The sequence below is a fragment of the Callospermophilus lateralis genome, chromosome 6, assembly GCF_048772815.1.
Source record: "Callospermophilus lateralis isolate mCalLat2 chromosome 6, mCalLat2.hap1, whole genome shotgun sequence".
Lineage (NCBI taxonomy): Eukaryota > Metazoa > Chordata > Mammalia > Rodentia > Sciuridae > Callospermophilus > Callospermophilus lateralis.
This window is the reverse complement of record NC_135310.1, coordinates 72,149,796-72,293,974: the sequence shown is the minus strand read 5'-3', so window position 1 is coordinate 72,293,974 and position 144,179 is coordinate 72,149,796.

Genomic DNA, 144,179 nt, shown 5'->3' with positions numbered 1-144,179 from the left:
ACTTACAGAGCACAGAAGTATCCCTCAGTTGAGCAGTTGAGAAAGGCTACCAGGTAGATGGGAGTCAATTTTATGTTGAAGAGTGTGTTGGAGTGAGTCAGGAGATGACAAGCAGTTCAACCAGAGCTGTGCTCCTCAAGCTGAAGTGTAGATTTTATGTGCCAGGGTATGTACAGTCGTTGAAAAGATAGGACTTTACTCATCCAACGAGGGCTTATTATTTATTTGTTGAGCAAAATATTGTATATGTAATTGTGCTAGGCACTCAAACAGACACTGGGGATAGAGAAATACATTAGATAATTTAAAAACTCATCTTGAACTGTCAATTCTGGAGAGACATATCTCAAAACACATGTATGTGCAGAGGCATATATATATATGCACATACATATGCATATATACAAAATGTATAAATTTATCCAACCAAACATGATTATATTATATGTATTTTGTGCTGCATGAGCAGATTTTGATAATGCCCTGAGACCCTAGGTGAATGTGTTCATTTAAATTTTAAAATCAGAGGTACTGTGCCAAAAGATTTTAAGGAGTGCTAGCAAGCTATACATAAGGAATTGAGTGGAATATGGGGTTGGAAAGGTAGGTAGGCTATAAGCATCTATAACTTTGCATTTTCTATTAAAGGAAATGGAGCACTCTAAGAGGATTAGAAGCAGGAAAGGCATGATTGGTTCAGGGTTTTAGAAGGATCATACTGGTGGCAAGCACCCGTAGTACTTCTGAGATCATGCTTTAAAAATATGGTCCCGATAGCTGTTTTTCATTTTCTTTGCCTGTATTGAGTCGCTTGATGGTTTCCATCAGTGTACAAACAGCTAAAGCTAAGGACCTTAAATGAACATCCTGAAATACACAGTGCATAGTCAAAAGGATTTACCTTTGTGGAATTTCTCTTAAAGTTGAGGTCACCCAAAGCACAAATTGAATCTAAAAGTTGGGACAACCTTTATTTATGCTATGAATTGATTTAGCTTTTCTTTAAAGGATCTCAAAATATTTCACGTACACTAGCTGGGTTATTTTTCAGAGTTGGGGTGAGATTGAGAGAGAGATTGGTTGCAAGTAGCTAAAACTCGTTCAAATGAGCAGAACCTGCAAGGGGAATATATTGAATGATTACAAAGGGCAAGGAATGGAGCCAGATCTGATGAGGGACAGAATCAGGATCTAGAATGAGAATAAGCTGAGATTAGAATAGTTGTCTTTCTTTGTCTCTCTTTTTTTCTGGTGCACCTTGGATATTAGCTTTATTCTTTGTTATCTGTGCAATAAGTTTTTACCTTGTTTGTTTTATTTTCTTATGAGAATTGTTCATAACAAGCTATATCTTTTTAGCTTAAGTATCACCAGAGACTAGACAGTTTCAGTTTTTCAAGAGGAAGAATTGGAATGGCCCATTTGAGTGTGGTCTGCCTTTTGGGTCAAGTCAGCTGTCACTGGGAGGAAGTCCTACAGCTCCATTGCCCATTGTCCAGGGCTGGGCAACCAGGTTCTGGCTTCTCAGGAGTACAGAGACATCCTATTAAAATAGAGGTTGGAGCAGGACACAATGATTAGATGAAGGAATGACTTAAATCTCTAATTTCCACAGAGAAAGCCTGGGAAATACCAATGTCAATGAGTATGCTTTCTGAAGAAGGAACACTACCAATTCCTTTTCTAGATTTTCTTTTGTTCATTAATATTTGAATAGATTGCTATACTAGTCATAATTCTTTAAATTGCAGTGTTAAAAACTCATCTTGTATGGCCTTATTTATCTGAAATGTTTAAATCATGTATTGGTTTCAGGCATAGCTAGATCTAGCTGCTCTGGTAAGCTAAGTGAGAATCTGCTTCTGTCCCTCTTTAAGAGCTGCTTTCCTTGCTGAAGGCTTCATTCTTACATTGGCTCTCTACTATGCATTGGCAAAGATGACTGGTACTGACTTACACCCTGCTTCAAACATTTGTGGGTGTTGGGAGTATGACTCTTCTGTTCCCAAAACAATTTAGGCTCTAATGTTAAAATGCACATTTTTTATTGATTTAAAAAAATAAATGACAGTGGAATACATTATAATTCTTATTACATATATATAGCACAAGTTTTTATATCTCTGGTTGTATATAATGTATGTTGACACCAATTAGTGTCTTCATACATGTACTTTGGATGATGATGTCTATCACATTCCACCATCCTTGCTAATCCCCTGCCCCCTTCCTTTCCCTGCCACCCCTCTGCCCTCTCTAGAATTCATCCATTCCTCCCGTGCTCTCCCTCCTTACACCACTCTGACTCAGCCTCCTTGTATCAGAGAAAACATTCGGCATTTGTTTTTTTTTTTTTTTGGGGGGGGGCAGTGGGGATTGGCTAACTTCACTTAGCATTATCTTCTCCAATACCATTCATTAAAATTTACAATTAAAAGCAAAATTAATGTTTCATTCCCATTTTCTACCAAGTTGAGTTTGGGCAGAAAAATTGCTTTTTGATTTGAACTCTCTAAGAATTCATTGTATTATATGTGAACATTACTACTGGGATCACAATATTGGGATTGAGGACTATAGAATACAGGAAACTACAGTAACATCATAGCTATAAGGACATTAGTATAAGGCAGTTTGATTTATTGATGTGCATTATAAACAAGAGCTAAATTGATTTCTTATTTTATGGAGTCTTAAAATTTTACTTGCTTTGTACCTTTTTCTGAATACTGAAGTATGAAAATTTGCCTTCAGCAGCTTTCAGAAGTTCTTAAATGTAACATTTCATATCTGCATATCTGTGTTCATGGACTGGAATTTGTATTCTGCACTCATCTTCTAGAAAGATTGCTAGTATAGTGAGAGATGAACTGAAGGATATTGATGTTATCAGTGAGGGGCAGATGGAAGGCTAAGTTGGAATTGACAGTTGTCTAATTTAGAGGTGACAAAGGCCTAAATCAGACTCTAGTGATGGAAGGAGAGAGAGAATAGATATGAGAAACACATTTTCTTGTGAAAACAAATTTTCCTACAAGTTGTGGGCAATGCTTTCATTTACATTGATGCTTTTCATATTGTTGTTGTTTTGGGTAAAGCTATGTCACGAGATGGGCTGGCTAATAGTTCTATGTAATTGGTTTTAAGAATCATTCAAATGGGAGAATTCAGATTCATCTGATTTTGTTGAAGGACACAAACACATTGAGAGCAGTGAGAACAGGAATTATTTATCCCTGATAGAAAACAGGCAAAAGAGCACAGTTTAAGGAAGAGGAGCCTATGGTAACAGATGCCAGGAGTGCAGAAAACAGTGCAAAACTCAAGCATGGAGGAAGGAGGAGACTCAGTTCTGATGACAATTTATGCTTGGGCCGTGTTATGCTTCTCTCTTATGGCTGTGGCCTTAGGAACACGGACCCTTTTGTTTACCTTTCCAGGTGGTAAATTGTCACAGCAGCTACATGCTCTCAGGCTAGTTTTCTTTAGTGCAATCAAAACCACTTTATTGCAGAGGTGAGGATAACCCAAGTACAAATGACATACAAAACAGGGAAGTATGGTTTTAGAATACAAAACCGATTCCTATTTTACTTTGGAGACTATTCTCACTGAACTATGTAGGACTGTATTTTCTCTGTTCCCAAACACCTTGGTTTACTGCCTCGTTTTATTGACCCTGAAATCAGGTTACTTTTTTATTTATCTGGTTTACTCAGAGCTTAAGAGCTTGATTTTATTCTTATTTTAAAAAACTGCAAAGTTTTGAGTCTTCTAGGTAGTCAAAGACATTTTGTTCATTTCATAAGTGTGTGTTAGATGAATGAGGTCACACTTAGCCAAGATCTCTGTTACAGTCAAGGGGCAGCATACCATCAAGCACCACAGTGCATGCTCAGACTCCTGTGACAAAGGAACAGGTGGAGAGGTGTGAAGACAGAGACCACTCAACCATGCTCGTGTTACAGTGTTACTCTAGTACTTTAATCTTCTTTTTTTCTGATTTCTTTAAGTATTCTTTCTCAGTTTTCTAATAGAAAGGAAGGGATATGGGCAAATGTCAGAAGTTGGAATAGGGATGAAGCACCACAAACAACCCAAATTAAATAAATTGCCCCTCATCATCCAATGTTCATTAAGAGACTATAAATTACTATGGATTGATAAGTTTCTTGTTTGGGGTGCAAATACCTATTCACTTATTAAAGACATTGATGATTCATGCCATTTGGTGTTGATTGCTTTAGTATTATTCACTGTTATTAATGAAGAAGCATTAAGTTGCTTTACTTTTGCTTCAGAGGGAAGACCAGGATCTATAGTGGAAGGAAAGAATTTTTTAAAGATGGGTAGTTGTGGTACTGAATATCTGTTGGTGTCTACCTGAAGTAGAGCAGAAAACCCAGAATTGTGTTAGAGAGAATTCAAGTATTGATCATGAAGTGTATAAATAAGGAATTATTTGTTAAATGCAAAATGAAAGCATCTTAGGCAACTTATGTAAGAAGGGAATATATCAAATGATTTGTCAAAGCTTGAGGTTTCATACAGAGTCAAGTAAACTGGGCTTGGAGAAGAACAAAGTTAGGCAACTCCAGAGGTTCTCATTGGCAAAACCAGTCCACAGTACAAAAACAATTGCTGAAAAGAAAAAATAAATAAGTCAATGTTTATTGAATATCTCTAATAAGACAGGTGATGGGACTCTAGAGTGAGTGAACAAAAGCTCTGGTCTTGAGGAGCTTAGATTTCACTTGGGCAAGCAGACAAATAAAACATGAGTGTAACACCTGGAGTAGTGGTAAGTGCAAAGAAGAATAATGAAACAAGTTCCAAAAGGAAAGGTAGTAGAGAAAGAACAAGAAAGGTACCAGAAGTGTGGGTGGAATGAGCCATGTAACACCCCAGGGAAATACTGTGCCAGAAAGAGGGAAAAGCAATTTCAAATTGTGTATAAGTAGCAATGAGGAAAGAGTTTAGCTAGAGAAGGTGAGTGCAGAGGCTGGTGGAGGAAAAGAACAGAATGCTGATTGCGTCACAGCCCCTAGTCTTTCCCTTTAAGACTAAAAGTCTCTGGAGAGATCATCTTTAAGCTCAGCTTGAAACTTGTGCTCACTCCTTGGCTGAATAAGGGAGAGAAAGAGACACAAGTTGGTTGGAGGACTTTCACAAGACCTTTCCAGCATTGTGGGAAAGGGGCTTCTGGACAGTTGGAATTACCATTCTTCCAAAGGAGGGGAGATAAAGTTGCCAGAAGAGTAAATTGAGCTGGGCACAGTGGTGCACATATGTAAGCCTGGCAACTAGGGAGGCTGAAGTAAGAAGATCAAAAGTTAGAGGCCAGCCTGCCCAATTTAGTGAGATCCTATTTTCCCCCAAACAAAAAGGAAACAAAAACAACAACAAAAAGGAAATTGAAGTTTAGTTAGCAAGGAGGAAGTTGACCAACAAATGTCCTATGGCTAGTTAGTAAGTGACCTTTAGGGTCCTGGGATGGATTGGTGGAGACAAAAAGATGGAAGCAAAAGGGAAAAGAATAAAGATCTGACAAAGAGGTGATATGCTATAATCCATCCCCATATGCTTCCCCTTCCTTCCAACTCTTCATTACGGTATAGCAATGCCAAGGCTAGTCACAAAGTACACGGGCAAACCCTAGGGAGGGAATTTATTACAAAGGATAAATGTGCAGGGAAATAGAGCCAGGCAATTGGCTGCTGACAGCTGAACATCTAAGAGTCCGAAGTGTTCCCAGAAACAGTAGCAACTCTAGAAGGCAGCAGTTGAGAATGGGGCTTTCCATTGCTCGTTCATCCTCAAGAGTCAGCCTCTTCTGGCCCCTTTACTAAAATGATAATGCTTCTATCTCACTCCTAACTCCTCTTTTTGGCTCCTTGAGAGCTTTTGTATGTCCCCTTTGCTCTTCAAACCCCTTCATACCAGTTTTGCTCCACACCTGATCTCTGCTGGGAGTCTTACATTCAAACTTCCTGAAAGTTCTGATAGGATGGTTGACACCATTCATTATAATCTTGCTATTATGTGAATTTGTCATTCTAGTTATTGCCAGAGGCTTCTGGCCAAGTGTGGAGGACTGCCTTTGCTTCGGATGCTAATCCTTGGTTTAGGCATCTAGGAAGATGCTGGCATCTCATAAACCAAGGATTATGCCTATGAATGGCAGATGTTTTATTCAGGAGCTGGTGAGTGTGGCAGGTGCCTAGGGTTTCTTAAATTTCCTTCTAGTGGGTAAACTATATTCACCTCAATGTATAGAGTGGCTGCAGTGTGACAGGCATTTAAAACACATTATTTCTGGCTCTAGAACAACCTTACCATGTAAATATTTATTCCTATTTTTTTACTTCCAAAATCACACAGACAGTAAATGGATGAGCTAGAATTTAAATGCATTCTATAGTTTCTTCAACAACACTATTGAGGGTCCTTTAGCATGCAGACCTTTGAGTAAGTGAAAGTCTTTTTGTAACGAAACAACAGCAGCATAGAAAGTCCATATCCTATAAAAAAGGTCAAAGTAATTTTTGATGGACCATAAGGCATGCATAATTCATTCATCTGTTAATTAATCCACAAATGATTTTGAATGGATACTGTGCATAAAGGACTAAAGAATAAAACTATGAGTAGAAATAATCTTACTAGATACAAGTCCAAATGGTTTCCTATAAAATAGTAATAACTGTGCTGTTTTGCAATCAGAATGTCTGAATGCTAACTATGAAAATCTGGCAAATACTTCTTTGCAGTGTGTACAATAGAGGATTGCTTAATAATGAAGGAACAACAGAGAAAGGAATCTAACGGGGAAAAAATGTTCAAGTAAAGTATTCCATGTAAATCTTGAAATAATAAGAGAGAAGGATAACAATGTTATCTTTTTCCTAGAGCTCATGAAAAACTATTGTCCCAGAACAGTTCCTCAAAGGTAATAGTATCCTATTCTGTAAAGCCAAGTGAATATATGCTAGAGAAATAAAGCTTTCTTTTAAAAGAATACCATTTACCATTTGAAGGAAATGTTAATGAGAACAAACATTTCAGGTGCCCAAAACCCTTTGTCATTTTTTCTGAATCTTTTTTTTTAAAGCAAGAAAAATAGTACTAACAGGAGATAGGGTGTTGTATGTGAATCATAATTAAGTAGGTCGAAGTTTGCAGGCACCCAAACAAAGTATGCCACTTTAGCTGCTAGTGAACATCACTGTATTTTCCTTGGTCAGTGAGCAGAAACCAATAGAAATGGGAACTTGGGGCTGGTGCCCACAAATAAGCACCAGCTTGGCAATGAGTTTTCAAAAATAACTTGGAAAACTATTTAGCAGGCCTCAATTTTTAAAATTATATATATATATATATAATTACCATGTGTACATGTGGGAGAAATGGCCAGTTGTAGGTCTAAACTGAAGCAGTTTGGAGAAGAGGGCAGTTCATTGTTTGGTTGCTGTTGCTGCTAAACTGTGACATAGTTTGAAGCACCTCCCAGTGTCCACCATGGTGTGCCTTGACTCACTTCTCAGCAACAGAGCTGCCTTTTCTGGCAGGTTTCTGAAGGTTCTGGAGTGTGAGTTTAGTCACAGATTACTTTTTCTACTTTTACATTCTTCAACCAGTTACGGTGCTACTGTTTTACAGAAATAGTCATGACTATAAATATATCTAGCAGGTATCAATCTAGGGTCATAATGAAAAGTGAATCAATAATAAATTCTCCTCTGAAAGTTCTGAGTTTTATTATTTCCTGATGGGAAAAAGTAACAATTGCTGCAAAACAAAAATAACAATTATAATTGAAAAAAAAAATCACATGAGAGATAGCATTTCTGGGAGAAGAGAGAGCATGACTTGAAGGAACTTTGTACATTTCTTTTAGTCTGTGGATTTAACATTACAAATGTCAAACAATTTTATTTTTCAAACCAGAGATTTTTTCATTCTTTCTTTCTCAGGAGTGCTGTCACTTCCTTATCTTGTGGGGATGCTAGTCAGTTCACAGGAGGATGCCATGTGTCCATGAACCACAGGGAAAGGAATCCATGGTGTTCTGGTTTGTGCCAGCTCAAGGTCATCATAAAGAAATGAAAGATCAGGCTGATTTTGCCCAGGAAGTTGCCTGATGATCGAAACCTTGATTAGTCCAAGCTGTGCACAGAAGAGGGAGCTTTGTCTTTCTTTCCCTTTCCATCTTGGGTACAAAAACTTACCTTTGTGTTGGAAGATTACAAATAAAATCTGGACCATGGTAATCTTCTCAATGGTGACATGAAGTTAGGATTAAAATATTGGAAGCTTCTAGGACATATGGGGGAGGTTTGACAGTGGGCATATCAGAAATGTAGCTGGTATCTAATTGGCAAGTGTATGAGGCCCTCAACTAATGTTCTGTCAGAGAAAGTGGAATTTTGTGTTTAACTTTTTAAAAGTGTCAGAAATGCTTTTCAACAGGTAGGTGATGACATTAACCACAGCATAAAAACTCAAGTGTGTCTTATGGGTCAAAAATCAGAGGAGTTAACATTCTCCAAATCCCCAGTGATGACAAGAAACGTGGATTTCAAAATCAAGACAAATAATATTCTAAGACAATGTGGTCCTATTCTGTTGCTTCAGAGAAAGTTCTTCCCATTGACATTGTGTATGCTGTAGATTGTTTTTTTCTGAAGCCAAATAATTGCACTAGAGAAAATCTATTTCTTCTGAGAATACAATTTGCTTTCTTTTACCTTTTATTTAAATTGATAAAGAGACAATTGGAAAAAAAAGAAACATGCACTTCACCTTGTCTTTATTCTTATTGTTTATGCAGATAAATTCTTAGAGTATTTGTGATAAAGACACGAATGTGTCCTAGAGACCTTGGCTATTCTAATTATGTCACTGCATTACAGGAACTGCTTTGACCTGAGAACAACCCAACCCAACTTGCAAAGTTCTGAACACTGGAGCTGTTCTACCAAGGCCAAAAGCTCTACAGCAAAGAGTTGCAGCATAATTAGCTCCTTTGATATCCTCTTCAACAAAATGTCAGTTCAGAAACCTGAAGTGTTTGCTAATGACAAGGGCCCAACTGTCCCATAAAACTAGAAAAGTGGTGTTTGTTGTCTCTTTCAAGAATTGGAAATGAAAATCTTAATGACACAGGAAATGCTTTTCAAAGGCCAAGAAGTCTTAGTGAAAGATAAGAGGATCAATCAGTCTCAAATATGAGTTTACTAAGAGTAAGAGGCGGGATGTTGCCAGCGTGGATATGTATTTCAAAAGGAATGAATAAAACCCAGCAGTAGTGTTAATTTCACTTTGAAGTATATAATGAAACTCTTCAAGTACCCAGACTTCAACACCCCTTTCCCAAAATGACCAAATTTCCATTTTTGAGCATTTATCTCTCTGCCTTTTTCCGTTCCCCAAGTCTTAACAGAATTTTAAAAGAGCAGCTAATAAATGAAGTATACTTCAGTTTCATGTAATGGATTGGATCAGAAGGGAACTGATAAGATGATATTGGAAAAGCAGGTAGGGGGTTGAAAAGCTGCAAAAGTGCTAAACTGTATGGGTTCAATTGATTCCTGGCGTGCAGACCTGCAGTCCCAGGGTTGTTCCAGCTAATGGGAAGAAAGCGCTCTCTGCTCTATTAGGATTGCAGCTCTTCCCGAGGGACAGAGGGACCAGTTACCAGCAGGGCCAGAGGTGATGAGGGGGAGATAAGGCCAATTAAGAATTCAGACTGGGGAAGCAGGAAACAGAAGCCACAGGGCGAATTCCAAAGGGGAAGCTGGGAAATGTGACGATGGGTCACTGTAAGCATTCAGGTAGAATACAAATATGAGTTTTAAACCCATGCTAGAGAAACTCATTTTAGTGAAAGACAGGATCAAAGGAGGCTGAAGCTTTTCAATGTGCTTTCTAAAGGCAAGCCATAGGGACAGAATGACTGAGTAGAAGCTTATCATTAAAATCTAGCCCAGTGCTTATCATCCCTTCTGCTCTTGGCACACTTTGGGTTATTAGAAATTTTAGTGGTGTACTTGAAGGAATTGAACAGCTCAAAACAAAACTAAGCAATTCAGCAATAATTTCAACACAATCACTGCTACAATGTAACCATAATGACACAGTGTTCAAAATAGCACCCCAGTGACTGAGAGCTGAAGGGACTATGGCAAGGAGTCGGACAATAGAGTTCTGGACACTCACTCCCTGAGATCTGAGGCTCAAGTTTGAAAACTAATTTCATTACCTACAAACATTTGGCATAGAGTTACTTAGTGTCTCTAATCATCAGATTCTGCATCTGTAACTGGGGAAGAAGCATAGAAACCACTTTCAGGGCTTATATTTAAGTTTCCCATGAGGTTGACAACCCTCGACCCTTGCCTGCTTCATCATCAAGCTGTCTTCTTGCTTCTCCATCTTTGTCACAACCCTGGCCCTGATGGCATTCTGTGTGCTCCAGGGGCCAAGTACTTACCTGATTTGTTCAATATAAGTAATCTGTGCTTTCCTTAACTCATAGCAAGTTGTAGTTTTGCTTTTACCAACCACAGAATCCATTCAGCAAAACGTCCTGACATCTGTTGGGGTAAAAGTGTATATACTCAAAGTGGGGTAAGGACCAATTTCATACATTGAGCAAAACTTGGGGGCATATAAAAAAGAATCCATATTGCAAAGGATCCACACTATCCTAAAAGCCTCTGGACTGCCTGAGAATAATTCTTGTAGGGAATAGAGATTTCTTTCTCCCTCAAATTTAAGACTTTCCTTCTCCTCTAAATGGTGGGTTGGTCTTTCTCTAAGCTGAATGCCACCAGGCACTGAAGTGTTTTAAATATGTTATCTCATTTTTTCCTTTCTTGAAAGCATTCCTTTGAAGCAGGTAAAACTGATTTTAAAATCATTATATAGGCAGGGAAAGTAAAGGTCAGGAATATTAAGTATTCTAAACCCAGGTCTTTATGAGGTCAAACTTCTACTGTACCTCACTCAATGGTTTTCAGTAATTGGCCATCAGAATTGTGGCAGGGGGCTTACTGCAGATTGTTTGGCCCCACCCCTGGAAGGTCCCTTCCCCTAGGTCTGGCTAGAGGACTGAAATTTTGCATTTCTAAGTTTCCCATGAGGTTGAAACTGCTGGTCCTGAGATCATACTTTGAAAAACATTACTGTAATACTCAAACCCTCCTTGAGCCCCTCCCAAAGCCACATGAAAATGCATAGAGGAGATTGAAAATCACTTTCCATTAGGAGAAGTTTGATAACACAGCCCTACACCTGATACAGCTGCAGCAAATGCTGTGCTGGATGATTTCTCCAGCTGCCAAAGGTATTTTATGGCGAGCTTTGTATTTCCCACCATGCCCAGGGCATAGAACTTTGGTACTACATTACCTAACTTTGTGATTTATTATTGTCATTTGAAACAAAAAGCACCTATGCATAACAAAACAAAGCAAGAAATGACCGCCAGGAAATGGTTGTGGTTTGTCAGTGGTAAGGCCTTTGGTATAATGTTTGTTTGTTTTCTGAGGTTTTGAAAATTGCTTTCGAAAGCCTTCGGGGCATAAAGCTTCACTTAATTAAAATATTTTAAATCAAACCACAGGAACTTCAGTTCATAAAGCCTCAGGGTACAGCCTGCAATTGTAAGGAATTCCAATGGAATAGGGTGGATAAACATAATAATATGGGGTATAACTTTTTGTTATTATTTCTGTTGACTGAGTTGATATAATTAGGGGTTAGTAATAGTAACTACAAATCATTAGTTAACTATTAGAATTCTGAGGCTATTCATTAATTGTAATCAACTGGCTTAGCATCACCAAAAGTGTAGCCATGTAGAGTTGGGGATAATGTTCCTAGGATACATAGTGAAGAAAGGGTTCCTTTTAGAAGTAATTTTAAGAAGCATTGTAGCGCTCTCTTCAAAATAGATACTGCTCATTTGCTTAGGAAAGGCTCGTAGAAGCCTTACAATAAAGCATCCTGCCTAACTTTGTTTGAATCTCATTTCTGTTTCCCATAGTGTGTAGATCACAGAGGTCTTTAGCCCCTCCCTCTCCAAGAAGCACCTTTTCATAATCTAGGGAACTAAAAAATATTCAAGAAAATATTGATATTTATATTTCAACCAGTATTACTATGGAAGCTAGTGTTTGAAATTTGGCCTAATTGAAGGGAAGATCAGTCAAAATTGTGCGATGTTTGAAAATTAATTTCCTTACCTCTAAAAGATAATAACTTCATTCCTTGTCTAGAAAAGGTCCTGGGATCATTTCTAATGACAACAGCGCTTGTTTATCTCCTGAATGGATCAAAATGGTCTGAAAACTCCTTGCTTTGCTCAGTTGGTTAAATGTTTTTCTTTTCATGCTAATTTGCTTAACAAATTCACTTTTCCCAAGTACAGGAAAGTAATCTTCAGCCACTTTTCCCCTAGCTAGAGGAAAGGTAAACTTTAACCTGCGATTTTTCTAATTATCACACATTTTGAATTAATGGGGTCCAAATTAATTAAGGTTTTATTATAGTTTCATCCTTAGGAGACAAGGTTTCATTTCCCTCTTTTGAGGTGTTTTCCATCTGAATCAAAAGAAGATTAACCTCACTCTTCTGATTGCTGGAAGCCAATGGGTTTCAACTTCTTTCTTCCCTCTCCAACATACCTGAGGGTTATGAAACACTCTTTCAGTAAGGAAAAGATGAGGTGTGTGGGGGGCTATAATTAGGAAAATCTCTCCAGGTGATTCGGATGAGCTCCCTGCCCCTTCTTGAGAATCCTGGCATTAAGCCTTTGATTAAAAACTTGTAACCCTCAGGCAAGAGCACAATTGGGGCGGGAAGGGCAGTGGAGGCCTTGACAGGACTCCAGCTAAGCTAGGGCTCTGTTGGCAGGGAGTTCTGTCACAAGAGGTCAGCTCAGACATGGAGAATCAAAAGGCAGGTTAGCCAAGATGTCCACATAAGGCAGGAAATTGCCACAAGCATCATTAGCACCATTAACTGTCTCCACCATGTGTACCTAACACTGGGCATTGACAACCCAGGAGCAGCCAGGAGGAAAGAGGTTGAACAGGCTCAAACAAAACCTGCCTTTGGTACAAGCAGGGGAGAGATTTACATTTAATCTCTTTGCTGCTGAGTTTGGGAATGGGTGGAAAAGAAAACCACACCCTAATTCTTACCCTTTCTCCAACGTTGGCCACAGTACCCTCAGGTCTGTGACAAAGGCATATGCTGATGGGTATGGTTTTATAAATGATACAGGTGTCTGAAAACCAAAGGAGAGGCTGAAATATGATATGCAGTAGAAGCAATTGGCTATATAATGGAATGTTAAGAGAATTAACCATTAATATTAGGAGAATGACCATAATCATTGTTTTAAATTCTTATTATGATCTATCTTTTGAAGTTATAGACTAAATAGAACAGCTGGAAAAGATAAATAAATACAAAATTTTTTTCTTTTGACAAGTAAGCAAAATATTAGATATGGGTGAGGCATTTATTTCCTTTGATGTGTGTATTGAATCTTAAAGGTTATTAAAAAAAAAAGTGCCTTTCAGGAAATAACTTGCCCTTTTCTAATCTTCTTATGGCTTTATTCTGCTTCAAGACCAGTTGGATACTTATTTAATTGTATGTATATTTGTTTAAATTCCTCTTAACCAATTGTCCACATTTGATACCATTCTATCCATCTTCTAAATAGACCAATATGAAGGTAGATCTTTGATTAAAGGTGAAGATTACTATAAAAGAGGACCTTTCCTTTTGTGCTGAGAGAGTTGAATTACTTAATGGCTGTTATGTCCTATTGTCACACTAAATTGAGTTTGGGCAACCAGGATTGGAGTGATTGTCAGGGGATACGTTTCCTTATAGCTCTGTGAGAAATATCCTTCCCTGTCTGAGTTTCAGTTTCCTTATCTGTTCAATATGATCTTTTCTTCCTGAGGTGATTTTATAAGTCAGTGGCATCAGACTTAAATTTTAGGTTTTGGACACTAGATGGTGATGTTGTGTTGCATTTTAAAGAGCTTTGGCCCCAGATTGTTGAGGTCTAGATTTAGGCTTTTCTTTTTCTCAGATTTTAACTATTATGGCATATGATTAATGACATTCTACCCATGAAACAAACATAATTGAGCATAGACATGACACAAAAGGAAGAAATGAAAAAAATAACTTCTGCATGCTTTCTGACATGCTAACCTCCCCAAACATTGAATCTTATGATTAGTTTAATAATTGTCCTCTAATGTCCAAAGTCCCTTGCTCCTTTCCTCGCCCTACTTGCATGTTAACTTATGGATCTATTGGTGCTTCATTGATGGAGCTGAGATTTTTATGCTGACTTTTTGTTTCTTGCTCATCTGTTTTATTCAGCTTCTCAGATCCCAGAAACTTACTCTCCTTAGAAGTGCTTGTGGTTTTAAAGTCTCGGGAGAGAATTCAGGTTGTGTGGTGAGAGATGCTAGAAATATACAAATTAACATAATTTTTGTTCAGAACCAAATTCTCTAAGAGCACATTCTCTCATTATAGAAAAATCTGGGAACAGTTCTCTCAGAGGCTTTCTCTGGACAGTTTACTGCTTGTTTAGGAAATCAGCAGCAGAAGGCGAATGGGTTGATAAAATGGTAGCTGCTTCTCTGCCCTTCTTGGGAGTGAATCTTTTTAAGGACAAAGCATAGAAGGAAATAAGAACCCCTAGAACTCTTTGAGTCCCCTGCTTCCTGGCACTGAGTTTGCAGATTCTGTGGATGGTTTTGTGCTGAGCAATGGCAATCACTCAGTTCACACTCCTCTAGTTCCAAAGGGCAACTTGTTCATGAAAGGAGATGCCAGCTTGGACTGCCCTGGCACCCTAAGCAAGATCCTCCGAACATGAAGAAGGTATGTGTGTGTGTGTGTGTGTGTGAGAGAGAGAGAGAGAGAGAGAGAGAGAGAGAGGGGAATGTGTTCATTTTGAATAATTTAACATATCTTCTGAACATAATTACACCCTGTTTTAAAAATGTACCTTTCCCCATAGTGGCATACTCCTTTAGGGACATAAATGAGTAATTGGAAATGGGAAAGCCCATTCACTAGAGAGCCTATGTGCTGTCTCAGCAAGATAGCTGAACAAGACAGGGCTGGGAAAGCAATATCTCTGTGGTGGGCACTGCTTCCCGAGGCATGGCTGTCCGGAGTTATGAAATGGGCAGTTATTCTGGTTCTCATGATAGGTTGGGTCATCATATTACACGATCTAATCCTGGATCTCAACCAGAGTGAGTAAATCTTTGCTATCTTTTGACTAGATGACACAATCAGTTGTCACTTAACTTTTCTTTGAACACATTAAAATACAATTCATTTGAGGCTTATAAAAAGAAGAGTGATTTTAAATTTGAAATGTTCCACTCCAAGTAGATGAGGGTAAAGATAAATTAACTTGACTGTTCTAAACCTCTAACTTGAGGCTGAGAAAAAAAGTGGGACTTTCACACAGTCCAGAAACATTTGCCTCAGGAACATTTTTATTGCTTAGTCTAAGGAACCTGAGGCAGAGAAAGACTCCCTGTGGACCAGAGACTCAGAATTTACAAATTGAATTTTACATGTTTTCTGCAAATCATTGAACAATAGAAGAAATATAACTAAAGAGTATGAAGAAACAAAAAAACAACCTTGATACAGATGCAAAGGGAACTTGGAGTTAATTTTATATGGCCAGAAGAATTGACTCACAGGGGTAGTACAAAGACCAGTGTTTTATGAATTGAGCCTGTACTTGGGTGATAGCAAAGAGATAAGTATAATGTGGAACTTGGCACAAATGAATAGAAATCCTCACAGCTACTCTCACCATGTCTCTTTTAGGTTCATTGTGTAGCTACAACAGAGCTGTTTAAGAGACTAGAATAAATGTGACCTAAACATTTGTCTATCTTAGGTTTTACAAGTACAATTTGAACTAAACTGCAAAATAAGTAAAGAAAACTATGAAAATAAGTACATAACAGTCTAGCATTGTACTTAGAACAGAATATAACACACTAACCAAATAAACCTTATATTTAAAATGTACTTCAAATATTATTTAGGGCATTTTTTTGATCATTTTCCCTCTAGGTACAGCGGATAATGGCAAATTCAGTGGGACTTGGTAAGAGAATTTCATCAGAAGCAATAAACAGGTAGAGTGAAAACTGATTATATTCTGATTTATGTAGTTCATTCATATTCTGGGCCATTTGCTCTGGCAAATGTGCATTCCCTGATTCAAAAATTTCTATAAAGGTGAGTTGGTTACCAACAACAAAAAGAAAAGGCTTTATGTCTAGGGTAACATATGGCTTTTAATCTTGTTCCTTGTGCTGTGCTCTGTGTCTTCTACCTGAGACGTTTTTACCCATCAGTACCATTGTTTCCTAAGAATGATTTTTATCAAGAAAAAGATGCAAGTATGGGAGAAAATTCAAATCTTGGTAAAGGTTGATTTTATTTTATTATTTTTTAAAAAGCCAAAGCTGATTGGGTAAAAAGAAAAACCCAAACCTTCCCAAAGCAAATGTAATATTCCATATTTATGAGTAAAATAGGGATGAGCCCTCACACACAAACGCTCGCCTCTAAGGCGAAGCAAATCGCTAAAGGGAAGTCAAATCCCCAGCAGCTGATTCTGGGAGGAATGAGTGCTGTGGTGGTGAGCAGTGTTCTTTAGAAGAATACACAGAATAGAAGGCTTCGGAAAGAGTTAGCCAGGCCAGGGGACCAGTGGCAGGGGCTAGCTGCTGTTGTCTAAGGAAACAAAACACATGAGGAAAGATATCAGGTGCAAGACAAACTCTAAATATGCAGAGGGGTTGGAGGAGAAGGGAGGGGGCATGGGGTTATTAATGATGGTGGAATGTGATGATGATTATTATCCAAAGTACAGGTACGAAGACATGAATTTGTGTGAATATACTGTATACAAGCAGAGATATGAAAAATTGTGCTCTATATGTGTAATAAGAATTGTAATGCATTCCACTGTCATATATTAATAAAAAATTTTTTTAAAAAAAGTAATAGTGAGCAGGCTGGGGTTGTAAGCAGGCTATACCAGGGTGGATAGGCCATACCAAATACGTAATTCTCTATTGAAAGAAAAGGAGCAACTTTAGAGGCATTTTAAATAGAAGAGTGACATCATCAGCTTTACCTCTATAATAATATTCAGATTATGTAATGTCAAAAAGTCTGATTTTTTTTTTCTATTTATTAGTTCTGGGGGGAACTTTCATTATGACCCTCATATAATAGCACAGATTCTTTCAAGTTGGGAGCTGACTTTATTATCTAATCTGGAGAAAGCCATTAGACTCTTGTATGGAGATAGGAATTCATATTATAGTAACTAAAGTTGTAAAAAGATAGTCAATTTATAAAGACCTGCTTTTTGCAAGAAGCTGTTAAAAAGTAGCCTTTCTAGTGTTTTAATATTTATTCTGGAAAGTTTTAATGGAGCTATGATAGGATAATAATGTACTTCATTTCACCAATTCTCCTAATTTCCAACACTGTAATTTTTTTATATGCTTTGTTTAATCTTAAGAATCCAATAAGCAATTTAAAAATAGAGATATAAAGACTCATTACACTATATGGACCTGCTAGAAAGTCAATAAGCAATCGACTTTTGGAGCCCTCTGAGATAATGATATTTTTAAATGCAGTAATATGAAGGGAAAAAATTTATTGAAAGTTAGAAAAGTTTAACTCTAGTTTGTTTGGATGTTGTAGAGACCAGATAGGCCATTATTGTTGTCATCTCCTCACTTGTCTGTAAAATAAGAATTCCTTCATCTGCTAGAATTATCACAGTGAGAATAAGTTTTTCCCTCATCATGTATGCATGTATATATGTGTATATATATGTGTGTGTGTGTATATATACATATATATGAATATGTGTACACATACATATTTGGCTGTTACATGTCATATTATTTTTCTCAAAAAGGATAAAGTGCTACTCTGAGTGCTCACCACACCATTGGGTGGAATTCAGTCTCATTTATTACTGGATCTCCCTTCCTGAGCAGATTGCTAAATGAGTCCAGAGTTTATATGCAGGTATTTGAGGAGAGCCCTCTGGTCCAAGCCCATAATGGTCACTCTGATGTTGCCATGGTTCTCAAAGGTGTTGGTTCTGCTTTAAGGTTAGTTGTACCCACTTTCTTTGGGAGGTCACGAAAACTTCTGGGGCACACTGGAAAGAAGAACAGAGATTCTTCTATTTGTAGTTTCCCACCTGATTGTATAGAATCTTTGCGTATGTTTTGAAACCAGATCTAGGGAATGGCCCATGAGTGTTTTTCAGTAACTTTGCCTTTTATTCCAGCAACACAGTATAATGAATAGGTATTCTCTGATTGGGAAACAAACAAACAAATACAACAACAACAACAACAAACCACACACACACACACACACACACACACACACAGAGCAAAGCAAAGTCTCAACGATTACCTTACCATATATGTGCTTGTTTTTATCTTGCTAATGGATTGGTGGTGTGGTTTCATGTATGTGAAAATGTCAATGAATGCTGATTGACTCTCTTGCTGCTGTGTCACTTTCTTCCTACTTTTACCAAGTATTTTTCAAAGCTGCCAAATTATGATTTAATATATGTACATGTTAAATGGATGTGTGTGTACATACACATAAATTGAATATGCATGCATGTTTTCTTCATTGAAAACACTTGGCATATTTCAATATATGACTACATATATTATTTCAGTAATATATTACTAAGTAGTTTTGACAAGTTATGACCCACATTATTTTAATTTTCTACATATTATGTTTCAATAATATATTATTAAGTAGTTTTGACAAGTTATGACCCACATTATTTTAATTTTACAGACATTTAGATGAATAATATCAGATACCTGGATAGTGGTATTTAGTCCTGTTGTGGGAAAGGCAGCTAGGCAGGGGTCAGCTTGAGATTTTTAGCAGGACAAACCTTGACCTATAGGCCAGCACAAACCTTGACCACCAACCAGAAGGGGCTTTTGTGACTGGTTCTGGTGTGAGGTGACTACTTACTCTTCTTAATGGTGTTGTTGAAATAAGAGAGCAAAAGGAATTCCCAGCCCTAAGGATAGAGAAGATTGAAACCTTGGAAAGCAACTCCTAAACATTCTTCTACTATAGAATTTGGCCCCTATCATCTTAGTCCTTTGAGAAAATTTCTTTTGCCTCATTAATCTGTGAGTGCTTTTTAAATAGATGCTTTTTAAATAAATGCTTTTTATTTTTATGTAGACCAAATCTGAAGTCTGTGCAGAGGAATCGGCTGCAGTTTGGACTGCTGGCGGCCTCTATGGGGAATGGGATTAGCTCCTTACCTCCATGGAACTATGGTTGTGCAGGGTCAGCCCCTACAATGTGTGAGAGTGATCTTAGTGTTATTTAGGCTCTCATGCTCATTCTGAGGTGAGAAATCCCTGACCCGGCTCCAATGTTCTCTTTAAATTAGGCAATGATGATAACCAAGATTCTGTGATATTTGTCTAGCATAATTTTGAAAATGACCCTTTCTGTGCTATTCAATCATAATCCTTAAATGTTGTGAACATTTTTTTTTTTTTTTTTCAGTGCTGGGGATTGAACCCATGGCCTTGCACAAGCTTGGGCAGGTGCTCTGTTACTGAGCTACATCCCAAGCCTCATCCTTGATATTTAAATATATTCGTATTGCCCTTAATCAGACTTTGTGTTTTGAAATTTTAAAGTATTTCTGTTCCTTCTGATAAAACTTTTCAGAAGTTTTCTAAGCATAAAGACCTTCCACTTTGGTGATCCACAGGAGGAATTTGTTGAAAATTATTTTCTCCCCTGTTTCTTTTCCTAATAATTTGTAATACAAGTTCTAACATGAAATTAAAATTCTTTTATAATTTCATTATCTGGGAAGTGATTCTGCAGTCTGTTGAGGATCTGATGCTGAAGTACAGCACAGTGTACAAAATAATTCTTGTTTTAATACATCGCTATGGCTCTCAGAGGAGCCTCTGCTCAGCTCAGTTCATCATTAGCCTCTATATTACTCAGGTTTCCAAGTCTTTAATTCAAAATGAAAATTAAACAATATTCATTTTGCCAGGGCAGTTTATACAGAAATTGGTTTTAAAAACCCTATATTTTTCAATTAGAAAGGCTCTTGCTGTAACCATATCTAGTTTTCCTAATTGTTTAGAACCCAAACACTGGAAGCCAGAAAACCTTCAGAGAGTGAACTCAGAGGCCCTGAGTCCCTCTTGCAATACACACCATTACTACTGATGGGCACTAGTTAAAACCTTATGAAACCACTAAGCATATCACAGGAAACCAAAATCAAACAATATCCATCCCCAGTGAGTTTTTCAGGAGATCCAAAAAACATTTGTAGCTTGTACATAAATTAAAAAAATGGATATTTTTAACTAGAAGTAATTATGGCATTTCAGCTTATTTGGGTTAGGCCATTTTTATATTCAATTTTCATAAAGCCACATGGCACGATGGAAAACTATGAGCTTTGCAGCTTCCGGAATGTTGGACTAAATTTGGTCGTGTGCCTTAGTGTAACAAGTGGAGTTAACCCCTCTTGGCCTCAGTTTACTCATTTGTGTGTAGGAGACACTGGGTTGTTAGAGTCACTTCACTGGTTGTTTTGAGGATGAGATAAAACACAGATGAAAGCTCCTAACATGCGACTTGGTGCAGAGTAGGCTCCAATTACATTTTTTCTTTTTTTTCCCTTTTACCTATCAATTATTTAAAAATGGAACTGAGTAGAAAAGCATGAAAGTAGAGCCTTTCGAATTTTGCAGCTGAAAGTCAGGCTCAGATTCATGGATCGGTCTTTATAAAATCTCACCAAGCCCTCAGGATTGATATTTCTATAGCATTAACAAAAGGGAAAAATGAGATTTTTTTTCTTCCTCTAGCCTATTATTTTTTGATTCTTCTTCTTTTTTTTTTTTTTTTTTTGTTCACTCACTTGCAGTGTATTTAAGTGGAAATCACTTCAAGCCCTCCAGCCACCCTCCGAAAGCTTTGCTAAATCCCACATTTTTGGTTTCACTCCAGATACAGTACAGTGTCCCCTACCTTTGAAGTCTTTGAAGTGTCCACATTGTAGGCTGAACCTGTAGTGAAGCCCAAACTGGTGGTTTTGACTGCACAAGCCCATTTAAAGCTGGGACAGGTGGAACTGAAGCGTGCTATGAGAAGGGGTGGTGTTCACTTCCCTTTCTTGACCCCCACCTCGCTCCACTCTTAGTCTCTTCAAACACTCCTGCTATAGTCACAGATATATCAAAGACTGCTCTACTATGGCTGCGGTGACACTGCGCCTGGAAGTGACTGCTTTTCCCGACCAGACCATCGCTGTTCACTGCCCTAGGGAGTGAACTGAAGCCGGCAGTACATCATCGGGTCTGCCATTGCAGCCCACAACCCAGGTGTTTCTTCACCTGGAGAGGCTTGAGTCAGCGGCAGAGAAGGACATAAGATACCTGGAACATGGTGTTCATATTACAAATTATTACAAAATGTTACTATAATAGATTATAAATATGATCATAGTTTATATTTCTGTAGTTTTTAAAGATATCTATATGCCTGTGAATATCATATGGTATTTTGGCAATTGCAAAAATAAATATTAACTGTAGAATGCTATCTATTTTTAAAAAAATTCAGAAGGAGTAAAATAGTGAAGGGCTAGAACACTCCTTTGCGAATAACTAGCTATATGATCTCAGGCAAGTCAATTACTCTTTCTATGCTCAGTTGCCTCACCTATTAGGTGGAATATAATAGTACCAATATCTTAGGATTGGTGCTAGGGTGATTTATGGTGGATCTTAAATATTCAAATAAAGAAAATTAAATGTTAAATAGATGAATTAATGTATTTAAGGTATGTAAAACAATGCAAGGTACATTGTAAGCACTACACATTTGCTTTTACTGTTAACATTGTGTTATTGAAGTTTATATCCTTGATAGATCATTTTAACTGCTGTATCACATAGCATTGTCTAAATATATCATATTTGTCTCTTCTACTGTTAATGAATATTTATATCTTCAAATGAGAAATATAAATAATAAGAAAATGAACAATTTCTTTCACGTGGAATCTTAAATATGATATGCAAAAGCATATGAAGATGAACCCTCAGAAGAGGTACTCCTGGCTTATATGATATGAACACCAGCAGATTTACTTGCTGTTGCCAAATTGCTTTCTAGACAGTTGGGCCAATTCATGCTCCTAATGTCAGTGCATGAGAATTTTCATGGTTCCAAATTCTTGCCAACCATAACATTTTCAGCAATCTGGTGGGTGTGAAATGGGAGTGAATGGCATCTCATTGTTTATATTTTATTATCAATTGGGCTGAGAACCTTTTTCGTGTGTTTATTGGCCATTTGTGATTCCACTTTAGTTCTATCCTTTGTCTATTTTTCTATGGAGTTTTCTTTTTCTTATTGACTTGAAGGAGTTCTTTCGATATTTTTAGATAATAATTGTCTATTACTGTAAGTATGTTTGTTGCAAATATCTGTTCCAAATCTATGACTTGTCTTTTAAATTCGATTATGCTGCCTTTTTGTGAAAAAACTTTAAATCTGTAATTTATTCAGTGAATCAGTTGTTTCCTTATGGGTTGGGCTTTTTTGCACCTTGTCTGGGAAATTCTTCAGTAACCCAAGTTGGTAAAGGCATATGTCTATATTTTCTTTGAATATTATTATAGTGTTGCTTTTTATATATAGATCTTTAGTTCAGATGGTCTTTCTTGTTGTTTATGGTGTAAAGTATTTCTGTTTTTTCCCTCATGGACTACAACTATCTCAGCAAAAATTTTTAACATAGTCTTTAAAATTTTTTCATAGATATTTGATGCCAATTCTGGAATGTAACCTATGTGCAAGGATTTCTTTCTCAACTCTCTATTCTGCTTTATTCATCAATATGTTTACCTGGCATCAATAATGCTTTGCAAAACAGCTTAAAATATTCTTTAATATCTATAACAAATAGTTTTTCTGTTTTTTTCTCTTAAAAATTATCTAGCTACTCTTGAGTTTTTGTCATATAATGTCAAGCTATATGAAAAACTCTATTGACATCCTAAATCAAATACATTGGTTAAACAGATTAATTTTGAGAAAATTGAAATGTTCATGGTATTAGATCTTCTGATTCATTACCAGGACATAGTACTTTCTTTATTCAGATCATATTTTATGTCCTTCATTCATAGTTTCCTCATATTTGACAATTTCTTTTCATAGAATGCTGAATCTCACTTCTTAGGTTTATTATGAAGGAGCTAAAGGTTTTTGTTTCTATTTTAAGTGGAGACTCCCCTCCCTCATGCATAATATATTTATATTGGTATATAGGGACAATTGATTCTTTTAAAGCTCCAATAGTTTATTTGTGGGTCTCCTTCAATTTTCTATGTAGGTAAAATATGTTGTATATCTTTCTTCTCGACCTTTATAGTTCTTATTTATTTTTCTTGTCTTATTGTGTCTTCAAGTATATGTAGTACAATGTTGGACAGAAACTGTAATAGAAGGCTTTCTTGTCTTTTGTCCCACCTCAAATTGCTGTTTGCTGCTGATTTTCATTTGGCCACTTTGATAAGGTTAGGTAACTTCTTTTCTCTAGAATAATGTAAGTTTTCTAAATAACAAGTTTATTTTAAATTACAATTCTTGAATTCTATCATTTGCTTGCTTTTTCAGAGCTAATGATTTATTTATTTTTCTGTTTGAATTTGTCAATATAATATTTTATTAATGGATTATTTTGTATATGAATTATCTTAGGATTTCTGGGATAAATGAAACAAGGTTGAGTTTGAAGAAATGAGGAAGGGGATATATAAATGTCTCAGAGAAGAGCAGTAGAAGAACAGGGATCAATAACCACAAAGGTCTTGAGTTGGCAGGATGTTGGTTTATTAAGAGGATGGCTGAGCAGCATAGTATGATGGAAATGATGGAAATGTTACTCTATCTGGGATATCTCTCGCAACTCATTTTTCAGGCTAGGAGTTCTGTTTCTCTTAAGACAGTGTGTTCTTTGTACATATTCCAGTATCTTTCACTATAATTTAATCAATTCAGATTACATGTGTGAGCCTCTTTCCACTCCTTGGAAAGAAACTAAATTCTGTCATCTAATAAAGATACATCTCTATAGACTAACCTTTTCTCATGGTAAAGGTGAATAATTCACTTCTGGGACCTCTTGTTTAACATTCAACCCTGATCTATATTCTGTGATTAGAACATGAGCCATGCTCTAATACTTCATGGACCTTTACTGGTATATACTTTCTTTTACATGTTATTGTAAGAACATTGGAGAAAGATCCAGCATACACTGGTCCTGACTGTTGTGATATGCAAAAGAAGAAGAGATCTTTCAAGTGAGTTCAATTCAAGTGAATCCCAAAATATAATATGGAGATGTTATATTTTTCTTAATTCAACCCAAGAGTAGATGTTCTGGTAGTCTAAGGACAGTAAACACACTCTTTGCATACTGAGGATCTTGGTTTCTCTTTCAGTGTTCAAAGTGGAAGGCAAAGAAATGGAAACACTGAGTTGGACACGTGTAACACATTTGAAAAGGATGGAGTGGGAAACAGTAGAGCTCTGTCTCACCTATGTGTGGGGCCAATGGCAGAACAATCTCAACATGCCTTTGGGGACAGATAAACCCATCCATCAAGCTGCATCTGGTGCACAGACTGAGGCCTTGACTTCCAGTGCTGAAGGATTTATTGGCCTTGTTCAGGGACTCATAAACCTCCTTCTTGACTTTTCTCTGGCTTCTCCTCCATGCTTTACTTTGACTCATTAAGCCTATTGTTTATACTGGTCAGTGTTTCAATCCTCCTTTTCTTTGTGAAGAAAACAGTACTGTCCTTTTGCCTTTGAGTGTCTCATAGGCCTAGACAATGTTCTTTCCTCACCAAAGAAATCTTCACACTTGCCAACACTTGCCAGCAGACATACAATGACAAAACAAGGGGATTGTATTTTTTGTCCTTGCAGTCACTCTGTCTCCATTTTTGCATTTTGCAAAAGCACGTACCTTAGCTTGCCAGTTAGTTGGTAATGTCTCTTTTCCCTTAGGTTCTTCTTCTTCTTTTTTTTTTTTTTTTTTTAGTTTTAAATATTCCCATCTCATTTATTTTATTTATTTTTCTTTTTTTTATTGGTTGTTCAAAACATTACAAAGCTCTTGACATATCATATTTCACACATTAGATTCAAGTGGGTTATGAACTCCCATTTCTTCTTTAGGTGTCTGGCTGTTTGCTTGTAACCATGATCATGTGGCAGAAACATACCTCATTCATGGCCTTGGGTAGTAACCACTTAGGATGAACCTACCTTTGCAGTTTTGCTCTGCCCTGAGACTATCAAGCATATTTTTACAGGGGTAGGTGAAGTAAGTGATTCTTGTTTCAAAAGAACTATTTGCCTGAGAAATAGTTATCTTGGGATTTCTTTAAATGTTAAGCTCTCCAAATATATTTCTAATTAATTCTGCTTGTGAAAATTCTATTTAGATACCCAGTAGATGTGTGTTGTATAGATTAGCATATGTGTCTATTGTGAGTTACAAGGGACAACTAGATTTAAACATTTGAAATGAATTGTTATCATTTAAAACTATTCAAATTGATGTAATATTTTAAAATGATAAGCTGTCCTGTGCTGCATTGAAAATCCCTTGAAAGGTGCATGGGGAATATGCTACTAGAGATGGGAAGATGTCTGGTTTTGAAACAAAAATAACAATAATTACACATTTAAACTCTTACTATTTCAAGTAGTTTCCTTATGATGTCTCATAATTCTCACAGTAACCCTTTGAGGTGTGAACTATTTTTTTTCCCTATAGAAGAGGAGGACAGTATTGCAAATAAATGCATGTATCATGGATCCAGACTAGGTTTAAATCTGGGTTTACTTACTTTCTGTGTGAACTCAGAAAATATTTAAACTCTCTGTCTCATTTACCTCTGTGAAATGGGTACTAAACCAAATGATTAAATGCATGAAAATATTTAAAACCCTCAGAATAGTTCCTGGAAAATAATAAATACTCAATAAATATTATCTCTGATATTTTCTTACAGATAGGTAATCATTTTTACAGATGCATAAACTAAGGTATCCACACACAGTATGGTTAAGCAGCTTACCTGTGATTACACAATAGATACAAAGTTGGAAGGTATATTTTCTTTTCACCATTCCTCTTACAAGGAACCATCCTATGTCTTGGGTCAGGAGGTATATTATGGTTTTAATATTAGGAGTCCCCCAAAAGCTCATGTGTGAGACAATTCTAGTAAGTATAGAGGTGAAATTATTGGGTTATGAACGTCTTAATCTAATCAGTGTATTGATCTCCTAATAGGGATTAACTGGGTGATGACCGTAGGAAGGTAGGGTGTGGTTTGAGGTGGTGGATCATTGAAAGTGTATCTTTAGGGTCTATGGAAAGGAGAACTTACTCTCTCTGCTTCCTGGTGCATTGTCCTGAGCCCCTTTACTCTACCACACTTTTCTACCATGATATTTTCCCGTGCCTTGGACCCAGAGCAGAGAAGTCAGCCATCTATGAAGTCAGACCTCTGAAATTGTGAGCCCCAAAATAAACTTTTCCTCGTCTACATTGTTCTTGTCAGGTCTTTTGGTCACTTCAGTGAAAAAGCTGACTAAAACAAGATACTACATATTATATTTTATTGAAATATATTCTTTCTTCTATAAATTTGAAGGTAGTACCACTCAATAGTACATTTATATGCTGTAAATGTACTGGAAATTGCACAAATATATTCTGGCTAAAATTTAGTCTCAATCAAGTTTAACTTTAGTTGTGAGTGATGAATAATTTCAAGTTATCTGCTTCTGTTCCTTTGATGAGATCCATTAAGTGATGCATATGAATTTAAGAGCCTATGACAAAGACCTTAAAGACCAAATGTACAAATGTGGTCACTGTTCATCCATTTCAAAATCTCTGCCCTCTTTTTCTTTACTAGTCTCTCTTGAATCAATATCTTTCAACATGGGCACTGTTCTTAATTCTTTTTTCTTGTCCCAATATATTTAATAAACTATGACATACTATAAATACTAAGAAAAAAAAGATACCAAATAATATATTTCTTATTATAATCACTAAGCAGACAACATGGGATGGACTATAGAATTAAATAAAATTGTATTGATGAACTAAGGGAAAAAATTTAACTGGAGACAAACATTTGAAGTCAGTTTCATGACACATGTGACTAGAATATGCTTGATAATAGTTCACACAGAAATACCTCATGATTTAGGTAATTATAAATTCAAAACAAATCAACAGGAATGCTCTTACCCTATGAATTTATATACTTTTGAGCTATATTAATAGATACTGGGTTTCTAGATCAAGGAAAGTCAGATTGTACCCAGCCACCCTCAGAGCATCTTGTGTAATGCTTTGAAAGGCTTTGATAAACTGTGGCTTTCTGGCACTGGTAAGTACAAGGTCGTCAGAGCTGAGATTGAAAAGGCAGCACAAGGGTTATTCTAGAGAAGAACAGACATGTGCTTGCATCGGACTGTGTCCACATAGCTGGTTCATGTGATTAGAAGAAGGCCCCAGACTGGATCAGCAGGGAATGAACTTCTTTCCAAGGAGTGGCAGTTTGCTTTCTACTGCCATACGCTGTGTCTTCAGTGTGGTGGCCTTGGGACCAAATAATCAATCAAAATCAAGAAAAATAAAAGAATTGCAGGAGAACCTTGACTTCAGAAGGAGCAGAGGAAACACTGGGATTACCAACAAATAATTTTGTTGAGTTACTCTTCAAGGATGCTATGCATTTCTTCACATCATAATAATTTATTAATTTAATTTTAAGTTCACTCTTCTATCGCATCACTTGCAATGATTTTAAAATTTTCTCATAATAAAATAAAGCAATTCATTTTTTCTCCCAGAGGGAATTCACTTTGAGAACTGCTGAGGATATGGTCCTAAACTAGACACAATGTAGTTAGTTGGGTCCAAAGGAATTCATGGAGGATGTGTATGCACACGTGTTTATATCAGGTAGGGTCAGTTAAAGCCATCTTTTAAAAAAACAGATAAAAATCCAATACCACACTTTAATGACTGCACTAATTTTATATTGTAAAGATACATTTTAATTTTCAAAAATAGATCTCTAAACTGATAAATTTAGGTTCTTTTTAACTTTTTTCCTATTATAAACATTAATTTCCTCAGCATACCCCTACAAACCTCCTGGTACTTATCATGTCTTTAAAACAGGTCTCAGAAGTGGAATTGCTGACCTAATAGAACACATCATTGAAGATGTGCTCTTAGATTACCTTGCTTCAAATTTACCTCAACTTATAGTCCTGCTAACATTCATTGAGTCGCTCTTTCCTGAGAGGATCACCTGTCTTTTAAAATTTTACCAGTTGTATTAGCTTAACATGCGATTTCCCAATTGTTTTAGTTGTATTTCTCAATTATCTGTGAGCATTGATATATTTTTTTAGGTTCATTGATTATTTCTATTTTTTTTTTTTTTGTGAATCACTTGCTTTTCTAAAAGACTGCTGTTTTTTTCAATTTAAAGAATACTGTAGCAGAGAATATTGGTACCCCACCTGCATGCCCTAGATTTCTTTCCCCTTTCCTAGAAACTGGCTTTGAGTGTGTTTTTTATTAGAACAACCTGTATTTGTATCTCTTTGAAAATGTCCTGCATTGAGGTTTCCAGAAGTAGCTGTGCTTGTCTGCTAGAAAGCTTGGGGTGTGTGTGAAGGTAGGCAGTGGTACCCTACTCAGTGACTGACTAGTAGGTGCAGAGATATAAATACTGAAGCTCCCCCAACCTTGAGAGAGACAAGGGTATGATCTGCAGTTTGTCCAAAGTTCCCTGAATGCATGAGCCAAGGTTACCCGCTGCAGGTGTTTGCTTGATACTTTATCCTTTCCTGCCTTCCTCGTCTTCCTTGTCCCTTTGCCTCACTCCCCTACAATTCCCCTCTCCCAAAACATTATCTCATAAATCATTTTCACACCAACGTCTGTCTCAGGATCTGATTCTGAAAAATACAACTTAGGATGAACCCTTTATTTATTAAGGAATGTTTACTACAGCTAAGAAAAACAAAGAATCTTGTTATGAAATTTCTTATTACAATCACTAAGCAGACAACATGGGTTGGGCTATAGAATTAAATAAAATTGTATTGATGAACTAAGGAAAAAAATCTAACTGGAGATAAACATTTTCCTTTAGAAATATTTTTACCATGCAGAAACTGCTGTATACTGACTTCCTGAGGCAAGTCAGATGTTTTTTTTCCTTTCACGCAGTCTACCTTTTTTTTTGTATTTATGAAAAATTTATTTCTTAGGTTTCATATTATTATATATGTTAACTCTCATTTATTTTTCCATTTAAATCCTTAGATGCACTCAGTTTATGATTTATCAAAGTTCTTAGATTAATGGACATGGAACATTCATCAAATTTGAAAAATTTTCAGCTATTATTTCTTCAAGTGTTTTTTTCTGCTGACCTCTACAACTAATTACATATGTTAGACTGATTGTTATTGTCACACAGGACCATACAGCTGTATTCATTTTTAAATCTTTCCCCCCCTCTTTTGTAGCTTCATTTTGAAGAGTTTCTATCACTGTGCTTTCAAATTCATGAATCTTTTCTGTTTCATTATCCATTTTGCTAGTCATGTCTAGTGTATTCAGGTTGGAGACTATATTTTCTATGGTAAGAAGTTCTATTTGTATTTTAAATATCTTTTATTTCTCCTCTCTTGAGACTGCTTCCCTTTGTTTTTTGTAACATTTGAAGTTTATGTATGATTTTTTGACACTCATGTCTGCTAATTTTATCATCTCCATGGTTCCAGTGTATGTTTCCATTGATTGATTTAGTTTTTCTAATTTGGATCATATTTTTCTGTTTCTTTGCATACCTGGGAATAGGCAGAATGTCCTCCATCTTTAGATACCAGACATTGTTAATTTTTGATTGAATGGCATCTATTTTGAGTTTTACACCATTGGTTAAAAAAATACATTTATTTAAATAGCAATGTGTTGATCCTAGTGTGCAATTATGTGCACTCAGTGGGGCCTTTTGGAAGCTGCTTTTTAAGCATGTATAGCACAAGTTCAGGGGAGCCTTTAGTTTAGTGCTAACTTGGTCCCATCACTATGATGATACTTTGCACATTCTACCCAGTGTCTCAAGTCTTATTCTAGTAGGTGAGAATAAAATTATTCTTAATCCTGAAGAAGCTCTACATATTGTTTCAACTACTCCTTTCTGGTATTTCCTTCCTTTTCCTCAGGTAGTCCCACTCCCCTTATACCTGCAGAGTGGTGTGCATCCAAAGTCTTATGTAGATTTGCAGAGCTGTCTCCATACACAGATGCCTCCTCTCCACTATTTTACCCTGCATGTTCTAACTGCCTCGGCCTTTTCAAACTGTAATGTATGTCTCCTTAATTCAGTGGGACAACTGAAATCATTTTGGGTTTCCTCCCTGCTGAACTATGGCCAAGGAACTCTCTAGGCAGTAAACTGGCACAAAGAAAGGGCTCAGTATCCCTTCTCTCAGGGACATAATCTTGTGCTCCATCTAGGCTAGCTTGTGAAACCATTGTTTCATATATGTTGACCTGTTTTATGGTTGTTTAATGTAGCAGGATAGATGTGGTCCCTTTGTTTCATTTTTTGCCTGGATTGGAAGTCTTTGGTTGACGCCATCTGACATCCCTCTCTTCCTTAGTTCTTCATCATCATCTTGACAGGATAGATGCATGAAAGGTCAACAACTTGCACAGTGCAGTCCATGTTAGCTGAAAGAGTAGGTAGAATTAGGAGGAAGAAATGATTTTTAGCAGGAGCAGGAAGAGACCTAACTGTTCTTATAATTATCTCTGTGTCTCTTTATATTTCTATGTCCCATTAGCCCATTAGCTATGCTTATTAAAGAGCTGCAGGTAATAGTCATCAACCTGGTAAGAAGTTGGGGCTGCCATGCCCCTTGGGACTTCTTGAAGAGATTTTTGAATTTCAGGAATAGCCACTTGTGTCATTCTCTCAGCGTTCAGCCAACAATATTTTTTTGTTCTACTCCAAACACTTCATTTTCTGCCTCTCTTCACAGGTAAGAGAAGTTACACACTGAAGAACTGGCTAATGATTCAGTTCCACATCACTGAACTACCTCAGAGGAAACTTAAAATGCTGCAAAATCATGATTACTTATCCAAAGAGTATATGGGGTTTTACAAATACATTTTTAGTGCCTGGATGAATTTGTTGATACAATCATTACTTTAATCTCCTTTCTCGTCTCAGTAAAAAATCCACTGGCATGTTGTATATTACATATACAGCCATCTTGTATGGAGATTTTAAAGAATAATAGTATGGCTTTTAGGACTGACTTACTGAAGGGAAAAAATAAGCATAGCACAGTATTTTTCATCTAAATTTTGAAAATATTTTCTTATGGAGTAAATCATATATACATAAAAGTGTAACTGAAATTCATAATTTAATAAATAATAGAAAGAGAACATTGATGTTTCCATGACCTGGGTCAAGAATCATAACACTGCCAAGACCTGAAATGCCCCCTCTATAAGCCGTCATGATTATAATTCCTTCCTCCCCTAAAAATAATGACTATTCATGTGGTAGTCATTTCTTTGTTTTTAAAAATATTTTATCATATATGTATTCATGTGTGAAGAATGCAGTATATTTTATGTATTCTAAAAATTTATTATATTGTTATAGAATTTGAATTATTTGTATCTTTCTTTTGTTCAATATTATATTTATGAGATCCACTCATATTGTATATAGTTCATTCTTTAAAGTAGTTTCTAATGCTGCATCCTAGTATGACAAATTATTTATTCACACTGATGTTAGTGTATATTTATATAGTTTAAATTTCATAATGTTATAACAAATGTTTTTGGACTGTGTTTTCTCCAGGGTGGACACCTAGATATTTGTGCTTATACTATTATCCCATTGAAGTTGTTTGGATTGATATTCCCCAGGTTATGCGTGGAGTCAAGCTCCTTTATATATTCTTATTGTCTATTCCACACTCTTCTATTTTAATGTGTTTTTCCAAGTCTTTTGCCCATTTTTACATTGCATGTATATTTGAAATATAAGGCCTGATAGGTATTATAAATGTTTTCTTCATTTCTATGTGTTTCCTTCCCTTTCTCTCTTTCTTTTCTCCCTTTCATTTTTGGTGTTTTTGATGAACAGAAACTTGGTTTACTGCAGTTACTTTTAACAATATCGTCCACAATGTTTAGGGCTTTTGTGACTTACTTTGGTAATTTTCTCTACCCTGAAGTCATACAGATATTCTTGTCTATTATCATACAAAAACTTAATAGCACTGCCTTTCATTTTTAGATCTTTTTTTCCACCTGGGATTGATTTGTGTGTATGGTTTGAAATTATGCTTTAATTTAGTTTTTTCCCACATGGACATCAAATCACCCTGATTCCATTTGTTTAAAAGTCTGACTTAGTCTCACTGATCACTACTAACACTCTTACTGTAAAGCAAGTGTTCACACATGTCTGGTCTATCCCTGGGATTTCTATCATGCTTTATTTGCTTGTGTTTTAGTCAGCTTTTTCCCTGCTGTGATTGAAAGACTTGGCAAAGAACAATTTTAAGGGAGAAAAAGTTTATTTGAGGGTGCACGGTTTCAGAGGTCTCAGTCTATGGAAGGCCAGTTCCATTCTTCAGGGCTCCAGGTGTGGCAGAACCCATGGCAGAGGAGAGTAGCTAAGGAAAGCAGCTCACATGATGTTCAGAAAGTAGAGATAAAAAGAGAAAGAGTCTTCACTTTCCAAATGCAAAATATGTACCCCAAAGGCCCATCCCCAAGGACCCACCTCCTGCAGCCACACCCTATCCACTTTCAGTTACCACTCAGTTAATCCCTATCAGGGGATTACTTCACTAATTGGGTTAAGGCACCCATAATCCAATCATTTCTCTTCTAGACCTTCTTGCATTGTCTCACACATGAGGTTTTGGGGGATACCTTACATCTTCACTGTAACGTTTTTGTACCATTATTAAATTGTCTTAATTACTGAGTTTAAAAATAAATCTTAATATCTGATTTAGGCAAGTTTTCAAAATTTGCTTTTCTTATTCAATGTTGGCTTGATATTTAGCTGTATCAAATATACATGAAATATTATGGTATCAAATAGTATCAAATCAGTACATAAAATTTAATATCCACTTTTTATTTTTTTGCAAAACAAATTGATGGAATTTTAGTTGGGTTACATTGCATCTAAATAAATTTCAAGTGAACTATTTCTGTAATACTCATTTTTCAAACCCCAAAAGATAATCTAATCTATTTTCTGATATGTTTAAGTCTCCTATAAAATTTTTATCTGACATTTGCTCAGAAATTGCTACATCTGTGTTACTAATGTCTAGTCAGTTCATATGTTAAACAAAATTATTGTGAATCTTTAAAAGTCTTCTTAATTTTATGAAATGCTTTTTAAAAATTTATTATGATGATCATATATTTTTAATTTGTTAATGTGGTAAATTTGGTTGATTTTCAAATGTTATATCAATCATGAATTCCTTGAATAAACCCAAATTGGTCATGATATATTATCTATTGTGCTGAATTTAATTTGCAATTTCTGTGTTTAGAATTTTTGGATCTAGGTTTAAGAGTAAGATTTACCTGTGATTTAAATTTTTCTATAGCTCCTGATTGTTTGTTCCTAGGGTACTATGGGCCACATGAAATGAGTTGGAATGCTTTGTCCACATGAAAATGCTTTGCCCTTACACCCTTGTTTCTGGATAAAATGGGGTAGGATTAGAATTAATGCTTTTTGACTATTTGGTGGAAATTTCCAGAGAAGGAATCTTGACTTAGAGTTTTCTTTGTGGAAAGATTTTTGAGTACTATTTGAATTTCTTTAATAATTACATAACTACTGATGTTTTCTCTTTTAAAATTCTATTTATTAGACTATTAGTTTAGGCTGCCATAAAAACGTAGAACAGGAATCATTATTTAAACAATGAGAATTTATTTCTCATAGTTCTAGAGATCAACATGCCAACAAGGTAGGTTTTTCTCTCCCTTGGCTTATAGATGCCCATACCATCTTTCTGTGTTCATATGACCTCTTTGTTGTACAGATTTTAAGAGTAGTACCCAGACACTAAAAATGATTATATCCTCTTGCTGAATAGTTTTTACCCATATAAAGTGGCTTCATTTCCAACAAAACCTTTTGTCTTAAAGTCTGTTTTCAGTGTTAGTAGCTATACTAGGTTTCTTTTTTAGTGGTGTTTGTATTTTGTAACTGTTTTTATTTAACTTCAAACTTTATAGGTTTTTAAGTTTTTGTTCTTTTTTTAATGTCTTATAAACAGCATGCAGTTTATAGCATGTTGTGTTTTATTTTCCCCTTTCTGGAAACCATGACTTTTATGTGGTACATTTAGTCCATTTATATTTTATATAATTATACTTATGTGTTGAAGTTAAAACCAAACTTTTAATTTTATGCCCACCAATTTCCCCATTGTTGAATGCTTTATTTTTTTCTTGAATTTTTGAGCTAATTTTTATCTTTCCATTTCTTCCCATAATTGTTTGAAATGTATGAACCCTGCTTCTTTTCTGTTGATTATCCTAGTAATTACAATACTCACTCTTGACCTTGACTGTAGTTGAAAACAAAGCAACTTAGACTAGTCTAATTCTATTTACCTCTTCCTGAGATATATTAGAGTTGTGAATTTTAATTCGATCTGCTTTATCTCTAGTAAGACATTATTTTTTTCAGTCATTATCTTTTTCTTTTGATTTTCTAAATATACTACATGTATTTTTGCTGTTCATTTCTTTTTATACCTTAAAGCTTACCTTGGAGTTCGTTTTCCCTATACTTGAAGTCCATGCTTTAGAATTTCCTTTAGTTAACATCTGCTAGTAATTTATTCTTATTTCTTTGTTTATATGGAAATGTCTTCATTTCACTTCATATGTTTGTTTGTTTTTGTAATACTGGGAATTGAACCCAGGGCGTTACACACACTGAGCAAGTGCTCTGCCACCAAGCTACACCCTAGCCCTGCCTCCACTTGTGAAAGTTATTTTCAATTGGTATAGAATGCTGGGTACCAGATGTCATTCCACTCTCCTATGAATTCCATTGCTACAGCAGTGTAAGTCAGGAGTTAAGTAACTGAAGGGTGATCTTTATTCTCTGGATGCTTTCAGGAATTCACGTTTGGGCTGGAGTTGTGGCTCACTGGCAGAGTGCTTGCCTTGCACATGTGAAGCACTGGGTTTGATCCATTAAAATGAATAAACAAAAGAAACATATTGTGTCTTATAACAAAAAGTATTTATGTTTGGTTTCAGTCTGTACTGTTTCACTGTGATGTATATGTATAGAAATACTTTTTAATTTACCTTGCTTGGAAATTTTTTCTTGTTTACTTGGATTTATACTAGTGTTTTGTTGTTACTGTTGTTAGTTTGAAATATGCCAAGTCATTATTTTTTTCAAATATTTCCTCTGCTACATTCTCCCCTAACTTGGTATGATATGACATGGAAAGAAGAGCATTCTGATTAGGTGATAACTAGCACAATCACTATTAGCTAGTATACATTGAACCTTGATTGTGTTATATAGTCCGTGAAAATATTTTACATGCAAGTATTAGTTATCTATTCGGTACAAAAAATTATCTTCAACTTTAGAAGTTTAAAAGGACAAGTGTTTTATTATCTCCCCTGTTCTTAAAAGTCAGTAATCCAGGCTGGTTGATCAGGTTGTAGTCAAACCATTTGCCAGGAATGAAATCATTTAAAGGTTCTGTAGGGGCTGGACAAGTTATTTCCAAGCTCACTTTTAATTGCTGCCAGGAGGGTTCAGCTCCTTGTTGACTCTTTCAGCCTGAGACTTAACTCAACAGTCTGCACTTGTTGCCTATTCAAGTCTTTGAAGACCAGAAGAGGGTAATTTTCTTAGCATTATTTGCCCATGGAATGTGTATAAAGTTTGCAAAAAAAATCATAAAATAGGCAAATATCTTTTATCACTTTCCTTACTCTAGTTTGTGGTTAGTTGGGTTTTTAATATTCATCATTGTTAATTTGGTTGGGAATGCACATAGGAAACATAATGGGTTAGAGATAAATTTTTTTATAAATTACCTTATAAAAAATAATACATGCATTGGTCCCTGTGACTGAGACCTTATCCTTAGGATGCAGGAATGAAAATCACATCTCCAGGAATCAGATAACCCCATATGAATCCAACCTAAAGATGTCTCCAAATTCTGGTTTTATTTCGATGATGATGATGATGTTGATGATGATGGGGATCAAACCCAAGCCCTCATGCATACACACGTGGTACCATTGAGCATCCACAGCCCTTCTTCCTTTCTTTTGACTTGTAAAAACTTAAAAGGTAATGCTCTCTGTCATCTTCGTTGTTAACGAAGACATCTTTCCTAGACTGAAAATGCTTGGTTTTCCCAGAGATAAGAAAAGGGTTATTACTCTTTGAATCAGAGCAACTGAGGAAACACATGGCTAAAGACCTAATCCTTATGTATGTGGAAATGTTTCTATGAGAAGTGAAAGCAAACATTATCTTTAGGGCTTATGTTTCTGTGGCTCAAGAGGACATTGAGGAAGAATCCTGGAAGTTTTATTCTCCCATAGTGTCCTCCTTCTGCCCTGAGAAATGGCTGCTCTACTACTTTGGCTGCGAAAGTGGACTTCACAATGGTGTTCCACCCTCTTCTATACTTTCTTTTATTGGTCAAAGAAACCTTTGGTTTTCTTGAAATTCAAACTGCTCATTTTGCCTACAGATTCTTTCCAGGAAGCCAGCTGTTCATTACTTATACTCACAGAATGATCAAATCTCACTGTATTGGTCAACTATTCCTGAAGTAATATATTGCTGTTTAACAAAAAAGACCCAAATTTTTAACAACTTATAAAATAAGCATTTATTTTTCTTGTTCAGGGTTGGACTAAGTTTGGCTGAACCAAGCTGGGCTTGATGCCAGCCTGAGGTTGGGTTCAGATCTGGTCCACATAACTCCTTGTTTTGGAAAAAATGACTACTTGTAGCATGTTTTATTTCCTCACAATGTATGGTAGAGAAACAAGAGGTTGTACAACAATGTTTCTTAAAGCCTTACTACAAAAATGGTCCATTGTCATTTTTACCACTCCCTGGCCAGAACAATCCTTTTTCTGCCCACAGTGGGAGATAACAGAGAGTCATGGCCAAGGGTATGAATGTATGATTCTTTTAAGGAGTAAAAAGTTGGAAAGAAAATGCAACAGCATACCAGTTTTGAAATTAACTCACTAGTGGATGTTTTAAATTGGAATTTTGTTATTTAGGGGGTATGCGGCAGAAAAAAGAAATGTGACATAAATGATTAGCTCTTCTCTAAAAGTGTATGGTCTCCCTTCTCCAGAATGGCACTTTCACATAGAATCTGACAAGGTATGCGTTTCCTGTGCTCTTTTGAATCCAGGTACATCCACATAGCTAGTTTCCACCAATGCAGTGTGAGACAGGCATCACTTCTATTTTGAAATGCAGGAATGTGTTGTCCATCTCATTCTACCAGCTAGAAGTAGAGAACACTATACTCTCCAACACACAGTGTTGTCTTCTGCAAGAGAATAAACAAGAAGGATTTGCTTTTCTTCTCCAAATGATGCCCTACAGTGATGTGAAGTCAGCATCAAAAATGGATTAGATTTCTCTTTAATTGGACATGGACAAGTCATTTAAACTCTCTGAACCTTGGTTCCTACCCTTGAAATAGAGATAAAATAGTGGTTTTGCAGCATAGGTCACAAGGATTGAATGAGATGCTATACATAAATTTCATGGTGCAGTGATTGGTACTTGAGACTCCTGTAATATATGTCCATTATTATTCTAGCAGATTTTTTTCTGTCTAGATCAAGTTAGAGGTAAGAATTTCTTTAGGTACAGGCTACTCATGGAACTCTTAGAGAACTGAATGATTTAAGCCCAGAAATGATTGAGAAGGTGTCTTTGTGGAGGACATGATGATAATGGAGACCAAATGGCATAGATCTATCACTGCAAATCCAGAGGGCTTAGAAAAGGCATAAGAAGGTACTTATACTGTTTGTACCCATTATGGTTTGGATATGTGGTGCTTTCTAAAAGCTCCTATGCCAATACAGAAATATTCAGAGGGGGAATGATTAGATTGTGAGCTATAACCTAATCAGTTCAAACTAGTTTGAATGGATTAACTGGGTGGTAACTGTAGATAAATGGATCACTGGGGGCATGCTCTGGAAAGATTTTTTTTCCCTGCAGACCCTTACCCTTGCTATCCCTGCTTCCTGGCCACCATGAATGGAACAGAAATCCTCTACCATGCCCTTACTCTATGATGTGCTGCCTTACCTTGGTGCCAGAGCAATGGAATCAACCCAACAAGAACTAACCTAAACCTCTTCAACAATGAGCCAAAATAAACTTTTTCTCCTCTAAGTTGTTCTTGTTACATATTTTGGTCACAATGATGAAAAGCTAACTAAAACAATATCTTAATACCTCAGAGAACTTTAAACATATTTTCTGGTCTATGCTGAACAAGCCTACAAGATGCCAAGTAACTGCATATGGAGGTCATAAATTTGAGGTTCAGAGACTTGTTTACTTTGTTTTGTTTTGGATAGCCACCAAAGAAAGCAAAAGAGTCAAGAGACTATAATTTAAAAACGATAATGAGAGGATAATGTTAGGAAAAAGCTTGAGAGGAGTACTTCATACCCACTGTTAAAATGACCATTGGATATTGACTGGTAGAAAGAAGCCCCTACCTGCTTCCTCAAGATAACCCTGTTGTGAGACTTTGGACTACATAGTGTGAGTCACTTATTAAAGGCAGATGGGAGCCACAGGCCTCTTTGTGCCAGGGAGGCTCTTAAACATGAGAAGGACTGAGTTCTACTTGGAGATCAATTAGGCAAAGTAAAAAATTCTCATGAGAGAACATATGGGATCTCTGAACCATATCCAAATAGCCAAATCCTTCCTACAGTTAAAGAGAATCAGTTCCTTCGTTCCCATCTTCTTTGTCTTAATTTGATCTTTTCTCTCCATGATTAATGGTGTCATTTATCACCTTTGGTTATTTTATAATTTCTGATACAATTTTTAAATTGATTTTGCATGCATAAACTGCTTCCCCATGTAGATTGCAAAGTCTGAGGTGCTGGGGGTATTTTCATTCTAGGGAGCTCCAAATGTGACTAGCCAAAAAACCTAAATAGCAGGAGTTTACTTAAAAAAAAAAAAAAAAAAAAAGACTAATTGAAATGAATTTCCAACCACCTTTGTAGAGGACATCCTGCATTTATCATTTGGTAAAACTGGGTCATTTCTGAGCTTTTGAGGCAATATTGAAGGTCTCTGAAGGATGCAAATTCAGAATTAACATTTCTATTTTGTCCTAACTCAGCGGCACAAGATTCCCTGAGTTGCCCACCAGGTATAATGAGAACATACGTAGAACTGTGGGAGTTGAGAAAAAGAAAGTTAACTTGGAAAGTTCTTGATTCTGTGAGTTAAATTCTGAATAGCAAATACTGGAGTCAATATTTTCCAAACTGACACTGATAAGCATTTTTAAAAGCCTATTTTAAAAAGGATGCTAGTTTAAAAGATGCAATTTGAACATAAGGCACATACTTTAGTGAAGTCTGGTAGATAATTTTTTGTATGTGAAATATTTTTGTAAAAGCAAAAGAAAATGGTAAGAAGAGGAAAATGAGCTTTCCAATCAGGCATGTTCAAAAGACTCAAATCCTACTGTCTTAGTGATTCATTTTCTCTAATGTACATTTTCTTTGAAAAAGATGCATGGTTTAAAAGGAAAAGGAAAATACATTTTTACAATGTGAGAGTTCTCTGAAAACCTCTTTCCCTATTGACCCAGAATCCTTATTTCACTTTCCCCTTTAGTGCTAAATTATCTTTAACTACCATGACATTAAAAAAGACATATTAAAAGTCACCTTGATTAAAGAGGAATGAGTGGGTCAAATTTCGCCTCAAGGTTTTTGAGCATACTTTTAGGAACCGATATGCTACCAGATTTGTATCTTCTGTTTAGGTGACACAATTTATTATGCCCATAAATGGAAGACTGGGGGCACTTTGAACTAGTTAACAGACTCACAGTCATTTCATGGCAATGACAGTCCTTGATAGAACAATGAGGAAAGTAATTATGATCTACAAAGATGACAGATAATTACTATACTGGTGAGCACAAAGGTGTTGGGCTCTTGTAAGGTCGTGGAGTGCGCAGGTGGAGCGATGGGGGTCATTAGGATTTTCCTCCTCAGGGTAAAATAAACCCTTGAATGAGTAACACCTTTCAACCTTGTATGTCTTATGATTTCCTCTAAAGTGTGAAGTGGATAGAAAACTGGATTTGATGTTGTAAAGAGTCATTTGAAGAGTGAATGGGGCCACTAAAAAACAATTCTGTATTGGCAAAACAAACATGTGGACAGAGGACTGGCTTTGTACTTCCAAAAATCTCTAGCTATTGATCAGTGCAATAGCTGTAAATTTCTTGGCTGATTACAATCAGCAAGGTTTTTCCCAAAAGACAATAATGGCCTCGATTGAAAAGTCTATAAGTAAGTTGGTTTGGACATTGAAACATGGCTCTTAGCTATGCAAATAATGAAGTTATGTCTTTCAAAAACCCAGACCGAACAAAGCACTGCCCGTCCTTTTGCTGCTTTTGTTTCTTCTCATTCTCAACCCAGAGCACAAACATTTAGATTAAAGTTTGGTTATCTAATTCTTTTTGTTATCTTACAAAACAAATTAATTTTATGGTTTCTTTCATTGTACTTCAGTCAAGCTTGTCTTAAAGTAAGGACAGTGTTATTTAAGATTTCCTTCTGTCATGTGAGACTAATTAGTCTAATTCATTATGTAAAAAACTATATGGGCTATGAGACAAATGAGGTAATGTATTTTGAACACTGGTGTAATTGCTAATGAGATCTAATGTGAGTAAACTGCCTGTAACTTAAGTGTTTCGGCATGATGGATATGTTACACTTTACTGGGAAAGAGCTGAAATAAGTTATAGCATCAGTTAGCAATGCACTTACAGATGAAAATAAAGAGCAAAGCATAATATAATTTAAATTAAATATTTTACTTTAAGGTTAATTTTTTTGATGTGTGGTGTTTTTCTAATGTGTTGGATTTGAATAAAATGTTAGCTTATGACCAACTTCTGCTTTTAAATGGCCTTTGGACCATTATAAAAGCACATTCATTTTGAGTATGGCATTTCCAAAGGGATTGCTATTACAACAGAGCTGAGGTCCAGAGAAAACTGTGGCTTAATGGTCATAAGCGAGAAGATTTACATTCCATTGTGCATTGATAAACTGGGATGACAATTTACAAATACTGTGTAGTCTAAGTACTTGAGGAGATGGAGACACAGATGCACAAGTTTCTGTATCTATAGTTTTGCTTATAATTTAAAGACTAACATAGATGCATGGATTAGCAATAGACACTAAGGTGAGGAGGGAATGTTTGTCCCATGGAAAATGAAAGATGTTCATCTAAGAAAGCAATGCTGAGAGTCCATGAGGGTTAACATTTACTGTGACTTCAGAAAAAGAGTGAGTTTTTATAAGTCCTACAAAGTATCACCAATCCCATCTGGTAATTTAACTATAAAACCAGAACCCAGAGATGTGGTACTCAAAGACTAGTGAGGCAACCATTGGGGGATGCCTCATCTTAAACTCTGGACTACTTAGAGTTAATAAAATATGTCTGGGTTTTTACTCAGGAAACTGGCCAGAGTAGGTAGGATTGAAACCATAGGGAAACACTGCAAAATAGATTTATTAGAGCAGAACCTTAGATCGGCGATAAAGTGAAGAGATTATCCTGTGAACTATGTGACTTGGCTTTGGAACTCATAGGTCCTCCTATCAAAATGATTTCCTAAGATGAAGGAGAAAAAATATCAACTGACATTTTGGAATCAGTGTGGGAAGCCAAGGGTTAGTATCTAGGTTAATGCTATAATAAAGGTAGTTTAAGAGATCAAAACCACTGAAATGTAAATTCTTTCATTTGGAGAAAACACCTTGCCTGACTTCATTGTTATTTCCTCAGTGCCAAGAAAATGGCGTGTGCATAGTGATTGTGCATTATATATTTTTAAAGGAATAAGTATGGGGTGCAGAGTTCTACATGGATCCAAAAGTGATTTAGACAGAGTGATTTAGTATAGTTTACTGTAGTCAAAACTGATTCAGGGCTAGAGTAGATCATGCTTTTCTGATAGAGAAGCTAGAGTGTACAGAGGAAGTCTGGAGAAGGAAAGTGTAAAAGTGTAGGATATGGAAGAAAAGGCAGGTGGTAGGGTGGAGAGAGAGAGAGAGAGATGGCGCACACACGCGCACATGTGAGTCAGGCTGGCCCAACAGTCATAAGAGCTCCCTTCTTCAGCATCTCAACAACTTAACCACAGGGGTCACTGTCATACCTTGAAAACAAATACAAAGTCCATTTCCATTCTGTAGTATTTAATGTTAAATTAGATTAAATTCCCATCTAGGTCCTTACAGAACCCAAGTAGAATTTTGTACAGTCTGAACAAAATTGGTTATAAAATGTCCCCTACCTTCTCAACTCACCTGTTTTAACCTCTTTCAGGGACCAGCCATTAAAGTGCCAAAGGGAGGGATGGGGTTGTGGCTCAGGAAGAACACTTGCCTAGAATGCGTGATTCACTGGGTTCGATCGTCAGCACCACGTGAAAATAAAATAAAGGTATTGTGTCCACCTACAACTAAAAAATAAATGTTAAAAAAAGTGCCAAGGGGAGAAGTGGGACTAATGGTGGTATATCTATTGCAGTCTCCTCTATTAATAAAATAACTTAGGGGATAGGGGAAGATGCATTCTTTTCAAGGAATCTATCACTACCACAGGTTTACAAAACGTGCAAATATATAATATAAATTAGTTGCTTTATAAATGCTTTGTTGCAATTATAAAGAGAAAAATATTAATGTGTCACTCTTAGGTAATTTCTAAGTCCCATATCTAAACAATTGAACCACTTTCCTGACAGTTTAGAATAAAGGATGAAAAAGAAATAGATAATTTTACTTGGAGAAATGGAAAGTATACTAGGGAAAGTTACTACAAACATAAAATAAGATATATAATAAAAATTATGCCAATAAAGAAACTTTCATGGTGAAATATGAAAGCAGTTGGGTTTGTGATATTGTATGCAATAATTCAGTTATAGATCTCTCTGATGTGTCCCTATGTAAAACTCAGGGACAAAAACTCAGCATTCCTCTCTGAAACAATGTCCCAATCTTATAAACTCATGCCTGTTACTCTGAAAATAAAATTTTATCAATTTATGCCCACAATTAAATGTATACACACAGAGGATGTGTGTGTGTGTGTGTGTGTGTGTGTGTGTTTGTATTTGTGTGTTTGTATTTGTGGGTGTCTGTATGTAATCTTAATTTTAAATGATGTCAGTGATATTTCCTAGAACATATGGAAGATGACAATAATTAATAAAAATAATAGCTGCAAGTTAGTCTCTGGCTTAGCACTATGGAGTGGATGCTTGGAAATGTAGTTCTTCTGATTTTTACGTGTGGATAAGGAGCTTCCATTTGATCTTATAAGTGGAGATAAAAGAAAGGGGTTCCCTGATCCCATTTTACTATGGATAACTGACCTTCTCAGGATTGTCTCTGGGATCAACTGCAATTGCACTCAGTGGTTTCTACTTTCTATTGTTCTTTCTTGCCATTCTCTCATCTCTTTGAGTGGACAGACATTGGTTAGAAGTTGGGTAATGTTTTGGGTCAGCCCCCCAAAACACATCTCTACTTTACCTCTAAATATGACTATAACCTTTTTATTTTTCATGAATATCACCTTAATTTGTGTCAAAACTATTAAATGCCCTCAATACCCATTTGACTTTAGCAAAAGGCCACCTAGCAAGAAACCACATTTCCTAGTCTCTTGCAACTAGATATGCTCATGTGATCATGATTACTTTTGGACAAGATGGGACTGAGAAGTTTGTCTTACTTCTATACTATGTCCTTCAAAACATGCTGAGTATAAATGATTCGATTATGAGATCTTTAACTTGATGAATGGATTAATTAATTGACATGGATTAACTGGGTGGTAACTGTAGACAAATAGAGTGTGGCTGGAAGAACTAGGTCACTGTGGGCATACCTTTGGGGTTTATATTTTGTCCCTGGTGAACAAAGCTCTCTCTACTTCCTGATTTCCATATCCTGAGCTGCTTTCCTTTGCCATGATACTCTGCCACACCTTGGGCCCAGAGTTACGGAATCAGCTGAGCATGGACTGAACCTCTGAAACCATAAACCAAAAATAAACTTTTCCTGCTCTACATTGTTCTTGTCAATTTTTTTTTGTTCTCAGTAATTAAAAACAGAAGGCATCTTTCAGGATAGTAGAATTCCTAGATTAACCCTGCAATGTTTACTATTGGACTGTTTCTTGAGACTATTTATAATGGACTATTGCTTGAGACTATTTACAATGGACTATTGCTTGATAAAAAGACACTAATTTCATCTTTTTTGGGGAGGGACTCTTTGTTATTGCCCTATCTATCTAGATAATAACATTTTTTATCCAGGGAATTCATTGACCTTGGCCACTGATATATCCTTAATTCCTAAAAGTATGTCTAATGGGACATAGGTGTTCAAGAAATATTATTTGAATGACCAAATTTCTTAAAGGACATTAAGACATCAAGGACATTAAGGACATCAGTCATAGCATTCTCATGTAGGTAGAAATCTTAAGCTAAATACACAAAATTATAGTTGAGCATGATTGGGATTTTAGCAAAATTCCAAATGAGTCTGGGAAGTTTCTCCTCCTAATTTTTCCTTTATGTATTATATCTTATCTCTGTTAGTTTGCAGAGTTCTAAGATAGAGTGATTTAGATAAGGAAAGTTTTAGAAATGAAAGAAACAAGTAATGCCCGGGAAAATTATATGGGTTATCTGTTTAATACTAAGACAATTATAATTTCAACATCAATTAATTTATTTATCAGCATGTAAAAATGGGCCAAATCATATTAGAAAAGTATCTTTCAAATTTTTCCTTGCCTGAGTAAGTACAACCACTCTATTTGGACTGGTCAGAACACCTTTCTGACCAGTCCAAATAGAGTCTAGTTTCTCATGTTTCTGCATTATTTGGTCAGGACTGAAACATGCTAGGTCCCAGTGGTCTTATTAATGTACAACTCTTATTCTACTACTTCTGTTACTTCCAGTTTTGCTTTCAGAAGGGATTTGATATGAAAGTCTTGGTGTTTACGTCATGGTGATTTGCTGAGTCTAAGTTGCTAACTGCCATAGTGTCTTTATTGATCCTTCAAGTTTCTTTTGTCTTTTCTCAGCTTTGTCTTTTCTTTCTATAAACATTTGCAGTGGGTTGCATAGTATCCTCCCAAATGTATGTTTACCTGGAACCTCACAAACAGGATCATTATAGACATAATTAAGTAAGATCTGAGATAAGAGGACAGAATTCCTCCATTAACCCTGAAAAATGTTCATCTCTGGAATAGTCATATGTGATTAGAGTGGGCTCTAACTCCAATGAACGTGTCCTCAGAAGAGACAGAAAAAGAGAGACAGGGAGAAGAGGGCTATGTAAAAAGGGAGCAGAGATCAGGGTGCTGAGTCTAAACCATAATGCACCTCCAGGAGCTGCGGGAGTGGCATGGAATGAGTGTTCCCCAGCTAGCTCCTCCTGCATGAAGCAGTTCTGCTGGCACCTGGATTTCAGGCTTCTCACCTCTGGTGCTGTGAGATAATAAATTTCTATTGTTTTAAGCCACCCATGTGGTAGTAATTTTTATGACAGCCCTAAGAAACAAATATAGCATCTCTCTGATTAACTAGGCAGCAGTGTGAGTAAACCCTCTGAGCTGTGCCTTGGGTAAGGGTGGCCAGTGTTGTTACTCAAACTTAGCTGGTTTTGTTTCCGTCTCCCAAGGCTGTCTCAGATACAAACAAATTACAGGCTCGGTACCTTTTAACAAACAACCACATTCTTTTAGATTACAATAGACAGTAAAATCAATTATGGTTCAAAAATTAGGCTTCTCCTATCTAGACGTTTGACTTATAATTTTGTGAAAATATTCCAGACATACTTAAGATTTCATTATTTCTGGTAATGGATGAGTATAAAAGAATTAAAAACATAATTCAAAATCTGATTCTTAACATATGACTTTCTCCAGGCATTTTAGAAAATACAGCAGCAGCTATGTCCAGCATAGTTCTAGAAACCCTAATGCACTAGTAGGAAGAATGTGGGTTCCATAACCTGTCATTTTCTCTGTTTAATTTCTGCTGAAGAATTTCACTATATCCTTTGGGTATCTCCATTTCATTCATTAATGAGTCCTGGGGATATGAAATGAATGATGGGACTAAACTGTCAGGCAGGAGAGAAATACTGTGGATTTCTTTCCCCATGTGACATTGCCACTTTCATCTTAACTCTCCTGCTTCAGGTCCATGTCATATTAGCCCTATATTTTCAACAAAGGACCAAATAAAAGCCTAATGTTAATTTATTTTCATTTCCTACTTAGGGTTAACTCATTCCCATTTTCATTTTTAGGTTTTAGGCTCTTATTCTAAGTTGTTGGCAGGTTATAATGAATTGCTTTAAAATATAATGATTTGGGTTTTTAGGCCCTTTTGGGTGAATTATTAATATGAAAGATAGGGAAAAAGAAAGCCTATCATTTAGTCTTATTTTTGTTAACTCCCTATGAAGTATTTCTTGAGTAAATGTTAGGACAAAATAGAAAAGGCAAAGTAATTTGCATTTAATGGTCCATTTCTGAGCTTTTGGAAATGTCTGCATAATATCACTTTTTGTTGCTTTTCTTTTGTAGACACAGATTGCTGTTTCACAGTTAGGCTAGCCCCATGATTCACTTCAATAAATGGTTTTGCATTCTGTTTTACTTGGAAAAGAAGGAGAAGCCAACTTCAGACACTGGTGCATTAACTATTTATACATCATCACGTCCTTGTGATAAACCAGTTCATACACATGACATTTGTTTATTGGTCACCCGTTAGTGTCAGAGCTCCAAATGTAATCACCTTGACTTGAACTTAAACCCATACTATTCTATTTCCCTATCTGGTCCAACATTTTATATCCTTTGTTGAGATTAATGCTATTGCTATAGATTCCCTAAGATTTAATAACCATCCAGCTAATCTGCAATTCTGTTTTTGCTCCATACTTTCAAGCCAAATCTATCACTAATTCCTGTCAATTTTGCCTTTTAAATATCATTCACATTTTGCTTCTGTCTTTAACTCTGTTGTGCACTTCTTGGTTTGGGTCCCATCTCTTTTGTGCTTTACTAACATAATTAAAGCTGGACACAGTGATGCATGCCTGTAATCCCAATGACTCAGGAGGCTGAGACAGGGGATCATGAGTTTGAGACCAGCCTCAGCAACTGACTGAGAGCTTATCTCAAAACAAAATAAAAAAGGGCTAGTGATGTAGCTCAGTACTGAAGCACCCTTGAATTCAAACCCTGGTACCAAACAACAACAACAAAAAGTACCCCACATTTAATTCTACCTCTCCATTTTAGCCTAGCCACTTCCTAGTATCTCTAGTAATTAAGAGAATATTTATTAGTTCACAAATCACTGGGCTTATTTTCATCCACAATAATCATTATTATTATATTTTTAAATATGAAATCTTGTTTTTGGAGAAGCCATTCTTTCCAGAACAACCTGGAAGGCTTTTGAGGCATCAGGGAATACTGCCAGCAGTGCCTTGCCTCCTGTGTGTTTCTGGGAAAACTTGTCTTTTAGAGAAGGTCCCAGTCCAGTATTGGGCTGCCATCAGCAGAATGGTGGAGGCAGGTGTCTAGACAGATGAGCCAGGATGATGGTTCTCCCAGTTACCCATGGCCAGAATGCTCTCTGCTCAGCAGGGGGAACAATTCATGAGTCATGTCAAAGGGCGTGGAGGTATGATTTAGTCAAGGGCATGTTAACCCAAAAGACTAGGAAAGAGCAAGACATACTTGCATGTACATCAGCATAGCCATCTCAGAGAAGTTCACAAAGATGCAGAACAAAGGATACCCACTACAGGCCTCTCATCTTGCTTCTTGAAAATGCAGTAGTTCTATTTTCCTTGCTGCCAAAAGCAAACTCAGAACAAAGAATACAGAGACACCTAAAAGAAAGAATCAGCAGTAATAAGGAGTTTTAATTTTGAATTGATTCCTATATGTGGCACTTTTGTAAGCCAGAAGGAATCAATTATCTTTAACTACCACAAGTTTATTCTTTATTTTTATCTTCAGCTAACTGGATATTTATAGAAAATAAAGAGATTTGTAGAAAATAAAGAAAATAAAGAAGACTACATTTTCCCTCCTCCCAGATCAAAGTGATTTTTGAACAAATATAGATGCAAGTACAGTCAATTTATGTGGTGTGTGCACACCTCCAAAAGTTCCCTCCTGCTTGTAGTACAAAAGTCCCCCCACCCCTTTGCACCTGGGCCACAAATGAGATCTCTCTTCTCTTCTACCATGGCCATTCCCAATTCCTGAATTCTAAGTGCTCTAAAATGTTCTTCACTCCTTCGACACTGTGTATGCTGTAGCTGGACATGGAGTGTACCTGGACTGGGTACTGTGCTTATGCCCTGAAAAAGAAAACAGCATTGTCTACACATCTCTGTAACTGCACTTTTATTTTATTGTGATTTTGTTCTTACATTTCTGCCTTCTACCATGTGACCTCAGCCTTTTATGCGTAAACTAAGGAGGCAAAAACAGTACCAACCATGTTCATTTAAAACTAAGATATTTCAAGTGAATCATTATCACTTGATAAAATGTTTATTACATAAAGCTTTCTGCTTTACCTCTGAGTAAGGAGAAAAGATGCAAGCCTTGGTTTGTGGGTGACTGTGTGTGGGGCATCTCAGAATTTAACTTCTGTGTTGAAATGTAATAAACCTGGAGTAATTTCAGGAAGAATAAAAAGGAAAGCAAGGAGAATATCTTACTAAAATGCAGCTCTTTAGTAAGTTTCACTATTTGTCCCAAAGTATGGAGAAAAATTACTCCCAGGAAACTTGGCATTAACTCCAAAAATTCTAGCTCTGTATAAACTAGAACATAACAGTGTTTATGAAATAATACCTTCAGATTCCACTTTCCATCAGTATAGATTAGCTATAGTGAGGTAGTGTCATACATTTTGTATAAATACATGCGTTTTTTTTTTCAAAATTTTTCAAAATACTATCAGGAAATTTAATCCTGTAGTGTTCTAGAAAACATTAAACTTACAGGAAGAATACCTGGGTTTTAAACCCAGGTTTATCATTAGCTAGCTACTTGACCTTGATCAAGTTAGTTTCTTTAGAAATGCAGGAGTGCAATAGAGAATCCCCAAGGCCATGTCCTGAGTTGTGATTTTGGTGCTATTTGAATCAAGACCTAGTAGTAACATATTAGAGGAGACAAGTGATAGCAGAGACTGGAAGAATATAAGGCAAAGGAAATAGAATTAGCAGGGTAAATGACATAGATATCAAAAACTAGGCAATAGGCAACGAATTGGAGTTTGTAAAAAATATAATACCTTCAGGAATATTTTAAATGAAATTAACACCATTTTACCTCTTCTTTTGAAAGTAAAAAATGTATTTTCAAATTAGGGCAATATTTTTATATGAAAAATAATCTAGGATAGTTCTCAAGAATACACACACACACACACACACACACACACACACATACACACACACAGAGTCTGGGCTAGATAATACACTGGTGTGAAAGATGAAAACATTTGAATTTCCATTAATTTTCACTCAGATAATTTTCTCTAATTCATGCTGTAAGTAGTCTTAAGATTTATAATAAAGCAAAGTAGTACACATGTAACAATTTAAACAAACATCAAATCAAGAAAACACAATGGAGAATCTTATACTGATAGGGCTGTGTAGAGAAGCTAGAAATTCTCATGGGAGAAGTTCCTGCCATCAAAGACTTAAGATCTATATATCAATTACATATTTGTATGTATATTCAATTTATATATTCATGTTTTATTATACAAGTTAAATATTTGCAATATGAATGTTGAAGACTACAAAACTGTGGAAGAGACAAATGACACAATCCCCACATTTCACCACCCAAATACACATACACAATCAACATTGCCTTAAGATTTTAATATCATGAACATCTGATGTAATTGTATACTACACAAAGTTGTAAGACTTCCAAAACTATTCATCACTACTTCTTTGGAGCATTGAGTGAGTTCTTATATATTTTTAATCTTTATTAGAATGTACTTTCAGAATCTGAAGGCTGCCTGTTATTTAAGCCTGTTAATGAACTGCATTAGCATCCGAGTTTAAAATATATCCTTAGAGATGTTAATTACAGGACCGTACACAAATTTACAACTAAAAGAGGTGACTTGTTTTTAATCCTAGAAAAGTAATCAGAATCAAGTGAATCAATAATTGAAACAATCACTCTTGTGTTCTTAATGTACATAACTCCAATGGCAGCAAGTAGAACTTTCAACATTTCTTTCTATATGTTTCTATATGAACCTGGTTCCCTGATGAGCTGGGCTTGTGGTTGTTTTTGTTGCTGTGATTCTGGATGTTGTTGCCATTAGGCATCCTGCTTTCCAGATGTAATAGAGATATTTTGGTTGAAGAGTGCACTTTCTCAGAATGACTTTTACTTGTACTTTTCCTACCTAGAAAAGAGGGACTCATTCTCCTTTATTCATGCATATATTTAATGCAATAAATATTTAAGTGATTCAAATGTACAAAACACTATGCCAGATATAATCTGGATATCCTGGACAACCTTTTCCCTTGCATTTTACTTTCAAAATGTCTTGACTCACTATTTTCTATGGACTTTGCTATGTATCTTATTAGCATCCTATATGCATGAAATTTACCCATCTAAGCCCTCTTGGGAATTTGACTTGCTATAATATTTTGAAAGTTTTTAGTTTGACTTTTAAGACATGTATTCTAGAGGTTATTATGATTATTATTTTTTTTCCTGAGATACTTTGGCTTCAGTTAGGACAAGGTGAGTCATGAGGACGAGAAGGAAATCCCTGGCCTGAATGGCAAGCCCATGAATGAATCTGAAATCCTAAGTAATGACTTTCATGGTTAGAGTCTTTTTAAATATAAAGGCCAAAGCTCTCTTCCCAGGTAAGTATGCAAAAGTTTGAAAGGAAAACACATTGTCAAAAGCAATAAGGTAAGTCTAGTTAATAACTTTATCTCTAAACCTTAATAATTATTGTTTTGAACAATAGCTATTAAATTAGTATTGTTACAGGAAAAATAAGTTATAAATGTTCTACTGCTTAAGTGAATAACAATAATATTCCCCATTTTTCCAAAAGCATTATTTTGCTGAATATAATTTTTTAAAATTTGCCTGTCTCCTTTGGGGTAGATTGGGGATGACAAATCCTGTCTTCTACTCTTGTTGAGGAAATAAAATGAGTCCTTAGATGCAGTATAAAATGCAGAGAATAGTACCTGGTGTGTATACTCCAAATATATACATTTTTCTCTTCAACTTTTGATAACTACTTTCATTTAACTGATCATCCTAGAAAAAAAATAAAACTTATAAACCAATATCAAATGAATGCAAATTGAATTAGGAAACAGCTATGCATCTTAGTTTAGCATTTTGCTTATTGGTAATTTTGCCTGTGATATTAATTCCATATTACTCACATGTTATAAATTTGAGAATAAAATTGCCCCAATTACATGTATTTAGATTAAATGGATGAATAATTTTCTGCTAGGAGCAAGTACTCTAAGCTTGGATAACATTTAGAAACACTGTTGAATCTCTCCTTGAATTTCCTTCAATTTGAGGAATCTTTATTTCTGAGTGCACACATCTCCATGTCACTACAAAAATCCTATGTAAGGATGAGAGTCAAAATTTTGCATTTTGTCCTTAATCCTGAAATTGTATATATTTTCTTCTAATTCCCAGCAGAGTGTCAGGGATACCTTCTAGTCATATCTTTCTCCTTTGCCTCAGTTGTCCTTTTTTTTTTTTTCTATTCATCAATAGAGAAAAGAAGGATCTTATTTGTGAAGTGAAATGACCCTTACCCAGCAGTGAGAACCTTATTTGCCCTGTTGTTTTAGTCAGATTTTGTTTGTTTGTTTGTTTATGTGACTAAAAGACCTGACCAGAACAATTTTAGAGGAGGAAAAGTCTGGGCTCACTGTTTCAGAGGTCTCCATTCATAGACAGCCCACTCCACTGTTCAGGGCCTAAGATGAGGTAGAACTTCATTGTGGAAGAATGTGGTGGTGGAAAGCAGCTCAGAATGTGGCCACCAGGAAGCAGAGTTCTTGCTCGTGAGGGACAAAATATAAACCCCTAATACACATATCCAGTGACCCACCTCCTCAAGCCATACCCTACCCGCATACACTTATCATCTGTATCAGTGGATTAATGCACTGATTAGGTTAAGGCTTTTGTAACTCAGTCATTTCACCTCTAAACTTTATTGCATTGTTTCATTCATGAGCTTTTGAGGGACACGTAATATCAAAATAATAACACCTGTCCTCAACCAGAAACATTATTTTCAATTCCCTTTCAATTGAAACTGAGAATACTTCACTTAATATTCCTCATATCAGGAGATGAAAATTTTAATTACACTGATTTTACCATATTATGTTGTATACATATATTGAGTTATCATACTGTACTCCACAAATATGTACAAACATTAGGTGTCAATTGAAAAAGAGTTGTATTCTCCATAGGAGAAATTGTGCATTCATTTTGCAGTTACAATATTATATACATTAGTTTTAAAAATTTTAAATGATGGTGCATATTATTTATTATTAATACAAAGCTTTTGGACCTAAAAGCATGTATAATATACTATGGGTTTATTCATATAAATCTTTGTATAATTGAGAAATGTTTGAAATATTTTTAACAAAATGTTGAGACTGCCTTAATGATTTTAACTTTCTACTTTTTACTCTTTTGCATTCCTTAAATGTTTTTCATGCTTATGTTCTATGTTTTATCTTTGTCATTTGAAAAAATATAAAGCTATTTTTATAATGTAAGAAAATGAGGAAATTTTATTTTAAAAATAAATAAATACCTTAATACCTAGAATTCTTCCTCACAAACTCTTAAACTATGGGGGCTATTAAAGAAAATAAATCTCTCTATATAAGAATAATATTTAAAAGTTTTAAAATAAGTCAAGTTAAAATAATTTCACTAGTTTAGTGTTCAGTGGTTCTTATTTATTTATTTATTTTGGCTTCATTCCATTGCTGATGATTATATTGGGATCATATGTTTTGACAAACATTCATTTGTGACCAATTAGCTTTTGAAAGTCTCTCTCCAGGCTATCTCATTTTCTCATTCTCACATTCAGAAATATTTGACGATTATCAAACTCTTAGATGTTCTAGCCTTGAAGCTTATGAAAATTGTGGGAAAAAATATTTTTTAAAGGAGAGAGAAATAGCAAAGAAAGTCTAAATAGTTTGAAATTAGGCCCTGGGCATATTGGTCACTGTTTATTTTCATGGTTATGAGATCCTTGTCTTATTCAATGTAGTGAAAATCCAATACCTTTAGGCGGTTGGCCCAAGTTTGATTTTTAGGCATTTTGATTTATAAATTGAATTCTATGTAACCTTTACAGGATTCCCAACTCCATTATCATGTTATTACTTTTGTAATGTGTTTTGAGCACTGCCAATGTGTTCAGAATTGAAAAGCATATTAAAGTGGACCTATTCCCACAATGATCTAAACATTTTAGCTGAACTTTTTATTTTTCCACCTCTGCACATTTTGAAAATGCTGCTGTATATTATCTTTCCCCAAATAGATAGATGTTCCTTTCAGAGTAAGTGCCATTTGAGAGTTCTCACTTGCAAGTGTTGCTAGACTCTGGATGATGCTTTGGGGTGGTGCCTAAGCACCATCCCTTGATCATCCCTTGATCATGTCCATCAACATGTTTGAAGAAATTACAAGAAATCATCTGCAGAATGACCTTATTTTCCTATAATATCTATATATGGAAAACTGCCAGTTTTACTTTCAAACCTCTAAATTTTCTTGTTGGCCTAAATCCTAATTTTACAAATGGATGTGTCTACCTGAATGCATTATGACTTTCTTAAGAGGAAGAGGCCAGCAGCCAGAATAAATGTCTTTGTCTTTCAAGTGTTCCCCTCTTTTAAGTTTCCTAATCTTAGAAGAGGATGCTCCAGTTGTTCATTTCCCAGGGAAGCATCCAAGAGTCACTTTAAGGTGATTATCTCTTTATCTTCAAGCTCACTGAATCATTGAATCTTGATAATGCTTCCAGGCCTGCAAGACTATTATGCCTGAGATTTTGACTATATAATAATAGATTCAAGATATCCAGGGTTTAGTTATAATTTGCACGTCATTCACTTAACTAAGAGGCACAGAATTTTATACTGACTTTCAGTTTCCATTTTGTCATATTAGACTTGTCAAATTTTGGAAAACTATTACTTAGGTTTCACCTAGAACCATTTAGGTTGATTTGAAAAACTGGTGTTTTCAAACTGATCATGGCACCTATTTATCCCTTCTTTTTCACTTCTGTGGCTCATTCCCACATTTAGGTGCCAATAAACTTAGAAGCAGTTTATTAGTCTATTAAATTGCAGAAAAGAGAAAATGATAAAAACAAAATATTTCTAGTCACTATTTGGGCACTTAATAACTTGACTTGTAATGTTTATTTTATCAGCTCAAAGATCAAACAAAAGAATAACTCTTGTCTTTGTTTTTCCATTGACAATAATCAATAAGTGAGCTACATCTGATCTTTGTAAAGTAATTAGTTGAAATAAGCAAAAAACACGTTTCAGTTCTGACTTGGCATTTGGGATAAATGGTGGAGTAGTGTCTGTGATTAATGAAAATGACCCTGACAATTATAATATTTAAAATCTTAATGCTGTCTTCACACAAATAAACTCGAACTATTTCTTCAACCTTTTTGGATATTTTTAAATGAAGAAAGCTTTATTGTAGTTGTTGAAATTTGAAAGAAATGCAAAAGGATAAATAGTTGAAGAAGTAGTAATCATTGGCTGAAAGATAAATTTTAGTCAGTATTTGATAAAAATTGTTAAAGTTGGGGCTGAGAGAGCAATTGGCTTAGTATTCAAAAATATTATTTAGTTTGTGATTATAAACATTCATTTGGGTCCACTTTGCTTTTGAATGTTTCATTTAGCAGCAGAAGCAAAAAATTAATATTCCTAACAATAATTTGAAGAGAAAATGACCAAAATTAATCTAAAAATTAAGAGCCAGAATAATTAAGAAAAATTGAAAAGCCCATAAAAGATACAAAACTATCCCAAGGTTTTGCTGAAATTAGTCTATCTCCTCCACCCTATTGCACTAATAGTGTACTAATAGAGGCAAATGTTCCAAGGTACATTCAGATTTGACTTTTACCATTCCCATGTTGCACATTTTTTTTTTAAAGGGGGGGGGGAAACTTTTTTAAAAAATATTTATTGCTTAGTTTTCAACATCTTTGTTTGTATGTGGTGCTAAGGATTGGACCCGGGCCACACGCATGCCAGGCGAGTGCGCTACCGCTTGAGCCACATCCCCAGCCCCTTGCACAAATTTTATCATCTCCTTTATTCCTTCTGAAATACACTCACAGATCATAATTGCCCAGGATCACTAAATTCAAACCTTAAAGCGTGTATGTCATAGGAAGTTCTCAGGATTCTGTTGTGGCAGACTTTGGAGTTGCGTGGAATAAAATAAGGATGATCGAGTCCCATTGATAAGAGATTTAAATAAATTGATTTCTCCCATGCATTGATGAAAGAAAGAAAAGGGAGCACCCAGCAACACTAGAAAGAAAGGAAACAGGATCTTGTTGGGAGGCAAATAGCTCACCATTTAGGCTCCTGATATATCATTTCCTGTGGATGCTGTAACAAAATAGCACAAACTGGGTAGCTCAACAACAGAAATTTATTCACTCATAATTCTGAAGGCTAGAGGTTGCATTCAGGCAGGGTTGGTTCCTTGTGAGGTCTGTGAAGAGGAATCTATTCCATGCCTCTCCCTTAGTTGCCAGCTTCTGGAAATCTTTACTACCTTTAGTTTGTACAAGCATGACCTTGATATCTGCTGCCTTCTTCACACAGAATTCTCTCTGTATGCATGTCTGTTTCCATATTTCCTCTTTTTAAGTATTTTAAGACATATTGGATTAAAGCCTACCCCAACAACCTGATTTTAACCTCTGTGAAGACTTTATCTCCAAATAAAATCAATTCCACAGTACTGAGGGTTAATACTTCAACATAATAGTTTTAGGGACATGATAAACCCATTCCACATTACCTAGGCAAGGAGACTATGATGGTGGTGGTTAAGTTACCATGGGCAGGAATGAGATCATAAATTTGAGAGAACACATTATTCCTCTTCCTAGGATCATTCATTTACCCGACCTACAATTTGGATATAGGAAGTATCTATGCAAAGCACTGAGCAAATGCTAGGATCCAGCAGGTAACAAACTACCCTTTCTTGAACTTGACCACTTAAACTTTATAGTTCAATGGCCAATTCTCTGCCTTTCAGAGAGAGCTGAGTTGTTATCATGGTCAGTAGTTGTAAACAAAACACTTTTAGGCATGGAACATTGTGAGTGAAGTTCCTTAGATGTAACGAAAGCCATATCAACAGTGAGGGGAAACTGGCAGCTGAAGCTAAGCTTCAGAGTGTGGAACACTGAAAACAGATGGGTTATGGCCACTGGGGCATGTGCATCCTGGTTCCAGAGGACATCCCTTTTGATTGCTGATGCATAGGATATAGTAATGTTTTCATGTAGCTTCATTTTTTCAAAAGATATCAGAAATCTGTTTTTGTGTTTGAATTCTCCTGATTTGTAAATGTTGGCATCTTTTATGTTTGGTAGCCTTCTGAAATATGTTGGCTGGGCATGTGGCACTGCTTTGATGGAGCTCCTATGCTAGTCTAATGGCACAACAGTTGTAATCACCAAACATCAGGAGGAGAAATTGCCAATCTTCCTTTTAATATTCTGACAAAAGTGAATAGAGTGTGTTTCAGGTATCTTGACAAAGACCACAGGACAAGGGCTGTTCTGCTAAGTATATCAAAGAAAGATGGAAAAGAAGAGATGGATCTGACTGTTGAAGGGATAGTGGATTGTATTTCCCAGAAGGGCAGAATCACTGAGTCAGAAGCTAGCATACCTTTTGATAGACCATGACATGTAACTAGCATCTAATCATGTTAAAGAACTGAGGTATTTTCCCAAGTGTATATGTAAGCCTTGACTTAACTAGGTCAGTAAATCCCTTAGACATCATTTTAACTCTAAACTCTCATCTCTTTTTTTCTACCTTTCTATCAAAGTATGTGCATTTACAAATTATCTTGTTCAGTCTCCAAACAATTAGGTTTTTTTTTTTTTTTTTTTTTGTAATGTGAACGTATGGAAGATATCTCTTTACTTTTGCTAAAAACTTACTTAATATGGGCTCATAGTTTCTCTCCACACAAAGATATTGGTTGTACACCTGCAACCTCTAACTGTAGACAAGATTATTTTACATCTGGAAGTAAGGATCCAGCCATTCTATCTTTTTTTTTCATACATTTCTGGAAGGAAAATAAATCTTTGGAGGTATAGGGGGTTGGAAAGACCAGAGAAAGTATTGGCATTTGCAAGCCCCAAAGTTTGCCCAATGGTGGCAGAATATGGAGAAAGGACATATGGGTAGATAGGATAGGAAGCTTTGTTGAAAAGTTTTCCCTGGATAATCACATTGGAGGCCATATGGCATGAATCAGTGTAGCTAAACATGTGCTTCTCAGTTTCTCTTTATCCTTTTTAATATTTTCAGTACCACTGGCCTAATGATTCATTACATATGGGTGAGAAATACCACTACCTTTCTTGGGTTCAGCTTCTCATTTAAATGAAAGCACATTGTCTGAATAGTTGAATCAAGAAGTACACAACCAAATCCCATTTCAGTGCTATCTGTATTTCTCAGTGTTTTAGCAGGTTAACAGCTTCCTGTGAAAATTGCTTCATTCAAGTGTTTTCATCAGAATTTGGATGTAATCTTGTTTGAATCAAATGGCAATAAGAACTTTGTTGAAAATCGCACTTAATTTACATCTTTATATCAGTTATTTTCCTTTACAAATATCAATCCAAATAAGCTAAGTTTTTCAGCAATGATGTAGTGAAGAAAACAACACATTATATAGGGATTGTACAGCCAGTAGCAGATTAGATGCTAGAAAAGATTAAAACACATATACATATGTTTTAGTCAGCTTTTTTATTTTTATTTTTATTTTTTATTTCTTTTGTCACAGTGACCAAAATACCTAAAAAGAACAATCAGAAGAGGAAAAGTTTATTTGAGGGCTCACGGTTTCAGAGGTCTCAGTCCATAGATGCCTGATTCCATTCCTCAGGGACTGAGATGAAGCAGAGTATCACAGTGGAAGTGTATATAGAAAAAAGAAGCTTGGAATAGGATGATCAGAAAGCATAGAAAGTGACTCCACTTGCCAGGGACAAATATTACCCCAAAGGCATGCCCCTTGGGACTCACTTCCTACAGTCACACCCTACCTGCCTAAAGTTCCCACCATGTAAATCCTTGACTAATGTACTGATTAATGCACTGATTAGGTCAAAGCTCCCATAACCCAATATTTTACCTCTAAATCTTTTTGCATCATCTCACACGTGAGTTTTTGGGGACACCTCATCTAAACCATAACAACACAAAACAAAAACTAGAAGTAACCTTGACTTTGAGGATTTCAAAATGTAATGTGTGTCGTGGTTTGGGTAAGAGGTGTCCCTCAAAAGTTCCTGTGTTAATGCAAGAGGTGAGATGATTAGATCATGAGAGTCCTGACCTATCAGTGAATTGGTCCATTTGATAGATTGATAATTTGAAAGAATTATTGTTCTGGGTGATGATTGCAGGCAGGTAGGGTATAACTGGAAGAAGTCAGTCACTGAGAGGGTGCCTTTGGAGTTTATACTTTGTCCCTGGTACCTTGCTTTTTCTCATTCCCAGCTGGGTAACTTTCCTCCACCAAGCCCTCCTGCCAGGATGTTCTGCCTCACCTCAGGCCCAGAGCAACAGAGTCCTGAACTGGACTGAACCTCTGAAAATGTGGGCCAGAAATAACGTTTTTCTCCTTTAAATTGTTTTTGTCCAGTATTTTGGTCACAGTGATGAATATCTGACTATCACAGAATATATAAAGAAAGAAATATAGAGACAAAAGGAAAATAACACATATACAATCAATTGAATGATAGAATGCATTTTACAGATTGGAACCGCTTACTGAATTTCCAGGCTCTAATACAAATCAGAGGAAGTATCCTGAAAGAGAAGGAACTTGAGTTGGGCCTTGAAATAGATGGGATATTTAAATCACAGGAAAGAGATTGCAGGCGGTTTGGACCTTTAAATGTAAATATTGGGAAAATGTATAGAGAAGTAGGGAAGAGACCCTAAGTAGAGATGCTTCATTCGAAGTCATAGTATGAATCATAATAAGAGATGAGATGAAATAGTAATAACAGGCCAGTTGAGATTCTGGGACTTAATTAGGATATGATGTTGCATTAAGTCATATTTCCTTAGTCTCTTTCAATCTGTAGTGGTTTCCCATCTTGATTTACATGGACTTGATATTTTAAATTATCATAACCAGTTATAATATTTCCTTGAGAAGTTTTATAATGAAGAATATTGTTTGCAATATACCAGGAAAAAATTATAAGTATCTTGGTTAATTAAAAAAAAAACTACTGCCAAATTTTATCATTTAAGCAATTCCTAAAATATGGCTTAATTCCCTCAATTATATAATATGAAAATTCTTACCTGTATATCATCTCAATATCCCTCCATTTCTATAAGAATGTGTGTGTCACTGTCAGCTCAGGTTGCAGAAAAAAAAAATGCCATAGACTAGATGGCTTAAGCAATAGAAATTTATTTTCTTGTAGTTCTGGAGGCTAGAAGTACATATTAAGGTGCTTGCATTGTCCATATCTAGGGCATGTTCCCTTTCTGATTTGCAAACAACCACCTTGTTGTGTTTGATCTCACATGCAGGGAGAGAGAAGAGGAGACAGGAGTAGAGTGAAGAAGAGGAGGAGGAAGAGGGAGAGGGTAAGGGGGGCTGAGAGAGAGAGAGAGATTGAGAGAGAGAGAGAGAGAGAGAGAGAGAGAGAGAGAGAGAGAGAGAAAGGAATATAGAGAACACAAATTGGAAGGTTATCCAGCTAGGAATAATGTCTTAATTACAGTCTTGGATGGCCCAATGGAGACTATTTGTCACAGCAATTTGCATCAGCCTCACAGCTCACTGCTGTGGGCATGGAATGCTACCTTTTGAACTTCTGCCAATGTTGCCTGTGAAATCTGCTTGCGTCTTTGTGATTCTCTACTGGTCTTATGAGAATTGATTCTTAATGCCCTTGTATTTTATCTTCCTCTGAATCATAGTCTTATGCGGGTAGCATAATTACCTAGGTCACATGCATAAACCTAGCTGAAAAGGATGCAGTGAAAGAAAATTTCTGACTTCAATGTGATGGGACTCAGGAGGTGAGAAATTACTCCAAATATAAGAAGAGTATTTTAAATATGCTGAGTGATTGGGAAACCTTACTGATTTATTCCTCTGAATGGTCACCTTGGTTGACATCAACTTCCTGTTCTAATAATTAACTCGGCAATGGACAGTTTTTCTGGAATATATCTAGGTTGTAAATACATACAATATGCCTTGCATTTTATTTGTTTCTTCTATATTTCTTCTGAGAACATTAGGAACAGCAGTAAGAACACCAGTTTTTTCAAAGTGTTTGCTAAATATTTTGTATTATTTTGTGTGAAGTATATTCTGATAATTGTCTTAATTGTAAATCTCTGATTATTGATGATGGTAAATATTTCTTTATATATATTTTAGATATTTGGGTTTCTCCCCATTTTTGTTCCTGTCCTCTTGTTAATTTATAGTTATGTGTATATTTTATATATTAGTTCTTTGTTTTTCTAAGAATATGCAGGTACTTTCTCTTAGTATATCACATTTTGTAACTTTGAGATGTTAAGGAATAAGAATTAATTTTCATGTTTAATTTTTTAAATTGGTACTTTGTTATTTTGGAATGCTATTTAAGGTCACAAAAGAAACTCTTACATTTTTTTCTTAGAAGTTTTACCTCTATTCTTCTTCAGAATTCTACCTTCCACATTTGTTTATTTTGTCTATGAGGTATTTTATTTTGTATAGAGTGAGATGGAGATCCAGGTTTGTTTTTCTCTAGTTTTCTCAATCACTTCTTAGGAAGCTAGTTAGTTTCCATGTTTACACTAGTCTATTTTTCAGCTTTCTTTTTTTTTTTTAAATATATGAACCTGGTTTAGAATTTTATTGATATTATTTTAAAAATTATTCTTGTGGCTCTGTATAATCTCTAGATGTTTAGGTGAAAAATTCATTCTTTCACTTATCTTTCAGAATTGACTTTCATATTCAGGGATCTTTATTTTCCCATATAAATTTTAACATTCTGTTAGTTTTTTTTTCTAGAAATTTCTTATGGGATCTAATTAGATTTGCATTTATACATTAATTTATGATTCCATTCATGAACATAATATTTCTCTCTTTTTCTTATTTTTTTTTGAGTTTTAAAAGTTTCTTCATTTTAAAGGTCATGGACATTTTTGCTAGGATAATAACTAGACAGATATTTAATAGATGTATTTATATTATGAATAACACCTAATTTTCCACTATATTTTTGATATGGAGGAATATTATTGGATTTTATTGTCTTATCCAACAAATATTGCTTCTGTAAAATTCTTTATGTAGATAAACCAGATCATCTGAAAATAACGATGATCTTGCCTCTTTATACTTGAGATTTGAGAAAAGATTTTTGAAATATTTGTCTTGTTTAACTTAAAGGGTGAATCAAAGTTTCTATATTTCATGTGATGCTTGCTATAAATTTTGATATGTACTCCTTCAGATTAAAAAAGATCATTTCTATTCCTAATGCTTCATAATAGACTTTGATAAACTTTGCTATTTATAATGAATTTATTGAGAGAAATCGTGATTTTTTTCATATTTTAGAGCATTCATATGAAAAATTATAGTTCTGTATTTATTAATATCAAACCTATCTTGAATAGGTAGAATAAGCCCTAATTAACCATGATGAATAATTTTAATATATTTTTGATTGTTAGATAATATTTAGAGTTTTTCCTTTTTTGTTTATAAAACAAATAAGACTCTTCTTTTATTGTCTTTGTATGGTTTATGGTAGTTTGAAGTAAAGTTTGTATTAGTTTTTAAAATATTTCTCTCTGCTTTAATCTGGAAAATATTGTAAAATATAGAAATTATTGATAGTATGGAAGAATTACCTTATATAGCCATAGTAGTCTAGAGATTTAGAGGATCTCTGATAGCATTTTAATTTCTCTGAAGGAAGGTGTCATTATTTATAATAAGAAAATTTACTGTATTTTCTACTCATGCTTATGAGTGATATTCTTTAATTTATTTCAGTTTCTGACTGAGTACTGCTTTCAAGACCTTTGATGTTTTTTGCTTTTATTTGTTTGTTTTTTGGTTTTTGTTTTTGGGACTGGAGGTTAAACCCAGGGGGACTCTATCACTGAGCCAAACCCATAGCCTATTTATTTTTTATTTTGAGACAGTATCTTGCTAAGTTGCTTAGGGCCTTGCTAAGTTGCTGAGGCTGGCCTTAAACTTGTGTTTCTCCTGCTCCAACCACCTGAGCCACTGGGATTACAGGCACGTGCCACCATGCCTGGTCTGTTTGTTTTTTCTGCTGTCTTATTTTTAACTTCAGTATTTCCTATTAGTTCCTGTTATAAATTCCTTTTCATTCTTCATGTAATTTTGGTTATTCTTTGTCTCTTTAAGAAATCATTTTTATTAACTTGACTTTCTTTTTTTATTTTGGATTATTATTTCTTTCTTAGAGTTTGTTTAGTTAGTGGTCTTTTTATTATTGGTCTCTCAGGGGTTTTTATGTTCCCTTCAGTTTTTAGTGGTAACTTGTGCTGGTTATTTGTATTTTCCTTTGTAGGCAGGGGTGGGAGTTCTAAAACCCAAACACCTGCATGCATGATTTCCTGCTTGTGAGTTTAGGAATATGAAAATGGGTGAGGCACACCTTGCAGAAGAGCCTCTGCCCTTAAAGGAGGACTCTACTATTCTCTATTTGCTGCATCTCATGATACCACTCGGTTTCAGGGATTTTTCTGCAACTTTCCTATTGATGCTGCTATTTATTGGAGTTATCTAAAAGTCAGAATGTGGAGGGGTGAGAAGCCAACACTACTGGTGGGAATAGAATACATGCATGCAAATATTGTTATCTATCCCTGTACTAGCCAGCTTCAGCCTTACCGTGAGCTGCTGCACCACCTAATCAGGGATAGGCTGCTGATATATTGAGGATTGTCTGTTTTGCTTGAAAAATGGGTAGACAGTAATCCACTCAAGGAATTTAAAGACAAAAAAAAAAAAAAATAAGCTCAACTTAAATAGTTCTTTATATCCAGACTATTCACCCAAATCCTCGTTTATTCTTGTGCATCGGAATGTTCTGTCTTCTGAGTTTTCTTAGTATTTTAAAGTGTTATATTTTCAGAATTACCAACATCTGCCTCAATTCTGTACATCTTTGGGCTGGGTTTTTTAGGAGGGCACTAGATGCTTATATTTATTTGTTATCTTGTGAAGGACCCTTAATTTCATTTTCTTCATCTAATTTTGAGGTGATGGCATGATGATCCCTGGCTACTGACTATTCAGCATGATTACTGAAAGGTCATGTATGACTCTTTTCCTTAATATCTATTCATATTCCTGTGTTGTTTATTGCCTATCTCCCTAATTCCCCCAAAGAAAGTCCTTTCTCAGATTTTAGATTGATTTTGCATTTCATGACAGTGATTTCAGAGTTTGCAGATTGAATCACAATTTCAGCTGTTTCAAACTCATAAATCAGTATTACTAAGGTGTATCTCAAGAATTGAAACACTTACATTGCAAATCTGAATGATGATATGGCCCTCAGGATTGCCCTGGAATATGTATGAGAACCAACCATTTAGGAACAAATATTCTGGCTGATAACAGACAGCCAGCCAAACGCAGCCCCTGATAAAGATAAATAACCTGTACTCAGGGAAATTTTTTGCATCATTAAACATGGTGAGCATATTAGCTAGCAGGGGGTGGAGTCGAGTCCCTAAAGAGATAAATCTAAATTATGTGCGCTGCAGTGATCATAACAGTAATGCACCATCTTGGCTAACTAGCTGACATCAATGGGAAGGGAATTTCAGATTTAAATGAACCAAACTAAAAAGCATTTCAGTGCACATCCAGATTAATTGGAGCATATTCATGAACTTTTCAGCCCTATTATGCATCTTTTTTTTTTTTTTTGACTGGTGCCAAGTACAAAGAGCTTAGAATTTTCCTGTCAAGCCTTGCATCTTTGTTTCTTCTTTTCACTTTCTTATGCAGCTTGATTAATTACTCCCCAATTTGCTCTCCATTAATCTCCCTCCTACACAGTTGTATCAGTACTTGCCAAAATCTCTTTTTTTTAAATGTGTGACTAAGATGGATAATATAAGTTTAGTGACACTTCCCTTAAATAAGTCAATGAGGTAGTCATTTGTTAATACTGTACTTTTGAAACATGGAATATTCTTAATTCAAAGTTAAGAAGTGCTGTTAGTTGTTTTAGAAGAAACATATAGATGGTTATCTGATCAATTTGAAAAACCTCAGAGAGACTTATGAGGACCGAACTTGATTGTGTGTTCTTCTCTGTTGTTTGTGTTGGAATATCTCTTGATGATAAGATACCTATCTACATTCACAGAATTGCAATATCTGATTTTCTTTCATTCAGTTCTCTTTGTACTGCTAGAAAATTGTGATACCATATTGGTATACTATAATGTAGTACAATAATGGAAAAGTAAAACATTATTAATTTGTGGAGATAAATGAGCCAATATTTAAAGACATGTTTCTCTATCTTTTAGATGAAGATAATTAAGGTAGCTCTGATCAACTATATGGCATACACGGTATGTCTGCCCCATTCATAGTGGTTGTTCAGCATAACTGTAGAATAGTTAGGTGCTCGATAAATATTTGTTGAATTCTTGAGTCAATAATTTTATTTTATATTTTTAAATTCAATTTGAAAAATTTATTTCTTTGAGAAACTGCCAAATTTGGAGGTCCTAAAGGACAGCCCTAAATACCCAGTACTTGACTTATTCAAGAACCTCTGTGCCCCAGTGGCCCAAGGAGGAAAGGACAGCATGGTGAACAATCTTGTGGCCATTCCCCATGGTTTGCTGCTTCCTCTGGGGACCATTTGCTTGAATCAGTAATTTTTATAAAGCATTTTTAAAAAATCTATAAGGAACAGCTTACATAAATTGGACATAGTGAATGTCATAGCAGTTAGAGAGAGGAGAGAGAGAGAGAGAAAACTACTTACAGGCGACAACATCAAACCATTTCTCACTAATTACGTCTTTACACATTTATGGCTATGCCACTCACTTTCATTATTAAAGTTTACTTATTAAAGGGAAATTACCAAAATAGCCAATCACAGGAAACTCTCTAGAGACAATGTGAATTTAAATTGCATTTCAACCACTAACTGTAGAATGATTTCAGCCGATCCTTTAACCTGTATCTCATTTGACTCTGCAAATAGGTGGCAGGATACTTGCCACCTGGGGTTGTTCTGAGGATTAAATGAAGCAACACATGTGCTGGTACCAAGGGCAATACACAGAAGGTAGGTGCTACCCATTATTTCCCCTTCCACTGGATTCCCTGGTCTACCAAGTACAAGATCTGATTTTATAAATCACAACATTTTATTTACAACACTAAGGGTTCTCATAGATAATTAATAAGTTTTAATGTTTAATTCTTCTTCATTTTAAAAATGCAGAAACATGACTATTTAAAAGATTATGAAAGCAAAACCCAGGAAACTGCCATATTGAAAGTAAATAAGATTTTAAAGCATAAGTTTTCCATCTCATCTTTTTCTTCTAGAAGGGACAGTTTAACCTAATCTTATTTTCTCCTCATTATTGAATAGATGGTTTCTTTCCTACTCACCTGGGATCTGTTACAAATCAATTCATGATCCCTGTGTCTTGGCATCTGGCAGTTTTTCTTTGACCTTTCTGATCTGGTATAATTTTTGCAGGTCTCAACAACAGAGAACAAATTAATAGAAGGTGTTTATGTTCTCCTTCTCCCCATATGTGTACAAAATGGGGAGTAAAACAACATTACTGCCTTTTCTTTTCTACTATCCTCTAATAAAAAGAAATCCTGCTCATTTCCCCTCTAACTTTCCTTCTCCCACAGTGTGCTAGCTCAGGTTCACAAGAGAGGAACTAACCAGGTTGCCTGCCTTCACAGCTTGACCTCTCCTGCTCTAACCTGACCTTTCCTTACCAGGTTATCCTCTAGGATAATCAAGTCGAATATTTTAAAACACATTTATACCTATCAAGACTGTTCAATAGAAGGCTAGAGTATTTTTTCTTTCTTTCTTTCTGGAAAGGTATATAAGCAGAAGTGTCCAGTTATAGGAAAATGGAATGAAAAGTTAGCAAATGCAATTATTGTGACTCAGTCACATTGCTCTGCCCAGGTATTCCCTGAATAAAATGCATAGGTCAGCTCTTAATTTATCCAAAAATATTTTTGTTAAGAAGTTAAACTCATTAGAGTATTGTTTTTTTCTTCAACAGTGGCTTAAGAGACTTAGCCCAAGTACAATAAGACCAAGGATTCAGCACAGGAAATGATTATTAGGGTGGCAAAATTCCTGGGAGATAGGCGTGGTTTCCAGCTTAGTCTAATTTATGCTACCTTGGGCTACCTATTTAAAACCCAGGAACAAGAATGACATGAGAAATGTACCCATCTTTTGGGCTTAGTTGGCCCCTTACATTTAATTATTCCCACTTTTGAACCTCCTTCTTGCTTACAGATGTTCTTAATTCTAGTGTTGTGTGCAAGACTGATCTCAGTGTCCATTCAAGGTGATTCTAATTTTTCTCCCCCTTCTCACCTACCTCTTAAGCGTTCTCTGGAGGGTAAATAACTCCCCAGGGCTCAGTTTTAGATTTAACTTTGCTGGATACCAGAACTACCTTGAGAGAGATGTGCTCCCTCTCTGTCGCAAACTGGTAAGGAGGGCCTGTGAAAAGTTTGCACCTCACATCGTGTTGTTTACAAGTAGAAATTCATGTGGTGTACTGATGGAGTTCACAGAGTGATGGGATATTGCTTAATATCCCAGTTTAAACCAGTAACTAGTAAACTAGTAACTTGAAAACATTTCTAATTTGTTGGTAAAACAAACTTTAGATAGAACCAGTAAGTTAATCACAGTTTCATACGACAACGGTTTGTATGATAGAAACGAATCTACTGTCTACTATCTTCAGTTTGATTTTTTTTGAAAATTTATTATAAATTTTATTTTTTTTCTTATACAATTTTTAATTACTTTTCTGTTGTCATTGCATTCATTTTCCTTTATTCTAAGGGGAGCTATATAGAATATTTAAAAAATTCAACTTTTTCTTCTTTAAGGAAAGAGTACAGAACAATAGCAAAATTTCAGAAATTTGTATGGTTTAAATGTTGCAAAACTTTGGGGAATACATTAGGCAGACATCCAAGTCTGGGTTTAAATATGTCTACAGAGATTAAATAATATAATTACAGTTGGTTTGCTTGTATCAGGTTCCAAACACTGTCCACACTTCACTATGGTTTTGGTTATCTCTTAAAATTCTTCTAATGTATAATCTTTGATTAATAAGGCAATTCCATGTGTCTTACTCTTTTTAAGAAGATATTTATCAACTAAGCCAAGTTCACACTGTGGTTGGTATAATACCCACTGTAAAATAAACCCTCACCATGATAGCTATGATTGTTTCATTGCTATTATGATGTTGCAGAAGACCGACTAGACTTGCTTGAAATCTGTTGTGGTTCATGGATCTGAGGGTTGGTCGTTTGAGAATTGTGGGAACATTTTGGTCTTTAATTTCTTCAATTATTACATCACTCCCATTCTTTCTATGGCTTCCCTCTAAATTTGTAATGGATACTTGTTGAACATTCTAATTTCATGACTCATTTTCAATGTTAGGTTATATTTCATGTTTTCCAACTCTGTGTCTTTATATTTCATTAAGCAAACTCTGCCTGTCCAGCTTCCAGTCCACTAATTGTTCATTTCAGTCTAATCACTGTCATAGTTTCTGTAAGACTGCATTTTTGCACTTTTTTCCCTTGAGGATATTTCTTACTTTTCAATTGCCATGACCGAAACATGTCTGTTTTAAATTAAAATATTAACTAGTGTTTTATTTTTCTGGACCTTGTAGATGGAATTGATACAGGCACCTGAATCCTTGTGAAGCCTGACTGACGCTCCCAGTTTCTTAAAGGAGGTTCCCCCCACCACCCCCTACTCACAGCAAAAGCTGTCTTTGTCTATGTTTAGATTTTAGATTTATTTCTCCTTCCCTGGCTTCCAGCATTATTGGGGGAGGCCTTCTTTCTTTCATCATCTGGGTATCATTCCTTCAGTGCTGACACCCTAGTGCAGTGATTCTCCATCTGGGATAATTTTGTCCCCGAGGAGCCATTTGTCAAAGACAAGAGGTATTTTTGATTGTTAAACTGCGGGGAGGTGGAAAATGCTGCCGACATCTAGAGCGGGTGTGAACCAGAGATGCTCCTAAATGCTCTGTAGTGTACAAGACAGTCCCAACAAAGAACTCTCTAGTACTGAGGCAGAAAAGCCCTACTGTGAGTCAGACATGATTGGCAAGTGTCCTCAGGGCAGACTACAGTTTTGGCTCATGCCCTTGTACTCTCATTTTTGCTTTATTCTAGCCTTTGAGGCTTTCCTTATTTTGTTGAACTCCAACCATGCACTTACAAGGACTTAAAAATGGTTTAAATCACTTTAAAGTATTTAGTATTTAGATTACTTTACCTGTTATTTCACTTCACTAGTTCTCTCTTCCTTATTGAAGGCTGCAGATTTTTTTTTTAATGGCTGCAGACTACTTTGTTTAGTCTCTATGGACTTTAAGGGTAAGTTTTGCTTGTTTACTATCACAAACAATGCTCCAGTGAACATCACTAAGCATATATGAGAATATATAAACACCTAGAGATAAAAATGCTGGATGCATTTTAAATCTTCCCTGTATAGAATATATCAGTTACAACTTTCACCAGCATTATGAGAGTAACTTTTCCTTACACAGGTTTAAACTCAAACTGAGAGGCATAAAATGAACCTCCTCATACACAAATATAGAATGAGTGAGCCTTTATAGCCTTTATATAAACATCTGTCCAATTCGTTAATTATCAGGATCTTGCCACATTTGTTTCTGTGATCTCCCTCTTCCCATTTCCTCTTTTCATTGCTGAAGCATTTTAAAACAGATCCATTTATCTTTTTATTTCTCCCTCATGGAAGCATCTCCAAAATAGGTGGACCTTTTATTGTAAAACCACATTGCTATAATCATACCTAATGAATAGTATTGTTTTATAGCATGCAATAAAATGTCACAAGAAAATTCAGATGTGAGAAAAAAGTCCTCTTAGAAATAGTTTATTTGAATCACAGTCTATGCAAGGTCCACACATTACCTTTTTTTTTTTAATGTCTCTTAACTCTCTTTCAAGTCAGAACAGTGCCCTTTCCTTTTGACCCCTTGACATTGGCTAATAGATATGAATTGATTGTTTTACAAGGAATTCCTCACTCTTGATTTCTCTGTTTGTCTCTTTGTAGTGTGCTTTAACTTGTTCATCTATCCTCTGCAGAGAAACATTGATGCCTGGCACTTATTTAGAGGAAAACTCAGTGTGTTGACAGTACTTCAAACATATCACAGGATACTTCATATTGAATTAAAGCAGGAGACACAATATCTGCTTTTGCCACTTGCTGTGATAAGACCAATGATCAGTTACAAACTGTTCCTTCCCTTGTGGAGTTCCCCATTTACCCTTCATCAAATGGATTCATCTGTGTGATTGTTGCTTAAATCAATTATTTTATGAGGGTTTTAAGAATTCTGATTTTAAAAAATTCTACCTTTCTTTCCTCAATTATTAGAATTTTCCACTAAAGAATAAGTTTCTATCCTCAGTTAGGGCTAATTAATCAACCTGAAGTATACTTCCTATAAGAAAGGCAGGATAAATCATTTATGCTTATAATCCTATTTTCATCATAAGGATTTAGAGCCCTAGTTATAGCCAGTGGTATTCTATTATTTCATTCAAATTTTACCTTCTTCCTGTCTTTTTGAAGAACTTGTCAGTAGAACACATAAATTTGTGTATTTTACGTCTTTCCATCATTAGCATTTATTACTTTCTTCCAGGCTCACACTGCCACACGTTGGCCTGTCCCATTCACTTCTTGTTGGCTCCTGGGTCCCTCTAACATGGTCCATTTAGTCCTTGATAGTTCATTGCTTTCTGCCACAACCTGATGTCTCGGGTACATCTTGTCTATTTTCTTCTGCAGATGAGGTACAATTCATTGCAATTTTTATTTTCTTCTCCCTAAGTTGAGAAGGTTAGCACTTTTTTAATTAAGAGAAATTTGTACCAGGAATGATGATACACACCTGTAATCCCAGCATTTGGGGAGGCCTAGGCAGGAAGATTATGAATTCAAATCCATCCTCAGCAATGAAGTGAGATCCTAAGTAAATTAGGAAAACCCTGTCTTCAAATAAAAAATAAAAGGGTTGTGATGTAGTTCAGTGGTTAAACACTGGGCTTAATCCCTGGTTAAGAGAGAGAGAGAGAGAGAGAGAGAGAGAGAGAGAGAGAGAGAGAGAGAGGGGAGAGAGAGAGAGAGAGAGAATTTGTATTTTCTTTTCTCTGAACTGAATATTTGCCTATTTTTCCCCCTGAAGGATTATTGATTTATTCCTAATAGGTTTTATAGGGATTCTTTTTACAGTAAAAAATTAGCTTTTGTCAGTGATATGAATTGTAAATACTAGCCACATTTGATATTTTCTATTTGACTATTCAATATGGTATATTTATGACCTATATTTTAAAAAATATAGTAAAATACACTGTTTTGTTTCTTTTATAGTATCTGGATTTAATTCATTCTTAAAAAATTCTTTCCCAATCTTGGATTATATGAAGAATGCTTTTGCTAAATATTTGTACTGGGTGAATGATTTTTTAAAATCTTAATGTTTTTTATCATCTGGAATTTATCTGTAAAATGTGAGATATGTAACCAATTTACTTATTCCCATATGGCTAGAAAGTTATCTTCACACCATTTATTAAATAACCTGTCTTTTCTTCACTGATTTGAAATACAAAATTTATTATTGAAATTTCTTATGGAATGTTTTAGTCAACTCTTGCTTTAATGACTAAAAGACCTGACCAGAACAATTTTAGAGAAGGAAAAGTTTATTTGGGGGTGCACAGTTTCAGAGGGCCCAGTCCATAGGCAGTGGCTCCATTCCTCAAGGAGAGGCAGAACATCATGGCAGAAGAGTACAGTGGAGGGAAGCAGTTTACATGATGATCAGTAAGCAGAGAGAGAATTCACTTGCCAGATACAAAATATATACTCCAAAGGTATGCCCCCACGGATCCACCTCCTCCAGCCTAAGGAAGGAAAAAGAGAGGTCCAGGATATTTAGGATGATCAAGAATTTCTCCATATTACTTTTGTTCACCTTTCTTGGCCTCTAAATTAGACATATGCCACATATAGCTGCAAAAAAGGCTTGGGTACAGAGTGTCCAGGTGTGTACATGTGCCAAACTCAAAGAGTTCTATTATCCAAAGCAGAAAGGAGACAATGAATACAGGGCAGGGGAAAATTCATAATCATTCCTGTTTTCAATGTGAATTTTAATTGGAAATTTCAAAATATTTATTTTCTATTAAAATAAGGTTGTTTTCTTCCATTTTATCATTCAAATAATAGTTGTTTTCAACAAGTTTATATTCTGCCAGTTATTTTTTTTGACAAGTAGCTTCCTTACTGAATTATTTCATTTTGCATTTGAGTTCATTTTCCTGAATTATCCAGCTCAAAAATATCATCTATAAATAATTATAATTATATATACTTCTTTATAATACTTATTTATCTTATGTATTTATATTAAGTACTTGCTTTGGCTAGTAACTCCAAGCCAATATTAAATAATAATGGAGATAAAAGATATCTATATTATGTTATGACTTTAATGGAACAGCTTTGAATGTTTCCCTATAATATATGATATTTACTTTTAGGTAAGTTGATATATGCATTATCACACCATTCAGATATGTGACTTAATATTAAGAAAAAATATAACTTTCTATTTAATTAAATGTTTTTATCTTATTATTCAATGTTGAATTTTACTAGATGATTTTGAGGTTTGTACAAGATAATATTAGAAGTTTTCACTTTAAATATGTTATTATGGAAAATAATATTAGCACAAAACTTCCTCTTTATTCCTAAAATAAAACATACCTTTCCATGAAAAATTATTTTTTTACTTATTGTTGTATTGTTCAACATTTTATTTAGTAAGTTTGTAAGGATCCTCAGGGATTGATTTCAAATATTCTTTCAGACTTCTGTTCTAAAAATATTTTGTAAGTTTTCATTGTTTTTGTGGGCCTTCCTTCATTTTAAACAACATTAGAGTTACCTGTTTCTCTGATCTTTCCTAGAAATCCCTCTGGGCCAAGGTCACTGGGGAGATGTTGAGCTTAGCAATATTATCTTTTTATAATGAACTATTATGGAATCTTTCTCTTACACAAGAAATAATCCATTTAACCTAGTTCTCAAATTTATTTACTAAAAGGAAGTTCATTGGAATTTTAACATTTTAAAATTCATTTTGTTGGGGGTTATTTTTAAATATAATTATATCCTATTTTTTATAGTTGTGTTTCTTCACTAGGTATTTAGTGATATATTAACTTATACTCTGTGTGTATGTGTGTGTATCCAAAGCCAGTTTTTGGATTAATTTATTAGTCCTATCATATTTCTCAGTCACTTTGTTTGGGGTAGCTTTTTAATATAGCATGTAATTAAGTTCTAATCTGAGTCTATTTTAATAAGTGGATTTATCTAATTTGCATTTTTATGTGAAATATATATGTTCCACATTGGGGTTTTTCATCATATTTTATGTTATGCTTTCTGAATAATGGTGAAACTAATTTCTGTTCAGTTCTCCTTTTTTCAGAGTTCATAGATTCAAATTAACTTTACAACTATTATTTGATTTATCAAGTAAAATGTCCTGACTCCCCTAACTCAAAATGTCTTGCTTTCCCATTTTCCTTCCCATTTCTGCTTTGTCAGTACATACTACATTTTCATTCTCTTCTCTAACCAAAATCCTTATTTGTTTTGATCTTAGTCTGACTCTTAAAATGTCTTAGTTCCACACATTTTCATGTCCATTTCACATTTATCACTTTTTTTGGCTGTAATTTATTTTCTGTTTGACTTGATTTTGAAACGATGTATGTAAATGTTCATTCAACTTGAAAAACTATTTGCCTAGGAAATAATTATGAGCCAAACTTTCTTCCTTTGAATACTTTGAATACTTTAGGGGAATTACCCGTTCATTTTTAGTATTTAGTTCATTTTTAGTATTTAGGGAGAAATCTAGTAGCAGTCAATTTTTTTTTCTTTTTATATGTGACTTCTGTGTGTGTGTGTATGTGAGACATACTTTTTAATGTTTCTCATCTTAGAAACCCAGTAATTTTATTAAGAAATTAATAAGATGTATTCCATGTTTCTATAAATATGTCAAAAATATAACTGTACTATCATGTATAACTAGAAAGAACAGGTAAAAATTTAAAGAAAGAAATATCTTGAATTGATTGCTCTATATCAGTTTTTCTTTTTGTGGGACACTGTGTATTTACATTTTACAGATTTCAATCCTTTTTATTTCTGGAAAGTTTTTTGAATTGTATGCTTAAATACTTGTTCTGTTAGTTCCCCCCCCCCCTCTTTTTTTTGCAAACACCTGTTTTGTGTTTTGGTGCCCTTTCTGTCCACCTTCTGTATTATAATTTCATTCCAGATATCCTTTAACTCTTCATTTACTTAATTTGACATTTCAAACATGTTCCACCAATCCTGAACATTCTTTGTGTTGTTTTCAGTCAGACATTCACTGTTAGGACTGTCCACACTTCTTCCCGCTGTGCCCACCTGTAGAGACACATACCATATTTTCATTTCTTGAGGATGAGTGTATGCTCTTTTATTAAACAAACTCTTTGGTTACATATTGAAAATGCGAGGTGATGTATTTTTTTTGTTTGCTCTTTACTGTGTTGTGTGTGTGTGTTTGTATGGGAGGGAGCGGGGAGAGAGAAAATGAGAAGACATTTCTTTTGACATTCATATTCCTAGTGTTTCCTTAATTTTCTCCTTGTGATATTATTGTATAGATTGTTTACTGGTTTCCTTTATATTATTCTATTTATATTACAATACTATCTTATTTATATTATCTATCCTATTTATAATATAATAATGTTTTTTATTCTTAATTATTTTTTTCCTCTACTATCTATTGTTGGAAATTCATGGTGGGAGGGGGACAGAGCTAGCTAGAATTCTTCCTATGGCATGTGTGTGTGTGTGTGTGTGTGTGTGTGTGTGTGTGTGTATTTGTATGAGAGAGACACACACAAGAGATAAAGAGATTTATAAACACTTCAGGGCTGTTCTAATTGCCCTGTCTTTTATGCTGTATCACCACCCACCTGGTCCCTCCAGATAGTCCCACAGAGGCTGAGCCAGTCTCCTGCTCTGCTTTCTGGACTGTGTGAATTGGGGTCAAGTATAGTACTGCCTCTGGTCTTCATACTATTTTGCACTACTGCAAAAACTTTATTGCTTTCTGTGTGTTCTTTCAAAATGCAGGGCATGCCATTTAGAAGAGTTGTACTTGGCTAGTTTTCTCTGGTATCTTTCTAGCTTCTCTCCTTGCTTTCTCACATCTTTCTTTGAACGTTAGTACTTTGCTAGTGCTTCCTCTTATTTTGTGATTCAGTTTCTGCCATTTCCTTATCACTAGAGATAGTGTTTGCATTTTCTTTCCTTCTTTCCCTTAGTGCTTTAAAGATGAGTTCTCAGGGAAGAATGGGGAAAAACCTAAATTTAAGCATTTTTTTTTTTTTTGTACTGGAGATTGAACTCAGGGGTATTCTATTCCACTAAGCTACACCCCTAGACCTTTTTCATTTTAAAACAAGCTCTCCCTAAGTTGCCCAGACTGGCCTCAAGCTTCCTTGTCCTCCTGCCTCAGCTTCCCAAGTAGCTGGGATTTTAAGAGTGTATCACTAAGCCCAACTTTATGCTCTTATTTTAAAATCATAATTCTCACTTAATTTTTTCTTACTTTTTCATTAGTATTTCCCTGTTATGGGAATATTTTCTCTTGTTCTCTCTTAAGTAGGCACGGGGAATCCTTGGGACTGTTGTTCACTTAATTCTTTCTCCTATATAATTATATTTCCCTTGGCCTTTCCTCATGGTGACAAATTAAAAATTCCATTGGTTTTGATCATATGGTGGAAGCACTTGAAATGGTTTATGGCACATAAATGTGTTCGATAAAAGTTAGCTAAATCTGAATCTTATTATAATTTCTTGTAAATTACTTTATAATTACAAACCATGTATTCTGAGATTTTGCATAGAGTTCTAAGGATAGAATCATGATGAATATTTCTTTGGGTCCGAAATATTATACATTGAGTGACATAGAATGTAAACTTCTAAAATGTATCTTCCTGGACTGAGAATGTAGCTCAGTGGTACGGGCTTGCCTAGCATGCACAAAGCCCTGGGCTCAGTTGCAATACTTCATAAATACATACATAAATAAATAATGTTATGATTTGGATATGAGGTGTCCCCCGAAAAACTCACATGGGAGACAATGTAAGAAGGTTTGAAGGAGATATGATGGGGTTATAGCCTTAAACTAATCAGTTAATTAATCCCTGATGGAATTAACTCAGTATTAACTGGACGCAGGTGGGGTGGAATGGAGGAAGTGGTTAACTGGAGGAGTGGCTTTGGGAGTATATATTTTGTATCTGGCAAGTGGTGTTGACCTCTCTCTGCTTTCTAATCATCATGTGGGCTGCATCCCTCTGTCACACTTTTCTGCCATGATGGTCTGCCTCATCTCTAGCCCTGAGGAATGGAGCCAGTCTTCTAAGGACTAAGACCTCAGAAACTGTGAGCCCTCAAATGAACTTTTCCTCCTCTATAATTGTTCTGGTTAGATCTTTTAGTTATAGCAGAGAAAAGGCTGACTAAAGCAAATAAATATAAAAAAGAAAAGTGCACATACCCATAGTGAAAAATATATATTATGTAGTTCCATGGAGTAAATCATAAGTAAGAGTAAATTTGGAGTCACTCAGTATTTAAAAAAAAATTTTAAACTCTTACCAGGTATTTGTTAAATCCTGAATCAGAATCAGGTTCTCTTATTACTTTCTCCTAAGGACCAGTCCAGTTTAAATTTGATATTTATTTTCTGGTTTATTCTTTAGTATGAAACAGTGGAAAATAAAATGTAGTATAGTAATAAAGCTAAATTATATAGATAATGTTGAATATATATGATCATAACTTTATTGTCATGTTTTATAATAAGGTCCTAATTCAACTAATTTTTAAATCTATGTTTTCTGCTGGTTTCTACTTTTATATTGTTTTCATATGGCTTTCTTTATTAGTTTGCTCTTGAATAACTTTTTCTGTTTTTACTTGGAATTTTCCTCAAGTAACATTGTAGATGTTAAATTCTTAGTTAGAAGGAAACTTATCTATGTTTTACCTTGCCTGATACCATATTTAATAAATGTTTTTGTGATGATGATATTCTGTTGCTTTCTGTCCCTTCTCTTTGTTCCATTTTTCCCCCCCTCTCTCTTTCCCTTTATATCTATGCAGGCGTTGCGAGTTCTGTGTGGCTCACGTTGGCTGTTCTGTTTAGGTCCACTGGTGGCTATGGTTTTTTTTTTTTTTTTTAAGTGATGGTTCTATTTTCAGGGTATAAAGGGTTTGCAATTCATTTGATGCATTTTCAAACAGCATCTCTTTGGCTGCCTGAAATAATCTGGAGAAGTAAAAAATCTTTTAGTATTATTCAAATCTCTTAATTTGGACAGTTGCCAGAATCACATTATCCTGAGGACAAATCAATGCCTTTCCTCCTGGTGTCCTTTGTAAAGGCAGAAACCTTGGAGCTATCTGGGGCAGAGAGCTACCATTTTTATAATTTAAGTCCTAGAAAGCCTTATCCACATCCATGGTACTATACAAATAAAAAGTAAAGAATGACACTAGACAGCACAAATAATCACCTATTATCAGCCATGAAACTCAGAAGGGGTAAAGAGGAAGATGGAAAATAAATTCTAATAAAAATTATGTGTAAACTGTTCCATGAAAGTCATTTTTTATTACAAAAGCAATAACACCTTTCCATCAACTTTATGCAACATTTTTTTTAATAACCTTTAGTGAGTGTTAGTAAATCATATTGACCCTTGAGGTCACTAGATGGCTAGATATAAACATGCAAAGATTAACCATGTTGCTGCTCCTCAGCTCTGTTCTGCAAACAATTATGTATAAGGTCAGAGGAGGGCATCATTGGTATTGTTTGCCAACCAGTTTATTCCTAAGACTCTTGACCTCATATTAATGTGTGCATTTGAAAGAACACTTCATGCAGTATTGCTAGTTGAGGCCACTAAATATTGGGAAGTTTGCAGTTTTTTCACCAACAGGGGATTGGAAATTCTGTTAGAAACTCATTTACTGCAGCTAAAAGTTTATACATCACTTTAATACTTCTGATTTAATGTTTTATTTGTCGTGTAAATGTAACATACCCTGTCTGGTATGAAACTGCATGGAAGAACTCAAAGTGGACCTAGTAAATTAAAGTTTTATGTTTTTTTTTTTAAATTGTGGTGATTTAAATTAACTTTCAAATTACTTTCCACTTAGGTTTTTGTTTGTTCAGTTTTTGGTTTTACTTTACCTTTTCAACAGTGTGACCTTTGTCAATTTCAAATGCTTTTGATGGCTTTTTCTAAATATTACTTAATTTTAAGGTTTAATATTTTCATTTCAGAGCACATAATTTTAAATAAAAATGGAACATTCTGGACCTGCTAGTTGGACTACATGCTTACAAGCAAAGTTCTAAGGCCATTCATTTGAGTTATGGATTCCTTGCTCAAGAAGCAAGAAATGACCTGAAAGGTGAATATGAAGAAGAAAGAATGAAACATAGGAAAAAAAATTTAATTTAATATTCTTTAAAACCAATTATGTTTTTAATACCATCTATCCTCAATGGCCCCTCAAGAGGTGTACACATATTACTGGTGCTGTCATTAGGATTTCAGGATGACTTTAAAACTTTCTGCAGCAAATATTTCCAATCGTTTGTAAATTTAATTATCAAGTTAGCAGGCACCCAGATTTGATTAACATGTTTGCAAACATGATTATGCACCAGAAAAAGTATCTATGCTTCTTCCCTCAGATATCCCTTTAATCTCTTCATAGTACGTGGCATGTCAGGCTCAAATTAAGAATCTGTATTGGAAGCCACAGATGCAATATCTGTATATTACAGTAAGAGAAAAGGCGAGATTTGTTCTCAATTCCCCTTGCTGTTATTTTCTACCTTTGTGAATTATTGAAGGAAACACATTCTTTCAACTTATATTTTATGTAAGTCTCAAATGGTATCATAAATAGTGTATGCTCAGACATATATTCCTGTATTAGCCAAAAAGATGATGCTGCCACCAAAGTTCAGTTTAATGAATTTCTAAAGCTCCCTGCTAATTCTATTTCATGGTAGCTTTGCATTTTATGGAATTTGAAAGCACAAGTTGTAATTGCTAATATCCAAAATTAATATAAGTAAACTAGAAAGCTTACTGCTGCTCCTTGCCTCATAATTGATTCCTGTAAAGACAGTATCATCTACATTTTGTGTGTTTCCCTGGTATAACCTTACTGACACACTTATATTAATTAATTTAAAATACTGAGTTTCCAGTTCCATGATTTATTATTATTTAATACCTATTAATAATATAATCCTTAATCTGTTTTATCACTTGCATGGCTTATTAAACATGCAAATACCCCAGAGTATTGTGTAACATATCTTAATAAATTTTCTTGTGCTCCATAGTTTTTGAGCACCAAACAGGGGAGGCTAGATTTATTTTTCCCTTTAGATAGCTCTCTGGAGACCTCATCTGGACTCAACTTACTATGTAGGGTTTTTGATGAGCCTCTGTGGACTATTCTGGAGGTGGAAGCTGCAGGTACTTATCATTGGTATGCTCTCTGTTAGGAGGACAGCTTAGATCAAAAACAGGTTCCAAGGGAGCTATTAACAAGGTTGTTTTCCTCTGTCACTGGTCCCTAAGCATTTTGAAAGGAATTTAAAGAAAAGATGGGTACTTTAATTTTTTCCCCTACAAAGTCTTAGGATCACTATTGGTAAAAGTAGGGAGGAAGAGGTGATAAGAATAGATTTCCAAGTGTATGTGTCTGTAGGGTTGGATTTTGAGGAGTCTGCTGACAGCCCTCTGATGTACTGCCTGGGGTGAGGTATGACAGGGCGTGTCGTGAGGATACTAGAAATTCATGTATGCCTGTCTTTCCAAGAAATGTGAATCAGAAAAGCTAGGTCTCCCCTTTCTCTTTGAGAATAGGAAAAAAAAAAAAAACCCAGCCTGCTTCTCCACTGAATAATCTCAACTTTTCAATTTGATTTAGTTCAGTTCATTTGAATTGGGCAAATATTTATTAGCACATAAAGCTTAGCAAGATCCAGTCAAAGTAAAACAAAACACAATCTAGGGCTTATAGAATAGAAGTTCACAGGAGAGTCAGGGGAAATTAGGACCTCAAAAATTTTGTAGAGAATTCTTACATATGAGGTTGACACTAGGCTTCCTCTTTCCCAAGGTTTCATCATCTCAGATCTCATTTTTAGGGATGGCTGAGCCCATCCCCACTGAAATAAATAAGCAGATAGATACATTTTGAGTGTAAGGAAAAGACAATCTAAGGATTAAAAATTCTAAGGATTAAAAATTCCAGTAAGATTTTATTTAGAAATTGGGAGTGACATTTATGTTACCAATAAAGAAAAACATTACCCTGTATTTTGACTTTGCCATGAGATATCACTTTCCAGATCATTCTGCTTTGGTGTCATTAATCACATCTAGAAAGATCTTGCTCCATTGCCACAGCTAGCTAGAGGTTATCAGCCAGATGCTTGTTTTTTGTGGTAGGACATAAGGTGTCATTCTTTGAAATTCTCATTTTCTAGTACTTTTTCACTGTCAGGTAGTCCAAAATGGACAGGTCAATGCCTTCTACAGAATTCAGAGTACAAGATTCATGAGACAGTTTCACATTTTCTCCTAGAAAGCAGTGAAAATGCACAGGCATCTAGTCCAAGGTAGATGTTAATGTCAACAAAGCAACAGTTGCCTCATCTATAAAAGGGGGACAATAATTCAAAATATATCATAGATCTGTGATAGTGTGAACACACTATGCCATTATGGCACAGAATGCTAAGTCAGTTACAACACTCACATGGGTGAGGAAATCTTTCAAATCTTTAGTTGTATGACCTAAGTCCACCATGAGCAGGTTGATGCACAAACAGAGCAAATAGACCAAATAGATGTGGAATGCTGCTGGTAACGTGATTTATCCCCCTATCTTGCTTCAGGATAATTTATATGTGAAAATTCACTAGACTTTCCAGCTCAGAGCTCATAGTTAGCAGTTTCTCACCTCTCTTACTTCCTTTGGACACATCAGTTCTCCAACATTATCAGTAACTGGGAAGTTTTGGGCAACTCAAATCAACTCTTGGGCTACCTTGTGCATCTTTAGGAATTATACAAGAATTAGGCTCACTTTTGCATAAGTCTGAGATGAAACATACATGAATAGAAAGTATTCTTGGTTCTCTTCTGTGTCCTTACTGGAAACTTAAAGATGGTATCTTGAAATTGATTGAGATTATAGACATGTGAATTCTATGGCTTCCAAATTCTAGCTGACCCCTCTACTGCTCTACATTTTATAGAAATTATGATATGTCCACCTTAATAACAAAGATGACTGCAGGAAGGAAACAGAAGTATTTATTTAGAGAAGTTCTGGAATCCTACCACATTCTGAATCTACAAAGCTTCTAAAATGAGGGAGAATTATCCATCAATCACAGAAATAAATCAAGGACTATTATGCCCAAATAATGGCCATGAAAGAAGTAATGATGCCCTATGTCTAATTATCTTTCTCATCTTTTCAGATTTATTACCCAGATGAATGGTGCATAAACCAAACTACTCTGTTACAGTAACCAATAATCCCAAATCTCAGTGATTTACATCAGCAAAGGTTGATTTCTTGCTCATGTTGCAAGTCCATTATAGTTTATCTGGAACTCTGCATGTCTTCTGCAGATATTAAAGATAGATCATGGTGAACCACTCCCATGATCTAAAAATGATAGGTTACCTTCACTCATATTTCATTTACCTACAAGTCACAATGCCAAGTCTGACATCAAAAGGGGGAGAAAATATAAATTTTCACCAGAGAGGCAGCTAATATTCTGAAAATTAACAGAATCATCTGATAATTACTTTATTTTCTACATTAGGGTTTTTATCTTAGAAGTTGACTTTAGCTGAGCACCCCCTTTTCATGTACTGTGTCCCCAAAGACAACTTTAATATGCTATAACCTATTATTCTCAAGCCAATATTTGCTGCTTGGACTGCCATAACTAAATACCATGCAGTGAGTAGTTAAACAATAAAATTTTCCCCATAGTTGTGGAAGCTAGAAGTTCAAGTTTGGGGTCCCAGTATGGTTGATTTCTGGTGAGGACTCTCTACTTGAGTTGCCTTTTCAAGTCTGCTCACATGATGACTTGTTTGAGCACTGAGGAGAGAGAAAGGTCTCATCTATGTCTTCTTAAAAGGGCACTGTGCTCATCATCAGGGCTCACTGTATAATTCCCTCCAAAGGCCCCATCTCCAAATACTATTACACTAGAAATTAGGATTTCAATGTAAAATTGGGGAGGACATAAAATTCAATTCTTAGTATACCAACTTCTACTTTCTGCAGTCAACTTGGCCTCAGATTAAGCAACATCCATGCTTCTCTCTCTCTCTCTCTCTCTCTCTCTCTCTCTCTCTCTCTACAGGCATTAGCCTTCGAAATATTTTGATTTGGCTCCCAGTATTTCCAGGGCATTCCTGAACAAAAAGACAACTGTCTTTTTCCAGCTTGCTGTTGACTGTTGCTTCTTTGGGATGAACAACAGTTTGCTCCTTCCCCAAAGTGGAGCCTCTAACACTAGAAAACCTCAGTGATGGAGCTGGATGGAAATCTTTTCACCCTGGGAAAACTCCTGCTCCTCGGCACCCTTCCATGTGCCCTACAGTTATCATTGGTTGCTTTCCCTGGTTCTTTCTGTTGTCTCCGTGTCACAGAATCCATGTTGGTTCCTGCAGGTGGGAATTAACTCAATTATTTCCATGGATGGCTGCCATAGTTCTGTTCTGTTTCCTACTGACTCTGTTATCTTTATTCAGTCCTTTCCTTTTATGTCTAGACAAGAAAGTCATTTACAGTTATTTATGGGCTCAATTCTCCTGCTGTCTTCGGTTATTCTTTTCCTATTACACATTATGATTATTTCACTCTTCTATTTGAAGCTCATCGGCAGCATCCCAATGCTCTTGGGATAAAAATAAAAATCAAAACTCCTCACCGTAGCCCCTGGGGTCCTGTGGAATCTGGCTCTGGCCTTCCTCCCAGAGGAGGATAAGAAGCTGCAGCTCAGACCATTCTCCTCTTTTGTTCATTCTGTTGAAAAGCATGGGTCTTCTCTCTTTGCCTGGGACATGCCAAGCTCCTTTATGCTTCTGGCCTTTTGTCCTCATTTTTCTGTCTTCTCCTAACTGTTCACTTGGCTGGCTGATTATATCCTTCTCTCCTCCGTGAGACATCCTTTGCCCTCCTAATAAAGGCCTTTTTCAGTTACAGGCTTCCAGATTATGCTGATCACATCCTTTATAACAATAATAACAACATATACTTTGTTCATAAACTTGTCTTCCTCTTGGAATATGCTCTAATGGCCAGAGTTTTGCTTTTAGCATGGTGCGCCCCACCACCTGATGTGGTGTCTAACACTAAGCCACATCTCTAAGTGATTGATTAGTATGGCACTAGTTATATGAAACTTATAACTTAAATGCTATAAGTTATATATGCTATAATAAGTTACATTAAATCAAAATTTGTTTTCTTGTATCTTCATCTGGAAAACCTCTCTGACTCTCTGGGATCTTATAGATCTCATCTGCTTTTTACATGAGAATTCATTCAATATTAAATTTTTTTTGGTCTTCATGTATATTCTTTTCCATAGGTTTAATATGTTTAGTTCTCTCAGCTATTATTCAGTCAGGTGAAATGTGTTTATGGACTTTCAACACATGTTCACTGTGTCCTCTATTTATATTACTACTTATTACATTTTCCCCTTTGACATTTGATCCTTCACTGCAGCTAGATCACTATTTCTCTGACTGTAGGAGGACAAAAGAATAGTTTAGATTCTTTAGAAATTACTTTGGTGGCATGGGACCTGGTCTCTCAAACACACTTATGGGCTCTTTCCTGAAAACAATGGGCTATATCCTTGCTTAACCACAGATTTGCTCACTGTGTTCAATGATCTAAGAGAAAAAATGCAAGGGGACATAGGGAGAAGACTGTTCCTGTCCTTGATCTAGGGCTATCTCTAGTTACCTTCTTTAGGACTTCTGTCAATGGAGGGAAACATTTTTAATCTGCTTACTCAGAACTAAGATATTATTTAGTCTGCATTTACTGTGTTACTGGTGCGTATACTACTCACTGTGCTTTAAAAAGCACAAACCAGGTTTTACCTTCTCAAACTTTTTCTTGCATCCTTGTGGCCTCTTCCTCCACATCTATGAGGCCTTTTCTCCCCTTTCTCTGGTTCTGTGTGTGTATTGGTTGACTCAGATATATTCCTACGATCCAGCAATATCTCAATATCTCAATATCTCTCTTTATATTGAGTCAAGTAGTAGATGGTCCTAGGTGGATTCCAATCCTCCTCATCTTTGATCTTTATATTTGAGTAGAGAACACTTACATGGCCATCAGTATATTCCTTAAACAAAAATAATACATTCATTCTATTTGCTAAAATTATATTTTTGTTAATTATCATTGATTTATCTAACATATTAACTGATGTTCCAGTTATATATAATTTTCAAGTTCCATCATTACTATCAGTATCCTTACCAGAACTCGTTTAACAGAATAGAATTGAGGCAGAGTTTTCTCTTATGTATTGGACTCACTCAGTGTACCAATATTCCTAACTCCTATCTTTATGTTGAATGCCTTGCTAATTCAGATTTGCCAGATGAAGAGTATTCCTCAAATATATCTATCTTTATCCTAGACCACAGTCTCTGTTTTGAATGAATCATTCATTGTGAGCCTTTTGGTATCTTCTTCCAAATCCATAATGTATAGATTGCATCTAATACATTTTGCAGAAAATTCTTAGCTATTTGGAATCAATTATACAGATATAAGTATACCCTTAAAGTCCTTTCTGAACATGTGATCTATATCGTATTCTCTTCACTGTTAAGTTAGGAAATTCTAAGGCAAATTTGAGGTTCAGACCAAACGATTATTCACTATTTTATGTATTGTTTGAGTCCTTCTAGTTTTCTTGATTTTTTTTTTTGGATGAAATAATGTTGTCAATAGTCTTAAATAACATTTTGAAAAAAGGAAGCGACAATAAATTATATGTTTGTATGCGTCTAAAATAGTATCAGTTAGCTTCTATTCTAATTCTGGAAATTTTAAATGGAAGTATGGTTCTTTCAACTTTTAACGTTGATATGAATGTGCTTACTAGGGATATTTGTATAAGCTAAATAAGAAGATACTTCTGAAATGATTTATTACCACATTATTTTTGGAGAAGCGAAAATTTCATTAATGAATTTAGAAGAGAACAGATATAGGTTTATAAAATTTGAACTGTGGTGACAACGTACTAACACATCTTCAGTCTCCTTTTTTATCTTTACTAAGAGATTGTTACTATAGCATCATGTCTCTTTCAGAAATTGCCTAATCTTTTCCTTGCAGTGGTATTATTTTGGCATATGGAGGGAAAGATTTTGTGGGAGTACCTCAAATTCTGTTGTCAGTTTATTCAGACTAAAGGAATGAAGAGCCCTTTTTCTTATCTTCTTTCTTAACTCTGTGCTGAACAATATACAGGCACTGAGGATATACAGGTAAGATCAAATTTAGCTTTAATTGTTCCTTATCTAAAGAAATAGGTGGCCACTTCAACTTAAACTTATGTGAGCCAAAGCTTCTCTGCTAGCCAAGTCCCCAATACCATATCATGAGGAAGTTAAATAACTTTCTATTTTACAGAAAATTCCCCAGCAAGCTATTGTTTTCATGGTCACCACCATTCCCTGTTTCCACATGTGCTTTTATGGTTTCCCCTTAAACTACTATGAAATTCTGTCTCTTCCACAATTTCAACATTTCTGCTAACTGTATTCTTGTGTGCGCGCATGCGCGCGCGCGCGCACACACACACACACACACACACCTATGTGATGGTATATGTTTATGAACATTTGTTTGTGGTGAATCAGGAGAAAGTTACACTGTAGTCATATAATCAACCTCAGATTGAGCATCTGTTCCTGGTAACTACCTCAAAACTTGTAGGTTAAAACAATGATTCAGTTTTTCTCACAGTTTGATGGGCTGGCTGGATCAGTTGGGGTTTTGTTACTTGGGGTATTTATGTACTTGAAATGAGATGTCAGGTAACATTGAATTATCTGGAATCTCAACCAAGCTGGGCAGCAAGATATCTCATTCTCAGGTTGTTGACCGGGATTATTAATTGCAACACCTGCCAGTGGCCCTCAGCTGTCTTGGAATTTTCACAGGCTCAGGACTGGGTTCTGAGAAGCTGTGTTCCAAGAAAGAGCAGGTGGATTCTGCTAATTCCTCTTAAAATCTAACTTTTCAAGCCAACCAAGATTCAAGGAACTTATGTGTTCCTTGTCTTCTTGAAGTGTTAGGTCAAACTTCATCAATGAATCTTATCCTGATTATTATATTTAAAACTATATGCTACCACTTCTATACCCTTACAGTTTTCTACTTGTTTTTATATTACTACCCATCTCAAAAACTCTGCAAAACTGAAAATTATTATTTTTAGTTTGTTGGTCATTTATTGCCCTTTAGTAGAAAGTCAGCTCAATTAGGCCAAAGGTTTGTGTCTGTTTTGTTTTCTGAGACATATCAAGAGTGTGAGACAATGGCTGGGACATGTATATGCTCAATAAAAATCTTAATGAATTAAGTAAATGTTAAGAGGAATTATTGTAACTTAAATTTCTATCACTCTTCAACCAACATTTGGTTAAAAAATTCATCCCCAAAATAATCCCCATATGTTTTTAGGTACTATAACTCCCACTGCTCTGCCCCAGGGAATTATTACCTTCATTTACCCAAATCTTTAGATTTTACAAAACAAAATTTAAACACTGTTTAAAAAATCCCTTTCCACTAGAACTCTTCAAAGTTAAACAGTGCTATGAACTGAATTGTGTTCCCCACCAAGTCCATATGTTCATGACCTAATCCTTAATGTGTTTGTATTTGGAGATAGACCTTTTAGAAGGTAATGAGAATGAAATGAAGTCATGAAGGTTGTGTTTTAATCCAATAGCATTAGTGGACTTATAAGAAGAGAAAGAGTTAGAGAGATAGTCTGTACCAACAAAAGGACATGGGAGCATTCAGCAAATAGGTGGTCACTTCAACCTAAAGAGGGAACCTCTTCAGAACTCACTCCTTCTGACTCACTGATCTTGGACATCTGGCCTCCAGGATGGTGAGAAAATAAATTTATGTTGTTTGAGCTACCCAGACTATGGCATTTTGTTATGGTGGTCTGAGAATTAAGGTAATTAATCATTGGCTCAAATTAATTTATCAAAAATTTATATCAACTATAATTTTCTTCTTCAAATGATGGTTTGTTATCTCAAACGGAAAGACCAGTTGTTAGATATTGTTTAGAAATGTATGCTACCTTTTCTCTTAATAACTTAAAGTGTTTGGGTTTCTAAAAATAATCTCTAGCATAAAGAATAATTTAAATTGAGACACAAAGAGTTCTGTTGATCACTGAAGTTCTCTATTCTATTTTACTGATGAAATGATCAAAACAGCTCAAGGATGTTTTCAGCATTCATTGTTATCACTAGCTATTGATATAACAGAGCATTCATCTACATCTATGTTGTCAGATTATAGGTTCTCAAAATTTAAATGTTATCTTTTATATATCTATATCTATCTATTTATCTACCTAAATACCTCTGCTAAAAGCTTAACAGGCAGAAAGTCTCATGAGATGTGATTCCAAATTATATCAAATGGGCAGTGTCATAGCGCTGCTCTTCTAAAACCTTTATTGAAGTAACTTGGCAAACAATTCAGAAACCTGGGTCTACTTGCTATATGCCATTGGAGCATTGTTTTGAAATACAAAAATGGATATCACTTGTGTAATATTTTTGTGCAAAATTAAACCTATAATTTTAGAATTTCTACCACACTTTGATGGCTTACAAATAAAAGGAATTTGGAGATATAAGAGATATTGAATAGGTATAACTGAATAGTTATCTCAAAGAGATTCCTTAAGATTAACAATCTTCTTTGGACCAAGGGCATTCTTTATTTTTTAAGACCATGTTAATTAATGGATAAACCTATTTACTATCCAGGGATTTGTTTTTCAGTTAAAATATTCTTGTTGACCCAGTGGTGTGTTGTGCTTAAAATATGAAGCAATAAGCAACAACCCACTGGTGCTCCTTTGTTGAAGGGAGGGATAGATTAAAAAACATTTTAAACATTTCTAGGCTTATAATATATTGTATGATGTAACATTCAGGTCACAATGAACCCCTAGTAAGAATGTATGAAAAAAGTTTTAAAATATATGTGTGTGCGTGTGTGTATGTTAGTGTATTCTGCATGAAAGTACACGCCTTCAGTCCTGAAGTGAATGTTGGTCATGGCATATTTATTACCAGGTAGAAATCAGATTATAAAACATTGTGATATTATGATCTTATTTATTTCAGTTAAAACATAATATAGATAATCATGTAAATACATGATAAATTATAAACTTGAAGAAAATCTATTATTTCACCTTATATGTGATGGGCTGGAGAGGTGTGTGTGTCTGTGTGTCTGTGTGTATGTTGTATTTGTCTGAAAATTTATATACTAAAACAAGTTCTTTTGGAGTGGCAGAAATTCTGGTGATTTGTGTGTGGACATTATTGTATATCTCAAATTTTGAACAATGAAGAGGTATTTCTTTTTCAATATGATAAAATTATTTTTAAAACATGTAAATCACCTATATTTTATATTTGTCTCTTAAACTTCCACAGCAGAATGCTAATTTGTTCTGTTTTCACTTTAATCGACAAAGATTATTTTTCTCTGAATTGTTAGGCTTTCAGAAGCAGTATTGAGACTCTTTTATCCGATTTTTACAAAAATGCCTTCCCTGAGTTATGATGAAATGTGTAACCTCTGTTGATGCAACACTATTCTTCTTAGTCCTCTTACCCATTGTATTTATGCCTTTGGTTAAAAAAAATGTAACTTTTTGATATTATCCATTGTAAGTCTGTTACTTAAATATGAGAACATCTGTAAGAGCAGTTTTTACTCTGCAGATGAAAGTTTTATTCTTTCTGTGTCAGGAAAATAAAAGCAATATAATACAACAGGTTTCCCTCTTTACCTTATCAACTGTATCACCTTAGTGCTGAATAAATTGTCCAAGAATTGCAATATTCTCAAATGTAATTACTGGAATCTCTGCTGTGTCTGGGTGATTTGAATTATAGATATACTAGGTTGCACTGTTTTGAATATTGTTGTTATTTCACACTTTCAAGACCTACATAGAATAAAAGTTAAATAAAATTGCTAATTAATGAAAAAAAAATGTAGAAACACTACCTGCACACTTTTACTCATTCTTTTATTTATTCATGTGCCAGACATAGTTATAAGGAAACATATCATTAAGCAAACCAGAGAAAGACCTTTGTCCTCATGGAGGTTATATTCTTAAGAAGTGTTATGGGGGCTGAGGTTGTGGCTCACTGGTAGAGCTCACCTAGCACATGCGAGGTCCTGTGTTTGATCCTCAACACTGCATAATAATAAATAAATAAAATAAAGGTATAGTGTTTAACTATAACTAAAATAAAATATATCGAAAAGAAGTGTTATGGATAAATAAATTAAATAATATATTAGAATATGAAGTGTATTATGAAAAAAGTAAGGTGAAAAGAGTGTTAGGAGTCATTAAAAATTATTTGAACTATAATAGCTATAGGTAAGATACTTTTATTTTCAAGACTCTGTTAATGCTGAGTAAACTTTTATGTTCAATGGATGTTTTTGTTTGTGTTTTGTTTAAAAAATGTTAATTTGTCATCTTAGAGCTTTTTTTTTTTTTTTTTTTTGGTACCAGAGATTGAACTCAGGGGCACTCCACCACTGAGCCACATCTCCAGCCCTATTTTGTATTTTATTTAGATACAGGGTCTCATTGATTTGCTTAGTGCCTCACTTCTACTGAGGCTGGCTTTGAACTCATGATCCTCCTGCCTCAGCATCCCAAGCCACTGGGATTACAGGCGTGCGGCATGGTGCATGGCTTTGGAGCCTGATTTTATTCAGTGGCTATATGCTAGGAAATGGTAAGATGCTAGATGTTCTCATGGAGTTCAAGCAGTGAAAGACACAGAGCCAGGGACATCACAAGAAGGCAGGCATGATAGGGAAGATGGGAGGTATGGCAGTGTACAGGTGGGGGTTTGACCCTGTGGAGTCAGGAAAGGCTTCCCTTGAATGAACAACTGTAAAATTAGAGATAGGGTATTGTGCTGGACAAGAAAGCAGTGGAGAGCTTGTCTCTGGAAGATGGAATTCTGTGTTGAAAGCCATAAAGGTGAGAAAGAGCAATATATGAATTCAGAGAACTAGGAGGTGTTCAAAGTGCCTAGAGAAAGGAGTAGGGGGAAAAGGGCACTTCCCAGGGGAGAGCTAGGCTGGTGACATGGTCAGCAGTATTTCAGAAGTCATAGTGGACTAACCTGGGTAGGAAAATGAAACCTATAGGAGACTGATAAAGATGGAGAAGAAAGAAACCTGTGGTATAGAGATCATGAAGAATAAACACCTTATTCGTAGTAATGTGTAAAAATAGTATACAGTTACCAGACCATGGCAGGAAAGTGTTTAAATTTATCATTTCAGGAGAGGAGGAATCATTGTCTATAATACTAGTATCAAGCAAATGACTGGATTCCATATGACAGAAAATGTCTCTAGATATGGAGACGACAAGAAACCAAGCGGCCAAGTCACTGAATGAACCAGCGTGTGCACGTGGCATATTGTTTGTGAGATGATGCTGGACCAGGGCGGGGGACAGGGACTTGAATGGATGAAGGATGACCCAGAGGTCTGGAGGTAACACGGATTAATTTGTTGCATTACTGATTCATAGTGGCAAACATGTTGTGTTAGGCAATATACAGACAAGAGATTTTTTAATTTACACATGTTCCATCTTTTTCCTCTATTTTGTTTTGGTTAGTAAGAGGATAAAGTCAGAGGAGTGTGATATTTTCTGACCATCTTAAAATAGTTGTCATATAATTAAGCACTTCAATTTCAAGGGTCCTTGCACAATGCACAAGAAAGTGTAAACAGCTTACTGGAACCTATTTAAAATCAGCATTTAAAAAATATTGACAGCACAATATCACTCATCTGTGCATTCCCAGACTTGTGAAATGATGATGAGAAGGTTTCTGTTTTATACCTGAGCCACTGGGGTTAAAAAGCTGATGTTCAAAAAGAGAAGTTTGAGGATGTGCTATAATAAGTTATTGAAGAATTTTTGTTCCCCAGAAATTTATTTAACATTGCTGCCTCAAAAAGTGTGTGGGTAACCTATGATTTTTTTTTTTTTTTTTTTTTGACAGTGAAGTAAGAATCTCTATTCAGAGGACAGGGGAAGGAGAAATCCAAGGTCGGTGTGTTTTTCCTATTGATTACGTATTCTTGGGCACATGGGCAAGGAGCCAAGCTCATCTTGAATTCCAGCCATTTGAGTCCTCTGCTTAGGAGGGAGGGAGCAGTGTGCCCAGGAAGCAGGGCAGTATTTCCAGCAGGCATCACATTATAATTTTAGGAAAATCTGATACACCAAGGCAACCACGTTCATGAGAGCAAGCACTGTGCTTTCAGTAGACTACAGAGTGACGTTAGGATGCCTCTTTCTCCTAGTAAAGGTTTTATGTGAACTGATATGTCTTCCTGTGCATTCATTCACCTAATGCTGCCAAGAGAGAGAAAGGATTGAAACATAAATCTCATCTTATTACCAAACCTAAATTGTTCCCTCTGATTCTGTCTGGATGCCTGACTCTTGCCTTGTTCCCCTGGCATAATGAATTTCTTAACCTAGAGTTTCGATAAAATCCTCCATAATTTATTTTTATCTTAGAAGTTGTCATAAAAATTCACTGACAAGGCACAGCCCAAGGTGGTGTGGAATGAGCTACCTTGATCTGTTTGTATAGATAGAGATACACTACTGCTCTCAGATGGAAACAGAGTGACTTTCCTCTTTTGTTCCCATAAAAGAACATCTATCAATTCCAGTGAGGTTTCAGAGTGGGAAAATATGTGAAACTCTTTTTACATATAGGAGTTAGGGAATTGAGCTGGATGAAAATTTACTTATCTCTGTTACCATGGTTGTTTATTTCATTTTGTGCAAGTCTGATATTAACATTTAAACAACTAAGAAAATCGTGTAGAAAGGAGGTCTCCACATATATATCTGCTAAGATGGCACAGCTAGGATACTATTTTTAGAATAATAAGCTTAGTGGTTAAAGTGTCATGCACTAAAGATTAAGTACTGGAGGAAATTAATCGGGAGACGAGCACGGGGTTATGAGGAAGAAATCTCATCCTCTCATTAGTGGAGTCAATCAAGAATTTTCAAGGCACACATTTTATCCCTGGCATCATCTTGGGGTCCCTATCTTAAACTTCAGGGAATTCTTCCACACCCGTTATATTTATATCCTTTCTTAATTAAAGGTCTCAAATCTTGAAGGATACAAAATTAGGAAGCATCTTTGAGGTTCAACAGAACCCCTGGGATGTTTCTGTATTTCAGCTGGGTCTGTGTGCTTTTTCATTCCTGAACACCCCTTGACTAAGAACATGTCAAATGAGGATGCATTAGTGACTACTTGTTGAGTGAGTACCTTAAGAAAAAAAAGGGGGGGGGGGCAGAGAAAAAGAAAAAAAAAAGAAGAAAGAGGAAAGAAGAAAAACAAAAATATACAACTACCAAGTTAATTGTTTCTTCTGGAAAATGTCAAGGCAGAAAAGTTTGAGGAAGAACTGAGGTAGGGGCAGCTAATGGATCTGGTAGGAAAAAGAGCTGCTTTCCATTTTTTTTTTTTTTTTTTGCTCTTGCTGTGTCTGTGTCTGACTCCCTTACTTTCAAAATAAAGTATCTAGTAGTCTAGTAGTGAGTTCTTGGGGTTTTCATTTGGATTTCAAAGCTGATGAAACTTTTTTGGCCCAGTGAACGAAATGGGTAATTGCAAAGAAATTGCTGAATAAAGCTGTTTAAGTTCCTTTGCGGTGTTTAAATATAGCCCAGGTCACAAACAGGCCCTTCCTTCAGAAGTCACTGAGGAGTCCAGAGTGTGAGAAGTGAAAAGTGAAGTGAAGAAATAAGTCTGTGTGGCCTCAGGTCGGGGAGCCGGACAGGAGGGGAGCAGAGGGTGCTGAGGCAGTAGATGACGGAGGCCCTCCCCAGCGTGCTCACAGATCTGAGGGAGCCTGCTCTCTCCTGCCCTTGGTCTTCCATGACTCTCCCGAGATAACCCAACCTATGAAGCAGAAAACCATTTTTCTTTTTCTCTGTTGAAAAAGAGGAAAAGAGAGTGAGCAGAAAGAGAGCTTGTTAGGTGAGTGTCCCCAAGACATGTGGCATCTTTCTTCTCCCAGATGTTAGCTCTGCCAGGGATGGGACTTTCTCTACCGCTGTTATCACCTCCTCATACCACAGAAGGCTCCTAACTGGACTCTGTGCTTCTGGTCCTCTCCCTTTTAAGTGCATTCTCCACCTTCAAACCCAGTTATACCATTTCATTGCCCAGTGTAAAACACTACAGCAGTTTCCTTTGCCAGCAGGAGGAAGAAATCTCAGTAAAGCAGAGAAGCTCTCACCGGGTCCCTTCATTCCTCTGTACATGCTCCTGCACTTCCTGCTCTGTTGTGACACTCACACTTTAACAGCCCTCCATCTGCTCTCTCTGTAGGGTTCCCTTCCTTCCTCCTGAGTAACTGTCATGTTTTCTTCAAACCACAAGGGCCGGCCACTTCCTCCAGGAAGTCTTTTCTGATCCCTGCCTCTTTTCTCAAATGGAACCAGACACCCTTCACCTCTGCCTCCACAGGAAGTGCTCTATTACAACCAGGTTATTGGCCACAAACTAGTCTTCCCACTGTAAGGTGAGCACCTGGCAGGCAGGTTTTTTTTTTTTTTTTTTTTCAGATTTTTTTTTTTTTTCTTTTTGTCTAAGTTCTCTTTTTACCTAGCACGGATCGAGCAGGAACCCTGCGAAGAAAGAAATGAAAATGCATTCATAAAGACAAACTTTTGGTTTATGGCTTTAGCTGTTATTTCTGAGCTTAGCATTATTTGCAATTCCTCCTTTCAGGCAGACACTCTTGATTCCCTCACTGAGAATTAATAGCCACTATTCCTAATGCCTTCAGGCCAACTTCCCTCTGTACGGAACTATAATTTCTCAACATTTCACAGCCAATTCCCCATTATTTGAAAATTTGCAGCAATGTGTCTTTAAGTTTTCTTCTGTCTGTAGTAAAACAGCCATAATATACTGTCAAGAAATTACTTGAATTATAGGAAGAAGCAAAGGAGAATGCTGGGACTTCTTTCTGAACAGAGCTGAGCTTTGACTTTTTATTTATTGGTATATTTTAAAATATATATTGGCAGAGGTTAATTTGCAGATTTTTGTTGAGTAAAATAGAAAACTCCCCAAATTTTGTTTATAGCTGTGTTGAACATCAGCCAGTTTCATATCTAACTGAACAATCTATTAAATGGTCTATATACATCTACTTTTTAAATGGTCTTTGGAACAGTTTTATCTTACTGGTTGCCTCATTAATTTAATGAGTTTTATTAAACCTTTGATATGTATTCATTTTTTGCTTGTCAGAGGGTTATGATTTTACCTTTTTGAAATTATTCTTTAACAATACATAGTAGAAAAGCAGTAGTCATTTTGGAAGTCATAGTTAAATTATTTGTCTACTACCAGGTTTTTTCTTTAATGTCAGCAACACCTTAGTTTCTTAGAGACTTAGTTTCTTTATTTGCAAAATGAAATGAGAATCCTTGCTACTAGGGATTGGACAAGGATTAATACCATATTAAAAAATTGTAAACTATACAGTGAAACAGAAATTATGTTATTATTTGCTATAGAGATGCTGTTTATGTATCTTGTTGGAGTTTTTGTGTATTTTTAGCCTAGTGAGACTGTATCATAGTTACAATCCCAGGAAACCAAATAAAATTAGAAGAATCAAAATTAGGAGAATGAACACATGAATTTTCAATCACTGTTCAGTTTTCTTAATTTTAACTTTTATTGACATAGGGAACCAGTGTCTATTTTCATAGCCATAAATATATAAGTTATTTAAATAAACTAGTTGGTGTGAATTTTTTTTTTTTTTCAGATTAAGTATAAAATGTCTATACGACTGGGCTCCATGTTTATTTAGCAGAAGATTCTCTGGAAGACTCATTTCTTACTAGGAATCAACCCAATTTTTATGACAAAAACTTTCAACTCCATATTGAGCCCCAGAAGCAACAGGGATGTAGAGTTGTTTTGTGTCTTTTTTTTTTTTTTTAATAGTTATGATGAGATTATTGTCTCAAGGAAAAGCTCCAAGGTTGTAGAAAATATTTGAAAAATATTTATTTAGAAGATTCACTTTCAGGTGGAGGTGGTTGGGAGAAATCTCTTTCATGACCAGGTAAAAGATGAGGGGGGACTATATTAATGGAATTCCATATATAAACATTTTGTTCTTCTCTCGAAAAAAGTCTAAAATGTAGATTATAAAAAGGATGATTAAGGAAATAGCCTATTTTGATATGAGATAGAAATCAATAAGAGGAGAAAAGGTTTTTAAGATTTTTAGAACAGCAATGATATACTTTAAGATATGATTATTTATTTTTTAGAATATATTTCTAAGAATCTCAAATAAAATGTGTAACTTACACAGTAAGACCTTTTATTTTTTTCAGTCTATTGACATATTAAACACTCACTTTGCAATGTTGATAAATAGCTTAACTGAGTCTATCTTGTTCTCTGATACTTAATGCATAGTAAGAGATCAATGAGTACATTTACTTATGTTGTTCTGATTTACCCATGAATGTGAGAAACCAAATTCATGAGGGCATACTTGCTTATTTTTTTAAGAGTCGTCTAGCAGTAAGAGAGAGGAAAATCTATTTTAGTCTATCAGCAGACTGAATTTGAAATAATTTACATCGTTACAAATAAGTCAGTATATCAGCTTAATGTCCTACTCTCTTAGAATTTCCTTTCAAAAATAGTATATTTAAATAACAAGCATTTATTAAGCACTTTTTGATATGCCAGGAATTGTGCTAGGTATTGATGCTACAAAGCAGAAAAAACTGAAGGGTCTGGTAGGAAGAGAGAGACAAACTCAGAACCTCACACTGTGGCCAATACTATATGTAATAGAGGAATGTGCATTGTCACCTGGGAGCACTGAGGGGCAATTCACTCCACCTTGGAGTAGAGCTGAGGACAATTTAAGTATCACAGGGAAAATGACATAAAATAGCCTTTGAACTCTACTTTTATTTATTACTTGGAAAATTGTGGCTCCTGTTTTGTGTGCAGATCACTGAACCTGTCTGTTGCACTAATTGTTCATTGAATTTGCAACCGGAGGACTTGGAGCAATGTTAGACCCCTGCGTTCATGCATAATGAGGTTTTGACCTATTACTTGGGAATATGAAATACATTTGGGGGAAACATAATCCCTGAAGACCAAAAAACATGGAGCCACCTGGACTAAGGCCCTAATCCCCCAGAACCCTGTAAAAGAGATGCCACTCATCACCTATAGTATGAAAGCATTTGTTATTTCTGATAGTACCTTGCTAGGCCCTGAAAAAATGGCAGCTCTTTCTCATGTGAGAAAAGGGTAGATAAACTTGCTTTCCTCCCTCTACGTTGGTACTCTGTAGCCATAGATATCAGATCATTTACTTGGGAATCCAATTAGTGAATATTTAGGGCTCTGATCTTCCCCCCTGTAATCCCCAAAACATGACTGTTCTATATAGCAAGGATTTAACATGGATTTTGTTGCTGGCAAGAGTGACAGACATATCAGATTATCAGTGACAGCAGCAGAAGCTTCCCTCTTTCTCAGCTGGGATCTGCCACAACTGAAACTACCTGCTGTCTATGTTTGACTTTCTAGAAGCTTTCTATTAGGGCCTGCGGCTGGATGATTCCAGACCAATGAGCTAATACCCTGGTCTTGTTTCCTGAGGCTTTCTGGTTGATTTGTATCAGAGGTGTGACTGGAAACCTCCCACATAAGACAGTGTTTTACTTTGCCAGCTAAGTGTTTTCAGTCTTCCAGGAGTGCCTGAGAGATAACTGATGATCCTCTATTTCACTAGTTAAAAGAAAAAAATAGCCAAGGAAGTCAAATGACCCAAACAGTCTGCTTCATTTTAATTTTACAAACACTTCTCAAGTTTCTAAAGAATATTCACAATTATGTAAAGGAAATAGAGGTGATTTAGAAACTCCTTTTAATCCAAATTTTTCAACCGGTAAAAGGAAATCATCCTGTGATTCAAATAATTGGGATGACAGGTACAATTAACAGGGAAATTTTCTTTCAATAATGAAAATTCATACCACCACCACCCCCCCCGCCCCAAGTTATATGCTTTAAAAATTGTCAGCTAAATTTTCTGAAGTCACATTGCATTCCGATTTAAAAATATTGTGGACATGTCAGTGGATACTCCCACTGATGGATAGAGAGGAGAGTATAAATAAAAGGACTTTGAAAGTAAAAAGGAGATTGTCAACTGAAACAGGTAGGAGCCAGCTTTATTACTTTGGAGATTCACAGCACAGAACAAACAGGGTCCGAGCGCCTCTGTGAAGAAAGACAAATGTATTCCACATTTCTGACACCCATCCATTGAAGTGACACGCCAACAAAATTCACCTGGCTATTTCCATTTTTATCTTGTGTAAAAATAGAATTCCCAACAAGGATTTGGATTTAGAGACAAGGTCGAATCCATCAACTTTTATTTCTAGTTGTGAACTAGTAAACCAGTATTTCCAATCAATTAACACTGGAATGATTTGATTCAGGCATGCAAGCTGAGTAAAAAATCAAATAAGGCAAAAGTCTCCACAGAGTTATATTTTTACTATCTTATAAAGTCTGAGGGGACAGAAAACTCATAACTCTGCTTTTAAGATAGGGAAAAAAATGCTGATAACAAGAGAAGGCTGAAAATAAATGAGAAACTGCTAATGTAATAAAAGGAAAAATGATACTAACACACTCTTCTAACAAAGGAATTGGAAAATATTCCAAAGGAGATAAATGAAGAAAGTGAATAGAAAAAGATTTTTGTCTCTCTCACAAGTGGTCTCTTTTGTTTCTGAATCATATTGCCTAAGAGAGTCTGGGATTGGAGACTCTATTTTAGAGTTTAACAAGCCTTTTTAATATTATGAATACACTTTCAATAGTATAGAGTTTGGAAAGGTGGTAAAAGGAGGAAAACCTGATCTAAATAGAAGAAGAGACTGAAAGAAGACTTTTTTTTTGTATAAATTATATAAATTGTAAAATTTGGAGAAAACATTTAATGCATAAATTAGATAAATTTTCCTGTCCATAATTTCCATGGTGCCTACTCTGAAGCTTGAGTGAGCCAGTCCAGAGTAGGAGGTGATCAAGGGGGAGAAAAAGGACCCAGGATCCGGTACTCTGGGACACACAGAACAACAGTAGGTATGGATTTGGGCATCTGCTTGACAGCTGGATGACCTCAACTGGGTATTTAATGTCTTAAGCCACTGCCTGTATCTGTGAAATGGAGAAGTAATAGTTCTTATCCCACAAGGTTTTTTTGAAGATGAATTAATACAATACTTGAAATGCCCATAGCACATTGCCTAGTAAGCTCTCAACAAGTGGTAAATGTTATTACCACTGTATTTACTAATGTTCTGCTCACAATAAAGAAGGGGCCTTCCAAAAATCCAATTCTTGTTATTCTTTTGGCTTAAAGTTTGAAATAAATTGTAAATATTTACTCCCCAGAATCTCGCTGGGATCCCAGGTTTAGACATAGTATCTGTGGCAGCTGTGGATGTATGAAAGAGCAGACAAGAGGAACTTGTGAGGGACTGAAAATTTGCTTTTCTGAACTAAAGTTCTTATAAACTGTTTGCTTATGACAGCTCACAACTTTGGGCTATTTGTTAGATAATTACCTGTCTTTGGCAAGAAGGCCTTTTGCTTCTTCCTGACAGAGTGCATCTTTTCTCCAGCTTGCCTTAGCTTTCTACACAGGGAAGGCAGCATTGCAGAGCTGCTTTATGGAAAAAATAGGAGCCTTCTGATGAAGACTAGGTCTTGCTTGAATCAGGATCTGACGCTTCCTAGGTAGCTAGGTTGCATTCTTTAGCAAGTCACACAGTGTTTTGGAGTATCAATTTTCCAAATCTAAAATGGGGATATTAACTTCTACTAACCCAGGTTGTTTGAGGATAAAATATTATAATAAATATAAAGAGTATGGTATGGAGTAAATGCTCAACAAATTCTCTCTCTCTACTATTCTCCATCAAGCAACAATAACAACAAAAACAACAAAAAACAACAAATCCCACAAATAAAGGCCAAGAAATTTCTCAGGGATTGATGTCAATTTATGGGTTGTCTATACAAGTAGCTTAGGAGGGATAACATCTCAGTGGCAAGTAATTGCTGTTTTCCCTCAAAAATTCATAATACTTAGTGGGCTTATGGGTAAATACCTTTTCTGATAACAAGACTGGTTCTAAGGATGAAGGGTTCTTAAATCTCAATGAAAAAATAATGGTAAATTGGGTTTGGGAATCTCTGCTTTATTATGATTGAACTGGAAAAAGAATCAGATTATTTTATTAAATGCTACCTTTAGAAGGATGAAAAAATATAAATCCTAAAAGCAATTTAGTTTTCACAATGTTGACCATTTTCTTGGTTCTTTTGAGTTCACGTCATAGTGACAGTGAAAAAATTTTGCAGGATCAACACTGTTACTAGATTTGCAGTTGACAGTTTGGATGTTTTTAAGGGTATCTCCCACTTTGAAGGAATTCTTGACCTACTTCAGAATTAGTTTTTCCAGTAAATTCAACATTTAGTGATTATCTGAGCCATAAATCTTTCTTCAGATGACTTCTCAGAGATAAAATGCATCTGAGCTAGATACACACACAGAGACTGAAAGAGAGAGAGAGAGAGAAAGTAGTCAGTTATCTGTATTTTTCTTTTTAGAATTATATCAATTAAAGAAAAATAAAAATATACTGATTTTTTAAGATTAGGTGGCCTTTGGTTTGTGTTTTATTTTATGTTTTTATTTTTAAGGAGATATGCTGTATCATTCTTCCACTAGTTTGTCATTTTCATTTTTTTCAAATTAAATTTTTCTATTTGGATACCAAAATATGATAACCTGTGATTAGAAATAAATGAAATGCTTTATTTTATGCTTGCATGCATGCATGTTTATATGGCATTATGTCCCCAAATTTGACATTCTTCTTAAGGGCTTTGCTCATTATTAGGTTCTTCTTGAGAGCTTTAAGTTTAATATATTTGTAAGTAACAATCTACCAAAGGGAGATCTGGGCTCAGAACTTGTAAAACTTGAGTTTCTATGGTGAGATAACAGGCAACCCCATTCTAGGATAACTTTTAGAAACACAGGCTTTTCTGGAGGAAATTATGGAAAGATCTGCAGTGGTTTGCCAGGGTTCACAGAGGCATTCTGAAAAGGAAAAGAAGTGACTATTACTGAGAGCTCATCAGTGTCTGGGACTGTATTCCATTGTTTGCATATATTTTAATTCAATTAAAATATTCTACAATTTTAGAATTTTAGACACAATTTTACATATTAAGAGTTAACAAAATGGGATAATTCTACCAAGGTAAAAAACTTAAGTGGTGAAGCTGGGATAGCAATCCTAATCTGTGTGATTTCACAACTCACATTCTTTCCATATCAATTTTGAAATATTAAAAAGCTTTTCCTGGGAATAGAGGCACATGTATATAATTATAGCAACTGTGAATCTGAGGCAGGAGTGTCATAGTTTGAGACCATCCTTGGCAACTTAGTGAGACCCTCAGAAAGACCCTGTGTCAAAATTAAAACTAAAAAGGACTGGAGGACTGGAAATGTAGCTTAGTGATAAAACACTTCTTGATTCAATCCTCAGTACTAGAAGAAGAAGAAGAAGGAGGAGGAGGAGGAGGAGGAGGAGGAGGAGGAGGAGAATCACAGTAGCAGCTACTTTATGCTATTCTTGGTGTTGTTGAAATATATAGAACTTGTACTACTATTAACATATTATAGGATATGTATATATCCTATTATATATATATATATATATATATATATATATATATATATATATACACACACATACATATATTCACCAATTTGTTCTTTCAATAAATATTTTTTGAGTGCTCACTATATATTTCAGAAACGATTTCACAATCTGGGATTGAGTATACAATACAAACAAAAAAAAACTGATCATGGTACTTATATTTTTCTATTGATACCATCATTTTGGCAAATATTTAGTTTCTTCCTCCAATATGCGCATTTTCTCTCTTTGGACCCACAACTATTAAGTGGCATACAGATACCTGAAAAAAACAAAACAAAACTATGAGTTCCAGTTTGCCTTGCAATTGAGTGTAGCTGAGAGAGTAAGTCTGGTGGGGCAGCTTTCAGAAAATTTCTTTTAAAGAGTACTGTTCAGTCCCATTTCTGCCCTTCTTCCCTCCTGCTTCTTGTTGCTTGGAATATGGGTATATTGATGAGGACTCCGTTATGGTTTAGATACTAGGTGTCCCCCAAAGCTTATGTGTAAATCAATGCCAGAGAGTTTAGAGATGAAATGATTGGGTTATGAGAGTATTAACCTAATCAGTGCGTTAATCCCCTGATAGGGATTAACTGGGTGGTAGCTGTATGGCTAGAGGAGGTGGATCCCTGGGGGTGTGCTTGCCGCAGTCCGGCTGCAGCAAAATAGCCGGAGGGGCGGGGGGCGTGGCAAACAACTTGTGTACATTGATACAGCAGGAGTGAGAGCCATTTATTGTAGGACAGGAGTGGTATTTATACATTCCACACAGCTTATCTTAATTAGCATAAAATAGATACAGCAGTCAACCAATAAGGAATCTCCACACTTAATGGCTCGCTCGCATTACTTCACAAACCACTTTCTCTGGCATTTTGCCAGGCGCCATCCCGACTTGTTTACAGACCTTAACATGCGCTGTGCCTTTGTGGTACATAATTTGTCCCAGGTAAATAGAACTCTCTCTTTCTGATTAGTGGTAGCATGTCTCCAGCTGCTTTTTTTCTACTACGCTCTTCTGCCATGTTGTTCTGCCTTATCTCCAGGCCCCAAGGTATGGAGTCAGCCATCTACAGACTAATACCTCTGAAACTTTGAGCCCCCAAATAAAATTTTCCTTCTCTAATTGTCATTGTCAGGTCTTTTGGTCGATGAAAAATCTGACTAAAACAAACTTCATCCTGGGAAAGGAGGACAAGGGACACACCCAGGGATGGTAGAACAGAGTTAGAAATAGCCTGGCCTGCAGATAGGGGAGCTTCCATGCCAGCTCTAGATTGCCTACATCTGGATTGTTTAGAAAAAGTGAAATCAAATTATGTCTTAATGTGGATAGCTGTTTCTAGCAGCTGAACCTCATTCATATTCAAGCATTATGTTTGGATTTGCAGTGGATTTTATTGTTTTTCTTTATTATAATGCCTTTATATCTTCTCCCTTTCTCTGGCCCTACCCCATCCTCACCCCAAACCCTATGCTTATGCACAGAATTTTCTCAGAAAACACTGTTTGAGTTCCTGGATTCAGTTTAAAGTACCCTCTAAATTTTTCAGTTATGGTAACTGCATATTTCCTTTTCCTTTTTTGCTCAAAGCAACTTCAATTTGCTAGAGAGGTTTTACTGAAGAGTATATATATATATTTATTTATTAATGCATGGATTCACTATGTTATAAACATGCTAGGTGTTGATAAATATAAATATGACAAATATAAATATGTTATAAACATTGATCAAATATGGACTAATATGTAAACATGCTGTATAGAGATTTACCCTTAGTCTTTCCACTTGGCAATAGAATAATCTAAGGTGCAAAGAAGCTAAACAATTAGCATTAAGCCTCAGTAAAACTCCTGACTCCTAAAGTTCCAGTCAATTGCAAATTATACCTATTTCCTCAATGTCATCTATTATATGTCTAAATTTGCAGTAGTATAATACAAGTTACATTTTCATTTTTATTAGTAATACTAGTATAGTTTTTTTTATATATATTTTTTTCCTTGAGAGGAAAAAAATGAAAAATATATGTGAAGATAAAAAGAATTCTGAATATTTTTTTTCTTTCTTATTTTTTTTTAAATTATTGAACAGTATAAAAGTAGAAAGATGAAATGTGATGAAGTTTAGTTTCTTTCCCAATACAGAACTGATTCCTTAAAAATCCTCCTAATATGTTATCCAGTCTGGGTTTAAAAGTCCCAAATGCTGAAGCTTTTATCAATTCCCCAGGAAGATTATATCTCAAATAGTACAGTGGAGCTTACCAAAGAGTTCCTGAATCCTAAAGTTATTATTGCTCATTTATTGCTGTCATTTGTGAGATTTTGCCACCCAAACAATGCTCCTCCTTTCTTCATGAATGCCTCACTGACTTTTGGTTCTTGGTTTTGTCTGTGAACATATTATTAGTTGCTTATCAGTATGTATCAAGTGCATTGTCTCTTGGTACATTCATTTGTTGAATTCTGAGAGCTTTCCAAACAATTATGAAATATTCCATGTAATTATTTCACATTTTGGAGATAGAAACAGCTTGGGTTTCTTTGTATAAGTATAAATCTGACAAAGAGGGAAAAATCCAACAAATATAATGGCCATTTATATAATGTATTTAATGTTTCTTTAAAATGTGCTTTAGGTAGACCTAAACTGCTTTCTGTTCTTAATGTTCTGTTTAAATAAAACAATTTTTATTTTCTTCTTGGCCAGTTAAAAACAATTAATAATCATTTGCTGAAAATGTCCCATAAGACCCATTTCACTTCAAATAAAACCCAAACTCCTAATAGTCCTGGCTATACTAAGATTTATATCAATATATGACTGTTTTCCTCTGCTTCTACTTTCAGTCTCTCAACTACCTCCTATTCTAAGTCCTTTTATTTTCTTTTTACAGCCTCATTTCTCACTTATCTCCATTAGTTATTATGAATACTGTTTTCTGTTTTCTCCACTAGGTTGTAAACTACTTGGCATGGAAGCAGGGATCACATCCTGATTTCTATGTAGCTTTTTTTTTTTTTTATAAATAACACTACTATATTTCTTACATATTATACATTGTTCACCTCATGTGCTCTAATATTTGGCAAATTAATACAAATACAAGTCAATGCATGCTCTTGGAGTAAATGAAAATAAATGTTTTGAAAAAAATTGATGTCATACATAATGAAATTCTATTATAACAGTTGGTTATTTTATAGATTCCAAAAATCATAGAATATTATTGTTGAAAAGAAGCTAGGACATTAGCTAGATCAATACCTTATTTTCTAGATGAGGAAGCTGAGATCCAAAGAGAATAAATAACTTGTCAAAGGTTTTATTGCTAATGGCAGATCTAACAGTAAGCTCTGATCTTTCTTTTGTGTAAGCTTGCTGCATATGCATGTCCCACTATACTTGTTTTTGAATCCCTCAATATTTGTTAATGCATTCTCCCTACATTCAAAGAGCTGTTATGGAATTAAAAGAAGCATTGGTTTCCTACTGTACCTCCATCCCCTCTCCCCTGCTTTTCCTTCTTGTATTTTGCTCTCATAAGAAAACATGACAATACAGAGATCCTTTTCCTGTATTTATACTAAGTGCTATTTGTTGATAAAGTGTATTTTTTTTCTCATAATAGGGACCTGGTTGTATTTTTGAAATTGACTTTGGTGTTGAAAGAGCTCTGGGTTATTAAATGCTACCCATAGACCTCTTTCTCTATGCCTTCTACTCACACCTGCCTTACCCCTGCTGTAATTCCATTCATCTAACAGAAGAAGGAAATGAAAAAAAAAAAAAAAAGGTCCAGTAAAGCTTTGTGCATCCCTGAATCCCTGAATGAAATGTAGCATTGTAGGTAAGCAAATAAAAGAAATAGGAATGCTGCAGGATGTATAATGTCTAGAAACTGCTTATAAGGGATATGTAACATTTAGTGTTGTAGACCACTTATGACACCATTTAGTGTTTAAAAGCACTTTCAGCCTGGGAGAGTAACTTGTAAAAATAAATAAGGTGATTAAATTTATTCTGTGAGGTGAATAAGGGATAAGGCTAAGGGTGAATTGGAGAGTGTTGAAAGGTTGTATTCTTCAAGACACAGTACCCTATCCCATTTGTGCATTTAAAAATCCCATGAAACTGTATAAAATATTAAGATGTCTAGAGACGTTTAATGGCTTTTAAGGTAACTTTTAATAAGGTACATTCTAGTTTTATTTGATTACTTGTTAGGAAAACCACTCTTACTGAACCACCACATAGACTAATAAAATAAAACACAAAGCTTCTTGGCGGATGTAGCAATATTGCAAGGCTTGATGAGAACGAAGAGAGTCTAAATTAAGCAATAACAATTGGGAAGCAGGACATTTCCTGGGGATTAATGACAGGCTGGGTGGAGTTGATGGACCATGGCTATTCTGTGGGCCATTAACCTCAGTTGATCATTAATTCCCAAGAAATACCTGATGGTGAGGTCATTAGTATAATTATCACCTTAAAGGGGGAGAATCCTGGTAGACTCCAGAGTGATGAAGTTAAAAGGATGGTGATTATTTCATATGAAGTGAGTGCTTCATAGACCAAAGAGCTATAAGGTTTACTGAGTCATTTCTCAGTTTGTAAATGGGAAGACGCAGAAATTGTTGCTTTTATCAGAGGATTGAATAGGGAAGTAGTGTAAGGAGGCATGTTAGAAATACACGTGGTAAAGATGTAACTTTTTGTTCAAATACCTTTTGTGCGGTGAATATAGAAATATTGAGAATATTTCTGATGATGTGAGATTTTACACAATGGCAGTGTTGGGTAGGGTTTGGGCTTGATGGACATACTACCTCATTTACATTGGTCTTCTTTGACTCCAAGTAAATAAGTGGAAGTGATAAACAGGACTGGGAGGAAGGTGAAGGGCTTAGTCTACAGGGAGTGGTGTGATTTTAGGTACTTACATTCCATTGGTTTCAGTTTCTTCATCTATGAATACAAAGTGGGAAGGTCTAGATATCTCTAAAGACCAATACTGCACTGAAGGTCAACTGATGCATGTTTAAGGAGTCAAAGGTCTTCCTGGGATGAAGTCTACTGAGCTTTGAAATAGCTGTCTTCCTCAGTGATTTACCTAAGAGCTTCTCCTACAAGAATAAGCATCATTATATGGGCAGGAGTGAAATTTCTTAGTTCAAATTATTGATGGTATTTATTTATTTCTGAGATTAACTCATTCTATGTTCCAGGCTTCTAGCAAAACAAAAATTATTTAAATGGCAATTCCCTACTGTTTTAATTGAAAATTGACTTTTAAAAAGAATCCTATAGGCAGCTGATTCCCTGATCTCCTGTTGTGAGATCCAGTGGTGCCAGAGGGTGGTTTTGCTGCTGGTAATATTTCAAAGCCAAAGACTTTTATACATAAATGGAATTTGAATTGGGAGATTAAAGCTCAGACACAGGGGGTAAAATAAGGCTACAGAGATTGCCATGCTGACTCACCTTGACCTTAAAATTCCTCTCCTCATTTCTACTCTCTCATTTACTAGAACTTCCTGACATGTCCATTAATTCAATTATCTATTCTTAAGTACTTTCTATGTACTAGGAGCTGCTATATGTGTTGATAAACTAAAGGTAAATAAGACATAGCTCCAGGTCTCTAAGGAATCACAAATTCATAAACATTGATATGATTAAAATACAAGAAGAAAGACAATGGTGACTGTTATAAAATAAGTAGGTGCACAAAAAGGAAAGTTACCCATCCTGTCCAAAGAGTAGTGGATGTCAGGCAATGTATGATAGAAAATTTTTGATCTGAATCTTCAAGGAAGAATGAAATTGTATTGTGAATAAGGTAAGAGATGGCTTTGTTTACAATACAAAAGAATTGAGCACATGCAGAAGTTCGAAGTGATTCAGTATGACCAGAAAAAAGGGAAAGTGAATGGAGATGGGACTTAAGGGACCAGAAGTTTCTGGTTATGAAAGGCTTTTAGCATATAATGATAATGAGTTTGGACTTTGTCCTTTAAGGTGGGGGAGTGATCAAAATATTATATATTTAATACATAATGAGTTAGGTATTCATAATTAAGTCAGGATGACTATAAAATGCAATCTAGCTAACTAAGAAGGAACTAAAGCATTTTAAGCAGGAATGTACTAATTTTAGACTTCCCTTTTTAAAAGATAACTGTGGAAGCTGAGTGAATAGATGGAAAGAATATGGCAGATTAAAAGTGTAGAAGATGACGTTAGACTGGCCTGAACAGTGGTGAGCACAGAGATGAAAGGAAGTTATGAGAAATATTTAACAGGTTGAAAATAAAAGATGAAATTATTGCTTAAATACATATGGGTCAAGATGATGGAGCTATCGAGATCCAATCTGGTTTGACTCACAGAATGATAGCATTGGATGGCATGGACAGTAGAGGAGAAGGAGTAGTTGGAAGTTGAAGTTGGGAGGGGACAAGGAGAAAAGACAGTACATTTTGTTCTGGTCATGTTGTTTCTCAGATTCAAGTGACTAAGAAATATTCATGTGGAGAAATTTAGTAGGAAGTTGGAAGTATCTAGCCTAAAGTTATAGATAGTGTTATGGTTTAGATATAAGTTGTCCTTCAAGAGCTCATATGTGAGACAATACAAGAATTTTCAGAAGTGAAATTGTAAGATTATGAGAAGCATAATTTAATTAGTGGATTATTCAATGATATGGATTAACTGCGTGGTAAATGTAGGCAGGTAGTGTGTGACTGGAAGAAGTAGGTCACTGGATGCATGCTTTTGGGTTTTATATTTTGTTCCTGGTAAGCAGAGCTCTCTTTGTTTCCTGATTGCCATGTCCTGAGCTGATTTCCTCCACCGTGCCATTCTGCCATGATGTTTTGCCTTACTTTGTACCTAGAGCTCTGGAGTTGACTGACTATAGACGAACCTCTAAACCATAAGGCAATAAATATACTTTTCCTCCTCTATATTATTCTTGTTAGGTCTTTTGGTCAAGGCATTTAAAAAGCTAAGTAAAACAGACAGTGTACTTAACACAATACGGTAGATGATACCTATAGAAGAGAGCATATGAAATGAGAAAGAGGGTTAAGAACAGAAACCTTGGGAACACTAATGTTTAGAAAAGATAATTCCCCAAAGAAACTGGAAAAGAGAGCACAGAAAAGGTATAACAGGAACGCTGCAACAGAGAGGTTGGAAGAGCAAGTGTTTGGATAGCAAGGTAGCAGTGTTTAAGTTATATGAAATATGAAAGGTGTTTTTGTAACATGATACAGTCTCACAGCAAGAAGGTGAATACAGAATAGCAGTGGGTCAAGCAAGTTGTTTCTGGTTAATAATAGAATTAAAATTTGAACCCAATGTCTCTGACTCCAAAGTTTCGGCCCAATTCATTCTGCCTGCCTATATAATGCAGAGGATTCTGTGTGGGCTAGGAATTATCCTCAGGACCTAGTGAAGCCACTGAGTGATAAAATAAAGTTTAATCCATTTCCAGACCTGAATCTTCCATCCTCTGCTTAAATGTCTTTGCTATACTTAACATTGAAATTTCCCTTTGCCTGTACCTGTACTTGTTGACTTAGACCTTCCCTATAGACCTCTGCCTGGATGAATCAAGATTGAGCCCACCTTGACTTTGAACATTGCACATCTGCCACTATCATCTGCCTGAGGATCAGCTATGTCCCTTTGTCTCACTTTATGAATGCATTCAATACATATTTTTGAGCATTTACCTGATACCTTCTACATTGTAGATAATAAAGCAGTCCTTGACCTCCAAGAAACTGTAATCTCATGTTCCCATTTGAGAATAACTTCTTGCTCTTCTTTTATGTCATATGAGAAACTTTTGACATGACATTTACTTTATATTAGGAAATTAGTTAGAAACTGGAAAAACTAGGCAGCAAAATAACATTATTTGAAACATCCTTATATTTTCAGTTGTAAATATAAAAGAACAATATCAGAATTGAAATATACTAGTGTTATTTTATATTAAATTGTCTCAAGTTTAAAAACTTATGTAACTACCTTGAGATAGTAAGTGATACAGTTGCAGCTGGTATATTTTTGAATTTACTGTTAAGAATGGAGTTCCCCTTCTCAGGTTACTCCCCCAAACAGTAGAATTTTTCTGGTGTTTCTAGTTATAAGGTACAAGTACAATATGCTGCTTTTAATGATGATTAGCAAGTTTGAAAAAGAAGTTTTGTGAATGTCAAAATACTGAATGAGAACCAGAAAGATCTTGTTCTCTCTCCTACCATCTTTGGAAAAAGTCCTCAACTTTTTCTATGTCTGTTTCCTTATCAATAAAATGGCAATGTTGAACTTTATAACCCTTAAAATGTCTTTTGGCTCTAAAATGTTATGAACCAATTGCAGCCTAATGTCCACAGCAAGGAATAGGAATCAATAACTGTATTTATTCTCCCACTGACTCTGTACTGTTAACCTTCATTGAAGATAATTGCTCTTGCATGCTCCAAAACACAATTCTTCCAGATTCTGAATAAATATTTTTTCAGTGAAAGTGATATGTCAGAACTGAGAATCCACTTCAAGTATACTGTAAGAAGCAGCACAAATGTCTCTTCCTCTTGACCTTTGGCAGTATCCACTTGGCTAACCTTTAATTCTTGGTCAAATCAACCTTTTGTTTTTTCTGTTTTTGCTGGTAGAATGAAGAAATCGGTATCTCTTTGTTTGTTAGCACTATAATAATTTATGTGTTTTAAACTTGGTTAAGCCTTTACTACAACATACCCCAAATTTTGCTCATCTCTGGGTAATTGCTCAGCAGCTATTCTAAGTTTTAGCCTTCTTCTAAAGCTTATGGTCAATATAGCTATTTACCTTAACTTTCACTGTGAAGATAGGGACTCCTCTATGGACACCACTTGAGGGATTCTTCTCTTCCCTCCTACATAGTTATCCAATTTTCCTGCTTATCTTTCTTATTTCTTCCTTCTTTCCCTTCTTAATGGAAGGAAGTGCCCTTTTTCCTGAGATGTTCTTATCCATTTTCACCCCTAGTCCTGTATCAACCTTTCCACTTAGAATCTTCCTTCTTTCCTGGCCACTGCCTCTTCTACATGGTCCTCCAGCATGCTTAGGTGTCCACATTCTAGACAACCCTTCCTGAGGCTGGACTTGCCCCTCAAATTCACAGACTCCCTTTTCCCTAGTTCCATTTCTTTTCTCTCTCATCAAAGTATTTTAACCATTTCTGTTTTGATATCTCTGTTTCCTTCTAGTATGATTTTAATATGCCTCACCACCTGATCAAATTGTGGTCCTGAAAAATCACTAGTGCCTGAAAAAATAACAAACTATCCTACCTTCTCCATCATATTCTGGATAATATATCTGAGCCTTTTACTATCATGAAAACCACTTGCTGCTTGTGTAACACTTGTTGATGTGTGTAACATGCCATTTATATATACATATATATATAATTTTTTTTGAGGGCGGGGAGGTAGCAGGGATTGAACTCAGAGATACTTGACCACTGAGCTACATCCCAGTTTTGTTTTTTATTTTATTTAGAAACAGGGTCTCCCTTGATTGCTTAGTACCTTGCTAAGTTGCTGAGGCTGGTTTGAACTGGTGATTCTCCTATCTCAGCCTCCCTAACTGAGATTATAGGCATGTGCCACAATGCCCTGCAGTTGCCCTACATTCTTGTCACCACTTTGTATGTTTAATCTTTTAAATTTTAGGCATTCTATTAAGTGTGTGATTGTACCTAACTAGGATTTTAATTTTCATTTCCCTAATGAAAAATGATATGTCTATTTTTATGTACTCATTTATATTGCAGATATTTTTTTTTTTTTTTTTTTGGTGAAGTGGGCTTTTCCCCCAAGTCTTTTGTCAATTTAAAAAAAGAAACTGTTTTTGTGTTGCTGAGTTTGGAGAGTTCTTAATCTTTACACAATTTTTTTGTCAGATTCATGACTTGCAAATATTTTCTACCAGTCTGGCTTCTATTTTCATTCCCTTGACAGTGAATTTTTTTCAACCATAAATTTTTATGTTTTTATTTTAATGAAATCTAATTTATCTCTGTGTTAGGTTCTATAGAGGAACAGAACCAACAGGTTATATATGTAGGTATGATTATAAAAAGGGGATTAATTAGATTGGCTTACGTGACCAAAGATGGATAGTCCCACAGTGGCCAATTGGAGGACCCTATAGCTTCTCAGTCTAGGAAGCTGAAACCTCAGAACAGGAGGGTTCAATGATACAGACCCAATCCAGGACCAAAGGTCTGGAAACTCCCTGGAGAATGGACAGTCAGAATCTGCCTTGGAAGAGTGAAGGAGCTGGAGTCTGATGCTCTCAGGCGATCACCACAGGAATTGAAGCATGTGCTCAAGAAGAATTGAGTTTGCCTCTACAGTTACTTCTTAATTTTTCCACTTTTTTTTTTGTCTCACCCAGGCCCCCAACCCATGGGACTGTGCAGCTTATATTAGGGTAGGTCTCCCCCTCAGTTTGCTACCCCATATGCCAATCATTCCTAGAAATACCCTCCTTGACACACCCAGAAGCCTCTTAATTTTAGACATATCTTAATCCAATCAAGCTGATAATTCAGATTGACCATCATAGTTTCTTTTTTTTAAAAAAACAAACAAACAAACAAACTGAGTAGGGAATAGATTTTCTTATATGCTTTCTTCTAGAAGTTTTTTAGTTTTTGATTTTAAATTTACATCTATGACATAAGAATCAAAGTTCACCTTTTGCATAAGGATATCTAATCATTCCAACATCATTTTTTGTGGTGAGCCGTTTCTGCAGATTATGGCTCCACTGTGGTCTGTAACAAACAACTCCTTGTTTGGGAGAGTTGGTGCATGGTTTCTCAGCACCCTGTGAGAAAGTTCCACGTGGCAGCTTCATATTGGGGCTTGGGATGCTTTATTAAGGCTGGGAGGGGCATCCGACGAGGAATTAGAAGAAATATCAAGGGCCTGAATAAACTGCTGAAAGAAGATTCCTGAGTTGCGTCTTCCTTGCGGGCAAGGGGTCGCGACAAGTGGTGCCGAAACCCGGGAACCAGAACTTTCAGCAGTCAGGGGTAGTGCACCGGTTAGTCCTAGGTAAGTGGGACCCACTATCAAAGCGGAGATCAGTCCCAGATAATTGGGACCCACTATCAAAGCGGAGATTAGTCCCAGGTAATTGGGACCCGCTATCAAAGCGGAGATTAGTCCTAGGTAATTGGGACCCGCTATCAAAGCGGCAGCTCCTCTGTAAAGCCAGAGAGAGCATTACATCTTATTGCAGCTGCACTGTGTACTTTCGCTCTTACTTTCACTTTTGTTTTTTGTGTGTCTTTTGTTGTGTCATGGGTGCCGTATCTTCAAGTCCGCTTCTCCTGGCCCTAGATAACCTGTTACGTTCCAAGGGCCTAAAAGTGAAACGTAGTACTTTACAGAGATTTTTACAGAAGACAGATATTGCTACACCGTGGTTCGCATTTTCGGGCAGCCTCACTATACCTAGCTGGGATAAGTTAGGCACAGATCTTGACTTTGCTTCTGAGCAGGGCATATTAGAGGGTGGGGTGATACCCCTTTGGAAGATGATCCGTAGTTGCCTCGCAGATGGCAGATGTCAGGAAGCACTTACTAAAGGACAAGAAGTTTTAGAGCAATTACATGAAGAAAGATCAAAAATGGCAGGCAGTGAGGTATTTCAGGAGGGTGGGAGTGTGCAGAGCGAGAAACAGGGGAAGAAACAATTATCTCCGGCAGGCAGTGACGTATTTCAGGAGGATGGCAATGTGTGGAGCGAGAAACGGGAGGAAGCGATTGTCTCTGGCACGGAGTGAGATATTTCAGGAGGAAGGGAATATGCAGAGCGAGAAACGGGGGAGGAAACGCTTGTATCCAGATCTCAGTACACTGCGCACACTCCCATGCAAAAGTGGGTCAGAAGAGGAGGAGGATGAGGAGGAGGAGCTCGGGAGACTGTCTCGGCAGCTAGGGAGTCTAACTATGGGAGAAGGGAACAAAAATAAACAGGAGCTCAGAAAGAAGAAAAAAAAAAAAAAAAAAGAAAAAAATGATCCTCCGGACCCGCCGCCGTACGGTGGGGGTATTTCGAGGAGAGCTTTCCATGCCCAAACATAGAGGGGGCTGTTAACATTTTTACTGATGGTTCCAAGTCTGGAATGGGAGCCTACATAATTAATGACTCTCCCCCTATCCAGCATCAATTTGCTCCTGGAAATCCACAATGGGTAGAACTACAAATTGTTATTGAAGTTTTTAAACAGTGTTCTTTTCCTTTTAATCTTATTTCGGACTCTAGCTATGTGGTACAAGCACTAAAAGTCCTGGAGGCCGTGGGAACTATTAGTGATGCCCACAATGTGTCTGTTTACTTTACTCAGCTTCAACAGCTTATCTCTAACCGCACTGCTTCCTTTTATCCAATGCACATCAGGGCTCACACCTCTCTTCCTGGTCCGTTATCCCAGGGGAATGCCTGTGCGGACTTAGCCACTAGAGGTCAATTGATATGCTTGGCTTCCTCCTTAGAGGGGGCTAAGTTGTTTCACCAAAACTTCCATGTTAATGCATTAACGCTGCGCAGGCGTTTTTCCATTTCAAGAGCGGATGCTCGGCAGATAGTATTGCAATGTCCCCATTGTGTCACATTTCTTCATCCCCCTAATTATGGAGTAAACCCACGGGGATTAAAGCCATTGGTTGTTTGGCAAATGGATGTGACACATATACCTGACTTTGGTAACCTTAAGTATGTGCATGTTTCTGTTGATACGTGCTCTGGAATTATCCATGCTTCTGCTTTATCGGGAGAAAAGGCACGTAATGTCATTACTCACTGTTTAGAGGCATGGGCAGCATGGGGTGCACCTGCATCCCTTAAGACTGATAATGGACCTGCTTATACTGGCAGACAATTTACAGCTTTTTGTTCTACTATGGGAGTGCAACTTACTCATGGTTTGCCTTATAATCCTCAAGGACAAGGCATTGTTGAGCGTGCTCATCGCACCTTAAAGGAAACTTTACAAAAACAAAAAGGGGGAATAAGAGCTGAACACACTCCTAAAGAACGCCTGTCCTTAGCTCTCTTTACCATTAGTTTTTTGAATTTGGATATTCATGGTTGCTCTGCGGCCGATAGACATGTGTCCCCTCAGCCCTCTGTGATTGGCTATGTTAAGTGGAAGGATGTTCTTACGGGCCAATGGAACGGCCCTGACCCCTTGCTGACATGGGCACGAGGATCTGTATGTGTTTTTCCCCAGGATCGTACGGAACCATTGTGGGTCCCTGAACGCTTGACAAGAAGAGTCTCGACATCAACTGACCAGCAACAAGAGATACCACAACAATCCTGTGATGAGGATCTTCATTCTGCTAAGTGCTCTGGCTCTGGTGCTGGTGCCGATGGCACAGGCGACACCAATGCGGTGGTGGGCAGTGGCACGGGCATGGCCAATACCGATGCCGGTTCATGGTAATTCTAGTGTCCTCCCCACTCTTTTTTCTACCTCATGTGAGATGTCTGCTCCCTGTGCCTCTCCTAGAGGGGACATGGAGAGAATTTTTAATCAATCTCAAGTTAATCTCACAGGAGTTTTTTGTTTCAGCCTTAGAAACGCTAATTGCATTAGCCTTAAGACCAAAAATTTGACTAACTGGGAGGAGCCATTGCGGTCCAATCAGGTCTCAGGAAGCATTATCAGTGCTGTATTGAGCAAGGTAGCTTCGGGGAAGCAATCAGGCTCAGAGACCCCCGCAAACAGCAGCTCTGCTCTTAACATAACTACCTTGGCTATTATCTCCGAGGCACTAATCCCAGTGCCTCCTTCTTCTAGTAGTATTTATAATGCCACTCATTTCAAGGCCTCTCCTTACTGTTCCCCTAATCTTGGTTTCCCCCCAACATTTACGCCTTGTCAGGATCATTCTTGGGAGAAACATCAAATTGCTAAAGGTTTCTCCCTTTCCCCTCTCTTAATAGGTATGTTTATAACTTTAACAATAGTGCCAGCTCCTCTACAGGAGTAGGTTGATCCTGGTTTCAATGGCTGATTTCCAATGAAAAGGGGGCTTCAGCCGATATTTCTGCACTGGCTCAGTTGGTAGGAGCCAAAAGTTGGCTGGCTAATACTTCTGGTACTGTTAGGGAAAGTGAACAAGGTAATAGACTTACATCTGTTTCATTCAACTCTCTGTTGTATAATGCCACATTGCCTCCTGCAATGGTCTGTGTCCAATCCCCCTTCTTATTCCTTTTGGCTAAGGCCACCTCATCGGGGATGCTGGATTGTTCTCATACTACCTGTCTCTTATCTGAGTGTTGGAATGGTTCCTGGACTGTAGCAGTGGTTATGAAAATTCCAACTTTCGTCCCAATCCCGGTCACTGCGGATCCTGATAAATTCCCTATTGTTGAGCTACTTAGAGTCCGCAGAGGTTTTGGAATCACAGCGGCTATAGTGACAGCCGTGGCGGTATCTGCTGCTGCAGCGGTTACGGCCGAAATGGCTATGGCCAATCAAGTACAAACTGCTGCCACCATTAATCAAGTTGTCCAACAAACTTCCACCATACTTAAATCCCAAAATACAATTAATCAACATATTTTGTCAGGGATTTTAGCTGCCAACCAAAGAATAGACTTACTCCAAGCTCAGGTAGAAGAATTGGCTGACTTAGTGCTTTTGGGTTGTGTTGACCAACGTGCACATTTATGCATAACCTCTGTCAGATTTAATGATTCCAGGAATGCTTCCCGCATCATTGGCGAATATTTGGCTGGAAATTGGTCCATGGGAGCGGAAGACATGATCCAGTCTCAACTAACCCAGATAGCTGTCTTGAATAACACCCGTGTTGATCCCGTGACTTTGGGTCAATTCACCGATTGGATATCTTCTGCTTTTTCCTTTTTAAAGAGTGGGTGGGGGTAGGCATTTTTGGTGCAATGTGTTGCTTCGGTATGTTTCTCTGTTTGTGGTTTCTCTGTCGCCTCAAGGCCCGCAATGCTCACGATAAGGCTATGATCATCCAAGCTCTTGCAGCTTTAGAAAATGGCAATTCACCTCAAGTCTGGCTTGCGCAGCTTAAACAGTAAATCTTTGACATGGTCGTTGCACCCCAAGTTGTTATAACATTGCACTGGGATCGGCATGTCTTTCCTCGTTATTCTCTTAGTGTTGGAAAGTCCTTGCACTCTGCCGGTCTTGCTGCCATTACACGCAGGTGGGTTTCCACACTAATGCTTCTCTATCGCCTTAAAGTCCGTGCCTTTCTTTCAGGGTACTGTCAACTCGTTTGTCGTTGTGTACAGCCACAGTTCAGCCTCAGCTGTCCCCCTTCGTCCACCTTCGTCACGATACAGGATGCGAGGCAAGGCACTGCACTTGAGTGATCCTTGAAGTGGACCTCAAGGAGAGCATGTCCTATTGCATGCAGGTTTGATGTCCACGCCCCGCCCCACGAAAAAAGGCGTCGGCTGATATGGCTTCAGATCTGGGGAAGGGCCCTCCTTAGGACTGAGCCATACTATGCAGCCACTTCTACACAGTGGGATAGGACCTCTACTCTCGCCTGTATTGTTTTCAAAAAACAGAAGGGGAAAACTGTGGTGAGCCGTTTCTGCAGATTATGGTCGCCATTGCAAGATGGCGCTAGCTCCACTGTGGTCTGTAACAAACAACTCCTTGTTTGGGAGAGTTGGTGCATGGTTTCTCAGCACCCTGTGAGAAAGTTCCACGTGGCAGCTTCGTATTGGGGCTTGGGATGCTTTATTAAGGCTGGGAGGGGCATCCGACGAGGAATTAGAAGAAATATCAAGGGCCTGAATAAACTGCTGAAAGAAGATTCCTGAGTTGCGTCTTCCTTGCGGGCAAGGGGTCGCGACAATTTTTTAAAATGTCTATTAGTTCTCCACTGAATTTTCTTTGTTCCTTTGCTGAACACCTGTTGATGGTGTTTGTGGGAATCTATTTCTGAACTCTTCATTTGGTTCTATTCATCTATTTGTCTATCTTAATGGCAATACTGCACTATCTTGATCATTAAAACTTTTAATGTCTCAAAATCAGATAGTGCCACCCTTCCATTTGTTCTTCTTTTCCAAAATTGTTTTGCCTATTCTAGTAATTTTTTCATTTCTGTATGATTTATAGATATGTTTTTCTGTCATGGGCATGGTATAATTCTCCATTTATCCAAATCATCTTTAGTTTCCCTCAGCAATGCTTGCAGCTTTCAGTGTACAGCTGTTGGATGCCCTTTATTGGGTTTACTTTCCAGTATTTCAAAACCTTTTATGTTATTATAAGTGGCATTACTTTTTAAATATCTTTTCCAAGTTTTATTTGTATTATAAAGATGACTGACTTTTGTCTGTTAGTTTTAAATTTTGCAACCTAACTCACTCTTTAGTTTAGAGCTTTTTTTTGGATTCTATGAAGTTTTTAGGTAGATGTTATGTCATCCACAAATAAAGGCTGTTTGATTTTTCCTTTCTAATCTGGTGATCTTTATTTGTTTTTCCTGACTACTTCAGTGGGTAAGACCTCCAGACCAGTGTTAAATAGAAATGGTGACAGATGACATTATTGTCTTGATTTTGATCTTAGGGGGAAAGTGGTCTTCTATAATAAAGTGTGCTGTTAGCTATAGATTTTTCACAGGATCTTTTTGGGGTTGACAACTTTCCTTTCAATTCCCAATTTGATGTGAGGCTTATTTTTGTTTAAAATGAGGTGTAGATATTATGTTTTGGGTCTATCAAAAAATTTTCTGCTATATAGAAATGACCATATTGTTTTTCCTTAATATTTTGTCAACACAGAAATAACATTTATCTATTTTCAAATGAGAAACCAACCTTGCATTACTGGGATGAACCCCACTAGGTTGTTATATATTATCTTTTTATGCTTTCTTGAATTTGATTTGGTAAATGTTATAAATAGGGTTTTGTTTTTTAATGTATAGGAGTATAGAGGGTTTTTTGTTTTAGTTGTTTTTGTAGCTTTTTTTGGCTGTAATGTCTTTGTATGGTTTTGGTATCACAGTAATGTTGGCCTGATAGAATGAGATAGAATTTATTTTCTGTTCTTCAATTGTTATAAGAGTTTTTATAGAAATCATGCCATTACTTTTATAAATATTTCACTCATGAAGACATTAGTATCTCTTGTAGTTTTCTATGCGGGAAGAATTTTAACTAAAAATTCAAATTATTTAGTAGGTTTTGGATTATTTACCTGATCTATTTCTTCCTGAATGAGTTTTGGAAGTAGTGTTTTTCAAATATATTCACATTACCTAATTATTCAGATTTATTTCCATAAATTTCCTTACTACTTTCCATTATTATACTTTAAATAACTATAGAATTAATATTGGTTTTATCTCTCTTATTTTTTTTTATATTGGTAAATTGTCTTTTTTTCTTATCACTGGATAGTTGTGTATAATTTATACATTTTCAAATTTATAAATTTGCTTTTCAAATGGAAAGCTTAGACTTTTTTTTTTTTGAATTGGAAATTGGGGTGCTTTACCATGGAGCTACATCCCTACAGCTTTTGGATACCCTTTGTTGGGTTTACTTCCCAGTATTTTTTAATTTTTTATTTATATTTTGAGACAGGGTCTCAATAAGTTGCTTAGGGCTTCATTATGTTTCGGAGGCTGGCTTTGAACTTGTGATCTTCCTGCCTCAGTGTCCCTGGTCACTGGGATTACAGGCGTGGGCCACCATACCCATCTAGACTACTTACTTTTATGTAATTATTAATATGATTTTGGTTTAAATATATGAACTTGCTCTGTGTTTCTCTTTATCTCATCTATTCTTTGTTCACTTGTCCTCTTTTGATTTAAGTATTTTTTGTGATTCTGTTTCTTTCCTTCAGTTTATTAACTATAACTCTTGTTTCAACATGTAAGCAGTCCCTTACAGGCTTATGGTATACATCTTGTTCAGTTAATGTCATACATTCTACTTAATGCATGTTATAAATCCCACTATACATTGTAATTGTTTTCATTTCAATCAGTCAGTTATCTTTTTAAGAGATTTAAGTAATAAGACTAAAGCCTTGTACATATGTACCATGCATTTGTCATTTCTGTTGCTTTTTCGTCCTTTGTGTGGATCTAGGTTTCTGTGTACTTAATTCTCCTTCTACTTGAGGGACTTCCTTTAACATTTATCAGAGTTCAGTTTTGTAGGTAAGGTGTTATTTCAGCTTTTGCAAGTCTTTAATTCACTTTTGTCTTTGAAAGACATTTTTTTGTAAGATAGAGAATTCTAGGTTGATTTTTTTTTCTTTTAGTAAGGATTTTGCTCATTGTCTTCTTTTGTTGTTTCCAATAAGAAAACCCTTTATTATATGTTTGTTCATCTGTATGTATTTTATATTTTCCTCCAGTTACTTCTAATATTTTCATCCTATAACTGACGTTCAATAGTTAGTCTGCTATGTTCAATTGTGTAGTCTTCTATATTTATGTATTATTTTGTGCTTGGACTTTGTTAGTGTCTTGGATATAGGTTTATGTTTTTTGTCAAATTTAGAAAATTTTCAGCACTATTTTTAAAAATGTCTTTTCTGTCCCTCTTAGAGACTACAGTTACTCATATATCTGGTCATTAAAATTGTCTCACATTTCACTGATGCTTTGTTCATTTTTTGTCAATTTTTCTTTTTCTGTTTCATTTTGGATCATTTTTATTACTATGTCTTCAAGTTCAATAATCTTTTCTTCTGACACATCATCTGCCATTATTCCCAGTCTGAATATTTTACAAAGCAGACATTGTAATTTCTACTTCTAGAAATTCAAATTGAGTCTTTTTATGTCTTCTATTTAAGATATTCAACCTTTTCTCTACATTTTGAATATATCAAATTAGTTTATAATAATGGTTTTAATACCATCTGGGGGCATATCTGAGTTAGTTTTGATTGGCTGATTTTTTTTCCTCTTTTCATTGTAGGTTATATTTTTCCTTCTTTTTTACATACTTGATAGTTTTTTAGCATATGTCAAGCATTGTGAAATTTGTCCTGTTGATTGCTAATTATTGTTGTGTTTCTAAAAATGTTCTGTAGCTTTGGACTTGAATTGTGATTAGTTTACTTGGAAATCTATTAATCCTCAGGGGTTTATTTTTCTGCTTTGTTAGGTGGATCTAGAGTGGTGTTTGTTTATCCTCATCCCTGAGGCAATAGTCTTCATAGTTCTTTAACTGACACCAATGAATTAGGAGGTTTTCCCTTTTGGTATTGATGATAGGCATAATTATGGTCATTTGTGTTCTCTGGGGGCTTTTACCTCTAATCCTCTAAATGGTTCCATTTCTGGCCTTGGGTGGTTTTCTTCCATGGAATACTCTTTGGTACCTAACTGAATGAATACACATTGGGGACCATCTACAGTTCTTTGGAATTCTCTTCTGTGAGTATTCTGCCATGCAAACACCAGTAATCTTGACTTCTCCTGGACTCCTAGCTCTGCCTCCCTTAACTCAAGGTATTATTTGGATTCCCCCTCCCTACCTTACAATATGAAACATTCTCTAGGAAGCAAACAACCTCCCCAAACAAACAAACAAACAAAAATCTGGATCCATCCTAGGTAGATATCAACTCATCTGTGTCATAATTTTCAGAGGTAATTTAGCTTCATTTGCAATGTGTTGACAGCCATAGTTGTATATATTTTGTCTAGTAATTCAGTCATTTCAAACAGGAGAATAAATTTGGTCCCTATTACTACATTTTGGCTGGAGGCCTTGTTTTTCTTCTTTTATTGTTTAAATGCTCAGAACTTTTTTGTGTTAAGCAGTCCTTGTTCTCGTGTTATTGATATTTACTTAAGCCTGCTTCCCTCCTCAATCATTAACCTCCTAAGAGCATACAACATTTATTGTTGTCTAAGTCTTGGTACTAATATAGTGACTAACACATAGTAGGTGTTTTATACATGTGTGTCAAATGAATGAAACAAAAAAAAGAAGTACATGTGATTCTGTTATTATCTGTTATATATTTTACAGGCATATGGGTATAATGCACACTTTATATTATATATTTGTGACTGTGTATATATATATATACATACACACATACACACACACACATATATATGTGTGTGTATATATATATGTGTGTGTGTGTGTGTGTGTGTGTATCTCTTACATTGCATTTATAGTTCTGTAATTCTTTTTTTTTTATACAACCAAGAGATGCTTAGTAAGAGCTTTTTTTTTTTTCAGCAAAGAATGGTTGATTAGGTTTTATTTCAACAAAATGAACAACAAGATTGATGCTTAAAATGTAAAGGTGTTACCTGCACAGTCTTTACTCACTCTGAATATTAATAAGTATGTAAGTATGAATGTTGAATATTAACGAAGAAATACTAGTTCCAAGATACAGAAAGGGAAAACCCCTAACAAATTCTATAGTTAAATATCTTGTGTAATTTTTATAATTTCATTGCAAAAATAAAACTGCATTTTGCAATTACATTGCAAAATAACTGTGTTTTGGAAATACGCATCTGTTTGTGTCACCATCACAGTTGGAAAGAAGTCTTTCAGAACAGTTTTGCCTCCTCCTCCCAGCTTCATTCAGAGTTCCAGGGGAGTAAGGTCTGAAAAAGAGCAGATCCATCTCTAGTGAGCATGAAATCTGGTGACCTTAGCCCTGACCTTTAATCTGCTAAAGCAGCGAGATGAAGGCATTTCTCTGAGATGCTAGAGAGGATATGAACCATTAAAGTTAACAGTGGCTGAACTCATTCCATTACTTTTAATAACATTATATCTGTGTTTGTCTGCTTGATGTAATGATAACTTAGTGAAGGAGAATTAATTCCACATATTATCTACATAAAGGATAATGAGGGAAATCAGTTCCCTCTAAGGAAGTTTCATTAAATTTGGGTATAAGCCAATCTACTTTAGATTGGTCCCTGGCTCTTGGATGACATTCAAGCCTGTAGGCTCTGAGAGAATGAACAAGGCCATATTTGAATCTCAGGGAAGCAGATGCAGAAGGTTTTGGAGGACCCCTGTCACTGAAATTCCCTTCCCTTCTGGAAAAGCAAACTGCTAGTTTGTTGACCATCAGGTGCAAAATATAATTTTTCCCACATCCCAACATTATGTCTGCTGAGATAGTTTTAATTCATATGATTTATGCCTAAATTATTTGATCTTTGGGTCTGATGGCTCCTTGAGGTTTTTCAAGTAATGAAAACAACAAATGAGCCAATAAATAGTGAATTAATAAATATTCAGGGCCAGTAAAGAGAAATATTTTGCATTTTTTTTAACAGAAGAAGGTTAAAGCAATGTCTTCTAAGTTAATTGACAGTTTTGAAAGTCTGTCCTTGTTAAACTCATGAGAAGTATTGATATTATATGTTAGTAATTCTCTGGTGAAATGTAGAACATTCAATTTTCATGTAGGTTTAGAATGCAATTAATTTTTGGAAGTCTTTAACTGAGCAAACAATTTGATGTCTGTAAAACAAAAAAGTAAATTCACTAAAATATACTTGCTTTGAATTAAAAACAAAACTTATCAAAGGTAAATTATACCTAAATTGTTTTATTAAAAAAATGTTAGTTATGCTGAATTGTTTCATGTGTATATATAGAATTCTTAGATGCTAATGCATTAATAACTCAGACTAGATGGGGAAGAGCGGTTATATATAACAATACTGAGTTACAGAATTTATTTTAATAGTTACTATGATCTGAGTTTTCATGTCCTTTCTGAATTCCAATGTTGAAATCCTAACCCTCCGGTTAACAGTGTCTGTAGAGGCTTTTGTGGATGGAACTAGTAAAATTGTAAGAGGGCTCAAGGAGCTGCCCTGCTACCTCCTAATTCCCAGGACTCAACTGAGAGGCACCATCTATGAACCAGAAAGAAGTTCTCCACCAGATATAGAATCTGTTGGTACCTTAATCCTGGACTACCCACCTTCAAGGATCATGAGATTAATTTATGGAATTTGTTAAGACAATGCTAATGGTGCTTATTACTTCTAAATAATTTTTAATAATATAATAATTATAAATCAATGTAAGTTACAGGGTTAGTGCTTAGTAAAAGTACTTAAGAGCTTAAGGTAGTAAAATCAAAGAGGAAGAATTGAAGGAACCATTGACTCAGAGTTGGAAGGACCTTGCTATTAGGTTGGGTGTTTTACTAAATGATACCAAGGTAAATGAATGAACATGCAAGCACTCTTTTTCTCAAATTAAAAAAAAAATTCTTCCCAATATTTTTAAGGTTTATCCAAGATTATTTATGTTTATTTTTCTTTATATTTGATTACAAGATTAATCTATTCAACTTATTAAGAAGAACATTCTATTTAAAGATAACCTCTAGTGTTCACCTCCAAAGTTCTTCAAATTTTAAATTGATGGAGCCCTCATGAATAAAAAGATTCTGTATTTATAATTCCAGAATAAATATCATAGCAATGGGAAGCAAGTTTCTTTGGGGACTTGAATTATTCACAAATTGAGGAATTGAGCTAATCCCATATGTCGATTTTCAATTTACAATTATTATGTGCTTAATCGTTTATGGTTATTTGAGATCATGAAGAATGTGCTAATAGGATGTAAGGATGGAGAATGAAACGAACATGGAAAATGACATGATATGACTAACAAAAGATTTGACCTAGTAAAATATGAAAAAAAATTGATTGATGGTAAAAAGGTTGCATTAATGGTAGGGGTAGGATGACAAAAGGCAAAGGGGAACCAGAACAAGGAGGATATTGTCTTTTATATATGTAATTTTGTTGTTGTTGTTGTTGTTAAGGGCAATGTAAAAGTAGATGCCATTATATTGAAGAATTCTATTTTAGAGTCAAAAATTTTAATTTTACCATTTTTAACCCAAAGTAACTATTATAGATTAAATGATGGGAAAACCATCCATTCTTTATGCATGCTGTGCAGTGTGTGGTGCTATCCTCTATTTTCATAATCAGATGCATCCTCAATAACTGCTAAGTAGGTAGCAGTAGGTCTTTTTTTGCTAGAGAATTTACTCTAGCAATCTGTGGGTGCTGGAAAGCAAGCAGAGATTTATGCTCATCCTCATGTACACACAACATATTTATTTCAGCACCAGCAACCATAGACCTCTGGAGAAGCCCTGGGATAAGGCTCTGAGGTCAGCAAGGAGAAGCAGGAAGACACAGTTACTGAGAAGCTGCTTTTCATTTATTCAGAAAACATTTATTGAACACTTATATGAACCAAGCATTCTTCTAACCTCCGAGAATACACTAGGGAAGCCCATAAGGTTCACATTCTTATGAGGAAAAACAGAAACCATAGGAGAGCAAGTGTGTTTATCATATGTCAGCTGCTGATGAAGGTTTGGAGAAAGAAGAAGGCAGATGGGGAGTGCTGAGGGATGGTTTTCATGTAGGGTAGGTAGAGGCAGCTTCCCTGATCATGTGACATGTGAGACTTGTTGAATAAGTGAAGAAGAAAATGACAGGTGAAGCTGGGAGCTGTGTTCACACAGAAGGAGGAGGTGGTACAAAGCTACTGTGGGGAAGGTGTGCTTGGCTTGTTGAAGAGCAAGAGTCCCGTGCAATTGCACAGAGGTGGGTCAGGTGAGGTGAGGTCAAAAAAAACCAGGAAAGGCAGTATAGGGGCAGGTTGTAGTCCCTCATGAGTCACAAACAAGACTCAGACTTTTTAAGCAGAAGATTGACAAGGTTGGATTTCACTTTTAACAGTATCACCTTGCCTCTTGTGTAGGGAACCGATTGTATGGAGGCCAGAGATGCAGCAGAGAAAGTAGTTAGAAGGCTTTGCAATAACTCAGGGAAGAGTCAGGTACAGTGGCACATGCTTGTAATCCCAGTGGCTTGGGAGGCCGAGGCAGGAGTATTGTGAGTTCAAAGCCAGCCTCAGCAAAAGCAAGGTGCTAAGCAACTCATTGAGACCCTGTGTCTAAATAAAATACAAAATAGGGCTATGGATGTGGCTCAGTGGTCAAGTGCCCCTGAGTTCAATCCTTGGTACCAAAACAAAACTAAAACCAAAAAACACCCAGGGAAGAGTTAATGCTAGAACAATAGTGATCAAGAAGAAGAGAAGCAGGATTCTGAGGTAAAAACCAACAGAATTTGCTCATAAATTGGATTTGGGGTATAAGAAAAAGAGAAATGTCAAAGATTACTGTAAGAAATTTTGGTCTGGTTAGCTGGGAGGATGGAGCTGCTGTGTACTGACATAAGGACAGGACAGTGACATAGGAAGGACAGTGAATAACTTGGTTTACATGCATGCTAAGTTAGAGATACCTATTTAACATTCAGAAGACTTCAAGGTAGATGGAAGAGATGAACCTGGAATCCAAGGGAGAAGTTCTGAGTTCTGACTAGAGATGTGAACTGGGGAAGACCATCAGTAGATCAATGTGCCTTGAAAGATACGCGATGAACTTACCTAGGGAGTGAGTGCAGGTAGAGGAGGGTTGTGAGGTCTCAGCTCTGCCAAGTGTGAAGGTGGGGAAGATGGAGAAGAACCAGCCAAGGAGAGGAAGGAGAAGACAGTAAAGTAAAAAGACAGTCTTGAATGAATGGTGACCCTGAACCCAAAGGAATGAAGCATCTCAAGAAAGGGCAAGCAATGCAGTCCTGGCTTCTCAGTGATCTGACCACAACCTATATGAGAGGGTTTCATGTGGCCAGACTAGTGTTCTGTGTCCTCCTGGCAGCATCTTGCAATCAGGAGTTTTTGTTTTTTTTTTTAAAGAAAAGGCTAAACAGAGGACTGGTTAGGAATGATCCTCAGACACAGTTTCCAAGGGAGGTAATGCACAGTCCTTAATGAATTCTTGTCCCCTCTTCATGCAGTTATATGTGGGACTCATCCATTTGGATCAATCCACAAGTCTTGAGTGCTTCTGTTTTTATTAAGGAGACACAACTTGTCAAATTGACAGGATGCTGGTTTCATCAAATGGTAAAAAATGTTTTCTACACCTAGTCTGTGATCTAGCAGAAGGGCAGTTATAGATGAAGATATCAATAGGAGAAGGAAAGGCAGTATCTATCACTGTGTAGTGTGGCTCTTTTGATCAGAACTGGAACTGATTTCACTGGGCTGCATTCTTGACCCCATGCTATCTTCCCACACTCACCTATTATCACATTGTAACCTGAGGTACTTTACTGAAAACGACAGACATTATGATATTAAGCAGTCCCAGAGAAGTTCAAGTATCCCTGGATCTAAAGGAGAGACATTGGAATTTGAACCTTCATATGACTGACTTCAAAGTTCATTATTTCCACACAAGGCTTTGTTGCCCAGCCCATAAGATACAGTTCCTGCAGTTCAGTGCCTATAGACAAACTCAGTGGAAAGTTTTGCATAGGGCAAACCATCACACAAGGCATTATATGATGACCCAGGTCCCGTCCATATTCCTGATGTTCATCTTCAAAGGAAAAAGTGTGCAAGGAAGGCTTCAAGGAGGAAGAAGGCCCTATGTGGATTCTGAGATGAGTAAGACTCAAACAATAGAGAGAGGAATTGCATTTTAGGATCAAAGGATAGGGCTCTTCACAGTGGCCTTACTGTAGGAAAAGACAATGCATGAGGACTCAGTTTCGTTGATTTTTTTTTTTTTTTTTGTTTAGTTGTTTTTGGTCAAATTTTGAATCTCATTTGGTGGGGGTACATGTGATGCTATTGATAACTCTCCTTCTTAACTGTATTAGGATTCTAAAAAAAATAGAAGCAGTAGAATCCATCTAGAGAGAAATGTATCATAAGGTACTGGAGTATGCAATTATGGGGGCTTTCTGAAAGCCGCATGGCCAGGAGAGCTGGTGTTGTTGTTCAAACACCTGAGAGCTGAGAGCCCATGGTACAGCTTTCAGGCCAAGACTGATGGCCAGAAAACCAGGCTGGTGGAGGGCAGAAGATGGATGTCACAGCTCAAGCTGTCAGGTATCTCCCTCTGTCTTTTTGTTCTATTCAGACCCTCAGTGAATTGGATGATGCCCACCCACTTTGGGGAGGGTCATCTGCTTTATTTATCTTTATAACTCAAGTGATAATCTCTCCCAGAAACACCTTCATAGACACACCCAGAAATAAAGTTTAACCAGATACTTGGGCATTCTGTGATCCAGTCAGTTTTATATCTAAAAGTAAATACCACATGAATTAAGTATAGCAATGACATCCATCTATTAAGGAATATATCATCCCTTTCATTGTTGTCCACTGGAAATTGGGCAGAGCTCTGGGAGTTGAATTTCTTCTACTATAAAACAGGGACATATACATTTGTCACAGGTATCTTCTGGGTATTCACTAAAACAGTATACATGGTCATGCTTTGTAAAGTGTAAACACCATACAGATACATCATGGGTGTCATTATTCAATTTCATCAAGTACAATAGTGCTAGAGGAAAAGACAGAAATAACAATAAACATTTACTTTGGGGTCTTTGCTTGTGGTTCCATGTCCTAGTTTGGCTGAAGGATTTTTGTATGTTATAGAATAGAATAGCTTTGGAAAGATTTGAGCCCTATCATTTATGTGAGACATTTCTATCCCTTTACAGAAGCACTGTGCTGTATCCAGCTCAGCTGCCAGCGGTACTGATGGAATGCAAAACAATGATAGGACCCCAGAGCTATTCTTGATTGACCCAAGGACTTCAAAACTAAAATAATCCAGTCTATTATGTTTCATTTCCTGCAAAATACTGCAAAAAACTGATAAGTTCTGGCCCCTCTTGCTATTACAAGGAAACAGTCAAATTGAACAGTCCCTCCAGCCAATGTCAGAACAATCTAGTAGATTCTGCCCAAGAAACTTACCACATGAAGATCAGGACTCCCTCTTCAGCAGGGAGTATCCCATTTTGGGGGTCTTTCCAGACTGATATCAGTCACTGTGATTCTAGCATTCTGCACAGGTCATTTGGCCATGGATTTTTAGGGGAGGTAGATAAGCAGGATGTTTTTATATGGCTTATTGATCTTTTAAAGGTGTCTAGGGAAGTCCCTTTGGTAGCTAAAAGACTTAATGTTCAATTTTGATCAGTTAAGGGAGTCTCAAAGCTATGATTAATTTCAAAAGAAGATACATATGGTAACTTACCTAACTTTCTCTATAACCACAAATTTCACCAGTGCATCAGAAGGTCAAAATCCAAAGTATATTTCATTTCTTCTTTATTGTTTACCTTTGCTTTAAATATGTAATATTAGCCTTTTGTATATAATAGCAGATTGTTTTAGTTGGGTTGTTCTGTAAGATACTTGCTGAGCCTGTTATTCCATGGCTGAAAACATGGTAGATTAGAATTAGAAGTATAGACAAGGTATACCTGAGACTCTGACAGAGTTCTGTTCTAGATACTGCTCTGTTCTACCAAGTTGCTCTGGGTCCATTGAAGGATTTTTACTATAAACCATGGGTATTCTCTTACCAGGTTCTCTTTTAAGTGACTTTTCCTTTTTGCCTTTCTCCCAAGGCATGACAGCCTTTGCGCTTAGGAGTCCACAAATAATGACCCACTTGAATCACTTCAGTTCCAGTCTAACACCTGGGGGATCCCGTTAACCTTCATTCAGCATCTGCTTCCCTTGGCCTGGAGTGGTACCTGAGATTCTTCATTTTTAGCAAGTTCCAGTGATGCTGCTGCTGCTGGGACATGGGCTGCACCGTGAGTAAAGGATTTATTGGTCTGGGAGGCTCCTCAAAATCCCAATTAGATTCCAGCTCAAGTAATAGTACAGGACTTAATATGATGTATAACAAAGAAATATTGTCTTTTAACAGCATTTCTCTGCCTGTACCCTGGGATCTAGCATAAAATGATTTCATTTTATTTATCAAATACTCTCTGCAAAACATATTGCTATAAAATCAGTTAAGTGTTTGTGACCAAATAGAATGACGAAAGTACTATAATTGTCTAAAGAGTGATGTATGAGAAATTCACTAGAGCTATCTGGGTGCACAGGATCTTATAGCTCCTTTCATTCATCAAAGGTTTTCCTCTATAGATGTCAGCCAGGAGGTTATCTGTATCATAAACACTATGCAAAGCTTTTTTGGATCCTTTCTCTGGGACAGGTTGCCTCCATTGACTATGTTATCAATCAGGGCATAAACCACAGCCTTAATGTTATCTGAGACTCAGAAGTTCACCCTGGCACACTAACTGCTGGGGAATTGTGAGTTGTGGGATTGCTCTAACATAGAGCACATTGTGCTGTGAAGATTATGGAATCTTATTAGAAAAGGCTCTGCCCCAGATTTGTAGCAGTTAAAATCAGAGTATTTCTTTCAGATACCTTAGGGAAGATGAAAAATGTTGGAACCTGTTTCTATTTACTCATGTGTACTCCCAGGATGCAGAGCCAGCAGCAGGAGCTGCAGCAGGCCTCACTTATTAGTACGAATTTCCCCTTTGGGGCGTTATTTAAAAATATTTGTACATATTTCAAATCCCTCAATCTGGTTTGTGGCAAATGGTTGCTTAAGCAACTTCTTAATTATTTTGTTCAAGTTTTTGCAGAAGGACTGTTGCAGATATTTGGCGAACAGCTTAGGTTTTTGAGGGCTTTAACTACCTCCTCAATAGATTTCAGGAAAGGGGAGAAAAATCAAGGGGTGTTAAATTATTACTCTCTTTGTGTAGTATGCGCAAATAGAATTGATTATGGACCTCAGTACAGGAAAGAAATACTTGCACAGCTGCATGGTAATAATTTTTATGTGTGTTAAAATTATGTTCTTGCGATTTTGTCATAATATTCCAGAGTGAAGCTTTGGAAGAATGACATGGTTATAATAATAGTAAACGGAGTTAACTCTGCAGATCTCAGGTAATAAATTATCTCATGAATTTGAAGATTAAACGTAAGTAAAATCATACAAAATCAATGGTAGATAAGTAGAAACAAATAAAAACAAGTGTTATTTTGCAGTGATATTAAGTGAAATCATTCACTAGAGAAGACCAAATAAGTCAGGTCAAACTTGGATTTAGGCAAATTTTGATTAGCAAATTTATGCTTGGTCTTTGTTCCCTCTTTTGTTTGAATTACTATGGGCAGCTGGAAAGACTTGCATCAATGTGGCGGGGGATTCAGACTCATGGGCTTTATGGATGGAAGATATCCAAGACCCTAGATTATCTTGAAGCATCATATAGTCAATTTATTCTTTGCAGCCTTGTTGTGAGGAGGAATGGTGTCATATTCTAATAGATGGCTGATTTGAAGCAGATGTGCTGGGCACTTGGAAACAGCTTCAATACTGTCTCCCTGCTTTTCTAGTTATCCAATTATGTGTCTTGCTGTCTTAATATGTATATATATGGATGTATATTAAGAAAGACCAGTAATAGGTGGTGAGAAGGACTGCCAGCATGACTGATCTGTCCTCCTACATCAGATTGTATAGGAAACAACCAATTAGAAAATATAATCATGCTGAGCTTCACTTACTCTCTCTGTCTTCTCTCACCCTCACACTGTATATTTTGGGTAGATGTGACTGTTCACGAAGACACTTGTGAATTAGAACTTAGGAAGGAATCTAAATTTTGAGTGATTGCAATGACAGAATTTGTATCCTTCTAGTTATTATTCTGTTGAGTGGCCCTCTGAAATGATTAAGAGTGTTTTCTGGTAAATTAAGTTGTCAGGGCAAAATAAAGTGAGGTTACATATATATGTGTACATATGGGTGCATTAATATGTTTATGTGCACATATGTGTGTGTATATCACACAACACATGAGCTTTCTGAAAATTATCCTTTTGAAAATGATGATCTGTGTCATTGAAGTTTCTTAGTTTTGGAAGAAAAGGAACATGAAGAAGGCAAATAGAGATGAGACAACTCTAAGATATGGTTTTGGAATAAAATCCATAATCTCCATTCCATGAAGAACTTTGCTCTGACTATGAAATTAACAGTTATATGTCAAAAGCTTAAACTGTCTAAATGCATAGATATCAGCTTTATACAGGGCATTTAATGGTCACTACAAAGATAGTTTCATCTACACCCATTTTATAGGAATGAACTAAAATTCCACAACTCTAAACCAGGGACAGAGATTTTTATATCCACTTCATCTCACTAGATCGAGCTCTCAGGTAGCCTACTCCTGGTTAAAAACTTAATAAAGCAAAACAGAACACAAAACCAAAGACAAAAGGTTCTATAGTGTAAATAGTTCATTTTTATAAAGAAGCAATCTGAGAAAGTTTAATTTTCCCAAGTGGCATAGTCAGTAAACAGCAGAGCTGAGAAGAGAATTTAGGTAATCCACCCCCAGAGTTCATGTTCTTGAGTTCATGTATCAGTAATCTATAGAACCTGCGGTCCAAGGGAAGTTCTTTTAAATTTGTTTTGAAACTCTGTTGCTTTTTCTTTCCTTCATTTCACAAATAATAATTGGATGTCTTTATATGCAATTCTTTCTGCTAGTGGGGTGGGAGGAGACAGCCAATTATTCAATCAGTTATTTATTTTGTATTGTGAAAAGTACTGAGAAGCAAAACAAACTTTAAAAATAGATGATGGGGCGGGGGTGGGGCCCAACCCAAGTCAAGGGTAAGGGAAGGGTCCTTGAGGAAGTGGAACTTGAGCTCAGCAATGATGGGCAAGCACATATTTACTCTAGGCAAAGGGAAGAGCTGTGAAAAGCTTTGAGGCAAGAATAGTATGGCACCTGGGCAGGCCTGAAAGGGGGCCAGAGTGCTTGCAGGGAACATAATAGGATATGAGGCTTGGGAGACCAGTTCCAAATGCAGAATCAGCAAGATGTTGAAGGCCACATTAAAGCTTGGTGCTTGTTCCTAAGAACAATGAGCTCTTGGTACTTATTGAGCTCATGTGTTGTTCTCATCTACATGAAAAAATACCATATTAAGAGAGGGAAAAAGCTGAAGTTTCAGTATCTAATTTTCCCTTAGAATTTATGCCAGAGCTTTAATTCCAGATGATCTAAGACAGGGGTCAGCATTCTTTAAAACAAGGTGCTTAACTAGCACTTCTTATTATCCTACGGGCAGGGGCAGTGCCAAGCCTCACAGGGGCAACATGGGAGCTGAGAGCTGCTCGGGACATCAGGGATCAGCTGTGTCCTCTGGTAGGGCCTCTCTGCCACTGCTGCCTGCGAATAGCAGCTTTCCTCCCTCTTTCCCACATCTCAGTTCTGAACTCTTACACAACAAGATGGCTTTCAGACAGCCTTTGCTCTTTTATTTTTAGTGGGTTTAGAGGATCTTTCAGTCAATGCCTAAATAAAAGAAGTTCCCAACTCATAAACTTTCATTTTTGAAGTTGATATACAGGAAGACAGGGTGACCTTGGACTTGCCCTTCTATCATCACGTAGGCTTGCTTTCCCTGGTGCCTGAATCTGTGCTCCAGGCAGTGTAAGTTCACGTAGAAGTGCGGTTATAAATTAAGTGACAGTTCTCTTCCTGGACAAGCCCACAATTGCATTAAATATCTGGCCACTGAGCCCAGTGATAGCAGGACAATGCATCTCAGAAGGAAGGAAAGGAAGAAAAGAATTTCCTTCCTTCCCTCCTGGGTGTGATTTTGAAAGAGGCACATTTCTGTCAAATTAGAAAGATCAAAGAAAACTCTGTCCGGGTGGGGGCAGGAAGAGCTCTTATTGAAGAGGTCTCCAAAGTAGGGCCTCTAAGTGGGTGGTGGCAGTGTGGACTGGGTGTGGGAAGGCTGGGATGGGCCCCTGCTTATGTTATAGTAAGGCTGGTACTGCAGCTGCTCTCTGATGCTCTTTCTGAGTCCCTGCATGGGACAAGAAAGACTGGTGACAATTCTTTTGTTTCCTGGTTTTCTTGAACAGAAAGCCTGCAGGTGACTGGGGACTCTCTCTTCCTCTCTCTCTCTCTCTAGCCTGCTTTTGCAAAAATTGAAAAGCAGAAGTACTCTTTAACATTTCTATAAGAGAACAGCGTGTGCAATAGAAAACAAGTGAAAATTATCAAGTATAGCTCCTGCAGCAGCACTGGCCCTGCTCAATAAGAAACCTAGGGCAGAGGTGGCAGCTGCCAGTATGCTGGAAGCCACCAGAAAATCCAGGGCAGAGCCAATGCAAGGCCCCTTGAGAGCTGCTTCAAGGAGCAAGAGAACCCCACTAATGATCCCCAATCCTTCCAGTTAGAGAATAAAACCAGAAAGCAGAGCAGATAAGAGCCACCCCAAAGATAAAACTCTAAGCTCCTTCAGAGTCCATTGTGTGGCCTTGAATTCCCAGAACCTATGTTGGCAGGCCACAGAATGCATCCTTAATTGCTGACAAAAAGAATCAGACACTGGAGACATAAGGAAGCCACTCGAATAGTGGAGGGGCAGGGGCAAGGCATTTAATTTCTGAGCATGTGCTATGGAGGAAGATGGGGGTAAGAGATTTTCTCTCTTGTCTAGAAAAACTAGAAAGACATCTCATTTTCCCAGGCTGGGGAAGCTAGCCAGCAAGAAGACACTACCTGTCACAATACTGGAAAATTGCAATGGAGATTTTACTTTTCATAAATAATTATTGTGGAAGACTTGAATATCTTACTGCTGCTTATTGAAGTACTATACTGACTCAAACAGCCTTATGGGTACATCATTTTAATGTATGCACTAAGCAGATGGGATTTGTGATAAGCACAACTATCCACTGTAGCCAAGATTTCCCATTGCATGTCCCATGAACAGAAGTCGTAATGGGTGCTTTACCAGGGTGGGGAGGGGAGAAGGAAAGGAATATAAAGTGTTTGGCCTGAGGGAATAGAGTGGACTAGACTCCTTCCTTCTTTTGGAAGTTTGTCTTCTAAATAGCATATGATGCTCGGGACTACAGTGAACTGGCTTGCTTTGTGAAATCCCATTTCCTAGGCTCGAATGAACATAGAATCCATTGCTATATAGCTAAAATTTTCCACACTGTGGGAAATATTGCTGCTGAATGTTTTGGAAAAGCCACTTGAAGTTTCACTTGGTTGTGGATGATTACAGAATCACAGGAAGTTGAAATTTTCATTGGACAATTTTGAATGACCTCTGGAGCAGAGGCATGAGGCAATGGCTGTGTTTCTTCATGGGCCTGGATCTAGAGTCAAATAAAGCCTGGTTAAAACCAAAACCAAACCAAAACAAAACTATCCTTGGTTTATCTGCCAGTAAACAAACTACAGCTAATTGCTTTACCTTCCCGTGCGCCATTTCTTCACGGTGGTCTTACTTCCTTTTCTCAGAAAGAGAAAAAAAAGCAGAGTGTCTTTTTCAATGAAACCTGTCTCTGTTGTAGTTACATAGAAGTAGCATTTCCTGTTTTCCAGCATTCTCCTTTTCTGCTGTTCCTACCAGCAAGATGCAGAGAAGTCAAATGGTAGTCCCTGCATTTACAAAGGAAAGAAAGCACTGCTAGGAGATGTCAGGGTGCTATATAATTACTAGATGGGTGGGACCCTTCTTGTGCTCCTCTAAAATGGGCCACTGCACATACAGTTCACAGGATAGAATCTTGGCCAGAGAGAAGTAAAACTGAATTCACTTCTGACCATATCTCTAGCTGGGTTTGCAAGTTTTGCAGTGATTTGTCCGAAGGAGGTTGTTTCCATTATGGTGCTCTTTATACAAAAGGTTATTTAAAATAAATGGTGACCTTTATCCACTAGGTGGCGCTATATCCTTTGTTCTCCGATGAATGCTTCACCTTAAACTAAAAAAGGATATAGTTTGGGTGGGAAGTCACCAAAGACAGTGGATACTCTTCTCTTACCTTGTTGTGGATGACACATTCCTTTGAACAATGTTTGGAGAATAGGCATGCTTTCGTGATGGGAATAAGAAAGATAATGTGTTAGGTTGTCCTGTGAAGTGCAGCAGAGAGAGAGAGCTGAGTGGAATCAGACTGCCTCATTTTGAATTAGGTCCCAAGCCTTGCTAAATGCATGGAAAATGAGATATTATTGAACCCATCCCTTATTTTACTTCTTATTAGCTTTATTATCTGCTAAATAGCTTCTTTATAAGCCTCTCTCTCTCTCTCTCTCTCTCTCTCTCTCTCTCTCTCTCGTTGTGTATTAGATGAAATTTATGTAAAATACTTATCCAATAAGCTGGGACACACTAATTCCTCAGAAATATTATTAGTTGTGATTATCTGTCATTTCATTTTTCATTTGACTCCATGCCTGGTAGGAAACAACTTCATGTTTTGATGTTAAGATGTGAAATCCTGTTTCATGTTTCTGAATTGCCTGCATTCTTCTTCTATCCTGTGGGTGCCTGCATGCCTTCAGCCTTCTTAACTCCTGGCTTGTTTCCCCTAAAACAGTGTACTTCAAGCTTTATTGTGTATCAGATCACCTGCAGGGCTTGCTAAAGCAAAGTGCAGGGCTCTATTCACAGAGTTTTGTATTCCTTGAGTCCCAACGTGGGCCTGAGAATCTACATTTCTAATGGATGCAGGGCTGATTCTGATGCTGCCCCAGACCCTTGTCCTGGAAAGGACTGTCACCCTTGCCCTGCTTCCCACTGATGGGCTTCATTTAGGCAGAGCAGCCTGTGACTTCAAGTTAGAACTGCTTGTGCTTATTGCCTGCTGCTCCTGTCCAGACTTGTTCCCTTTCCCAGTTCTGTTTGTTGTGAAATCTAAAATGCCCTATTCTAGAGATTTGTTTCCTTGGAAAATACTCATGATGAGGCCTGCAATTCCACTTTGTCATTTCTTATCATCAGACCCTTTCTATCCTTTAAGAATTGTGATAGGATTCACACCAGAAGTATCCAGAGCGACCCAGATGGATTGCTTAGAGGCCAACATTTGGGTAAGAAATAGCAGAAGATTCTTCCACATTAAAAAAAAAAAAAAAAAAAAAAAAAAGAATGACCTTTAGCACTATGCATGGCACATGGTAAATGTTCACACATATATGCTGAATGGAAAAGTGATCCAGGGAAGCTGGTTATGGACTAGTGAAAGGAGACCTCGCCAGTGAGAAGACTTTCCATTTACCAGCTGTGTGACAGTGGGAAAATCATTTCATGAACCATAGACAACTCACAGCTATTTGGTATTACTGTGATTTACAGCCACATATTGATTACTACGGCATGTTCTCTTAGGTTGAACCAAATGAAATTGCCTCTATTTGGCCATTTTTGAATGACAAAAATGGCAGCTTTACATAGTTCAACCTAATAAAACTTCTGTATTTTAAATTAGGCACATGCTTAATGGAACTATTTTTCCAATATGCTTTTAATTCCGAGGAACTGCATTCCTGCTTTTCTTTTTCTTTTTTTCTTCACAGCACATCCAAATGTTGAGGGAATATTTAAAAAATAAGCCTGATGTTGGCACTGTAAAAATTCAATTTTATTCCCAGTCCAAGATGATCCTTCATCACTATTTTCTCATTGGAAGAGTGATTCTCTTTCATTTGGAAACAACTGGCAGATGTTCCCTGCAGAGCTGGCTCCGTTTCTGTGGAATGCTGGGGTGTTGAAATTCCACCTGCAGAACTGACTTTCCTCTCTCCTCTCACCCTTTGACCCATAAACTACTTCCACTCCCCACTCCTTGTATTCAAAGGTACCTAAACTTTTGTTTTAATCTTCTGCAATACTACCCAGGCCCTCTTTCATATCTCTCTCTCTCTTTTCAAAAAAATAAAAAAAAATAACTTGAGCATAGGCAAGGGAGATTAGCTTTGTAAATTATACATGCCTCTCTTAGCTATGCAGGGAGCAATGTAAAGGTTTTAAATCCATCCACTTTTAAGTCCTAGAGCTTTTGGTGCCAGAAGGACAATAAGATACTCTTAGGAGAGACAATGCCTTACCATTCTATAGTCATTCAATAAATACTTATTGTACTCTGATTATATATGAGGAAACTCTGGCTTTCATTGGAATATGTTTATTAAAACACTTTGGTAACAAACAACAGGTTTTATTATGGTGAAAACTAGAAAAAAGTATGAGGACCCCGTTGGCAAAGGACTGTGGGAAAAGCACTCTAAGGAGGAACTGGGCTTTGATGACAGTCACAGAAAGGCATGAAGCAGACTAGTTTCACCATTCCACCTGATTTGACCATGCATCATAATTGTTGAAGGTAGAATTAGGTAAATAAACTTAATATTTTAAACCAAGATATTTGTTATGCAAATCTTAACACAAGAGGAGACCCAGGATGGAATCATGACCCCAGGTTGAGTCTCTGTGATTTTGGGCAAGTAAGTTACTTAGTTCTTAGTGCCTGAGTTTTCCCATGTGTACAATGTAAATGATGATAACTATTTCATAGAGTTATTGTGAGGATAAAATGAATTAAAACATGCAAAGTGCATAGAACAATGTCTGGGCAAATAACTATGTAAATATTAGCTAGTTTTAGTTTTAGACAATATCTCAGAAAATGCTAAATTATAAAAATACATAAATAATCAAGAGCTGCATTCTCTGTAGGAGCTGTCATAGCCTTGGCCTTTTGTAAGGTCTTCTGCATTTTTCCTCAGTGTTCAGTTTTAAACCGTTTTGAGATCATTATTTCTTTTAAAAAACCATTCAATACTCTACTCCGGTGGGTTTATTATCAGTAGGTTCTTTTCAGCCCCTTGATATTTAAGCTAAAACTTGTTTTTTCTTAATTCCAGTCTATTTTTCCTCATTAACATGCTTTAACTATGCTCATGGCTTTTTTCTTTCTCCATGTTTACCTCCTCCTGATATTTACAGAAGTACTGGAGAGAATTTGTGAACTTAGGCAAACTCCTCTGGAGAGCACTCCCCGGGGACCATTCACAGACATCACAGGTCTCTCCGTTGTGCTGTCTGCAGGCAGTGCCAGCATGGTGCGCTGGGCATTTCTGGGAATTTCTCATGAAGCAAGCAGAGAAAAAGCACAGGCCACCCACTTGTGAACTCAGAAGACTGGAGTTCTGCCCTAACCTTTGAGTCTCCTCAAGGGCTTTAAGTCATGGGATAAACTCACAGAGTACCGTCCACAGTCTTTCATATTTATATGGTCCTGTTTGGAACCGTGGGGGGTTGATTGCAGTCATGGCACCAAGACTCTCAGAGTCAGACTGTAGGGGTCTCAGGGATCCTACCCTCAGATTGTTTGTGCATGTTGTAAATATATTTAGTACTTTGACATTTTATGATTATTTCATTTAGTTGTTCTATCAGTCATGTTTTTTTTTTTTTTTTTTTTTTTTTTTTTTTTTTGGTGGGGGAAATACTTATAAATTTTATTTTTGCTTTTCTTGAATTATGTATCATGGTTCAACACTGGGGACTCTTAAACCCCAAAAGATGATCTGAATCTTAGTATGGAGCTTCGTGAGAAAAAAAAAATCATTTTTATTTCTACAAATTTTTCACAGTTTTTCCATGGATTATATGTATTTGTTGGACTATTTATGTCAAAGCATCATGTTAAGAGTCTAGATAGGCTCTGATAAGAAGTATACACTGGTTTCTATCCTAAAAACTACTATTTTTAATGCCATCTTAGAGGGAAAAGGTAGCCTCATTTTTATCCTATTACAAAATCGATCATTTTAATACTATAGATTTTGAAGAAATACTGATTCTGAGAGATGGAATAATATTTGTGCAACTAGATATAAGAACTGGATGTTGACTTATTCAAACAAAATGAATAAGCAAATGGGGTAGAATTCTTTGACAATCAAGATTTTTTTTTCTTTTCTAACTGCCCAATTAGGTTTTATCTTTAATATCCATCTGAGGTGGTGGATAAGACATGGCACCAAGATACTACAATTTGAAATGTTAAATCATCATTTTCTTCTCTTTGTTCTTTCATTTTCTGCTCAGACTTATTTTTAAGGCAAGTTTGGTCTTAGAGGTAAGTGAATTAAAATTAGTGCAAAGATATATAAAGTGAGTATTATTTTGGTCCAGCCAGTACCTCTAGGCCAAAGGTCATTGCCTCTCTGTTTTGTGATGCACTAATCACTTTAAAGAGTCAGAAGAGTCTTGTTTTTTAATCCAATCTGCCAGTTCATATAAACACATCAATGTTTATAGCAGCTTAACTCACAATAGCTAAACTATGGAACCAATCTAGGTATCCTTCAATAGATGAATGGATAAAGAAAATGCGGTATATGATGGAATATTACTCTGTCTTAAAGAAGAATGAAATGATGGCATTTGCTGGTAAATGGATGGAGCTGGAAAATATCATGATAAGTGAAATATGCCAATCCCCAAAACCCAAAGGCCAAATGTTTTCTCTGATATGCAGATTCTAATTCACAATAAAGGGGAAGGTTAAGGAAGAATAGTTACTTTGTATTAGGTACAGAAGAGTGAAGGGAGGGGAGAGTGTAAGGGGGTAGGAATGATAATATAATGAATCAGACATTATTACCTTGTGTGCATCTATGACTACGTGAGCAGTGTGATTCTACATCATGTACAATGAGAAGAATGAGAAGTTATACTCCATTTATGTATGATGTGTCAAAGTGCATTCTACTGTTGTGTATAACTAATTAGAACAACAAAAACAAAAAGAACAGAAGAGCACTGTACAGGGACAAAGGGCTGATTGTGATAGTGGTAGTGGTGATGCTGTAAAGGTCCAGGCCTCAAGGATGCCTTGGCTCCTGGGACCACTGATGGGATGGTAGGTAGATCATGGCTGTGCCCTCTGCCATGAGAGTATGGGGCCAACAGACTCTAGATGGAGTTTCTCAAACACATGTGGACATATGGAAGGGAGATGGGATGACCACCTTTCTATTGTCCCATCTTCCACTTAAATACTCCTGGTCAGGGCCTGAACTCAAAGATCCTTGCTGAGATATCCTAGCTAGTGGGATGTTTGAGATGTTCTGATAGGTCTGAAAGCAAGGCAAGAGACATTTGGTTTTGCTTAACTACTTCCAAGATTTTCCACACTAAAAAAAAATGGGATTAGGGCATTAGGCTCAGGTATGCAATGGTTAAAGGGTCATGGTAACTTGTCCTAATGATATATTTTTTTATTTAGCTGCCTTTTGTAAAGCACTGAACAACTTTTAATAAAGTTTTTTAACAACACAGAAATAAAATAGCCACAACATTATTCCTATAGAAAGAAAAACTGAAGCCCAGAGAGCTATGGCATGCTGCTGCGTCTCACTAACAGTAGAATGGACAGATCCAACTTGGCAAGTCCTCTTGTCTTCCAGTCTGTTCTTTGAGGTTGCTAACATTCCCATCAGGGTGTGGGAAAAGAACCACTGCCTGAATTTACTTTGAGGTTGAGATAGAATTAACTATCTAAAAAATTATATGTGTGTGTGTGTATGTATGTGTGTGTATATATGTATGTATATATACATATATCTCCTTCCCCAAGAGATTTGCAACATTAGGACGTAGGACGAATGTTGAACATTTCTAAATTCTAATTGTGAAGCACTAATGTTGTGCATTAGTACTTAGCCCCAGGAAATTCTTACTCTGGGTGCCAAATTAAACTAATTTACACTTACTAACTAACTAAACATTTTCTTAGCATGGCATGATGTTCACATTTTTACCACAATATTATACTTTATGCTTTCCCTCCTATTTTATAAACTTGTGTAAGGAGTGATATATTTCAGGCTTTGAACCATGATTCTTCAGGGCCTCCTGGAGAACTGTGATGCAAGGACCTTAGTGATACTGATGTTGCCTGTCAGCTGCTGTTATAAACTGCCCACTGCATGGCATAACCCGCTGAGAAGACTATCATTACCATGAGGCACATCCTGAAACATGAGGATACAGTACTGATGTTTCCTGAACATTCTTCTATGTCTATTATCTCTAATCTTTCAACCCAGCTAGATCCTGCATGCAGTGTGTTTAAACAAAAATACCACACAAAACATTAAATAGGATATATATCTTACATATGTATATACTGATTTGGAAAGCCCACCACCCATAGTCAATATTTATTTAACTCTATCCTCACCTGTGTGTATTAGTCTAATCTATAATCTTATTTATTCTCAGAATAAAACTCAACCAGATAACCTCATTCTTGAATTCAAGGCCTCTGGAATTTATCTCTAAACTTCAGGTTGGCACCCAGGTGAACTAGTAGATGGGACTTCCACTGTAAGCTGGTCCCCAGCATCCCCTTGAATAGCTAATGTTTTGACCATGAGCTGGGAAACAGCAAAACATGTTGGAGGGTGATGGCTAACTCCTCTGGCTGGGGACAGCCATCCCAGGCTGGACTTGTTACACAGGATATTTCATTAGCTGGGGGAAGTATGGCATGTTTTTTTTTGACAGATATCCCTAGAAATCAGCTTCCAAAGTCTCCTTTGCCCTTGGTTGGCTAAATGCTCCACACATTCTCTGTCTTGCTTTGCTAGAGTTGGATCCCTGCCATTCCTATGATAAAGGCAGTGGGGAATGTCTCACCTATCTTGGTAATTTGAGCTTTTGTCCCATTTTCCAGGCAAGATTTCAAACTTTTAATTACCCACTTAGTAAAACCCAGATGTCCCATTTCAAAGACCTATTCCCATTAGGGAATTTTCATTTCCAAGCCATCGTTGGATGAAATCCTAGCATTTTACTGCATCCCATTTCCAGTACTTTAGCTTTGCCTTTTTCATGAGTAAATAGGACTATAAACTTTTAATTCTGAAAACCTATTTTAGATAGAATTGGGAATATACCACAATCTACTACATTGGAGCTTTCCATCTAAGTCCTAACTGGTTCTTTTCAAAAATATTTCTTAGCATGCATTTGGTTCATAAACCTTCTTGGGGTGCTAAGAGGATAAGTGACTTTCAATTTGAAAATACATTACAAAGTGTTCCATCTCTTATAGTTTAAGGAATACCCTGGTCAAGGTCTCACAACATTTACCTGACAGTGATTTTGATAAACGGATTCATCACTGGGTTGGAAAAAAGCCAGAATGAGATGGCTCTTGGATCAATTTACTGTGGCCATGTGAATTGGCAGAAGGGTGTGGGTCTTGTGTGACCTTGTTTACACAGGATATTTCCACAGCTGTGTGAGCTGAAAGTCTCCACTTCAGTTGCTTATCTCCATTGACCAAACTGGCTGGTCTAATTACCTGTTGATGGCTCTGCATCAAATAGTCCTTTTCCAATTGCAGGAGAAGGTGCTTGGGAATTTAAACTGATTGTATTGATTTGTAGGTAAAATAAGAATGTAAAAATTTTGCTTAAATAATCACATGACGATTTAAATAAAAGAACAGATAATTAAAGCTGCTATTTCAAGGTGGCCTTCATTCGCCCTAGGAATGTGGGACTATGTTTGATAAGGGCAATTTCGGGCTGGGATGTAAATTATGACACTTTCTCAGTTAGAAAAGATAAATTATTTATACATTACATTTTCCAAGTGCTTTCACAGGTAGGTAGCATCGCAACAATTTTGTTTCCCATAACTAGAAAATGACTAAATTTGGAAGACCTTGAATCACAGGCTTGAAGGCCATATGAGTGGCATCCTGGGAAGCACAAATGTACAGAGGGCTGGAATGGTGACGCAGAGGCTTCTGTGGCTTTAGAATTTGGCCTCACTTCCACTTTCCCATTCTGACTTCACTACCTGTTTCCTCTCGTTCAGCTCCATATTGAGCCTTCTGTTTGGGAATTGAACACACCAACATATTTTGGCCTCGGGGACTTGGCACCTGCTGTTTCCCTGGCCACCTGTTTAGTATTGCAATTCTTCCCATGTTCCTTGCTCTTTTCTGTTTGTTTTTCATCATTTATCATATTTCACTCAGTATATATATAGTTTATCTTGTATATTACCTGGCCTCCCCCTACTGCCTCAAAGTCTATGAGTGTGGTGATTTTCCGACTGTTCTTTTTTTCCCCCCCAGTGCTGTAACCCTAGCATCTAGAGTAATGCCTGGCAGATAGTAGATGATTCATAAATCTTTGGGGAATAAATAAATGAGATAAAAAACTTCCAACATATTATTTAAGATAGCTCAGAGCTACAAGAACAATAGGAACTTTGATCTCCCAT